Below are 144179 nucleotides of genomic sequence, written 5' to 3' on the forward strand. Positions count from 1 at the left end.
CTATCATCTTTCTACTACATCAAGTTACCTATAATACAATAAGGAAACATCTGGGAAGTATGTTTACGAGATCATAATTTTAAGGGCAGGATGACCTAACAAAATACACTGCCCACACTAGAAGTTATACAAAATCATTTTAAAAAGCAGCCGCATGAAACCATTGAGATGGCAGATGTGGGGTAAAAGTGTGGAATGTCTTAAATTTCTAACTACTTACAGTTATCTCGGGTGAAGAGGGAAAGAATGTTCTCTATTTAGGACCATGAAATTACTCTTACAAGATTTAAAAAGTTATTTGATTCTTTCCCATATGGTTTGAGTGATAAGAAGTCTCATTATTTCCCTTTCTTTTCAACCAAATCTACTATCAAGAATATAGATTATTTTAAAAATGTATATTTTTATTCTTCTATTTTTGTATGTATGTATGCATATGTGTATATACATAAGTTTATATATTTTTATATGTAAAGAATACTCAATCTTTTTAGTACATTTTTATTAACTGATACTTTTCTTTTTCTATTATTTTTATTGTATTTTTTATTTTTTGAACATCTTCATCTTCCTTGAAAGTGTTTTGCTTTTTACTGCTCTCTCTCCCAATCTGCCTTTTCCTCTTTCCCCTCTTTCCCCCTCCCCTTTTCTCCCTCACCCCACCCCCTGCCCCTCAGGGCAAGAATATATTACTATACCTACTTGAATATGTATGTTAGTCCTTCTTTGAGCCAATTCTGATGATATTAAGGTTCACTCACTCCCCAACTCCTTCCCCCTCTTCTACTCTCCTCCATAAGCTTTCTTCTTGTTTCCTTCATGTGAACTACCTCTCCCCAGACCATATCTCCCCTTCTCCCTCCCATAGTTTATTCCTCCTATACCTCAACCCTATTTTCATGATGTCATCATGGATGGGTGGCACAGTGGACAAAGCACCAGCTCAGGACCTTGTAGGCCCCAAGCACAAATCCAGGCCCAGACATAAGACACCCCACCCTGTCTGCCCTACAAAGAACAAAACATAAATGCTTTACAGATATAATCCCTTCATATTCAGTTCATCCCTGTCTTCTGTGAATTGCTTATTGAGATAGTTCTTATGATTTCAAAGTATTATCTTCCCATATAGGAATGTTAACAGTTTGATCTTTTAATATCCCTCATGAAGCCTTTTTCCTGTTTACCTTTTTTTTGCTTCTCCAGGGTCTTGTATTTGAAAGTCAAATTTTCTATTCAGTTCAGGTCTTTTCATCACAAATGCTTGAAAGACCTTTTTCTCATTGAAATCCCATTTTTGCCTCTGAAAGATTATATGCAGTTTTGCTGAGTACATGATTTTTGGCTGAAGATCCAGGTCCTTTGCCTTCTGAAATATCATATTCCATGCCCTTCAGTCCTTTAATGTAGAAGCTGCTAGATCTTGCTTTATCCTTATTGGAGCTCCACAGTATTTGAATTCCTTTTTTCTAGCTGCTTACAGTATTTTCTCCTTCACCTGTGAGTTCTGGAATTTGCCTATAATATTCCTGGAGGTTTTCCTTCTGGGATCTCTTTCAGGAGGTGATCAGTAGATTCTTTCAATTTCTATTTTAGCTTCTGCTTCTAGAATATCAGGGCAATTTTCCCTCACAATCTCTTGGAGGATGGTGTCTAAACTATTGTTTTGGCCATGGTTTTCAGGTAGTCCAATGATTTTTGAATTATCTCTCTTAGATTTATTTTCTAGGTCACCTGTTTTTCCAAGGAGATATTTCACATTGCCCTCTATTTTTTCATTCAATTGGATTTGCTTTACTGTCTCTTGGTTTCTCATAAGGTCACTAGCTTCCATTTGTTCAATCCTAATTCTTAGGCAGTTATTTTCATCACACAGTTTTTTAATCTCCTTTTCCATTTGGCTTTTCAAACTATTGATTTTTTTCTCATGACTCTCCTGTATCACTTTCATTTCCTTTTCCATTCTTTCCTCCTTTTCTCTACATCTTCTTTCTATTTCTCCTACTTTCTCTTCAAAGTACCCTTTGAGAGCTTCCATGGCCTGAGACCAGTTCATATTTTTCTTGGAAGCTTTGGATGTTGGAGCTTTGACCTTGTTATCATTTTCTTCTTCTGAGGTTGTATTGTGGTCTACCTTAACCCCAAAGAAGTTTTCAATGGTCGTTTGCTTTCTCTGCCTACTCATCCTGGTTTACTATTTCTTGGCTTTTAACTCCTTAAAGTGTGGCTCTGCTTCCAGGACACACTGTTCAAGCTACAGCATGGCCCGGGGTGATGGTTGGGCTTCTTCTTAACCTGCCTGGCCTCGCTTTCATTTGATTTTAAACTCTCCACTGGGGACTGGTGAAGGGGGGGGGGGCTGCTTCTTGGCTCTGCTCCTGTTCTCAGCTTCAGAGGGTCCCAGGTGTTTGGGGATGAGTTGGGGGGGCAGATTTTAATCTCACCTGGCCTGTTCTCAGGTCCAGAGATAACCTCAGGCCTATTTACTAAGAAACCAACCAGCAAAGCTTTCTGTGGTGTGCTTCTCAGCTTCCAATGAGACTGCTCCCCTGCTCCCCTGCTCCCCTCCCCCACCTGGGCCTCCTGCTGCTCAGGATTTCTTCCTGGTTCCCCGCTGGGGTGGGACAGTTGAATCCTTCCCCCCAGTCCACTGGTACCCCTGCATTTACCCCCCAGGCCAGCCGTTCAGCCGGACCACACCCTCAGTTCCAGAAGACACCTGTGCTGCAGCTGATTCAGAGGCACTGGGGCAAATTCCTCTGGCGGGTGTCTGGTGTGTCAGCCTGAGTGCGGGGTTAGGCTTTATTTTTGGCCCAGCATAGCCCCCTGAAATCTATCTATAGCTGGAGAAAACTCTCAGCCAGTATTTTTGTGTGTTCTTCTGCCCGAGGTTTATTTTATTGCTATTTTGGGGGCGATTATATCAGGAACCCTGTGCATTTAATGTCTTTCCTCCACCATCTTGGCTCCGCCCCCTTAACTGAAACTTTTCAACATTTTTCAAAAGGCAACACAAGCATTAAAGAAAAAACATATGACAAAATGTATTATGTATTCTCAGTTAGGAGGCATGGTGTCTATCCCATTGAAGGGTGAAAAAAAGACACTTTAAAAAAAAATAACACGGTATCTCTCTATATATTCCAGTCATTACTTTTATCTATGACTATAAGACTTCACTTTGAGGCTTTAAAACTAACCATATCTTATTAAGTAAGTTATAGATTAATGGGGCAATAAAATTTTTCATTTTAAATGAAACTTATTAATCACCTAATCCTACACCCTCATTTTACAACTATAGAAACCGAAGACTGAAAGCAGTGTAGTATAATAGAAACAGTGCTAGAAAAAAGACATCTAGTTTCTATTCCTGGCTAAATTTGTGAACATGGATGAGTTACTTCTTAATTTCCCTAGCCATAAATTAATATGGCATCACTAGACATTATCCAGGTTCCTTTACATTCTAACTCAATTTCTATTGAAATTCAGGTAAAGAAAACAAAACATTAAATTTTGATGACATTGAACATAACCAAAATCAAGGGGGAATAGGAGGCCTCAAAACGAATAGTTCCTTATCAACAAGCTGGTTCTCTAAATTCTTTCCAACTAAACATGCCTTTCTGCTGACAAATCGATGAAAGTCTACAAAAATTTTTTCACTTATGCTATGAGTCTAGAAATCTACATGTAATAAAAATGATGTCCATCCATAAGACATATAACACAGATTATGGCATAAAGATATATGACTGACATATTAAGTTAATCCACAATGCATAAATCTTGGAGAGGAATTGTGGATTGACAATAAATTGGGCCCAAAATGAAATAAAAAGATAAAAAAATGTTGGATCATATTTGAGAAAGTGTTGTATACTCAAAGATCTGTTGAGAAATTGTGTCATGCATTCAAATATCTAAAGCTGCTCATTATCAGAAATGTCTATTTTTAAACCCTTATGTTCTCCTACAGATTCTATGAGGAAGCCAATGATTTAATAGGAGGAACTCATACCAATAAGAAACACAGATGACAAAAGTGGAGTCAGGATGGTGGATTAGAGAAGTACTTAGCTTAATTTCGCCAAAATTCTTTCCAAATAACCATATAATAACACCTCATATTGAGTTCTTAAGCATCAGAACCAACAAAAGGTCATGTAAAACAAATTTTCCAGCTGAAGATAACTCAGGAGTTTGAAAAGAATAGTTCATTTCACCTGGGTGGTGATGAGCACCAGGTGTGAAAGCAGCACCCTGGGTCTTTGTCTCAGTTCTACAGGCAAAAGGAGAGGTAAAACTTCAACCCTATGATAACAGTTGCCCTAGACATGGTTCAGGGGTGGAAAGGAGTGCTTGTGGTGGCTCACATAGGAATAGGGAAACTTATCTCAATCCCAAGATGTAGAAGAGCACTAATAATTGTGGCTACAATAGAGCAAGAACCTGGCCATAGTTCCAAAGACCAGCAGAAGTGTTGACACTGGTGGCTACAGGGGAATAAGACCTCTTCCTTGGTAAAGATGAGAGAACAAGACAGGACTGAGGATACCTCATGGTGGAAGCACTAAGAACTACAGACATAGCTCTAAAAATAGCACAAAGAAAGGCCTAAAGTTTTGGACAATGGCCCTTCCAAAACTGGAATAAAACCCAACTTTAGAATGAATTTAAAAGCCAAGAAACAGGCTAGAAAAGAGGTGTAGTCAATATGAAATAAGATAGGACCATGCCTTAATTTTCCAAATTTAAAATCTGAACAACTATAAAATAATACCTCAAAACAAATTCTGGTGTGGCAGAACCAACAAAAGAATGGGATGAAATATTTTTTTCAGCCCAAGACAGATTAGAAAATCATTAGGAAATGTCTATCTCATTTGAGAAAAAAAGGGATTTGTAGTATAGCACAAGAAGAGTTCAGGCAAGCCAGCAGCCAGGTCCCTCTGACAAGAGGGCATTACTGCAATGAGACATCATGGTACCCAGGGCAGCTCATCAATGAAGCACTGAAGCGACCCCCCTCCAATATAGTACAGCAATAAAGACCCACACTCCTTAGCAGAGGCCAGCAGCAAGTCCCTGAACCCCTGGCAAAAATATTGAGACAATACCCCCTTCTACACAGGAAGCAGACATGACTTTAACACAAAAGTCATGCAATAGATGGGGAGAGAAAAAGGATGAGTAGAAGGAACAAGGAGATAGAGAACAAGGAGAAGAAAAAGGAAGAGGAGGAGAAGGAGGAGGAGGAAAAAGAAGAAGGAGAAGATGAAGAAGAAGAAGAAGAAGAAGAAGAAGAAGAAGAAGAAGAAGAAGAAGAAGAAGAAGAAGAAGAAGAAGATGACCATAGAAAGTTACTATGGTGACATAGAATAACAAAACACAAACACAGAAGAGTTAAAAACAAATGTTAAAAAAAAAAAACTAAAATGGGAAGCTTCAAAAGAAAAGTTTAATTAATCTCAGGCTCAAAAAGAACTCCTAGTAGAATTCAAAAAGAGTTAAAAATCAAATGGAGGGGCAGCTAGGTGGTGCAGTGGATAAAGCACCAGCCCTGGATTCAGGAGTACTTGAGTTCAAATCCGACCTCAGAAACTTGACACTTAACTAGCTGTGTAACCCTGGGCAAGTCACTTAACCCCCATTGCCCTTCACAAAAAAACAAACAAAAAAAAAAACAAGACAAAACCAAAAATCAAATGGGAGGGAAAGAAGAAAAATTGGGGAAAGAAATGAGGATGATACAAGAGAATCATGAAAAACAGTAAAGAACTTAGTTAAGGAAGCACAAAAAATTTTTTGGGGGGGAGAGAAACAATGTATAAAAATCCACTGAAGAAACAACTCCTTAAAAAGTTTAATTGGATAAATGGAAAGGAGGTACAAAAGCTTAATGAAGAAAATAAGTCCTTAAAAATTAGAATTGTGGAAGTGAAAGTTTATAACTAGATGAAACATAGAAAACCAATAAAACAAATTAGAACAAATGAAAAATAGAAAAAATGTGAAATCCCTCATTAAAAACCCAACTGGGGGGCAGCTAGGTGGTGCAGTGGATAAAGCACCACCTTGGATTCAGGAGGACTTGTGTTCAAATATGGCCTCAGACACTTGTCACTTACTAGCTGTGTGACCCTGGGCAAGTCACTTAACCCTCATTGCCCCCCAGAACAAAAACTAAAAAAAAAAAAAAAAAAACAACTGACATGGAAAATAGATCAGGGAGGGACAAGTAAAGAAACTATTATATCTTTTGGAAAGGTACCATAGAAAATGAAGTAATATAAAAAACTAAGCATATTTGTACCAAATTGTAAAACATCCACCTTTTTAAGGGAGTTAAATGGGGGAAGCCTCTGAATCAGCAGCTGCATCAACTACTTCTGGAACTCAGCCTACAGATGGTGAGGGGGTTAAACAATTGGCCAGATGGATATTATAGGCATCTCTTTGTTACCACTGAGGCAGGACTCTGTTGTTTTGCCCATACTCCCATGCTGGTCACAGAATTGGGTGGCAGTACCAGGACAAGGAGGAGCACAAGAACACTGGAGCTTATGACCACAGTGGAGTGGGACTCTTCGTAGTTCCAGGGAAGAAAATCAGGCCTTCCAGACCAGAGCACAGACCAAGAGAGTAGTAAACATAACTTTATTAAATCATAATATCTTGGACAAACTAAATACTTACAAATGCATAGAAGTATCTCTCAAAACAACTGTACAACCCCCCCTTGAAACTTGGGACAGTGTGTCCTCCATAATAGAAGCATTGCCCCACTTTAGCAATGAGGTAAAAGTCAAGAAATAGGCTAAGAAAATGAGAAAAGAGAAAAAAAAATTGACCAAAGAAAGTTTCTAAGGTGACAGGGAAGATCAAAATACACACTCAAAAGAAGATAACAAAGTCACAGTTACTACATCCAAAGCTTCCAAGAAAAATATGAATTGGTATCAGGACATAGAATCTTGAAATGATTTTGAATATAAAGTAGGAGAAGAAGAGGAAAAATGGGGGAAAAGCAAGAGTGATGCAAGAAAATCAAGAAAAAAAATGTTAGCAGCTTGTTTAAAGAGAAACAAAAAATACTGAAGAAAATAATACCTTAAAAACCAGACTGACCAAAATGGTAAAATAGTACAAAAAGCCAATGAGGAAAAGAATGTCTTTAAAAGCCTAATTTGCCAAATGGAAAAGGAGGTAAAGTTTTCTGAAGAAAGGAACTCCTTAAAAGTTAGGATTGTGCAAATGGAAGGTAATGACTTTATGAGAAATCAAGCAAAAATAAAGCAAAACCAAAAGATTGAAAAAATAGAAAGCAATGTGAAATGTCTCACTGGGAAAAAAAATTACCTGGAAAATAGATTCAGGAGAGATAACTTGAAATAATTGGACTACCCGAAAGAAGCCATGATCAAAAAAAAAAAAAAGCCTAGACATCATTTTCCAAGAAATTGTCAGGGAAAATTTCCTCCTGATATTCTAGAACCAGAAGTTAAAATAGAAATGGAAAAAATCCACCAATCACCTCCTAAAATAGATCCCAAAATTAAAACTCATAGGAATATAAAACCCAAATTCCAGAGTTACAAGGTCAAGGAGAAATTATTGCAGGAAGCCAAAAAGAAACAATTCAAGTACTATGGAACCACATTCAGGATAACACAAGATTGTGCAGCTTCTACGTTAAAGGATATGAGGGCTTAGAATATTATATTCTGGTGGGTAAAGGAATTTGGATTACAAGAAAGAATCACTTACCCAGCAAAACTGTGTATAATCCTTCAGGGGAGAAATGGACATTCAATGAAACAGAGGACTTTCAGACATTCTTTATGAAAATACCTGAAGTAAGTAGAAAATTTGACTTTCAAATACAAGCCTCTGGAGAAGAATAAATAGGTAAATAAGAAAAAGAAATCATAAGGGATATTAACAGGTTATACTGTTTACATTTCTACATGGGAAGATGATACTTGTAACTCAGAAGAACTTTCTCAGTATTAGGACAGGTTGATAGAGGATATTCAGACAGAGGGCAAAAGTATTAGTTGAATATAAAGGGATGATATATTTGAAAAATAAAATTAAGGGGTGAGAGAGGAATGCATTGGGAGAAAGGGAAAGGGGGAAGTTTAATGGAGTAATATATATCACAAAAAAAGAATAAAAAAAGAAGCTTATATAGTAGAGGGGAAGATCAGGAATTTGCTGGGGAGTGAGTGAATCTTACTCTTATCAGAATTGGCTCAAAGAGGGAATAACATACTCACATTTATAGTAACCTATCTTAACCTCCAGTAAGGTGGGAGGGAAAGGAGATAAGGTGGGTGATAAAAGGGAGGACAGATTAGGGGAGAGGGCAGTCAGAAGCAAAACACTTGAGTATGGACACGGTAAAAGGAGATAGAGAATAGAGTAAATGGCATGGGGAGGAAATACAGTTAGCAATAACAACTGTGAAAAAAATTTGAAGTAAGTTCATCTGATAAAGGTCTCATTGCTCAAACATGTAGACAACTGAGTCAAATTTATTAAAATAAAAGCTATTCCCTAATTGATAAATAATCAAAAGATATTGAGTTTTGTGGGGCAGCTAGGTGGCACATGGATAAAGCATTGGTCTTGGATTCAGGAGGACCTGAGTTCAAATCCAGCCTCAGACACTTGACACTTACTAGCTGTGTGACACTGGGAAAGTCACTTAACCCTCATTGCCCCACAAAAAAAAAAGATATTGAGTTTTGAGGTGAAATAATCAAAGCTCTCTATTGCCATATATAAAAAAATAATGTTCTAATTCACTATTGATTAGAAGGATGCAAATTAAAATAATTCTGGGGTACTACCTCATACATATTAGATTGGTAATAGGCTAGCAGAGGAAAATGACAAATGTTGTAGGAGATATGGGAAAAATGAGATATTAATGCACTGTTGTTGGATTTGTAAACTGATTCAAACATTCTATAGAATAATTTAGAACTATGGCCAAATGACTACAAAACCATGCATATGCTATGACTGAGCAATACCACTACTAGGTCAGTATCTGAGAAAGATATAGAAACCAAAAAGTTAAGGTACATACATGTACAAAGAAATTATGGCAGTCCTTTTCTGGTGCAAAGAATTCTAAATTGAGGAGATGCCCTTCCATAGAACAATGGCTGAACAAATTGTGGTATGTGATTATGATGGAATATTATTGTGCTATAAGATATGATGAGTAGGATGCTCTCAGAAAAACCTAGAAAGATTTACATGAACTTATGGAAAGTGAAACTTACTGTATACAAAGTAACAGCAATATTGTAAGATGGTCAGCTATGAATGCATTATCTGTTCTCAGCAATAAAATGATCTAAAGAACTCTGAAGCACTTATGATGAAAAATGTAATCCATCTCCAGGCAAAGAATTGATTATGTATCAATACAGATTAAGCATAATTGTTAAAGTTTATCTTTCTTGAGTTTTTTTGTCTGTTTTCTTTTACAACCTGACAAATATGGAAATATTTTGCCTGATTACACATGTATACTGAATTGTTTGCATTCTTTTTTTTTCAGGGCAATGGGGGTTAAGTGACTTTCCCAGGGTCACACAGCTAATTAATAAGTGTCAAGTGTCCACGGCCGGATTTGAACGCAGATACTCTTGAATCCAGGGCCAGTGCTTTATCCACTGTGCCACCTAGCTGCCCTGAATTGATTGCATTCTTAAGCGGGGGTGGGGAGGGAGGGAGGAAGAGAATTTGGAGCAAAAAGTTTAAAAAATGGACATTAAAATGGACATTAAAATTGTTTTTACATGTAATTGGGGAAAAACAAAATTCTAAAAAACTGTAAAAAAGAAGATAAATTGGTTAGAAGAGGAAAAAAGCTATAAAAGTATAGTCATGGGGGCAGCTAGGTGGCACAGTGGATAAAGCACCAGCCTTGGATTCAGGAGGACCTGAGTCAAATCTGACCTCAGAGACTTGACACTTACTAAAAAGGATAGTAGCAAGGAATCTCAAATTTCATTTCTCAGAAATAATAAGTAAAAGTGACAGTTTTATAAAATACAATAAAATAGATAAAAATTGGTTAATTGGATTTTAAAAAGAAAGAAGAAAACCAAATTACCATTATCAAAAATAAAAAGGATATATTCTTCAGCAATGAAGAGTAAATTAATTCAATAATTAGGAGTTATTTTGCAAACTCTATGCCAATAAATCTAAAATTCTAAGTGAAATGGATGAATATTGACAAAAATAAAAACTTCCCAGATTAACAGAATAGGAAATAGAATACTTAAATAACCACAGTTTTGATGAAAGAAATTGAACAAGACATCAATGGATTCCCTAAGAAAAAATTCCCAGGGCCAGATGAATTCACAAGCGAATACTACCAAAACAATTAATTCCAACACTATATATTTATCTTTTACACATTGTGACTTTCCCCATTGTACTTTTGATATATTGTTGTTCAGCATAAGAAATTAAATGGGGATATTTTGGGAGTTTTCTGTAAGCAAGAGATGTCACAAAAAATTTAGAGACTCAAAAATGCGTATTATATATGCATAGTACTGGATGATATTGACATATTTTCTCTTTTGATACCATAATAATCAGACTTCAGTGGTATGAAGGGAAGGCCAAAACTTTTTACATAGATTTTTCAAATCATGGAGGTGTCATGCCTTCAATTTTAGCAATGTATGAGGGACAACTGTATAAACTATTTGGGAAAAGTAGATGAAGTATTCCTACCAAATTCCTTTTATGAGACTAATATATTTCTTACACCTAAACCAGGGAAAGCTCCCCCCCCAAAAAAAAGAAGGAAACTCATAGACACATCTCCTTTATAAATATTAATGCAAAGACTTTAATCAAAATACCAGCAATGAAATTATAGCAATATATCACAAAGATCATAACTATAAGCAGGTGAAATAATTTCTGGTATAAACTAGGAATTCAGGGCTGATTCAATATTAGGAAAACTGTTAGCATAATTGAGCATATCAATAACAAAGCCAATAGAAATCATATGATTATATCAATAGATGCAGAAAAAACATTTGTGAAAAAATATAGCATCCAATCCTATTAAAAACACTAGGGGACAGCTAGGTAGCACAGTGAATAAAGCACCAGCCCTGGATTCAGGAGGACCTGAGTTAAAATCTTGCCTCAGACTAGCTGTATGACCCTGGACAAGTCACTTAACCCTCATTGCCCTGAAAAACAAACAAACAAAATCACTAGAGCACGTAGTAATAAACGGAGTTTTCCTTAAAATGATAGGTTGCATGTATCTAAAACTATCTGCAAGCATTATCTGTAATGGAGATGTTAGATGCCTTCTCAATAAGATCAGGGATGAAATAAGGATGCCCATTATCACCACTATTATTCAATATTATACTAAAAGGTTATTTTTTAGCAATAAGTGAAGAAAAAGAGTAAAATTTTTAAACTCAGTTATCTATTTATCCAATATATGTTTATTATATATGTATATATTATATATAATACACCTATATTATATATCTTAAAGGGATAATTACGTCAAGGAAATTGTTTTTGTTTTAAGGATAGAGGCAAGCTGAGAATGTTGAAGGAATCAGGAAGGAAATCAGTAGATGGATATGGATGATTAGAAAGATAGGGGAAATTATTTGTAGGATAAACTCCCAAAAGACAGAAATGCCTGAATTAAAACATCAGGGAATGGGGAATGAGATAAATATATTTTTACATGTATAATAAGTTAGATCACAATACTCTGTTTTAGTCAGAAGTAAATGGTAACTCACAAAGTGTTAAGGATGTAATGTTAAAATGAAAAGTGGGAACTAAGAGAACATTGTACACAGAAACAGCAATATTGTTTGATGAAGAACTGTGAATGACTTGACTTTTATGAATAAAACAATGATCCAAGACAATAGTGAAGGACTATTGATGAAACATACTATCCCCTTCCAAAGAAATAACTGATATCAATTGAACAGACTGAAGCATGCTATTTTTCATTTTCTTTCATTTTTTCTTTTAATCAAGTTTTCTTGTGCAAAATTACAAATTGTGTTTTACATAATGATACACATATAATCCATTTATGATTTTTGCTGCCTCACGGAGGGAGGAGAGGAGGGAGGAATAAAAGGATAAAAATTGGAACCCAAAACAATAACTAAAAATATTCATTATTAAAAAAAAGTAAAAGAAAAAATAAACAATTGTTAACTGACAAAAGTTAGAAAATGTAATGTGCTACCATTTGGGATCACACAACTTGTCAGTTTTTGGTTAACTCTTTTTAAGGAATATACTTTGCTTGTGGTTTGAGTAAATAAAAAGGAAATGAAAAGTGGGTAAGTAATTCAATATTTGAGAACAACGTTTCTTTAACTACATAATTATAAAAATGGAAAAAAGGACAAAAATGAGACAAAAATGGATAATGAATATTATAGAAAAGAAAGAAGATAAAGAACATCATTACATGGAAGAATCAATGTCAAAAGTAAAAAAGACAACAAGTTCTGATTAGAGAGTGGAATTTCTGATTTGAAGTCCCTGTAGATGGACATTTTGGGGGTGATGGAAATATGATGATCCCTGTATCTGCTGGAGGAAGAGTTGAATTAGAGGCAAAGTAAGGTTGAAAAAAACTGATGATGTTGGAGGAAAGAAGGTTTAAAGTTCTTATATCCCTGTAATCAGTAATAACAACCATGCCTGTTTTCTCCACAGTCCTTCCTCTAACAACCCTGAAGTCTATGTCACATAATATTACAAGGGAAAGATGTCTATTTGAATGTGTCTGTGATGTGTCAGAATGACATTTCTCCAGAAAATACCATTGCAGAGAAATATCCAACTAGATTTCAATGGCAGTACAATGTAGAATGGCCAGGTGGAATCAGAAAAATAAGCAGGTTGATGGCACCAAGATTAAGATAGGAACAGGAAATGAAAAAAGTATGATGACTACCCAGAAAGACATATTTTTCCTTGTCAGAATATCTCTTGTCTTGTTCATTGGATTTCATTATTCTTCCCTCTTTATTTTTATGAACTTTGGCATCTCCCTCAAGTGATTTCTTCTATGTAAGAAGATTTAAATCATGAAACTTTGCTCTTCCAGAACAAGAACATTTGAGATAGGGACATATCAAGGAAAGATGGAGTGGCTAGGACTGTGAAGGAGTGGATCAGAAAAGACATCGTAAATTTGTGCTTATCCAGCTGCTAAAACTAAGAGAAACTTTGAAAATATCTGCATTATCCCAAGTCCTGTACTAGCTACCCTTCTGAAAGATAATTTCCTGATGCTTATGTGTCCATATATGGGAGTTTCAAGATGGAATAAATAACAACACATATAATGCTTTAAATTTTTTCGACCTCTTTATTAGGTTAAGAAGCTTGATCTTTACAACAAACGCTACGGTGCATGCTATTATTACCCTTTTTTTGCAGATAAGGAAACTGAATCATAGAAAGATTAAATGCTTTGTCCAGGTCCCCACAGCTGGTGTCTATAGAAAGATCTGAATAAATCTTATACTCTATACAATGAACCACCTAACTGCTTTTCTGACTTTCTTATCCTGAAGCTCTCAAATTATCAAAGGCTAAAGATGGTAATCTTAAACATGTATTCTTAGGTTTTTGAAGGGAGATAATTCATTTTCCTAAGGCCATGAGTATTTAGATCACTTTCTGATATGTTCTCCTGATATCACAATGCTTTCCACTTTTAATAAGTGACATTTTTTTCCCTTTTGTATAAAATCTGTTATTTGTTGGGACAAGAGGAAAAAGAAAAGAGAAAACACAAAGCAAAACAAAAACACATACACAGAGAAAAACTAGCTAGATCTAAATAAAAGGAAGGGTGCCAGCTGGTAGAGGTGGGGGTGAAAGAAAGGAGACAAGTAGAATATCTAGAACATATGATATTCAGGAAATCAGGGGTGATTGCCCACACTCTGATTAGAATTCTCTATATCAGTTGATATCTTTATTATGTACACCGCCACATGATCTGGAAGTTTCTTCACATCTGCTTTGTATTCACTTCAAAGGTAGTTTTCTTATCTGTGATTTCAACTGCTTCCTGGCAGTGCAATTGGATATCTACTCTTCAAGATATCATACATACCCATCTAATAAGATGTCTCTGAGAGAAGTCTATTATGCAAGTTGCCAGTTTTCCTCTAATTTGGATACATTTTTGTTTTAATCCTTAAAATATGTGACTATGAGTAAGTAATTCAGTCTCATTGGACTTTGATCTCATCTGAGAAAAGTCTGAGATCCTTTTAAATCTACATCTATGGTCTTTTGATCTAATCACATTTTAATTACTTCCCATTGAAAGTTCCCATTGGACTTATGGGATCTTGTCCATTCTAAAGATTGTTTAGTATGTTATGTTTTTTTTTTTTTAACTTAATACATGTAATATTGATTGACTCTGATCCTCGTCACCTGACAGCCAGGTATGTTAGATTTCTCCTGGGGCTGTTTAGGGCTCTCTGCAAATGGCTCCAACCCCCACTGATGGTGGTCCTTCAATTAAATAGGGTAGTTCCCTACTTAAAATTTCCACAGTCAGATTAGTTTTACACAAATTCTTAAATTATCTCTCCTGCATCTATTTTCCATGTCAGTTGTTGTTTCTATGAAGCATTTCATATATTGTTTTATTTTTTTCCAATTTCTAAAATTTTGTTTGATTTCTGTCTACAATAGAGTCATTAACTCCCATCTGCTAAATTAAAATTTTTAATTCATTATTTTCTTCAGTAAGCTTTTGCACATCCTTTCCCATTTGGCCAACTGTATTTTTTAAGGAATTTTTTTCCAGTCAATTTTTGTGCTTCCTTTTCCAAGCTGTTGAATCTTTTTTTTTCATAATTTTCTTGTATAACTCTCATTTCTGTCCCCACTTTTCCTTCTACCTCTCTTCTTTTATTTTTAAAATCCTTTTTGAGCTATTCCAACAGGGCTTTTTGGTATTGAGACCAAATTATCTTCCCTTTGAGGCTTTGCATGTAGGGATTTTGATAGTGTTGTCATCATCTGAGTTTGTGTTTTTGTCTCCCCTGTCACCATAGAAACTCTATGGTATAGGTTCTTTTGTTTGTTTATTACTCATATTTTAGCCTGTTTTGTGACCTATAAAGTTCAGCTCTGCTCCTGGGGTACAGAGACCACTGTTGCAAGCTTCTTGTGATGGGGGATAGGGACCTCATCACTGACTTTCTGCTATAAGTTTTTGGGGACTAGAAGATTTCTCACTGCTCTGGGCTTGATGTCTGTGCTGGGCTGGCTCAGCCCAACTATGCCTGTCCTTTGGGTTGTTCACTAACTGGCAGTTAACCCTCTCATCCAGGGCTGATGGGTATCTCACAACTGGCCTGCTGTGCCACCAGTCTGCTGATCTTGGACCAAGGGGCCTCTGCTGCTGATCTGTGCTGTGGCCAAAAGCTTCTTGCTGACTTGCCTAGACACCTTCAGTGTAGCACTGAGCTGTGCTGCACTCCCCTTTAAACCAAGTGAGACAGACCTTGCCTGAAGCCATATAAATTATCTCAAGGTAGAAAATTGTTTCTCTGTGTCTTTTTCTTGGTCCTATTGCTCCAGAATCTATTTAGAAGCCTGATTTAATATTATTTCTGAAGGAAACTCAGAAGAGTTCAGGAAACTTCCTGGCTTCTCTCCACCATCTTGGATCCTGCTACATAAGTTTTATTGAAGCTAAGAGGGGAAAATGAAAAAAAAAATACAAAAAACCTTTATAATCTTCTTAGTTCATCAGAGCAAATAGTAATGGAAAGATTTATGCCAGAATCCAGTATAGTTATAATGCCTCATGACAACAGGAAAATAAAATTCTATACTCCTTACTTTCAATTAAGAATTTATGTTGTAATATACATCTAAAGAGAAAACAGATTCCCATTACAGGCATGGTTAAATAGTGTTTACTGTTTTTGTTGTTATAAAACTTTTCAGTCAGTATTTATCATCTTGAAAATTCGAAAAAGAGTAAGGCAGAACTGCAGTATACCAGTTCAGAGATACTATTCAAAATTACAGGATTGCCAAATGTTACAATTGGAAGGACATTAGCAACTTTTTTTTTTAGTTCCATATCTATTTAAGATATGAATAAAGTAGAAAGAAATTAAATAACTCATCCCAGATATTATAACAGGGGTGATTTTCTTGACTCCTCAAACTGCATTCTTTATATAATATCACACTGCTTCTTAAAACATAAGCACATCAAGAAGAAAATAAATTTCATGAAAATCACATGAAAAATTAAATTTCCAGACTTTTTTTGACCATGCAATAAATCAGCTTTCTCACTTTTTGTCTGTAGTCTCTTCACCCCATTAGTTCACTTTGTTTCTGGTCTTTTTACACTGGAACCACAACTCCTGTGTGGCCCTCCCTTCCCCTAATTGGTTGATTCGTCCCATGATCTGTTTTTTAAAGGACAAATCTAAGGGAAGCCATATCTTCATTCCTCTCTGAATTCCACCCTTGACTTTCCAGACTAGAGGATATATTTTCCCCACTCCTTTCTAGCTCTATTTAATATATTGTCTATCCTCATTAGATAGTAAGCTCCTAGAAAGCAGGGAATTTCTTTTCTTTCTCATTTTTTGGAGGTGAAGAGGGTTGTTTATGTATTCTCAGTACTAAAAACAATGCTGGGCAAACTGAGTTCTTATCAAGTTTATGTTGACCCAGAGTAAATTTTTATTTTCCTTGAAAATCCTTTAAAAAACTAAAAGACACCCATATAATGTATTCAATCTCTACTTTTGTTTTTAGAGAATCTTTCATTTACCCTTCCTCAAACCTTCTAAATTTTGGGATTTCATAACCCTGATGTTCCTTGATTATTATAACATCAATATTTCTTTTAAAGTCCTGTGTTCATTTAAATTCTCCAACTTTAATGTTAATTTTGTTACCCATATATGATATGAAACTGACTCAATTTCCTCAAACTTCTTTAATGCCCATTTCTGTTTGTCTCCTGATTATATATTTTTTCATTTCAAACTCACTATTTATTCCAATATCTACCATTCTTTAAATTTCTTTTTCTTCTTTATATAATTTATCCCTTCCTATATATTAAGAGTTAAAGGTTTGATCATTGGACTAAATATATAGGATTTCCCATTGTTATGATGAATTTGATGAAGCTGCCTTATTATCTAAAAGGATTTTATGAAACCCTTGTTTAATAGGAACAAAATGCCCTTTCGCTGAACTTCAAACTGAACCCAGATAACTAGCAGATAATTCCTTATCTGCTGACTTCTGTCCCTAGGATAGTAAGTTCCTATCTTATAAAAATATGTGGGAATCCTCCTCATTGCCACATGCTTTTTGCCAATCATATAATCTTATCATAGTGTTTCTGTTAAGTTGAATTATAACTTATATTGTTAAACCATCCATTCTTGTCATAGCATTTGCTTTTAAGTTGATGTGTATCATCTTAAGGAAACTGATAAAATCCTGTAACCAGTGAACGAAGAAACCTTATATACCCTCAGAAAGAGGGAATCTTTGAGGGCCTTGATTGGGAGGGGTCTCCACATGATTCAGGCTTGCTTGTTTTGGGGACAAATAAACTGGTTCTATATTTTTCCTGTCTGTCTTTGATCTGGATTTTCCTGTAGGAGACATTATGAAAATAATTTCTCTGATCTTTTTTTTCTATAGGAGACAGACATAAAAACAAAAATTGGCACCACCTAAGCTTGATAACTCCTACTTTTTACTCAAATTATCATATCACTATTAAAAATAACTTATTTTACTTTGTTATCTATTTTTCTTCTGTAGGATATGTCTAAACAATTCTCTGCATGAAAAACTTTCAAATATTTAAAGTTACAGATTATACCCTCCCTAGATATTTTTCCAATATAAATGAAAATGTTTCCTTCAATAACACTGTTTATTGTAAATGTTTAACACTTAAAAGTTTCCCTTATTTTTAAAATTTAATGCTTCTTTTTAATTAAACATAATATATGTGTGTTTGTGTATATATATAATTTTTCCATTCCCAGATGTCAGTCATAAAAGTCTTTATATTGTCATGTGATAATTATGAAACATGTTAATTTCTTCTTGTATTTTCATTTTATTTATTACCCATACCCTCAACATAAATATGTTGACTAGTTCTTATAAGAGGAAATGGAAACTTAAATCAATATTGACAAATATAATATTGCAAATGCCAAGAAATCATCAATTGTGTGTATGTGTGTGTGTTTGAGGTAGTGAAATCTAATTGATTTGGATAGCCTTGGTCTCAGGACGTCTTGGGTTCAAATACTTCTTCTCACATACAGTGTCTGTGTGAAACTGGGAAAGTCATTTAACATGTTGGTGTCTCCAGGACATTCTTGGAGACAATAAGTTACAGATGAGTTGCAAATCTTTATTAGTAAATAGAGATCCCACACCAGGAGTTCCACAATAGCCCAGGAAACCGCAGGTCCAAGTGGAAAGAAAACAGAAAATATTTACGTGAAAAAGTCCTTGTTCTTTCATTGATAATTATACTTTATTGCCTAATCACTTGTGCAACTCCTTATGTAGTATTAGCAATTATTTGTTGTTTTCAAGTTTTCCCAGCAGTTTTTGCCAAATAATGAATTTTTGTTCTAAAAGCTTGGGTCTTTGGGTTTATCATATACTAATTTGCTAAAGTCATTTATTATAGTGTAATTTCTATCTATTCTATTCCACTGATCTACCCCTCTATTTCTTAGTCAGTACCATATTGTTTGATAATTACTGCTATAATATACAGTTTGAGATCTGGTACTGCCAGACCACTATCTTTTATATTATTTTTCATTGATTCCCATGATATGATTGAACTTTTATTTTTCCAGATGAATTTTGTTATTAGTTTTTTGAGCTCTGTTTTTGATAGTTTGATTGGTATAGCACTAAATAAATAAACTTCAGTAGGATTGTCATTTTTAGTATATTGGCTCTGCCTAAATATGAGCAATTAATATTTTTTTCCAGTTTTTAAGACCTGACTTTATTTCTGTGAAAAGTGTGTTGTAATTCTGGACATATGGTTGCTGTTTGTCTTAGCAGGTAGACTCCCAAGTATTTTATATTGGGCACAGTTATTTTAAATGGATTTTGTTCAGTCATTCAGTTCTTTCTGACTCTTCTTGATCCCATCAACCATACTATCTATGGGGTTTTCATCAAAAAACATACTGGAGCGGTGGGGCAGCTAGGTGGTTCAATGGATAGAGCACCATCCCTGGAATCAGGAGGACCTGAGTTCAAATCTGGACCTCAGACACTTGTCATTTACTAGCTGTGTGATGCTGGGCAAGTCACTCAATCCCAATTGCCTCAAAAAAATACTGGAGTACCTTACCATTTACTTCTTCAAGTGGATTAAAGCAAACATTAAGTGACTTGCCCAATGATACACAACTAATAAGTGTCTGAGGCCAGAGTTCAACTCAGGTTAGAAAATATAATAGCACTTTTAAGTGACTTCTCTAAGATCAAGCAACTTGTAACTGACAGGGGCAATATATGGACTCACATCTCCTTTATTCAAAGTCCAATACTCTACCATATCACTTGGCTGACATAAATAATTAAAGGAGGGGCAAAGTACTAACAAGTTTAAGATTAGGAAAGACTTACCATAGTAGGGATTGGATGAGCTGGCCTGTAAGGTATTACCCACCTTGAAAGTTCTACAATAAGGTCAGCTAAGGTCCTCCTAAATCGAAGGCCGGTGTTTTATCCTCTGCACCAACTAGCTTCCCTGTAGCTGCCTCTTTTGAAACAATACAGGTTAAGCACATTGTAAAAGGGAAAGGTACAAGCCATACCCTAAACAATCCCAAAAAATTTTAGAATGTGGTAGAGAGATGGAGAAGTAGTATGACAGTGACAAATACATTCAAGTTTGTAGCTTCTGATTTACCTTTTTAGAAACCCACATTTTTATGTTCTTCCTTAAACATTAGCCTAACATTTTTACATTAACCTTATGAATATTTATGATATTCAAGAACTATAAAAGTTTTTCAATAAAGTTTATACTTTCATCATGACAATCACTTAATTTCAGTCATCTATAACTTCAAGAATTGCCACCATCTGACTCTGTCTACACAACTTTTATAATAATGTATTGTACTTCTCTTTATATATTCCAAATTAGTTTTTTTCTTATATTTTGTTGGGATTATTAAATCTAATTTTGTGATTTTCACTCTTTCTATGATGTCCATATTACCTGAAACAACTATTTCACACCCACAAAGTCATGATTTTATGACTATGCAATGCAAAAAAAAAAAAAAAAGATTAAGAATGTTTCTCTTTTACCATTGCATTCCCCAAAAGATGGGTAAGATAGGAATTTGAATTATAGAACTTGAAGGTGGGTAGTACCTTACAGGCCAACTCATCCATACTCTGCTAAGGTAAGTCTTTCATAATCTTACACTTGTTAGTACCATGGCCCTTCTTTAATTATTTATGTCAACCAAGTGATATGTTAGATAGAGTATTGGACTTTGAATAAAGAAGATGTAAGTCTACATATGGCCCCTCTCAGTTACAAGTTGCTTGATCTTAAACAAGTCACTTGAAAGTCTTTACATCTTTTTCATTATTTCCCTTGATATTCTTTACCTTTTGTTCTTCCAAATGAATTTTATTATTATTTTTTCTAACTATAAAATATTTTAGGTAGTCTTATTAGTATGGTACTGAATATGTAAAATAATTTTGGTAGAATTGTGATTTTTATTATATTAGCTTGGCCTTTCCATAAGCAACTGACATTTTTCCAATTATTTAAATCTGATTTTATTTGCGTGGTGTTTTGAAATAATGTTCATAGAGTTCTTGGGATTGTCTTGGCACATAGATTCCCAAATATTTTATATTGTCTAGTCACTTTAAAAGGAATTTCTCTTTCTATCCCTTGCTGCTGAGTTTTGTTGGTCACTTTTAGAAATGCTGATGATTTATGTGGGTTTATCTTATATCCTGCAACTTTGCTAAAGTTGTTAATTGTTTCATGTGGTTTTTTAGTTGATTCTTTTTTTTTTTTGAGGCAATTGGGGTTAAGTGACTTGCCCAGGGTCACACAGCTAGGAATTGTTAAGTGTCTGAGGCCGGATTTGAACTCAGGTCCTCCTGAATGCAGGGCGAGTGCTTTATCCACTGCGCCATCTAGCTGCCTCTAGTTGATTCTTTAGGATTATATAAGTATACCATCATATCATCTGTAAAGAGTGAAAGTTTTGTTTCCTCCTTAACGATTCTAATTCCTTTTTCTTCTCTTATTGCTAAAGCTAACATTTCTAGTACTAGTACAACTATGCCCAAAGGGCTATAGGATTATACATACCTTTTAACCCAGTAATACCACTACTAGGTCTATATCCCAAAGAGATCATAGAAGAGGAAAAATGACCCACATGGATAAAAATAGTTATAGCAGCTCTTGTGGTGGTGGCAAAGAATCAGAAATCGAGGGAATGCCCATCAATTGGGGAATGGCAAAACAAGTTGTGGTATATGAATGTAATGGAATACTATTGTGCTGTAAGAAATGGGGGATTTCAGAGAAACCTGGAAGGACTTACATGAACTGATGGTGAGTTACATGAGCAGAAACAGGAGAATATTGTACACAGAAACAGCAACATTGTGTGATGATCAGCTGTGATACACTTGGTTCTTATCAGCAGTGCAATGATTCAAGACAATTTCAAAGAACTCATAATAGGAAATTTTTTCAACATCCAGAAAAAAGAACGGTGGATTCTGAATGCAGATTGAACCAAAATTTTTTCTACTTCTTGGCTGTTTTTCACTTTTATAAGGTTTTTCCCTTGTGTTCTTCTTCTTTCACAATATGACTAATGCAGAAATATCTTTAATGTTATTGTACATATATAACCTATATCAGAATGCTTTCTCTCTTGAAGGAGGAGAAAGGGAAGAACGGAGGGTGGGAAAAAATCTGAAACAAAAAATCCTATGAAAAGAAAAGTTGAAAACTATCTGTACATGAAACTGGAAAATAATAGAATACTTTTATGATTAAAAAATGTTTATCAATTCTAATGTCCTTACCTATATATTATGTTAACTTTTACCTTAAAGGATTGTTAAAATGATAAATGAGATAATGGCTATAAAGCACTTAGTAAAACCGAAAGTTCTATAACAGAACTAACTACAATTATTATTATTTGACATTTCTTTATGTAAATATTATAGCACCCAGTAGAAAATATGATCCATGAGATTAGAATGTTTTTTTAACTTTTCTTATAATACACCCCATAACAATGCTGTACAAATAGCAGCTTAATGATTTTGTTTTTCTGATGATATGCTACACTTTCCTTGTCCCACTCACCAAATAATAAATGGGGCACTTTTTATGATATTTTAGTATATATTTCCTCAGTCATTTAACTGTGATATAGATTAATTACCATCATTTATGATTGTGTTATATTGAGGAATAAGCCACTTTACTATATATCTGACAATTTTGTAAGGGAAGGACTTTATAATCTTTAAATTATAATATAAATATGTAAAATGTGTAATAATAATATTTCTAAATATACTCAGTTATTAGTATATTTGAAACCAAGATGTTCATTGTCATCATTTCTATTTCTCCAAGTGCTAAAATTGCTAGTTGTTACAAATAAGAGAAAAAATATATGGAATACATATATATATATATATACACACATATATATGTGTGTGTGTGTGTTTCTCTATGGTTCTCTAAGTACATCATCATATCATCTGCAAAAAAGTGATAATTTTGTTCCTTCCTTGCCTATATCTATTCCATATAAACATAGACAAGGAAAGAATATAATTATCACTTTTTTGCAGATGATATGATGATGTACTTATTGAAACACGAATTTCTCCAAGTTCAGGTTATAATATAAATCATCAGCTTTTATGTATATTACCAATAAAACCCAGCAACAAGTAGAGAAATTCCATTTAAAATGAGTATAGAATACATAAAATATTTGTGAGCCTACTTGCCAAGACATACACATAGAAATTATATCAATACAACTGCAAAAGTCCTCGCCACACACACAAAAAGACAATTCTAAATAATTGGAGAAATAGTAATTGCTCTAGGTTATAGTGAGCCAATATAATAAAAGTGGAAATGCTAAATTAACTTACTTCTTCAGTGACATACTAATAAAACCACCCAAAAAAATCACATTACAAAACTAGAAAAATTAATAATAAAGTTCATTTTGTGGAACAAAATGTCAAGAATCTTAAGAGAATTGATTTGTTTTAAAAGGTGGGCCCGGGATGGAAGAGTATTGAGTAGTACCAGAATTTAAACTACAGTACAAAGCAGTATGTAACAACAACAAATGGGTAATAGTTAAAAAGAAAAGAAAATAGAAAGGCTTATCAGTGGAATAGATTTTTTTTGCAAGGAATATCAAAACAAATAAGAAGTGTTCAATAAACCCATAGACATGAGCTACTAGGGAAAGAATATACTACCTGATTAAAACTTTGGGGGGAAGCTGCACTTCAGTAAGGTGTGAATTAAGAAAAATTCATACTGTATATCTACATGACTTCCAAATGGATTTGAGCAAGATTTTAAAATATCATGAATAAATTACAGCATCATAGAATTAGTAGCTTTATAGATCTTAGGATAAGAGTTAATAAACAAAGGATAGAGATAATCACAGAATATTATATGGAAAATGCTGATTTCTTAAAATTCAAATTTTTTAACAAATAATGGAATGTAACTAAGATTACAAGGGAAATAGTCAACTAAAAATAGCAGGATGTTTTTCTAATAAATTTCACATTTATATTTCTGTAAAGAACAATGGTCCTTTATACATTAAATTTTATAATATTTATTAAAAAATGGACAGGCAATTCTCAAAGGAAGAAACCCAATCTGTTTCTATAGATATGAATAATGTCCCAAATCAGTAATATTTTGAGAAATTCAAATTAAAGTAACTCTGAGGTTTTACTTCTTATCAATCAGATTGCAAACTTTAAAAAAAATTAAAAAAAGATGTGATTTTGAAAATTTCAAATGTTGTTGGGACTGTGAGAAAATAGGCACATTACCACACTGGTGTAAACTGTTCCAGTCATTCTAGAAAGTAATTTAGAATTATGCTTCAAAATGACTAAAATGTGGAGGAAAGCACAAAAATACCCTATTTTGGTATCGATAATGAACTGCAAACTAAGGGTATATCTATCAACTAGGTACTGGCTGAAGAAATTGTGACATATGAATATAAGGGAATAGTATTGTCTTATAAGACATAACTAAAGGGAGAGTTTCAGAGAAAATTAGGAATACTTCTATTAACTGATGCATTATAAGTGAGAAAATCTCAATTAATTTATACTATAATGCCAATATTGTAAAAATAAACAATTCTGAAACGCTTAAAACTTTGAACAATCTAATGGCCAACCATGATTCCTATATCCATTTATGAATCATGTTTCCTCATGACAAAGAAGTGATCACATGCAGAATGAGAAACACAATTTTGGACATGGTCAAAGTGAAATTTGTTTTACTTGACTGTGGTTATTTATAACAAAAGTGTTAAATTTGTTTTTTGTGGTGGAAATCCTTAATAATTGAAAAAATATTTTGAAGGTACAGTAATAAAAACAACAGCAATAACAACAATAAGTAATGATGGTTTTTGTAGCATTATTTATTTTGATTCTTACAGACATTGTAAGACACAAGGATCCATGTATTATCATTCATATTTTACAGGTCATGAGGATCAGAGAGGAAAAGTGATTTGAGTAATTTCATGTAATTGCTAAGTAGAATAATATTATATGATATGTAATATAATAAATAATATGCTGTCTTATCCTATGTTGTGTGTTATGTGCTGTATGTTATATGCTATGTGATATACATTGTGTGTTGTGCTACCCCACTTGACTTTCAAAATTGAATGAAGAATATAATGAAATTATTTTTATATTCTGGTTCAGTAGAAAGAACACTGAATTGGTAATTAGAAACAGAGTTACAGGCTCTTCTTTTTAATACAAGGATGACCTAGGGAAGTCACTTATCTTCTCAGTGTTCCTATGATTTCAATTGCAAAATCAAGAGGTTGGTCCAGATCACAGATGCCAAATATGACCAAGCCGCACCAGCCCTCGATTCAGGAGTTCCTGAGTTCAAATCCAGGCTCAGACACTTGACACTTACTAACTGTGTGACCCTGGGCAAGTCACTTAACTCCCATTGACCCCCCAAAAAAACAAAAACAAAAACAAAAACAAAAACAAATATGACCAAGCCAATCCTCAGTATATCTGGATCTATATTAAAATGTACTCAGGGAATATTTAATGTAATTAATAAAAGTATGCCAAAACAGCATAGATGCTATATTTTAAATTTAAATCAACATTTTCAGGGATGCTTCTATATGATTTAGTGGACCCCATTTTTATTTAAACTTGACAAGTGGTATTGATGCTAAAGTTTCTTCCACATGTAAATATATGATTTACTTAAGAACACAATATAACTAAGGGATAGCCAAAGAATTGAACCAATACCCTGTTTTTTTCCCACTAAAATAATATGTTCTTAATTTAAAATGAATATTTTTAACTGATTAGACTAAAATCCTGGCATCATGGTTCTACAGTTAGAAGGAGTTTTAGACATTAATTCAACTTTTAATTTAAGAGAAAAGGAAATTTGCGTTTACACCCAGCACAGTGTAGATATTTATTAAAGATCAACAACATAGTGAGTTATTCTGAACATTCAAACTTGAGCATTCTATTAATTTTATTTTATAGTCTTATTCATAGATGTTAATGCCAGCATAAATCAGCTCTTACAACTTAACTGGCTGGATTTCCCTCATTTTCCAAATGCTTTATAAAGCTCTCATAAAATTACATTGGTTTTCAATAAAGATATTTATGATCATTACAAAAGTGTTGGCTTAAGCTAATAAGTATGTTTGTAGACTCAGTATATTGTTCAAAGTTAATTTACATTGGTTGAAATACAAATGTATTGATTTAAATTTTGGAGCATAGCCCAGCATTTGAAACATTATGTGCTATCATTTGTGTGTGTGTGTGTGTGTGTGTGTGTGTATATATATATATATATATATATATATATATATATCTTCCTGTCTCTCCTCCCTTTCTCTTTCTTCATCTTTCTCCCTCTTCCTATTTCATTTTCTTCCTTCATTTTTCTCGTTCCTGTCTTCCCTCTATTTTTCTCTTTAACTATCCCTCTCAACCCTCTGCTTCCCCCTTACTATTCTCTGCCTTTAGAGAGATGAAAAAAATTATAAAGCTTATTTTAATAAGAACAAATATTATTTATTCATGAAATATCATTCTGCTTAAAGGCAATTGTTTTTTTACATATAATCAGCACTAACAACTACCTAACATCCAAATAAAATTTTCAGTTTTCTATAACAATTCAGTATCACAACAAAATTATAGTTCATGATATGGGGAGAAAGCACATGGGTCCTTAGGATTCCTCTGTAAAGAATTACACTCTCCCACAAGTCCTATTTAGGCATAAAAGAACAGGTTTATTGGGGTACAAGAGAAACTGGCCAGGAGGAAGGTTTTGGAGTAACAAAATGCTATCCTCCCTGACTAGCTTGGGGAGCTCTCTTTTATAGGGTTCAGATGGCGTGGGTAAGAATGTCCCTTATTGGGTGATGGGCTGGGATAGGTGATGATGGGTCATGAGCAATCTGGTGATGGGTGTTAACTCCATCCTGGTGGGTCCAAACAGCCTGCTGGTGGGCAGTTCCAGGTTGTCTTCTCCTGGTGTAGTCATGCCCAACAAGATTACCTCATCCAGGTGGTTAGGAGGGCTGGAATATGAGGTGGTGGTCCTGGAGCATGCTCAGTTCGATCTGGCAACGCTTATCTCTTTTGGATTTGTATGTCCTTGATTGAGCTCAAGGAGAGGCCTACTTGATTTCAAGGGAAAACTCCTGAGGTTTCAAGGAAAAAGTTCCTTGACCTCCCCAGACAACTTTTGGGGTAACTAGAGTCCATAATCCTCCCATAACAGTTCAGGAAACTAAATGCAGTTCTCAGCTTACATACATTGAACTTGACCCTTACAAGCAAATATCTTTCCTAGCAAGGTGGCAATAAGTACATTTTCCACCCAGAAGTTCCTAATACAGGAGCATCTAGGTGATGCAGTAGATAAAGTATCAGGCCTAGAATCAGAAAAACTCATTTCCTGAGTTCAAGTCTGGCCTCAGACTGTTAAGGCTAAAATTCTAGCTAGTCTGTCTAAAATATTTAATGAGTGGTCGCCAATAAATTATAAGCTTTAGCAAGAGTTAGACTTTTAAGCATTTATTAAGGAGAATAAGAATTTGGTAAAGAGAGAGAGAAAGGTCTAGATTCCTATCTATTAAAGGGAGAGCGCATTTCTAGCTCCCTTCTCCGCCAGAGTCCAGAGGAAAGAGAGCCCGAGACTCAGCGCCAGTCTCTTCCTTCCTCCTCCCACTAGCCCGCGTCAGGAAGTGACGCCAAAGAAAAGACTCCTGGTCTTGCCCTCAAAGACCTTCGCTTCATGGGTGAAACTCTTCTACAGTAAGTCTCCAGCAGGTGGCGTCATTCCAATCGTTACAAGACACTTATTAGCTGTTTGACACTATGGAAATCGTTTAACTCTGTTTGCCTTCATTTTTCATCTATAAAATTAATTGGAAAAGTAAATGGCAAACAATTCCAATATCATTGCCAATAAAACTTCAAGTGAGGTTGCAAAGATTTAGACATGACTGAAATGATTGAAAGAAAGGTCCTATTTTATATTGATTTCCTCTTCTTACTCTCTACTGAAGATACCCCTGGACTTGGAATCTTAGTGACCCACTCATTGCAAAGCTGGTGAAAAATAAGGTCTTGGATGATAGAACGGTGGTGCTGGCAGAGAAAGTGGGCTGTGAGATTAGAGGAGATTCAGAAGAGTTTAAGGTTTGTGAATTCTTGTCACACTCAATGAGCTAAATTGGATACAAGGGTCCTGGAGAATGTAGAAAATGGTCTTTCCTAAGGCTTAGAGTAAGTACATTAACAAAGCCTCTATTTTAGTACTTTGACTCATCACTCAGAAGGGACTTAGAAATTGAAGTTGCTCAATTCACAAGGCCTAAAATTTCAGCATAATGAAAATCCTCTTTCAGATAGTCATGTAGGTGGCAGTTAGGTAGCACAGTGGATAAACCACTGGCCCTGGATTCAGGAAGACCTGAGTTCAAATCTGATCTCAGACACTTGACACTTACTAGCTGTGTGACCTTGGGCAAGTCACTTAACCCTCATTGCCCCGCCCCCCCCCTCAAAAGAAAGGCATGTAGTATATTGAAAAGAAAGATGAATTTAGAATCAGCAGCCCTGAGTTTAAATCTTGGCTTTACATAAACTTAAACAAGTCAGTAATGTGACTGAACATCAATTTCACATGTCTAAAATGAGCGAGTTTCACTAGTTGACTTCCAAAGTTCCTTCTATCTCCAAGTCTATGATCTAACTCTAAGACTATTCAGTCATGGCAGAAGTGGTCCCATGACCACTCTCTCAAAAGAGAGACAACCAAACTTTTCTGTACTATCTTCTTTGCTCAGCTTACTGAACATACCTTAATCTATCAGTGGCCTTAACCATCCCAATGAGGAGAAATAATAATGTATATTTTTCACTTCTTTGCCTTGCTTGCTTTCTCTTTCATATTGGATTATCTCTCCCTCCAAAGTAAAAACCTACTGTTGTGTTGTGGGGGAAATGGGGTACGGGTTTGGGTTAGGGGTTGGGGTTCTTAGGAATTCCTATTTAAAGAATTATACCTTCTTGCACACAAAAGTAGTTAGAATACGATGGTAGTTTATTTAGGGGCAAGGGAAGGGAAGGGGGGGGAACCATGAAAGAAATCCTTGGACTTCTCATGGGGAGATAGTTACAAAGCACGTGGCTCAGAGGTACCAATCTCCTTGAGAAGACCGACAGGTATTTTTATAGAGGACTGATGGGGGGAGGGGTGACCATTTGGCTACGGAAAGTTCCTTTAGTGAGGGAGGACCATCCTCCACTGGTGGAAGCTGGGGGAATTGGGTGAGGAGTGGAGGACCATCCCTCACTGGTATTGACTAGAGTAATTGGGTGAAGGGTGGCTACAGGATCTCTTCAGGACACAAAGGCCACAGCCATACCCAAACTTATCTCCCTGGTGGTAAGGGAGACCAGAATGAAGGGTGGAGGTCCCAAAGCTAGCTCAGTCCAAACTGGTTCCGCTTATCTCTCTAGGTGTATCTGTCCTCTGGTTTAGATTCTTCAAGGAGAAGATCCCTCGATGTGCCCCAGAGAACTTGGACAAATTTTGTAAGTGTGAAGGGAGATGGACAGAGATTCCATACACATCAGCTTTTATGACTTTAAGCCAGAAGTCAAAAGGAAAGGATGGGGTCCCCTTGCTGGTTGAGAATCACCGCAAGTCCAAGCAATTAGCTAACCCTTTGGGCACCTCCTCTGAGACCCCAGCTCCCCCTGCTCCCCAAACTCATTCCCTACCTGTTTCTCATTTCACTCCTTCTTCCCCGCCTGCTTCCATACCTATGGGTCAACCACTGTCATATCACTCTATGACTGAGACCTCCCCTTGCCCACTGGCTGAGCTCAGAACCAATTCCCTCTGCCCTCCACAGCCAAGCTCTGGCCACACAGGGAGTGGATGTCAGTATCCTTCTATCCTGCTCTACCCCATTTACAATCTTGGGGAACTCCAATGCGTTCCTATTTCTCCTGTTTTTTTTCTATTCAGCAGCAGATCCCATCTGCTTTACCTAATCTGCAGTTGCCTATGGCCATCTCCTTTTCTCCATCTCCACCTACACTGCAGCCAAAGACTATTTCCACTCCCCCACTGGGCCCTCCACCCAATCCTCTGTCTCGGCCTCCACCTGAGCTATCTCCCCAACTGGCTTCACCCAGGTCCTTACCAGCATCTCCCACTGCTTTCCTGCTTCCATTAAGGGAATTTCCCATTGGGAAGGGCACAACATTAAGGTATGTTCCTTTTTCCATAAGCAGGTTATCTCAGATTAAAGAGAAATTGGGGAGCTACTCAGAGAACCCCACAAAGTTCATAGATGGCTTTAAGTCTGTGACACTGGAGTTTGACCTTTCCTGGACCAATTTGCACATTATTCTTGTCAGCTGTTGTACCCCTGATGAAAAAAACAGATTTGGGACCTGGCAGTACAAGTTGGAGATGAACACTCGCAGGTTGGAAATTGGGTTGGGGTCCCTGGATTTACAGATTTACAGGAGATTGGTACCTCTGAGCCACATGCTTTGTGCCTGTCTCCCCATGAGAAGTCCAAGGATTTCTCTCATGGTTTCCCTTCCCCCACCCCTTCCCTTCCCTTGCCCCTAAATAAACTACCATCTTATTCTAACTACTTTTGTGTACAAGAGGGTGTAATTGTTTAAAGAGGAATTCCTAAGAACTCCAACCCCTAACCCAAACCTGTACCCCATTTCCCCCACAACACTACTTATACATTGCTCTTTAACCAATTACCCACTTTAATGTTGAAAGGAATAGTAAGTCATTTATTGTTTTGTATTGTTTTGTTTTGTTTTCCTGGAATGACTTTATTTTGTTTTAAATCATAGAAGTATTTTATTATTTTCCAGTTACATGTAAAGATAGTTTTCAACATTTGTTTTTATAAGATTTTGAATTCTGAATTTTTCTCCCTCCCTCCCTTCCCACCCCCTTCCCCATGACAGAAATCAGTCTCCTATAGGTTATGTTAACCTGGAAATTAAGGAAACAGTCAATATAGGAGAAATAAGTTCTTTAATCAGGGCAGAGGAGTTATAACTCAAAGTATTGCAAAGCAATGTCCTAGGAGCACTGAGGACAGGGTTTATATGGGTTAAAAGAACAGAGGAAACTATGAGACTGCCCTTGGGAAAAGTAAGTTTCTCAAAGACAGAAACTACTTAATGTAAATGAATCTTTTACATAATAAACTAAAGTCCAGGAAGTAAGCTTGGGAATCTTTGGGAGAGGATAGTTTGTTTGGGAGAGACTCATAAGTTAATCAAGAATCTGGAATTGATGAGGAGGAGGGAATGATAAAGACAATTTACTGAGAAGTGTCTGATTCCCACCTCTTCCCCATTCCCAGGCCAATGAATTTCCTGGAGCTAACCATATAGTGTGGGAAAGAAAAGCATTCAAAAATTTCTGACACTCAGCATTGGAGAAAGTATCAAAGATCTTTATTTACACTCTCTCAAGAATGGGGCTGTTCACTAGTGGAATGGCACAAAAATGGCAGTTGGTGAATCCCTTTTATTCCGTGCCTGGCCCTCCCTTCTTCTTAAGCCACAATCTGCCCCCAATGACCAGGGCCAAGAACTAGCCAATCAGAATGCTGTATAGTCAATGGAGAAGGCAACACAGGGACAGCCCTCTAAATTCCTTGGGTTCCCATGCTAGGATAGGAGCCCAAACCCTGTCTGTAGACATTAGCATCACAAGTAACCACCTCTGTTCCCAGCTAAGCTCCAATCTACCTCTCAGATATTCCCAGACAGTTTCAATTAACTTTGATGGGGGGGGCAATCACATTAAACATATTTCTTCATTAGTCAGGTTGTGAAAGAAGAATCAGAACAAAAGGGAAAAACCTAAAAAAAGAAACACAAAACAAAAAGAGTAGAAATGGTATTTTTAAATCTGCATTCTGTTCCCACAGTTATTTTTTCTGGATGTGAACAGCATTTTCCATCATGAGTTCTTTGGAATTGTCTTGGATCATTGTATAGCTGAAAAGAGCTAAGTCTAGCACAGTTGATCATCACATAGTATTGCTGTTACTGTGTACAATGTTCTCCTGGTTTTGCTTATGAGTTATTTATTGTTGCCACTATAACCATGCTCTGGTCCAGAGTCATAACTAGTGTAGTGATTCTGAGGCTTAGCTTTAGAGCATCTCCTCTCCCTTCCTCTTTATCCTTTAGCTCCTGAATGTTGGACTGAAGAGCACCCATTTCTTCCATTGTTATACTGCTTCAATTGCTTCTGACTCCATACAAGGAGCCTATTCCATTTGCGAAACTGAGGATCACTATGACAACAAGTGTACTCCTCGCCTCTTCCAAGGGTCTATGCCCTTGTATTTCCCCTTGTCCCTAGTGCTTCATTTTATCTCTCAAATCAAAAGAACCAAATATGTCTCTGTTTTGGTACCTACTGTAATGGGGGAAAATGGGGTATGGGTTGGGTTAGGGGTTGGGGTTCTTAGGAATTCCTCTTTAAAGAATTACACCTTGGGGCAGCTAGATGGTGCAGTGGATAGAGCACCAGTCCTGGATTCAGGAGTACCTGAGTTCAAATCCGGCCTCAAACACTTAACACTTACTAGCTGTGTGACCCTGGGCAAGTCACTTAACCCCAATTGCCCCTAAAAAAAAAAAAGAATTACACCCTCTTGCACACAAAAGTAGTTAGAATAAGGTGGTAGTTTATTTAGGGGCAAGGGAAGGGAAGGGGGGAAGGGAAACCATGATAGAAATCCTTGGACTTCTCATGGGGAGATAGGCACAAAGCACGTGGCTCAGAGGTACCAATCTCCTCAAGTAAGAGACTGGCAGGTACTTTTCTAGAGGACTGATGTGGGGAGGGGTGACCATTTGACTGTGGAAAGTTCCTTTAGTGAGGGAGGGCCATCCCCCACTGGTGGTGGCTAGAGGAATTGGGTAAAGGGTGGCTACAATCTCTCTTCAGGACACAAAGGCCGCAGCCACACCCAAAGTTACCTCCCCAGGGGTAAGGGAGATCAGAATGAAGGGTGCAGGTGCTGAAGCTAGCTCAGCCCAATTTGGTTCCACTTATCCCTTATCCCTCTAGGTGTATCTGTCCTCTGGTTTAGTTTCTCAAGGAGAAGATTCCTTGATGTGCCCCAGAGAATTTCTGGAGTGCTCTGCACCCTACTCTAATTCAATCACTATTGCTTATACTTACTCTATCTCAATAGGTAGTTCTCAGAGGTTTTTACCATACACCCTCAAACGTGGAATATTTTATTTATCCTGCATGTGGTAGACAAAGAGCACTGTGGCCCTGACCAACTATTTAGTTAGAAGACAATTAGTGAAGATGGTGGAGAGGAATCAGCAAGCTGCCTGAGCTCTCCTTCTGTTCCCTCAAAAAGAACATTAAATCAAGCCTCTGGAGAGATTCTAAAACTATAGAACCTGCAAAGAGACAGAGAGACACAGTCTTTCAACCAGAGATAATTTAGAAGACTTCAGGAAAAGGTCAGTCTGACTTGAGCAAAAGGGAGGCCCAGCGCAGGGCAGCAGCCCAGCGCCAAGGGGGTCAGGGCAAGTCAGCAGGAAGATGCAGGCCACAGCAGAACAACTGAGGTCCCTGGAACCTGGCTCAAAATTCTGGTGGCCCAGTAGGACAGTGGAAAAACCTACCTGCACCAGCCGTGAGAGGGCAAGTTGCCTGCTGTAGGGCCACGAACAGGATAGGTGTGACCAGGCACACTGACCTAGCGCACTCAGACAGAAAATGCAGGGTGGAGGATCTCCACACACCATAAAGGCCTCAGAGTAAAAACCCGGTCACACAGCACCTATACCCCTGCACAAGAAGCCCAAAACAGGGACCCTGGTGCCCCCAGAGCAGACCTCAACTTAAAAAAATAAATAAATAAGCTGCAATAATGAGTAAGAAGCAAAAAAGAGCCCTCTCATTTGAGAGCTTCTGTATCAATAGGGAAGAAGCAAATACAAACTCAGATGAGGACAAAACCCTCAAATTGCCTACATGTGAAGCCTCATGAGGGAAGGTGAATTAGTCTCAAGAACAAAAAGCCTTCCTGCAAGAGCTCAAAAAGGATTTTAAAAATCAATTGAAAGAGGTAGAAGAAAAAATGGGGAGAGAAATGAAAGCAAAACAAGAAAACTATGAAAAAAGAATCAGTAGCTTGGAAAAGGAAGCACAAAGATTGACTGTGGAAAACAATTTCTTAAAAAATTCATCTGGCCAAATGGAAAAAAAGGTGCATAATTTCACTGAAGAAAACAATGCCTTAAAAAATTCATTTGGCCAAATGGGAAAAAAAAAAGATGCATAATCTTATTGAAGAAAACAATGCCTTAAAAAATTAATCTGGCCAAATGGAAAAAAAAGGTGCATAATCTCACTGAAGAAAACAATACCTTAAAAATTAAAATTGGACAGTTGGAAGATAAGGAATCCATGAGACACCAGGAATCAGTCATGCAGAATCAAAAGAATGAAAAAAAAATAGAAGAAAATGTGAAATAACTCATTGGAAAGACAACTGATCTGGAAAAAAGATCCAGGAGAGACAATTTGAGAATCATTGGACTGCCTGAAAGCCATGACCAGAAAATGAATCTAGACACCATATTCCAGGAAATTATTAAGGAGAACTGCCCTGATATCATAGAATCAGAGGATAAAATCATCATTGAAAGAATCTACCGATCACTTCCTGAAAGAGACCCCAAAAGGAAAACACCAAGGATTAATGTAGCCAAATTCCAGAATTATCAAGTGAAGGAGAAAATACTCCAAGCAGCCAGAAAGAAGCAATTTAAATATCCTAGACCCACAGCCTGGATTCCTCATGACCTGGCAGCTTCAACATTAAAGGACCACAAAGCTTGGGATATGATATTCCGGAAGGCAAAAGAGCTTGGATTGCAGCCAAAAATCTATTACCCAGCAAAATTGGGCATTCTCTTTCAGGAGAAAAGATGGACATTCAATGACATTGGGGACTTTCAATCATTCCTGATGAAAAGACCAGAACTGAATAGAAAATTTGATCTTAACATACAAGACTCAAGAGAAGTTTAAAAAGGTAAACAGATGGTAAAAAAGGTTACTAAATTATGTTAAACTGTTTATATCCCTACACAGGAAAATAATACTCATAACTCTTAAGAATTGCAAATGTATTTGGGCAGAGAAAAGGACTTTACAGAGAGGGTATAAATATAAATTGTCTTTGATGTGATGATACAAAGAAAATTAAGGGGTTAAAAAGGGATTCTATGGGGAGGAGAGGAAAGGGGAGGTGGAATGGGGCAAATTATATCATATGAAGAGGTGAAAAAAAATTATTACAATAGATGGAAAGAAAGGAGGGCTGATTATTGTTTCAACCCTACTCTCATTAGATTTCATTCAAAGAGGGAATAACATATACATTCATTTGGATAAAGAAACTTGGATCATTCTTTAGGGAAGCAAAAGTGGAAGGGAAAGGGGGGGCACGAATAGAAGGGAGGACAAAAGCAAGGGAGAAAAGGATAGAGAAAAGAGAGGGGGGGGTGATAAAAAGGGAGGGCAGATTGGGGGAGGCAGGGGTAAGAAGTAAAATGTCAGTGAAGAGGAATAGGGTGAAAGAAGGGGGGAAAAGTACAAAGGGGGAAAAAGTACAAAATAGAATGGAGAGGAATAGAAAATTAGTAATGATAACTGTGAATGTGAATGGGATGAACTCTGCTATAAAACGGAAGTGAATTGCAGAGTGGATTAAAAACCAGAATCCTATGATATGTTGTATACAAGAAACACATTTGAAGCAGAGAGATACACACAGAGTAAAGATAAAAGGCTGGAGCAGAATATATTATGCTTCAGCTAAAGTAAAAAAAAAAGCAGGGGTAGCAATCCTTATCTCAGACGAAATGCAGGCAAAAATAGATCTCATTAAAAGAGATAAGGAAAGGAAATACATCTTGCTAAAAGGTACAATATATAATGAAGTAATATCAATATTAAATATGTATGTGCCAACTGGTATAGCATCCAAGTTCTTAGAGGAGAAGTTAAATGAGTTACAAGAGGAATTAGACAGTAATACTATACTAGTGGGGGATCTGAATCTCCCCCTCTCAGAATTAGAGAAGTCTAGCCAAAAAATAAATAAGAAAGAAGTGAAAGAGGTGAATAGATTACTAGAAATGTTAGACATGATAGATGTCTGGAGAAAATTGAATGGGGATAGAAAGGAATATACCTTTTTCTCAGCAGTACATGGCACATATTCAAAAATTGACCATGTATCAGGGCACAAAAATATCATAGTCAAATGTAGAAAGGCAGAAATAATAAATGCATCTTTCTCAAATCAAGATGCAATAAAAATTACATGTAAGAAAGAGCCAGGGAAAAGTAGAATGAAAATCAATTGGAAACTAAATAATTTCATTCTAAAGTATGAATGGGCCAAACAACAAATCATAGAAACAATGAATAACTATATCCAAGAGAATGACAATAATGAAACCACATACCAAAATCCATTGGATGCAGCCAAAGCAGTGGTTAGGGGAAAATTTATACCTCTAAATGCTTACGTGAATAAAAAAGAGAAAGAGGAGATTAATGAATTGGGCATGCATCTTAAAAAGCTAGAAAAAGAACAAATTAGAAATCCCCAATTAGACACTAAATTAGAGATCCTGAAAATTAAAGGAGAAATTAATAAGATTGAAAGCAAACAACTATAGAATTAATCAATAAAACTAAGAGCTGGTTTTATAAAAAAAACAATAAAATAGATAAAATATTGGTTAATTTCATTAAAAAAAAGAAAAAGAAAGCCAAATTACCAGTATCAAAAATGAAAAGAGTGATGTTACCACCAATGAAGGTGAAATTAAATCAATAATTAGGAATTATTTTGCCCAACTGCATGCCTATAAATTTGACAATCTAAATGAAATGGATGAATATTTACAAAAATACAAACTGCCCAGGTTACCTGAAGAGGAAATATAATCCTTAAATAAACCAATATTAGAAAACGAAATTGAATAAGCCATTAATGAACTCCCTAAGAAAAAATCCCCAGGTCCAGATGGGTTTACAGGTGAATTTTACCAAACATTTAAAAAACAATTAATTCCAATATTATACAAATTATTTGAAAAAATAGGTGCAGCAGGATTTCTACCAAATTTGTTTTATGACACAAATATGGTGGTGATACCAAAACCAGGCAAAGCAAAAACAGAGAAAGAAAATTGTAGACCAATTTCCCTAATGAATATTGATGCTAAAATCTTAAATAAGATATTAGCAAGGAGATTACAGCAAGTGATCACCAGGATAATACACTATGACCAGGTGGGATTTATACCAGGAATGCAGGGCTGGTTCAAAATTAGGAAAACTATTAACATAGCCAACCATATCAATAAGAAAACCAACCAAAATCATTTGATTATCTCAATAGATGCAGAGAAAGCTTTTGACAAAATACAGCACCCATTCCTAATAAAAACACTGGGGAGTTTAGGAATAGGTGGAGCTTTCCTTAAAATAAAAAAAACAGTATCTACCTAAAGCCATCAGCAAGTATTATATGCAATCTAGATAAATTAGAGGCCTTCCCAATAAGATCAGGGATGAAACAGGGATGTCCATTATTACCCCTATTTTTTAATATTGTAATAGAAATGTTAGTTTTAGCAATAAGAGAAGAGAAAGGAAATAAAGGAATTCGAATAGGCAAGGAGGAAACAAAACTATCACTCTTTGCAGATGATATGATGGTATACTTAAAGAATTCTAGAGAATCAACTAAAAAATTACTTGAAACAATTAACAACTTTAGCAAAGTAGCAGGATATAAAGTAAATCCACACAAATCATCAGCATTTCTATACATGACCAACAAAGTCCAGCAGCAAGAGATAGAAAGAGAAATTCCATTTAAAGTAGTGGTAGATAATATAAAATACTTGGAAGTCTACTTGCCAAGACAAACCCAGGAACTCTATGAACACAACTACCAAACACTCTTCACACAAATCAAATCAGATCTAAATAATTGGAAAGATAGCAATTGCTCATGGATAGGCAGAGCTAATATAGTAAAAATTACAATAGTACCTAAATTAATTTACTTATTCAGTGCCATACCAATCAGACTACCTAAAAATTATTTTATAGAGCTAGAAGAAATTATAACAAATTTCATCTGGATGAAAAAATCAAGAATATACAGGGAAATAATGAAAAAAAATCACAGGAAGGGGGGTGAGTGGTACAAAACCTGAAGCTTTGCTATAAAGCGGCAGTCATCGAAACTATCTGGTACTGGCTAAGAAATAGAGTGGAGGATCAATGGAATAGGCTAGGCACAGGAAACACAGTAGTAAATGACACTAGTAATGTAGTGTTTGATAAACCCAAAGACTCCAGCTTCTGGGATAGGAACTCAGTATTTGACAAAAACTGCTGGGAAAACTGAAAGATAGTATGGCAGGAATTAGGCATAGACCAACATCTGACACCTTATACTAAAATAAGATAAAAATGGATACATGATTTAGATATAAGAGGTGATACCATAGGTAAAATAGGAGAGAAAGGAATAGTCTACCTATCAGATCTTTGGAAAGGAAAACAGTTTATGACCAAACAAGAGATAGAGAATATTATAAAATTCAAAATGGATGATTTTGATTACATTAACTTTAAAAAATTTTGTACAAAGAGAAGCAATGCATTCACAATTAGAAGGGAGGCAGAAAGCTGGGAAACAATTTTTGTGGCCAGTACTTCTGATAAAGGCCTCATCTCTAAAATATATAGGGAAATAAATCAAATTTATAAGAATCCAAGTCATTCCCCAATTGAGAAATGGTCAAAGGATATGAACAGGCAGTTTTCTGATGATGAAACCAAAGCTATCTATTCCCATATTAAAAAAATGCTCTAAATCTCTAATGATTAGAGAGTTGCAAATTAAAACAACTCTGAGGTACCACCTGACACCTATCTGATTGGCTAAAATGACAAAAAAGCAAAATAATAAATGTTGGAGAAGCTGTGGAAAAATTGGAACACTAATGCAATATTGGTGGAGCTGTGAACTGATCCAACCATTCTGGAGAGCAATTTGGAATTAAGCCCAAAGGGTGATAAAGCTGTGCTTACCCTTTGAGCCAGCAATACCACTTTTGGGTTTTCTTCCCAGTGAGGTCATGGAAAGGGGAGAGGGACCCACATGTACAAAAATATTTATAGCTGCTCTTTATTTGGTGGCAAGGAATTGGAAGTTGAGGGGATGCCCATCATTTGGGGAATGGCTGGACAAGTTTTGGTATATGAATACAATGGAATACTATGTGCTGTAAGAAATGATGAGCTGGAGGAGTTCAGAGAAACCTGGAGGGTCTTGTGTGGGCTGATGATGAGTGAGATGAGCAGAGCCAGAAGAACATTGTACACAGTATCATCAACATTGTGTGTTGATCTACTGTGATGGACTATTTTCTTCTCACCAATGCAATGGTACAGAAGAGTTCCAGGGTACCCATGATAGAAGAGGATCTCCAAATCCCAGGGAAAAAACAAAAAAACAAAAAACTGTGGAGTATAGATGCTGAATGAACCATTCTATTTCTTTTGTTTTTGGTGCTGTTTTTCTATTTTGAGGTTTTTCGTCATTGCTCTGATTTTTCTCTTATAACATGACTAATGCAGAAATATGTTTAATGTTATTATGTGTGTGTGTGTATATATCTATATATATATAATCTATATCAGATTACCTTCTGTCTAGGGGAGGGGGGAGATGGAGGGGAGGGAGGGAGAAAAATAAGAAATTGGAAAGCTTGTATAAACAAAATTTGAGAACTATCTTTACATGTAATGGGAAAAAAATACTTTATAATAATTTAAAAAGAAGACAATTAGCTTTTTTAGTCACCCTTGCTGACTCATATCCCTAAAGAAAACTATAGTGAACATATTCTCTCTGTCCAGGAAGTTGTAAAATAAATGCATCAATGAAATATTGCCTTTAGTTCCAAGTTCTTAGGACAGAAATCTCTAGTAAATATAGTAATTGTAAATTTTTTTACCTTCCCTATTTTTTTCCATGATATCCCTAGACAACATCAAATTCACGGAATAGCACACAGTATTTCAGCAATTCATTGATGTGCAGCATCTCATTTGCCAAGTTAAGAAAACAAAACACGCATTTAAACATAAATATAAACAAACATTTATGAAACAAGGATAATTCTTCCATGTACCCAGGGAGACATTTGCATTCAAAGTGTGCAATACTCAGGACAGAGTGGAGTGAAAATGAAGGTCATTTGCCTCAGTGTCCAATTGAAATTAATTTCAATGTCACAAGTTCTATGAATGAACTTTGATACTGTCTGTGCATTGATAGGATTATCCTCTTTTGTCTCCCTTGCTCCTATGGCTTTCTTTTCTTCTTGACACAAATCCAAAAGTGGGAGTTGTAAGCTTGGAAAACAAACTCGCCAACTCTACCAGATCTAAAGTCAAGGCAAACACCTGGATTGAGGGTGGTGTAACGATTGGAATGACGCCACCTGCTGGAGACTTACTGTAGAAAAGCTCCACCATGAGGTGAAGGTCTCTGAGGGCAGACCATGTGTCTTTTCTTTGGCATCAGGAAGTGAAGATTGTTTGTGGGAAAAGGAAGGGGGAGACTGGTACTCGGACTTGCGCTCTTTCCTGTGGATTCTGGTGGAGAGCTGAGCGAGAAATGCACTCTCCCTTTAATAGATAGATGAATGTAGGCCTTTGTCTCTCTCTTTACCAAATTCTTATTCTCCTTAATAAATGCTTAAAAGCCTAACTCTTGCTAAAGCTTATAATTTATTGGTGACCACTCATTAGATATTTTAGACAGTATAGCTAGAATTTGCTTTAACAGTGGGAAGGAGGTTGAGGAAGAAGCTGAAAATCTTCTTATACCATAGAAATCCATCCATTTCTATTGCCATCCTCTCAAAGGATCAGAGATTGAGAGATACAGAAACTGAGATCTACAAAATTTAAGTGGCTTGTGAACAATCACAAACTTTCAAAATATTTCTAAGATAGGATTCAGACTGGAGGTCTTCCTTACTCCAAGTCAGCATTCTGTTTGCAGGAAACTTCTCTGAGAGAATTCCACATTTGCATATGAAGGAGGTCTTTGCTTAGATCTTGAAATGAACTATAAAAAGATGCACATATCCTTGGGGAAACTGCAGTATGTTCTATTGAAAGTACCAAGTATGAATATTAATTAACTACAACAATTGTGCTTCTGGGCAAATATTTTTACTTTTGCTCTGCCTTGTTTTCATGCTGTTAGCCAGTTTTGTCTATCTTCATTTTAATTTGTCCTCAGTACCTTTTAAACTGCCTTCTCCTCAGCTCTCATAGTCATGGATTCTTTATCAGCAGACCAGAATTAAATTCATGAAAAGAGAGGAAAAATTAGCAAGACTGGATTCTGTCCAGTGTTGTGGCACCTTGACTTGCTTCCCTTTCTCTTAAAAATTTCTATCTATACTAATGTTTTATTCCTTAAGGATAAAGTGTAGAGGGAAGGAAATGTTAAACCCTTATTCCACTGCTGATTTTTGCTTTCTTCAGCCCTTTAGCCTAACTTCAAGTTTCTCAATTTCTAACTCTTATCTTTGTTCTCATTTATAAGCCTCCACACTTCTAAATGCCTCTCTGAAGCTGTAAACCTTTTCACATCTTAACTCTCTGAAACTTTGATCCCTGAACTTCTTTTCTCCTATATCCTTGCAGTATCTCCTACTCCAAGTCATGTTGTTGTTCAGCAGTTTTTCAGATGTATTCAACTCCATGTGACTCCATTTGGGGGTTTCTTGGAGAAATACAGGACTGGTTTGTCATTTCCTTTTCCAGCTCATTTTACAGATGAGAACAAAGAGGGTTCAGTGGACTTACCCAGGGTCAAACAGCTAGTAAGTGTCTAAGGGCCAGATTTGAATTCAGAAAGATTAGTCTTCCTGACTCAAGGCACAATCTTTATCCCACTGTGCCACCTAGTTACCCAGCTGGTCCTAGCCATAGAGTAATTATTACTGCTGACTTAGATCTGGAGTAGTTTATTTTCCTATTTGTCTAATATGTATGGAAGTAGGGAGAAGGGAAAAAGATAAGATAAATTGAATTGGAAAGAAAATCCCCCACCCCAGCCCCACCTCCTAGAACTGTAGCAAATGATGATATGGTAGTAGTGTGCCATGTCTACATTTTGAACACACTTTCCTTCCAAGGGAATGCTGTTATTTGTGGTGATAAGTTCAAGCTAGATACATTATTTCATATGGAGTGGTTCAAATTCATTTTGGATTAAGTAGACTCTTGTAGAATGCTCTCATAACCATTTATACTGTGTTACTATAGATATATATTTTCCCAATCCCTAATAGTGGACTTAAAAAAAGCTTCTGCGATACAAGTCATACATCATTTGGGTGCTATCTATATAACTGGAGTTATGTATAAGCAGTAGGTACCTAAAGCAATATTCTGAGAAAATGCTAATTGATTTCAATAAATATTTTTTTTTTAACTGTTATTCTTCAGTGTAAATTATAGAGTTCAACCATTCAAAACTCACTCCAGACTAATAGGTTGGTTCAGATAGTATCAATCTGGGAACAATTAATTGTTATGCTACATTCATTTTGAAACTCAGTGAAATACCTTAGCCCAAACAGCCTTCTGACAGAAGGTACTATTTCATCATTAAAACTACTCTATGATACAGATTTTAAAGAGCTGTTTATATACGTTTGGCCTTTCTAATAGAATTGCTGTTTGGAAAGCATTCTATAACTTGTAAAGCCTTATATAACTGTGTGCTTTTACTATTATTTTAGCATGTTGTCTTTACTGTCCACATAACATTATACTACAAAGAGGGAATTATTGACATAACAGTCAGTTGGCATGTTATTTTTTTTTAATGAGAAACATTTAAAAAAAGCAGTGAGTAAATGCTTAGTGGACTGGATTGTGTTGGAATACAGAGACACCAGTGTAGTTAAATTGGGTCATGCAGAAAAATCTAGCCAACTCTATTTGTCATGGCTCATTTACATAGCTAGTCATGAAGTCAGTCTAGATCTCTATGCAACCACTGAACTGAACTGAATACAATTTTTATTACTATCTAATTCATCTAAGATTTCAAAGATATGGCCCAAAGTTTCCTATCATCTCTGTGTTAGAAGCTACACTCATCAACCTGATATTACTTACAGTCCTTACACTTTCTAGAAAAATATGCGTTACATTTTATGAACAATTTGTTAAAGGGTAATATGACTATTGTATTTTGAGGAATAAATTGAGGACTTAATGTTCTTTAAAATACTTGCACCACTGGTGGCCTAATTATTTTTTTCTCTATTTTCCCCAGTTCTCTTATTTTAACATTTTTGATTAATTTTAAAAAAACAATATTCCTTACAATTTTATGATTAATTAACATTACTGATAAATAACATGTCATATTTAGTCAATATATTATAGTTTAAAAGCAGATATACATATACATATATATTTATGTGTGTATATATGTATGTGTATATATATATGTACATATATACATATAAGTAATAATTAATTTTAAAGCAAACTTGAAGAAGCATCACTAAAAAATTGTGGGAATTTGAAATGTTTGCTTGTCTATGATGAATTCAAAAGATTATTCCTTAATATCTGTAGTAGTAGTAGTAGTAGTTAGCATTTACATTTTGAGATTTGCTCAGTACTTTATATATTTATTTCATTTCATCTTCACAATAACCCTGTGATATATATGCTATTATAGATGAGAAAAATAAGGTTGAGAGAAATTAAGTGCCATAACAAATAAATGTCTGAGTCAGAATTTGAATTCAGTTTTTCCTTTTCACCTTTTAAATTTATTTTATGAAATAAAAAGAAAATTTCTACAATATAATAAAATAAAATGATTTCATGTGAACCTGCAAATCTCTCATGTACAACTTGCTTGTCCATTTAAATAAATAACAAAGTTATGATGTAAATTTCTTTTTTCCCCTTTTTTCCCTTTTCTCTCCTGACTTTGGCATAAGAATGTCTACCATGAGACACAGATATGTATGTATGAATGCATGTATGCATGTATGGGTGTATATATTGTATAATATTTATTCATTTTGTATGTATGTGATATGTATGTACACATATGTGTAAAATACCTGAAAATTATTCTTAAAACTCCTTGCTTATATAACATTCTCTTGGATATATATTGCTCTTCATTATTTTGTGCAAGTCTATGTTTCTCTAAGATCATCAAGCTCATAATAAATTATAATATTCAATCACAATCATATACCAGAACTTGTTCAGCCATTTCTCAATTGAGCAGCATCCCCATGATTTCCTGTTCTTTGCCACTACAAAGAGAGCTGTTATATATATTTTAGAACATATAGGTTATTTTTCTTTTTTCCATTCATCTTTTTCTTTTTTGGTGAGGCAATTGGGGTTAAGTGACTTGCCCAAGGTCACACAGCTAATTAAGTGTCAAGTGTTTGAGGCTGTGTTTGAACTCAGGTCCTCCTGAATTCAGGGCCAGTGCTCTATCCACTGCACCACCTACCTGCCCCCTAATCATCTTTTGAAATGAATCTAGTAGTGGCATTGCTCGGTCAAAGGATGTAGGCAGTTTAATGACTCTTTTGGCCATATTGCTCTCCACAATGGTTGGATCAATTCACAATTCCACCAACAATGAATATGTGGCAATATTTTCAATATCCCCTCCAAATTTTGTCATATCTCATTACTATTTTAATTTGCATTTCTATAATAAATAGTGATTTATGACATTTTATATTTCTATAAAATATTTTGATTTCTTCATCAGAAAACTACCTGTTAGGGGCAGGTAGGTGGCGCAGTGGATAGAGCACCAGCCCTGGAGTCAGGAGTACCTGAGTTCAAATCCGGCCTCAGACACTTAACACTTACTAGCTGTGTGACCCTGGGCAAGTCACTTAACCCCAATTGCCTCGCTAAAAAAAAAAAGAAAGAAAGAAAACTACCTGTTCATATTCTTTGAACCATTTATCAGTTGGTGAATGTCTTATATTTTCATAGGTTTTACAAAATTCTTTATGTATTTGAGATAAGAGACCTTTAGTTGAGAAAGTGTCTATAACCCCCACCCACTCCCTCATTTTCTGTTTTCTTCTGAACTTGACTACATTTGTTTTATTTGTGCAAAACCTTTCTTTATTTAATGTAATTGAAATAATCCATTTTACAGCTCAGATTCCTTTCTATCATTTGTTTATTAATAAAGTGTTAACCTATCCATCAATCTTATAAGTAGTGAGCTTTGTATTCAGACTTTCTTATAATATATCTATGCCATATATCTATTTTGAGCTTATCTTAGTAAATGTTGTAAGATATTCAGCTCTACCTAAATCCAAGTCTAGTGCTCTACTTGATGAGTCACACTTCACTGATATAACTTGTATTGCCTACTGATGAAAATTTATCATCAAAAGATGAGCTGTGTTTTCCTAAAGGAAAATCTAAACTATTCCACAATTATTAAGGTTGCAAGCTTAACAATAATAATAGCTAATAATTATAAAAATAATTTTACATTTTAAAAAGTGCTTCATAGATGCTATCACATTTTACCTTCAAGAAAATGCCAAAGGATAATTAGTACATGTATTGCTGTCCCCATATTTTAGATGAGACTCAAAGAAGTGAGTTCCTCTTGGCCATGGCCTTTTGTGACCCCAGTTGGAGGGTAAAGAAAGAGCAAACACAGGAGAGGCAAGACAGAAAAGTAGCTTTTGCAATGAAGATATGGAACATTGGTGGCTGTAGGGAATGCAAAATCCAGCTTCCTAGAGCCTTAAGAAGTTAGGATTCCAAATGATAGAAATAAATGACCTATGGACTGAATTAAAGAAGCTTACATTTAGTAGGGTGGGAAATGTAAAGTCTTTCATTTGGATAAAAAATAATTTCATAAATAGAAGATAAAGATACTTGGATAAAAAAGCTGTCTCACAATAGTCAAACTAGTTTGGTGAACTGCAGACTTTATTTGAGTCAACAGCATAGTAAACATAATGTAAATGTCATTTTAGATTAACCTGGGAAAGTCTTTAATTATCCCAGTATGCCTGGCAACTAATACTGTAATTTGTACAGAAGATGGTTAATCTCCTTTTGTTGTTGTTATTTTCTGACAGGAGCAATTTTCCCACCTGAGAGCTCCCTATACCATTGAAATCAAAGGCACATTCACTATTTGTATTATATGACAAGAATATATGAGAGGTCTAACTTGATATATGTTATACTCACTCTGAGACCAGTTCTTTATCAACTATATCACTCTTCTCTCTGATACAAATATGTTCTACGATCCTGAGTAAATGACAAGCTCTTTGTGACTCAGACAGCTAAGTTGTAAAACAAATGTTTATCTGTACTGAAGAAGACTTTCCTTCTTCACAGGGAGTTCTACTAATGACAGTTCCATAAAAAGAGTTCTAAAATCTTGATGAATTCACAGGTCTGCCTTCCTATTACACACCACCAAAATGAGGTAGAAATGTATGAATATTGTAGAGTAGATTCCCATTCAGAAAACATTAGATGAGATGGACTCTATCCAAATATGAAATCCAATGTTTCATTAATTTTGTGAACATTAAAGGGAGCATTATCTAAGGTAATAATATTGTTTCAAGAAAGGAAAGACTGAGTTAATGGCACCATTGACATAAATAATGAAATAGGAATTAGGAAAAGGATGTTGAAAAGGAAGATACAGCAAAAATTCTGTTCTGGGATATTAAAAAATGGATATGAGAAAATATATTATGCCCAGGATTGAGAACAATTTTCTTTGTAACTTTGTATCAAAGAGCTTATCTTGCCCATAACTCAATTTCCTTACATGTAAAATGATAGGGTGGAGCTTAAAGGTATCCTAGCTTCCTTATAGTTTAAAATCATATATAAGAGAATGCACCTATTTGTAGAAACAGATGAGGAGAAAAAAATAAAGCAGGGAACCAGCCCCTATAGTCAAGGAAACCAATTAGTATGTTATTATAACCATTTACCAATGGAATAAGAAAGGCCTGAATGAAAGTAGTGGTCTTTATAATGAAAAGAAAAGAGAGTAAGGATTCTTGAGACATTTTAAAAGAATAATTCCTAAGCCTTGACTATTAATTAACAATAATATGGTGGTGAAGCTCTTCAGAAAAAGAAGGGATAGCACCTCTCCTCCAACCAAGAATTGAAGTTTAGAATAATGGTGCTAATATTAACAAAGAAAAGAGCCAAGTAGCCAAGTAGCAATAAGTTAGGGCAGGGAATGAGACAGAGATCTGTGGGGCACTGAATGGTGAACAGTATCATAAAATAATGAATTACATAAAAAATATTTTCATTTCCTTCAGTGAAGGAAATAATCTTACCTGTAGGCAAAATGGACTTTATGAATTCATTTTAGCATAATGATGACCTAGGAATTTCTTGAATCACTATGTTCTGTACCTTTAGGTAGGTTTCCAAGTACTGTGGAACACTCCATGAACTGGACAAAAGAAGTCTGGACATCTGACTTTGAGGAAAGAGAAATTTAACATAAGAGAAAGTATATCCAAGTCTAAAGGAGCATTTGCCACTATCAGAAGACAAAATGATAATCATTATGATAATGTCCTACCGTTTTATTATATATTTTATCCAGAAGGATCATAAAGTACCTAACAACTCTGAAAACTACAAGTGAATATGAGAATCATTTCACATACAACTAAAATGAGCCAGCTGCTTAACAGTGCACAGCAAAATCCAAACAACAAATTGGGACAGGAACCGAACAAAAACACTTTGCAATTGTGTAACTTTCTAGCACATTCATGAACTCAAAGTGATACAAACTAACTCATTAAGGTTATTAATGCCCATCCTTCATTTGTTGATTGCTCATATTTCCTTTCTTTTTTCCCAAATCACAATAATTGCTGAATCTATCTATGTAACCTGACAATTTAGCACAAAGCCATGCACTGGCCAAAGCAGCTAATGACGATTTGTTGAATTTATTCTGCCAAGATGGTGGAGAGAAGCCAGGAAGTTGCCTAAGCTTTCCTGAGTTTCTCTCAAAAATAACATTAAATCAAGCCTCTAAACAGATTCTGGAACTACAGAACCAACCAAAAGACAGAGAGACACAATCTTCCAACTTGAGATAATTTAGGAGACTTCAGGAAAGTTCTGTCTCACTTGGGCAAAAGAGTAGCATAGAGAAGCTCAGCACAGTGTGGAGGTTGTCTGGGGAGGTCAGCAGGAGTCTCCAGGCCGCAACCCAGATTAACAGCTGAAGTCCCTTGAGATCAGTAGGGTGGTGACACAGCAGACTCATTGTAAGACCCACCAGCACCCACTGAGAGGGCAAACTGCCAGCTAGAGAACAACCCACAGGACAGGTGCTATTAGGCCAAGCCATCCCAGCACAGAGAGCAAACCCAGTGATGTGAGGAATCCAAAAGCCACAGAGGTTTCAGAGCAGAAAGCCAGTGACCAGGCCCCTATACCCCAGCACAAGAAGCTTGCAACAGTAGCCCCTGTGCCCCAGGAGAAGACCTCAACTTTAAAAGTCAAAACCTAGGCTAAAATATGAGTAAGAAACAGAAAAGGGCCTATCCTATCCTTTTGCTAAACTCCTTGCCTTCCTACATCCCTGTTGAATAGGATAAATGTCTATATTCAACTAAGACACACACATATACATATACATACACACACATACACATGCACATACCCATATATTCATGGGCATGTGCATGCAAATATATATGCATACATATACACATATATAAATACATATGCAAAAACTGTGTATGTGTGTGTATACAAACACATGAACAATTTTTCTCTCTTTGAACCAGCAGATGAAAGTGCAGTTCGAGCATTGCCTACCTCACACCATTTTCCCCTTCATTATAAAATCTTTTCCCTGTATATCTCATTTGTGTAACATAATTTCCCTATTTTCCCTCTCCCTTCACTTTTCTCCCAATGCATCCCTCTTTCTCATCTTTCCATATTTTGGGGGTATCATTCCAACATGGTATATTTACACTTATGGACTTTTCTAAGAAGACCTCATCTAACTTCTCTAATAATGATAGCATTCTTTGGAATTTTACATATCATATTCCCATATAGGAATGTATACCATTTAACCTTATTAAATTCCTCATGTTTTTTTTTTTTTTTTTTTTTTGTGGGCAGTGAGGGTTAAGTGACTTGCCCAGGGTCACACGGCTAGTAAGTGTCTGAGGTTGGATTTGAACTCAGGTACTCCTGAATCCAAGTCTGGTGCTTTATCCACTACGCCACCTAGCCACCCCACGCCACCTAGCCGCCCCTTCCTCATGGTTTTTAATTCATGTTTAGGTTTGTATGTTTCTATGAAGCTTTGTGTTTGAATGCTAAATTCTCTTTTCCTATCAGATCATTTCATTAAGAATATCTGGAAGTTTTCTATTTCAATAAATGTCCTCCGGAATCCTGGCCAGGTTTTTAGAATTATTTTTTTAAATAATTCTACCTCCTGTGAATTAAATAATATCTTATTACAACCCATCTCCTACTTAATAGTGGTAACTGATATAGTTTGTGTAAGCCTAAGTAATCCTGTAGTCCATAGTATTTGATTATTTTTTCTCACTGCTTGTAATATTTTCTGCTTGCCCTGTGAGATCTGTGATTTGACTATAATATTCTTGGAGATTTTCATTTTTGAATCTCTTTCAGGAAATGACTGTTGAATTATTTTAATTTTTCTTTTACTCTCTGGTTCTAAGATATTGAGGCAGTTTTCCTTCATAATTTCTTGAAATATGATTTTTAGAGTAGCTCTTATTTATTTTGCCTTTTAGGTATACCAACAATTCTCATATTATCTCTTCTTGATCTATTTTCCAGGTCAGTTTTTAATGGATATTTCACTTTTTCTTCTATTTTTTCACTTATTTAAATTTGTTTTTATTATTTCTTAATGTTTTATGGATTCATTTTCACCCACTCCATCAGTCCCTAATTTTTAAGTAATTGATTTCTTCATCATGGTCTTTTGCCAACTGATCAATTCTTGCTTTTTATTTTTGAGGGGCAAAGAGAGTTAAGTGACTTGCCCAGGGTCACACAGCTAGTGTCAAGTATCTGAGGTCAGATTTGAACTCAGGTACTCCTGATTCCATGGCTGGTGCTTTATCCACTGTGCCACTTAGTTCCCCCCTCACCACCACAATTCTTGCTTTTTAAGGAGCTATGACAAAAGTTTGAACGCAGATGGACTTGATCTGGCAATGACAAAATTTTCCTAGGAAAGGCTCTGGAGCAAAGAGGCCAAAGATAGATGATCTGGGTCTGAATAAGGAAGACCTAGAAGTAATCTGTGGGAATTTCAGAGAAGATTATGGTTCATTGTGTTTGGGGAAAATAACACCTTCTTAAGTATTATTACTACAAAATAGATTCAGCCATTCCCCACTCAGATAGTTTTTCATTCATACACAAAGTCCTTATCTTATGACTTCAAGGACTCAGAAAATTTTCCAGTTCAAGTGGCAAATTCAGGATTGGGAAAATTACTCTGGCCTCTGCACTCTGGCCAGCAAATACTTTCATTAAAACATTATATGGAATTTAGATATATTTTTCTTAAATTTCATTAGGTCTATATCTAGGTCACCTGAATCCCACCCTCTGTGTTCACCCTAGGGCCTTTACCAGAACTCCAGAAACCTTTCCTGGATCAGCCCTACCTTAATCTACCAGATCCTTGTTCTTCTCACTTTTCCCTCAGGAAGTTGTGAGTTCTTTATCAATAGAGATCTTTGGGGTAAAGTTGCTCCAGGTATATTGTATAGGGTCTTTTGTTGAGGTCTGTATTAGAATGGATGTCCCATTTAGGAATTTTCCAATTTTGAAATTCTCTGTGTGAAGTAATATTTAATGTGTTGTAATAATTTCATTGAATTCTGCATCAAATATTTATAATCTACACCTATTTTTTGATTTTCAGAAGAAAAATATTGAAGTAATCATTCTATATGACAGAAATATTTAAGTCTTGCAATATATTATTCAAAGATGAAGCAGTACTTCAGGAATCTGCAGTGTATTATATTAACACAAAAAGAGCCAGTGGTATCTTTTGGGTACAGTGTGTTAAAGAAAATTCTCAATTTGTACCCAAAATACTGTTTTTATTGGTGCTGCCTAGTCATACATATTTTGGAATAATGTGAGTCTCATAAATATTTCATCTGGAATTCTAATCAGAATACATATATTTGATAGGTGTACTAAACATTAAAAAAAACTATTTGTAAAAGTAATGATGTTGTTATTCCTTTGAGTGGGTCTTCTTTGTCAGTGTTTCTTTCATGTGTATATGAAAAAAATAAGCTATTTTAGATTTGTAAGTTCCATGAAAATAGGGGTTAGATCTTTCTGTTGATGCTCTGTGTATCAAGATTTATCTTTAAAATGTGATCAAATAATTTTTCCTCTTTATTCTTCCACTTCCCAAATGCTTACCTCTATGACTGACAAATGATACAAAGTATAAGAAGAAAAAAGGCTAAATTGAATAATTAAATCAAATTATATATGAATTACATAAAATAAAATTTAGTAAATCTTAATGGAAATGAATAGGTGGGGAAAGGAATTCTCTGATCTGGAAAATTATTTGAATCCCAAGAAGCTATGCATTTGGCATAATTATTGGAATATCTACATAAATATTCCATTTCTTGTATTCAGCATCTGCAAGGCACTGTGTTAACATGAAAATTAAAGAATGATAGTTTTTTCATCATTCAAAAAATAGATAAAAACATTTGGAATTCAAAAGTTAATGCCAAATAATTGGAAATTTCTATCAGTGGTTTGACCTATCATCTATCAATCAATCTATCTATCTATGTATAGCTATATATTGATATGGTGATTTAGATAGATATAGGTATGGATATGGATGTGGATATATATGATATTGATATAAATATAGATACAGGTGTAGATGTATATATAGATGAATTAGAGAGAGATAAAGATAGAGATTAAAAAAATGTATAAATTCCCACATAGAATTGTTAGGGTAGTATTTATAGAATAAAGGACATGATAACTTCTCCAATCCTGGATTTACCATTTGAACCTGTCAATTTAGGATTTTTGAACTGGGAATTCAAGCCCAATATTTGAAATTGTTGGAGAAACACTCTGTAAGATAAGCACCATCTTGAATAAAGTGAACTTGAACCAAAGCCTGTTCACACATGATCTTTGGTTTGAATTCACTATTTAATAAAATTTCTCAAGAAAATATGAATTCTTCTGGACTAAAAGTAATCTCTACCTGTGCAACATAAAATCCTACCATGGGCCAAGAATCTTTGGAATTCAGAACCCTCTATTGTCAGAGGGAGCATGCATAACAGCTAGCTATTATTGCTCTTAGATTATTCTTGATACAGCTCACTTCTTACTCCATGTATTCTTACATAAAGTGCATGAATGAAAAATTCTACATGAACATGTTCCATTACTCAGACCATAAAAATACTCTCAATTCCGTAGTTCATACTACTGTGAGGATGTTTTTTCATTCAAATTACTATTATCATTTTTTGATCCCTTCAATGCCACAATGGAAAAGAATAAAATACTCCTTTCTTCTTCCACCCTTCTGAGTGTTACCTAATCTATTAAAAAAGGAATTAGATGGATAAGACTTTCAAAAATATCTTTCAACAACTCAGAAGCTGTTTTGATATTGATATGTAGGTTACCATCTTACTATTTGAAGTTCAAGAACTTATTAAAATTAGACATAGCCATAAAGTGTTAGAGAATCACTACAACTATTCACTTATGAGTTATTATAAATGAATAAAATGCAGTGCCAGAGCAAGTAGGTCTCCTGAAACTTGAGACACTGTGTGATGACATGATATTGCAAGAACTTTTAACAGTTTAGAGCTTTTCTGATTATATATGGTGCAATAATACAGAAATTGAAGATTATTTATAGTCATATGTTATTTAGAATGATGGTCTACTGCAAAATTTTTATTATCAACCATTTTAATGGCATAAATTTATAACTATAGCTTCTTTTAATACATGTTTTAAATTTTTAAATGTTTCTACTCACAAAGAAGTCAAGTCCTTAAGTTATTGTCCTCTAGATCACTTTGTTTAGTTATAATTTATATAAAATGCAGATTTCAGTTTAGAGCATAATGGTGAAAAGGAATTGTCCATAACAAAATAGTTTGGTAAATGAATGAGTTGTTACCACTTATCTTGAATGCACATTTTATTTACATATATTTCAAGTGTCCTTGTAGAAAATGATGTTTTAAACATGACTATTAGTACTCAACCCTCCTTATTTTCTTGTTTAAAATAATCCTTCAGTACAATGCACACAAATAATACAAGGATCAAAAGCATCTGAAAAATAAATTTATCTCTTTATACTTCTCTTGAGTCCTGTATTTGAAGATCAAATTTTCTGTTGAATTCTGGTCTTTTCTTCAGTAAACCTTGGAAATCCCTTATTTCCCTGCATGTCCATCTTTTCCCTGAGAGGTAATTCTTGATTGTGCTATGTAATTGATTCTTAGTTGTAATCCAGGGTCCTCTGCCTTCTGGAATATCATATTCCAAGCCTTCCAATCATTTAATGTTGAAGCTGCCAGATCCTGTACAATTGTCACTGTAGCTCCATGATATTTAAATTGTTTCTTTCTGGCTGCTTGGAGTGTTTTCTTCTTCACCTGATAATTCTGGAATTTGGCTATAATATTCCTTGGAATTTTATTTTTGGGGTCTCTTTCAGGAGGTGATCAATGTATTCTTTCAATGATGATTTTATCCTCTGATTCTAAAATATCAGGGCAGTTCTACTTGATAATTTCATGGGATATATTGTCTAGACTCTTTTGTTGATCATGGATTTTAGGTAGTTCAATAATTCTTAGATTATCTCTCCTGGATCTATTTTCAAGGTCACTTGTCTTTCCAAAGAGCTATTTCACTGTCTGTTTGACAGGTTCTTGGTGTCTCATGGAGTCATTAGCTTCCATTTGCCCAATTTTAATTTTTAAGGCATTATTTTCCTCAATAATTTTTTTCAATTCCTTTTACATTTGGCAAATTCCCCCCACCCCCAATTTGGCCAATTTTTTTTTATTTGTTTGTGTTTGTGAGGCAATGAGGGTTAAGTTATTTGCCAGGGTCACACAGCTAGTAAGTGTCAAGTGCGTGAGGCTGGATTTGAATTCATGTCCTTCTGAATCCAGGGCCAGAGCTTTGTTCCACTGCACCACCTAGCAGCCCCCCAGTTGATTTTTTTTTTAAGGAATTGTTTTCCTCAGTCAATTTTTGTGCTTCTTTTTCCAGTTTAATTCTCATTTCTCTCATTTATTTTCCCATTTTTTCTTCTTTCTCTCTCATTTGATTTTTAAGAGTCTTTTTGTTCGCTTCCAAGAAGGATTTTTGGTCTTGAGACCAGATCATCTTCCCATTTGAGGCTTCATTTGTAGGCATTTTGACAAACTAATCTGAGTTTGTGTTTTGATCTTCCCTTTCACCATAGAAGCTGCAAATGGTAAGGGTGTTTTTTTGTTTCTTACTCATATTGTAGCCTATTTTTCAACTTTTAAAGTTGAGGTCTGCTCTTGGGGCACAGAAGTCACTGTTACAGGGATATTGTGCTGGGGGTTAGGGGCCAGGTCACTGACTTTCCGCTCTGAGGCCTCTGTGATTTTTGGATTCCTCAACTCCCTGGGTTTATTCCTTGTGCTGGTATGGCTTAGTCAAGTCAGGCCTATACTGTGGGTAGTTCTCTAGCTTTCAGTTTGCCCTCTCAGCCAAGAATGGCAGGTCTTACAAATGGCCTATTGTGCCACCAGCCTTCTGAGCAAGGATCAAAGGGCTTCAGTGACTTATTTATACTGTGGCCAGGAGCCTCCTGCTGAACTGCCCAGACCCCCTCTGTGGTGTTCTATTCTGAGCTGTGCTGAGCATTGCTGGGCTGAGCTGTGCTGAGCCACCCTCCACTTTTGCACAAGTGAGACAGGCCTTTCCTTAAATCATCTAAATTATCTCAAATAAGAGGATTGTGTCTCTCTGTCTTTTTGTAGGTTCTGTAGTTCCAGAATCCTTTTAGAGGCCTGATTTCATGTTGTTTTTGAGGGAAAATCCAGAGACCTCAGGCAACATCCTGTCTTCTCTCTGCCATCATGGCTTCACCTCCAGAAATCGATACTCCTCTCCTTTGCATCTGAAAAATATAAAAACAAAATACTGAAACTGAAACTAAAATTTAGAAAGCAAGAAAGCCAAAATATACATACTCTGAGATGTTGCTTGTTATGCGAAAATTAGGCATTTAATTCAATTTAGATTGCAATGTAAATTCTAGGATCATGTCCAATATTATGATAATTAATTTATCAAAACTAACTTTAACTAGGGGCAGCCAGGTGGTGCAGTGGATAGAGCACCGGCCCTGAAGTCAGGAGGACCTGAGTTCAAATCCGGACTCAGACAACTTGACACTTACTAGCTGTGTGACTTTGAGCAAGTCACTTAACCCCAATTGCCTCACAAACAAAGAAACAAAGAAACAAACCAACAAACCTAACTTTAACTAGAGGAGCAAATTACATAAACAGGATCAAGTACTAATTATAGATATATGAAGACCAACCTATTTAGAGAGAGATTCAACCAAAATGTGCTAATACTTTATTAAGATCTCTAATTCAAAACTGAAGAAAACTATTTCAATGTTTACATTTTATGGATATTTAAGTTTAAAAAGGGAGGAAAATATTAATTTACATAAGTTTAAGAGCCATTCACTTTAGTGTTGCTTTATACACACACACACACACACACACACACACATATGTAAATACATATGTATTGTGATGTTTAAAATCCCATCTCATTCTACAAAGTTCCATTAAAAATTTCCCATTTTCAGCCTAAATGCATTTGCCTAGATTTAATCACTTTGAAACTGCCTCGGCAGCAGCAGTTGGGGGCTCTTTCCTGCCAGTAACTAATGAACAAGGAGACACTTTCATCACCAGGAACATCTATTATCTAAAGAGGAGTTTATTAATGAAGTTTTGACTGTAGTGTTTTCATCATCATTAATTATAAGAAGAAGAACAACAAATAATTTTTAGGGACTTACTCCACAAGTCTTAAAACAAAACTTTATAAAGATAAAAACATGGGAGATATCCAATTAAATCATAAAAATGGATAAAAACTAATTATTCCCTCCCTGCTATACTAATAGTCACATGAGTTTTGTTAATAAGAAATAACATTCTAAAAAAAGAAAGGAAAGGAAAGTAATATAAAGCTGCCTTCTAATCAGACCAAATGATGAGGCTGAATTAAATGATCTTTAAGATACTTTCCAGATTACGGGTCTATTTGCTGTGGGTTCTTTTACTTTTCATAAAAAATCTTACAAATTAATATGGTTCGTGGAAGAAATACTTTGGAAACTATATTTGTGACTCTTGAGAATATGCAGCAGAGATTCCCTAGTCATACCATAACCACTGAGGAACATTTACACTACTTTGCCTACAAAGTGGAGAGTGAAGAATATGGAAAGGAAGACGGTCAGCCATCTCTACATTGCTAAGACCTTCCTATTTTTAAAAAGGAGAATTGGGTGGATATTGTTTTCTTCCTGCTTATCCTAGCCAAAAAAAAATGACTTTTAGATCCTGATCTCCAACCATCAATGGAAGCTAATTTACTCAGTTTGGGGACTAGCTCTTGGGCTGAGCTACCAAGATTAAAAAGTAATTGAGTCTGGGGCACCTAGATGACGCAGTGGCAAAGCACTGGCCCTGGATTCAGGAGTACCTGAGTTCAAATCCGGCCTCAGACACTTAATACTTACTAGCTGTGTGACCCTGGGCAAGTCACTTAACCCCCATTGCCCTGCAAAAAAAAAAAAGTAATTGAGTCAATTATAGTCTGAAATCCCTAGAGCTAGCTAGCCCCAGACCTTCATATAATGATTCATTCCACCAAGTTATCCACCATTTAAGCAGGATTTGGTGAGAGATGGCATCTTGCTATTCATAATTCATTTGTCCTACCTACTAAGGGACATACAATGAGTCTCAATTCTTCTTAACTCCTATTCAGAGAAGAATATTTAAATCAATATTATCATAGCTAATGGAAAGAATGTGAAAACCCAATGCATTTTAACTATCACAATCTCTGTGACCAACTAGATAGACCCAAATTTGGTCTTTCCTTTCTATCACTCATAAATGTTTTCCCCTTCTAATAAAGTATAAGCAATTTGAGGTCAGTTTTGCCTCACATTTATGTTTGTTTTTCAAGTGCTTAAAACAGTACCTAGCACCTGATAGTTGCTTAATCTGTTTCTTGGTTGATGGATGCATAATATATTCCTATCCTTCAGCTAATTTTTTTGTAAAAAATATTCCCTATCTTTAGAAGAAGAACTAATTTCTGGGACAGAAAGAGTTAGACAACTTTATTAAAATTTAGTATATTCATAATCAAGTAATGTCGGATAAGCCTGTTTTAACTACTTAGTAAATCACAGGTAGGTCATTGTTTCTATCAGTTAATTATGTACAAGTAAATTTCCCTATCATCTAAATTTTCTGTTTTACAAATGGAGAAAATAAGTCTTGATGTTACTCAGGAGAGAAAATGTTACTTAGTTGTGAATACTGGATTTATAATTAGGAAAAGTTGGGTTTAAATTCTCTGTCTCAAAGAAAGCAAAGCTATCTATTATCATATGAAAAAAAATTCTAGATCACTTTTGATCAGAGAATTGCAAATTAAAACAACTCTGAGGTATTACCTCACACCTATCAGACTTGCAAATATAACAAGGAAAATATTGGATGTTTGAGGGGACCTGGGAAAACTGGGACACTAAGCCATTGTTGAGTGGAGTTTTGAAAACATCCAATCATTCTGGAGAAAAATTTGGAACCATGCCCAAAGGGCTATAGAACTGCGCATACCCTTTGATCCAACATTACCACTACTAGGTTTGTATATTACAATGACATCCCCCAAAAGAGAAAAAGGCCTATTTGTACAAAAATGTTTATAGCAGCTCTTTTTGTATTGGATAAGAATTGGATATCAGAGGAATGCCCATCAATTGGGGAATGGCTAAACAAGCTGTAAGGGGGGCAGTTAGGTGGCACAGTGGATAAAGCAGTGGCCCTGGATTCAGGAGGACCTGAGCTCAAATCCCGGATCAGGCACTGACACTTACTAGCTGTGTGACCTTGGCCAAGTTATTTAATGCTCATTGCCCCACCAAAAAAAAAAAAAGCAAAATAACCCCCCAAAACAAGCTGTGATATGTGAAGGTGATGGAATATTATTGTGTTATAAGAAATAACAAGCACGATGATTTCAGAAAGGGCTAGTACAACTTGTATTAACTGATGTATAGTGAATTGAGCAGAACCAGAAAAACATCGTGTACAGTGACAGCAATATTGTTTGATGAAGAACTGTGAATGACTTCACTATTCTCAACAATAAAATGATCCAAGACAATTACAAAGGACTAATGAAGCACAGTATCTACCTACAAAGAAAGAAGTGATATTGATTGAACACAGTCTGACACATGTTATTTTTCACTTTCTTTTTTTTGCTTCATTTTTATACAAAATGACTAATATGGCAATGTTTTGTATAATTGTACATGTATAACCTATATCTTATTGCTTGATGCCTCAGGGAGTCGGAGGAAAGGGAAAGAGGGATAAAATTTGGAGCTCAAAACTTTAAAATAAAAAAATATATTTGTTATTTTAAAAAAGCCTATGTCTGATATTTATTGGATTCTTACCCGGGACAAGTTGATGAACTTCATAAATGCTCAGTTTTCAATCTTTCAAATTATGGAAAAACTAACACTTACCTCACAGGTTTGTTCCAAGGAGGAAATGAGAGTATGCTATTTGCTTTGCAAACTTTAAAATATTAGCTAATATTATAATTTTTACTAGTTAAATGAGTCATGGTAAGCCACTTATGTGTAGCAAACCTGAATTGACTTACCTGTTTTATAAGGGAAAATAGTTCTACTTCATAGATTTATTTTGAGGTAATGTACAGAGAACTAAGTGGTAGTATTGCATCTATAGGGTAGTATTGGTAATAGAAATAGAAATATTAACCCTTTTTGATTGGCCTTCACCTCAATAATCTGTGTGTAGTATTTTTTTTAAGCTCCTTCTTTAGATGGCCTTAGGGACATATGTTCTCCCTGTGTCTAGGCTTCTATGCTAACCCACACTCAGAAGATTACAAAATCCTTTGAACTGTTGAGAAAAGACAATGGCAGAAAAAATTTTGTTTGATATTATTTTCACCTTGAAAAAAATCTGTTTTTTATCAATAAAGTCTCCTACCAATTAAATTTGCTTCCTCATAAAATGCTGTGGATGGCAATGATTTCAAATAACAGGACTAAGTATGTGTCTTCTATTGAGTGGCTTGTAAAAGTTATTAATAAATCAAAATCAAAATATTCTTTTTCTCAGAAAGAGTAAGCAGAGAAATTATGCTTGCTATTCTGACAATGCAAGCAAAATGTGTGTTCTACACTCCATCTCTCCTCATATACCAATAGTGAAACTGCTCCTCAGTGAAGCTCTTATTGGAAATTAAGGACATGCATTAATCAAAAGTCATGAAATTAGGCACAATTTGAAATATTTTACAAATCAGTAATTATGAAAATACAAAGAATATAGAAATGTAAAAATTAAGAAATTTGAAAACTACTGCCATTTGTGAGAGAGTAATGTGAGTGAGAAAGGGAGTTAAAGCACATGACTACCTTTCTATTTTTCCAAGTGAGCAATTGTATGGTCACTTTATAATCTTTTGCTAAGCATCTCAAACTCTCTGCTGGAGCAATCCTCTCCACATTTGCATTGTTAACCTACAATATATTTCTTGAATCATCTTCAACCAACCAAAAGCAAAACTAAAACAAAACTGAGAATTCACAATCATGCCAGCTCTCAGTCTGAGTGTTATGGTGAGCCTCAGGCATTAATTTCAATTCTAAGAATTAAAGAATTTTCCAACCATTTGGCCTCTACAGATACTCTTGCATCTTCCAAAATGAAAGTTAATGTCCACACCTCACCCCCAAGTCTCCTTGAGTTTATACTCTTAACAGTAATCCAGTCCAAGAGACAGCATTATTCTGACAGAATACTATCTCACATCATTCCTTTATGTCTGAGATGAATCATGTATTTCATGTGGCAAGTACTTTTCAAATCTTAAAGTATCATAGAAATACTGATAGTGTTAAAATGAGTCCATCTATACATTCTATACATTCCTTCTATTACTTCATATCAACCAATCAATAAGCATGTATTAAATATCTACTATGTGTCATGCACAGTGATAGGTATTGGGGATAGAAATCAAAATGGAGCAACGTTTTCCTTAAAAGAACTTTTATTCTCTAAAAAATTAGTAATCATAACTTTGAATGTTAATGGAATGAACTCTCCCTTAAAACAGAAGCAAATAGCAGAGTGGATTATAAAACAAAATTCTACAATATGATGTTTATGAGTAACACATTTGAAGCAGAGAGATATACATGGAGTAAAGGTATGAAGTTGGAGCAGAATATATTATGCTTTATCTGAAGTGAAGAAAGCAGAGGTATTAATTCTTATCTCAGACAAAACAAAAGCAAAAATAATTCTAATTGAAAGACATAAGGAAGGAAACTACATCTTGTGAAATGATACCACAGACAATAAAGTAATATCAATACTAAACATATATGCACCAAGTGGTATAACATGCAGATTCTTAGAGAAGTTAAATGAGTTATAAGAGGAACTAGACAGTAAAACTATACTAGTGGGGGATCTTAAGCCCCACACTAAGAACTAGATAAATCTAACCACAAAATAAATTTTAAAAGTTAAAGAGGAGAATAGAATTTAAGAAAAGTGAGATATGATAGAACTCTGGAAAAAATTGAGTAGGGATTGAAAAGAATATCCCTTTTTCTCTGTGATACATGGCACATATAAAAAAAACAAACAAAAAAACTGACTATGTTTTAGGGCACAAAAACCTCACAGTCATATGTAGAAAGGCATAAATAGCAAATGCATCCTTTTCATATCATGGTATAATAAAATTATGGGTAATAAAAAGCCAATGAAATACAGACAAAAAATTAATTTGAAACTAATAAGTGGGTCAAACAACAAATCATAAAACAATCAATAACTTTATCCAAGAGAATGCCTACATTGAGAAAATATACAAAAACTTATGTGATGCAGTCAAAGCAGTCCTTAGGAGAAATTTCAAATCTCTATATGTTTACATGAATAAAATAGAGAAAGAGGAAATCAATGAATTGGGCATGCAACTAAAAAAAAAACTAATTAAAAATTCCCAATAAAATACCAAATTAGAACTTATGAAAATCATTGAAAAGATTAGCAAAATTGAAAGGAAGAAAACTGTAGAATTAATAAATAAAACTAAGAGTTGGTTTTATGAAAAAATCAATAAAATATGTAGAACTTTGGTTAATTAAAAAAAAAAGAAATAAGAAACCCAAATTGCTAGTATCAAAAGTGAAAGGGTAGGGGGCAGCTAGGTGGCACAGTGGATAAAGCACCAGCCCTAGATTCAGGAGGACCTGAGTCCAAATTCAGCCTCAGACACTTGACACTTACTACCTGTGTGACCCTAGGCAAGTAAGTTAACCCCCATTGCCCTGCAAAAAAATAAAGGAAAAAGAAAAGAAAAGTGAAAGGGGTGAATTCACTACCAAGGAAGTAGAAATTAAAGCAATAATTAGTAAGTATTTTGCCGAACTCCATGCCAATAAATTTGACAATCTAAATGAATTGGATGAATATTTACAAAAATTTTTTTTTCCAGATTAACAGAAGAGGAAAAAGAAAAGATGTAAAGAGCTCCACTTTAGGAAAGGAAATTGAACAAGAAATCAATGAACGTCCTAAGGAAAATTCTCTAAGGCCATATGGATTGAAAAGTGAATTCTACCAAACATTTAAAGAACAATTAATTCTAATATTATATAAATTATTTGAAAAATTGGTGAAGAAGTAGGTCTACAAAATTTCTTTTATCTTACAAATATGGTATTGATACCTAAACAAGGCAAAACCAAAAAAAGAGAAAGAAAATTACAGACCAATTTTTCTAATGAATAATGTATACAACATTTTTAAACAAAACATTAGCAAGGAGATCACAGCGATTTATCGTAAGGATAATATACTATGACCAGGTGGGATTTATACCAGGAATGCAGAGCTGTTTCAACATTAGGAAAATTATCAACATAATTGAGCACATCAATAAAAAAAGAAACTAACCCAAATCATATGAATATCTCAATAGAAGCAGAAAAAGCTTTTAACAAAATAGAGCACTCATTTCTACTGAAAACACTAGAGAGCATAGGAGTAAATAGAGCTTTTCTTAAAATGATAAGCAGTATCTAACTGAAACCATTAGCAAACATTTATGTAATGGGGAAAAGTTAGGGGCATCCTCAATAAGATCAGTGGTGAAATAGGCATGTCTATTACCACCTCTGTTATTTCATATTATATTAGAAATATTAGCTTTAGCAAAAAGAGAATAAAAAGAAATTAAATCAATTAGAATAGGCAAGGAGGAAACAAAACTATCACTCTTTGTAGATTATATGATAGTATACTTAGAGAATTCTAGAAAATCAAATAAAAAACTATATGAAACAACAACTTTAGCAAAGTTGCAGGATATAAAATAAACCCACATAAATCATCAAAATTTCTATACATGACCAACAAAGTTCAGCAGCAAATGATAGAAAAAGAAATTTCATTTAAAGTAACTGTAGATAATATAAAATATTTTGGAGTCTACCTGCCAAGACAAACCCAGGAACTCTATGAACACAGTTACAAAACATATTTCACGCAAATCAGATCTTAATAATTTGACAAATATCAATTGCTCATGGATAGTTTGAACTATTATAATAAGAATTCTACAATTTGATCTAAATTAATTGGATTATTGAGTGCCATACCAAAGAGACTAATTAAAATTATTTTATACAGCTGAAACCATCATAAGATTTATCTGGATGAACATAAAGTCAAGAATATGAAGGGAACTAATCACAAAAAATAGACAGGAAGGTTGGCTGCCTGTAATAAATCTAAAGCTATACTATAAAGCAGAAGTCATCAAAGCTATTTGGTACTGGCTAAGAAATAGAGTGGTGGATCAAGGGAATACTTAAGGCCCAGGAGACACAGTAGTAAATGACTATAGTAATCTACTGTTTGATAAACCAAAAGACTCCAGCTTCTGGGATAAAAATTCAATATTTGACCAAAACTGCTGGGAAAACTAGAAAATAGTATGGCAGAAACAAGGCATAGATCAATATCTTACACTGCATATTAAAATACAGTCCAAATGGATACATTATTTAGACATAAAGGGTGATATCATAGATAAATTAGGAGGGAAATAGTTTACTTCTCAGATCTGTGGAGAGGAAAAAGAATGTGTGACCATAGAAGACATAGAGAATAATGCAAAATGGATGATTTTGATAAAATTACATTAAAAAGTTTATGTCCAAACAGAAGCAATGCAGCCAAAATTAGGAGGGAAGCAAAAAGCTGGGAGATATATCTATCTATGTCTATCTATCTATCTATCTATCTATCTATCTATCTATCTATCTATCTATCTATCATCTATCTATCGATCGATCGATCAATCAATTGATCGATCTAGATCTAGATCTAGATAGATAGATCTAGATAGATAGATAGATATGTATGTATCTGTATGTATGTGTGTGTATGCATGTGTATATACATACATACATACATATATCTGTAGTGAGCATTGGAATGACTCCCCTTGCTGGGAAAGATATTGCAGGGAAGCTCCACCATGAGGAGAAGACATGTGATTTAGAAACCATGTGACTTTAGCATCTGGAAGTTACCTGGCATCTGGAAGTTGCCTGGCATCCAGAAGTTACAACTACAGAACCACCTGTGGGACCTATAATAAAGAACAGATCAATCAATGAGTAACAAAAAATATTATAAAAAGAACAAATTTAAAAATACCCAATTTAACAGAAAATTGGAAATCCTGAAAAATTAGAAGAAAGATGAATAAAATTAAATGTAAGGAAAACATTAAAGTTTTATGGGAAAAACAATAAATAAATCAATTTTGTTTAATTTGATTTAAAGAAGAAAGAAAAAACAAATTTTTAGTATCAAAAATAAAAAGAGGTAATTCATCACCAACAAAGATGTTAGAGCAATTATTATGAGCTATTTTGCAGAACTATATGCTAATAATTCTTTCAGGGGCAGCTAGGTGGTGCAGTGGATAGAGCACTGGCCCCAGGGGTTAGGAGAACCTGAGTTCAAATCCAGCCTTAGACACTTGATGCTTACTACCTGTGTAACCCTAGGCAAGTCACTTAACTCTAATTCCCTCACCAATAATAATAATAATTCTTTCAATTTAACTGAAATGAATGGATATATGCTCTCTCTCTCTATATATATATATATACTATATGTATATATATATATATACATATATATATACTATACATATGCACATACCCATGTACATACATATATTTCCCAGATGAAAATAAGAGGAAATAGAACAGCAAAAGTAGAAATTGGGGCAGCTAGGTGGCACAACAGATAAAGCATTGGCCATGGATTCAGGAGGATTTGAGTTCAAATTCAGCCTCAGACACTAGACATTTAATAGCTGTGTGACCCTGGGCAAGTCAGTTAACCCTCATTGCCCTGAAAAAAAAAAAAAAAGAAAAAAAAAGATGAAAAATTGACCAACCCATCAATGTGCTCCCTAAGAAGTAAAAATCAAGAACTAATGGATTCACAAATTAATTCTATAAAACATTTAAAAAATTCCTTTATTATATAAACTATTTGAAAACAAATAGGTAAGGAATAACCCCTGCCTAATTATTTTATGACACAAATATAGTTTTGATACCTAAATCAGAAAAAAGAAAACAAATATCCACCAATTTCCTTAATGAATATCAATGTAACAATTTTTAAATAAAATAAATAAATAAAAATTTAAATAAATAAAATATTGGCAAAGAGACTATAGCAATATATCACAAAGACCATATAATATGACTGGATGGTTTGTATACCAGGAATACAGGTTCAATATTAGGAAAACTATCACCATAATTAAACATTAATAATGAAAAGTGTTACATCAACAAATGCAGAAAAAACTTTTAAATAAAACACAATACTCATTCATATTTTATTTTAGAAATAGAAAGCATAAGAATGAATAGAGTGGGCAGCTAGGTGGTGCAGTGGATAAAGCACTGGCCTTTGATTCAGGAGGACCTGAGTTCAAATCCAGCCTCAGAAACTTGACACTTACCAGCTGTGTGAACCTGGGTAAGTCACTTAATGTCATTGCCCCGTAAAAAAAAAAATGCTCTAAGATTAGGTTGTATAAATTCTCTCTCATTAACTCCAGAGCCAGGCTGTCCTTCCCTCTTGCTTTCACCCTGTCATCCCCCCAGAAATGTGTCTCTGATAAAGGTTTTAAAGTGAATAAAGTTTTACAAACAAACCAATACAAAGAACAAATGGAATCAGGAGGTAGTCTGTGATTGGTATGAGAAAAATCTTTTCAGGGTCACATTGCACAGGGAGCTGGGTCTGAGTGGCCAGGGTGAGAAATAGACCCCTGTGGCTGACTTCATGCAACATGGCCATGCTACCTTCCTGTCATCAGTGGCTGTTAATAACCAATTTCTGGTAACTGCAAGTAAAGATGAAACAATTCACATCTATGATATTAAAAAAAAAAGGTAGAGCATGGATAATTGCTGCATCATAATGGCCCAATAAATTGCCTGAAATTCTTTGGTAATGGGCAATCAATTATTGGAGGTATAACTATTGGAATGATGCCACCTGCTGCGCCATGAGGTGAACATCTCTGAGGGCAAGACCATGCGTCTTTTCTTTGGCATCAGGAAGTGACATTTGCTTGTGGGAGGAAGAAGGGGGAGCCTGGCACTCTGACTCACTCCTTTTTGGTATGGACTCTGGCAGAGAGCGGAGCTAGAAATGTGCTCTCCCTTTAATAGATAGATGAATGTAGGCCTTTCTCTCTCTCTTTACCAAATCCTTATTCTCCTTAATAAATGCTTAAAAGTCTAACTCTTGCTAAAGCTTATAATTTATTGGCGACCACTCATTAGATATTTTAGACAGTATAGCCAGAATTTTAGCCCTTAACAGAGGAGAAGATGGACTAATTTGTGTTTGGAATAAAAAGAGATGGGACTGTTTGAAGTCTATTAAAGTACATAAGGGACATGTGACTTCTCTTTCTGTACATCCATCTGGCAAGTTGGCACTATCAGTGGGAATAGACAAGACATTATGAACATGGAAACTCATTGAAGGAATATCTGCATTCAAAAAAATACATAAAACAAAATGCTTACATAGTTGAATGGTACCCTAGTGGAGAGAAGTATATTGCTGTCACAACGAGCTAGATAGATATCTACCAACTTGAAACTGCATCCATTACTGGTACCATCACTACTTGAAAGATACTTTCTTCCATTACATTTATTTCAGATTCCATACACACTGTGGCTGAAGATGAAGAAATTATAAGGTTGTTTGACTGTGATTCACAAAAATGTCTCTGAGAATTTAAGGTTCATGAAAACAGAGTAAAAGACATTTGCAGCTTCGAAACCCCAGAGTATCATATTATTGTTACAGCATCAAGTGATGGCTTCATCAAAATGAGGAGGCATTACCTAAATAAGAAGATTCCCCCATATTTACTATGTAAAGCAAATACTAAAGTCAGACTCACCTGCCTTAGAGTATGGCTAGACAAAGTTATGGACATAATATCATCTTCCTACAGCTGCAGCCCCTTCTCCTGTAAACAAAAAACAAGAGTTCAAAACTAGCCCTCCAAAATCTGATGATTCAGTAGGAAAAAAACAACAATCCAAGAAATTAGATTGGACCAAGGATAGTAAAAACCCAACCAAAGCAGAAAATAGTGTCAGTCAAGAAAATAAAATTGGAAGGTATACTAGCAAAGAAGACAAAAAAAAAAAATAATACAGATCACTGAATAAATCTTTGAAATTTAGGAAAGTAAAGGAATCATTTCTCAATTTAGCCTATTTTTTGTATTTTTTTAAAATTAAGTAATTTCTATAATTAAGAAATTCATATGGCACATATGTATTTTAGAGATCTCAGTGTGTTGTATGTATATAATATAGTAACACAAAATATGCAATATTTTTGTTATATAGAGTAAATAATGTTTGGATTTACAATCTTCTCAGAAGTCCTAACACATTCTTTTCAAGTTCAAATAGAAAATGAATAGAGATGGAGATTATCAGTGTTGTGGGAAATCAAACCATAGTGAAAAAATATTTTTTAAAAGATGTAAAATTGTTTTTTTAAAAGTCAAAAGGGCGTTTGTAAATGATGTAGGGAAGGGTAACATTCAAAGAGTTTTTTTCATACCTTCTACCAAGAATGGAAATAAATCTTATCTAACTTGCGACTCTGTATTCTCAACAAAGATGAAAAGACACATTACACAATTTGCTCTTTGCAGTGGGTTTGTCTTCTAACCAGATTTCTGACTGTCTCAAAATATCAAAGTAAGAATGTTGAGTGCCAAGTGCAATGGCCCAGCAAAGCAAATATTTGAGGGCTATAAACATGAACAGGGAAGCAATTAGGAAAATGCGTTTTATTTTTAGTCTGATGAACAGAATAGAGTAAACATTTTCTTAAAAAAAGAATGGATGGGGGCAGCTAGGTGGCGCATTGGATAGTCCTGGATTCAGGAGGCCCTGAGTTCAAATTTGGCCTCAGACACTAAATAATTACTAGCTGTGTTACCCTGGGCAAATCACTTAACCCCAATTGCCTCACCAAAAATAAGTAAGTAAATAAATAAATAAATAAACAAATAAACAAACAAATAAATGAATAAATAAAAAAAGAATGGATGGAATCTTTATTAAAATAAGTAACAAAAATATAAAATCGTTGACAAATTTTATGTCTAACAGGGATAAGATGGAATACATTAAGATCAGTGATGAAGTAAGGTTGCCCATTGTCACCACAATTATTCAATATTGCACTAGAAATTCTAGCTGTAGAAATAGGAGAAAAACAATGAAATGAAGAGATTTAAAATAGATAATAAGGAAACAAAACTATCATTCATTGAAAATTATATGATGGTATACATATAGAAACAAAAATGAGTTGAAACAATTTAAAAAATTTTAACAAAATTGCAGGATATTGTGGCAAGTAAAATTAAATGTGGTTGACCTATAATGACCCCAAGTTTAGGGAATATAGCTGGGGTTTTTCATATATTTGTTACTTAGAAATTAGAGGCTACTGTACCAGTTTGGGGGCATGAAGCATTCATTAGAGCATATTACGTATTAGTAAAGCTAGAGTACATGGCCCTGAAAGTTAGAAAATCCTATCTAGGATATAGGGGAGAGAATCATCTGCATCCTGCCTCCTTGAGCTTTCCAAGCCAAGAGGGAAATCAGTGAGAGTAAGCTCCCTGAGGGAAGGAGAAGAGACTGCCTTTACACATTGCTCAAAGCTAATTGACTAGCATCCTTTAATTCTATTGGTCTACTGGATTTGAGGATGGTACAGCACAGTATGTGCTGATGTCAGAGCCTGGAGTCCTCCAAGGGGAAAAATAGCTTCAGGTAGGTATCATTTTAATCACTATTTACAGTCCCAGGTCCCACTTGGCTGACTCTGGGCCAGTCTTAAAAGGTCAGGCAGTTAGGCCCTCAAGTAAGAGGGTGTCTGGAAGTTCCAAAACCCCATCATTTTCTGACAAGATAAAATTTGCATGACTTCACATGTATAATTTATATCAAACTGTTGCCTTTTCAAGAGGGACAGGAGAAGGAGGGAGACAGAAAATTTGGAACTCATTTTTTTAAATGTCTTCCATTATTACATCTAAATGATTAATTTTTAAAGAAAAAAATTAAAAATATATTAGGTAAAAAGAAATGTGTTCAACAGAAGTATAGAAAAAGTTAGGGGTAAATCTTCTCTCTCGTGTGCTTTTGGTCTGTGATTCCCACAAACTAATGCATCAATCAATCCCAATTTTTAAGATAAATCTCAAATGGGCATTCCATTTTGAAAGATCTAAAGGGAAATATTGAAAAGCCCTCTCTTTGCATCCTATTTCAATATTTTCCATATCATTTTTATATCACGTATTATACTTTGGTTCTCTTCTTATTTTAAAATGAGTTATTAATTATTTTAGAAGTGCTAGTACTTGCTTTTTTTTTCTCCTTCATATTCTCCCCTACAAAAGGAAAGAAAGAAAAAAGGCTATTTAAATATTGGCAGATATACTGTCTCTGTAACACTATAAAAAGATGGATATTGAATGAGGAGGGAAGATAATATGATTATTCAACATCATTACCTTTCCTGGAAATGTAAAAAAAAAAAAAAAAGACACAACACTTTATACTGTTTGTAACTTATGGGCCATTTCACTATGCAATACACTTCAATAGTTTTTAAAAAGCAAACTTCTTTTATGCTAAGTTTCTTTCTCTTAGCATCAAATAATTGTACATTTCCCCCCTCCTCCATTTACTCTATCTGTAATTCCTTTGAGGTGGTTTGTTCTAAGTTCCAATCTAGTATTTAATTGCACTTTATGTAATCTTTATTATCACATGGATGACTAGGTGAATCTATATTACCTGTGATGGGCATAGTCTTTAAAAAGATACTCCAATCTTGCCACTACCAGTAAAATAGGCTTCAAGGGATTATTCCCTGTAATGGATGATGATATAGGGAGATAACTTATAGTTAGAAGTTAGTAAAATATGATTATAAATTTAAAAATTACTCCTGGTAAACATTTTGCATTTTTGCAATCTTATATCCAAGAGACTCTAATGATTTTATACATATTTTACCAATATTTCATGACATAATCACTTAGATAATTGAAAGAATACTCACTTTAAATTAAATTTGGTTCACATAACAAATTGACCTAAATATTCACATTTGGAATTATTTTAGAGAAAGCAACATAAAACTAAATGTAATAATTGTGATAGAGTTCAGGATTAGGATAGACTGCCAAGATCAGGAGAAGGAATCTAAAATGAAACAAAATTTTGGAAAACATATTTTAAAAAGAATAGTCTTCAACAAGAAAGATACATGATTCCAGTATACCAGGTTAGTTAGTCCATTTAGTTAAAAATCAACAAACCCATTTTTGGGAACAAAATCAAAGAGTTGAAAATAGGAAAAAAAACAAACAAACAAGCAAGCAGTATAAATAATTGCACAAGATAGAAAAAAAATTTATGAAATGTCTGATTGCATGGAATTCTGCATCACACAATACAAAGAGAAACATAATTAATCAATAAACATCTATTAGGTGTCTACTGTGTGGCAGACACTATGCTAATCTACATGCAAAAATTTAATCCATAATCTCTGGGAGCCTATGAGTCAGAACAGGACACACTGGTGTGTTAGGAACAATAATCAATAGCTTTGAAAAATACCTGAGAATGCTTAGTTATTTCTTAGTACTCTGTAACAAGAATAATAATTTTATTCAAATCTACTAAATTCATGCATGGAAGCACCCATACACATACACACTAATATGTATATATGCATACATATAAACACTATCCATGCACAAATATATATTTCTTACATATTTACCTCTAAATTGTCTAAAGATTTGTGTAATTATATGTAAGTAGGCCCCATACATGTCCTTTCTAGATTTGCTTCCCAGATATTTTGTCCATTCTGTAGTTATGTTGAATCATATTTTTTTTTTCCTTTCATAGGCCATTCTAATAAGTAAACTCCAACCATGTTTTTTTCTATTTCCCTTTGTCATCTTCTCCTTAGTCATGTTGGCACTGGGAACAGAGATCTTTCCCTCTAATCCTATTAGTTCCAGAACTCCTACCCTGGATCCCCAAAGGTTCTGCTTGTTTAGTATTTTATATATGGTCCACTATATCTGGCTAACTTCTCCAAGAAACCCCTCCTCCTTTTCACCATTTATCTTGCTATTTCTTCTCCCTCAGGCTTTTTGGTTCTAGAATGAAAATGTAAACCAATCTTAGATACTCTTAATGAAAAGGATATCTACTGCTTTACAACTCCACTCAGTATCATTGAAACACAAATATTTACAGACTAAAATACCATCCCTGACCACCACTTCTTTATATTTGATAGAATGTAGTCCTCCTAAAGATTAAGGCCATCTTCTCTTTTGTTTTGTATGTCCAATTCATAATTCATTATGACTTTTTGCTGTTATATAAAAATGCTGATTTATTTTGTATCCTTTTCTAATTAATATAATTTATTATTCATCATTGCATTTTTCAGATTCTAGTTTTCTAAATATGCCATCATTTAATCTGCTCCAAATTATAACTATATGTTAATACATGCATGTACATATAAATAATGTTCCTATTTGTAAATTTATGTATATAGTGTTTATTTATGTATGCAGATATTATATATACATACGTATTATTCCTTAAATTATCCTCAGAAACAATCCACAAATATAGTATATCCCAAATAACATATAATGTATTAATTAACCCATAAATATATTCTGTCCCAAATAAGATTATTGATACAATGATCCAAGACAATCCAAACGACTGTTGGTGAAATATATTAGCCACCTCCAAAGAAAGAGCTGATATTGATGGAACATACTGAAGAATGCTATTTTTCACTTTCATTTTTTTCCTTTTATTCAAGCTTTCTTCTACAAAATGACAAATATGCTAATGTTTTACATAACCCATATATGATTTTTGTCACCTCAGGGAAGGGGTAGTGGGGAGGGAAGGAGGATTAAAAATTGGAACCCCCAGACTATAAACAAAAATGTTTTTTATTTAGAAAAGTAAGTAAAATAAGATATACAGAGGTCCAAGTTGTTAATTATATTATTATATTATTAATTAATAATCTATAACTGCATTGTGATACATGGCAAGGTGGTGTCAAAAATTGAAATTATAGATATAACATAAAATATTGAAAATGTCTTTTAACTGAAATCAAGGAAATCTTGCTTCTCTATTTTAAAAAATATAAAACAAAAATGAGCAGAATGATTAGGCAAAAGGTCTAAAAGGAAAGACAAAATAAATTTAAGTAACAAGAGGCAAATTTTAAAAGGGTCAGTGATATTTCATTTACTTATATATTGATAGAGGAAGAATAAACTTCAAAGAATCACCATTTCTAGAGTTTAATGAGTGATCCGTCAAAGAACAGACATAGCTTGAGAGAGACTCTAAAACAATGATGACTACAACATATACACAGTTATGCATCTGAGGCTGACAGAGAGATGTAATTTTGTCTGTATTTTTGTTTGGTGTTAAAAAGATTATCTATTAAATTCTCATCTGAGGCTAGACTAGTATTTTTTAATAAAAAAATGCATTGACACCATGTACTAAACTTAAATAACTATGGGAGCTAATAGTTCAATAAAGTGATATCATTTACTGGTGACCTGAGTATAAAAAACAGAAGTTCATAAACCTTCTCAAATACTTGTTTGGTAGACCTCCTCATTGTATATCCATGTGGAATATGCTCAAGAACCTCAAGTGATTCCCAATTTACTAGTACATAATGCCCCCAAATATTCAGTCCATCCCTCACACCTCCAAACATGTACACTACAGTAGAAATGAAATGATTTTGGATTTTGAATTTTAATCATGGATCTTCTGTTTAATTAATGTGTTCCTTTTTGCAGATGTCATGAATTTTTTGGTTCTTAATTTCTTCATAAGTAAAATGAAGGGGTATTGGATTAGATAAGTTCTAAAAATCTCCCTCACCCCCAGTTCTATTACGATGACCTTCTTTTCCAGTTTTTTCTCACTCTATTTTTAAATCTATTTTCATTTTCCCCCCCAAACAAAATGTACAACTTTCCATTCTTAATCAAACCCTATGCTTTCCAATTGTTTTGTTACTACTATTATTGATCCCATTACTTTGAATGTTCTCATCATTCATCTCTTATAGTTATAATCACACCCCATCCCTCAGGAACCTTTTTCAAATGTTAAATTTTCTATGACTTCATCTCTGATTCCTTTTCTACACCTATACAGTCAGAAAATTGTTTTGATTTCTTCAGACATTATATAAACATTTTTATAGTTTTATTATGTATGATATATCCAATTTCATATTATAGTTTGGATATTCCTTATTTACCATATTAAAGTGCCAAGTCACTGAGTATAGAAACACTCATGTACAACTCTATATCTCAAAGAACTTTTAACAATTTGTTTCACATTTAAGTTTTACTATTTTATTGAAAATGGTGATGACAATAATGGTGAAGGGAATGATGAAAATACAACCTGATCAAAGACCAAAACATCATCCATACTGTGTTTAGTGTCATTATAATGGCAAGGGAGAGGAACACTGAGACTATTCTAAAACCTGTGCAGTTCTGAAAGGATTGCTGAAACGCAGAAGAATTAGATTCTATGTCATGATTGATGTATTTAGCAACTTTCTCAGTGTGATTTAACAGCTATTTAATAGCAACAACTGTTTTAGACTGTCATGATTGTCAGGTTGACACAGAGGAAAGAGGAGTTAATGGCACTCTCATGATTTTGAGTGTGCTAAAAAATCTTTAATAATCAGTTATCCAAAAAAAGTATGTACAACTTTTAAATTTAATCTGAATTATTAAAGTTTTCTCTGACGTTCCTAAGTCTAAAAATGAACAAAACAAAAAATCAAACTCTGACTTTTGAAATTTGCTGAGGTGAAAAATCATACAATCAAATTTTAACAATTATTTGTCATAAGCTGTTTTGAACTGCTTCAGCATAGACCTGTTTGGTAAAATAAGGATCAATGATATATTAAAATGAATCAGAAAACCCAATACCCTATCTACTCGAAATGGCTCAGTATAGGTGGTACAGTCCACTAGCATGTCACATTTTTAAATGAAATGTACTGATGACATATAATTCATTAATAAACTAAATAAAAATTAACCTCAAACCATGGCTTTCATATAAGTTATTTCAATGGTATCTTTAGCTACAAGTAATAAAATAAGATTTTACCAATCAGTTCAGGGTAATCATAATCTTATCCTACTTGAACCTAGATTAGATAAAATAAAATATGAAATTGATAATCTAATAAAACTTTAAAAGAAAAAAATGTCAAATAACCTAAACATTGAAAAATTTTCACTTTATGCAAACATTAGAAACTATACAGAAAATAAATATATGACAAAAACAAATTCTATGAAGAGTGCTATGTAGAAATGAGTGAATTTTAAATTACAGTTCAGAACCAGGTCATTAACAAAGAAAATTTTAGATCAATTACCCATATATAAAACCCACATTTAGTGTTAAATATATAAATATAAAGGAAATCATATAAATTCTATCACATCCCTGATTGGTTACCCTACCTCAAGTTACTTCACTCCATTCTACCTTCTACTCAAGTAATCTTTGTAAAGCACCTGCCCAATCGTGTCTCAACCCCACTTAACAAAATCTATATATTCCCAATTACCTAAAGGCATAAAGGAGTGTAAACCCCTCTTCCTTCACTAAAGAGAATTCTAGTTCAAAAATAACTACATGTTTCAGGAAGCTAGGTGGCACAGTGGATAAGAGCACTGGCCCTAGAGTCAGGAGGACCTGAGTTCAAATCTGGCCTCAGACATTAACTAGCTATGTGACCCTGGGCAGTCACTTAACCCCAATTGCCTCACCAGAAAAAAAAAGTAACTATATGTTTCAAAGAATTCTAAAATAATGAAAGTACAAGACATATCTATTAAAAACAACTTATATACAATTAATATAACAACTGAAATAATTGTGTCCAATGAGATGATGATATTTAGAGATTTTCTGAAAAACTGAAAACTAATGGGCCCAGATTACATTAAAATTGTCTCAAAAATTTATCAGAATTAACAGAAAACAATTTTACAAGTTTTTTATTTTAAAAGACTGGTTATACTTTTTAAAAAATAGAAATCACATTGTATTAATTGCCAAAATAGAACAGGAGACCCCTTCAAATATCAGCAAATTATAAAGTTATTTATTTTACAGAAAACTTATACAGCTCATAGAGAAAAGAATATCCATTAAAAAGTATTTATAAAAGTTCCAAGAATACAAATGGCAATTGATTTTCATTTCAATTTTTTATGCAATAAGAAACTCAAAATTTCATGGTTTTGACTTTACAAAACATTTATTCTGTACCATGATTCATGGTAAGCCATAAACTCCATTACAAGCATACAAGAATATTAGAATATCAGAGTCCAAACAGAAAACTGTTTCTCAAAACCTGACACAAATTCAACATTGCCCCAAATGATTAAGATAAAACGTGGCATTTTATATAGACACTGTTAAAGCCCACCTTGTTTGCCATATATTCAGTGTCATCACTATGGAAGAGAGCCACGTATGACTTTCATATCAAAGAGGAAAGAATACCAAAATAATATTGTAATGAATCAATGTGCAGTGCTAACATTTAGTTATATGACTGCGCTGAAAAATTGCCATAAGCATGTCCTTCAACTCAAGGAAACATTTTCCATTTGTATTTCAATATTGTTTAGACTTGATAAATGTAACATTTTAATAAGTGCCAAGATAGAAGAGTTTTTTGGAAACTCTGGAGCTCAGACTTTAAGTATTAAAACATGCCAAATAAAAACAAACCGAATAAAGAGGGATTTTTACAGTTATCTTGTTTATTTCTATGCAAATTATATTGAGTATAAGTCTACCAAGGAGATAGTACTATTTATGTAAAAAGATATAACTGAATTCCTGAAGTCAAGGTTTAATGAAAAGAAAATATTTGGAGCATTCAATTTACATAAAATATTAGTCAATGTGTATTTTGGCATAGTAAAAGAATGGCAACAGATCTAAAAGATGTTCAGAAAAACATACCATACCATGTTTTTAATAAAACACAGGAATCAAATGCACATTCAAATAGGTGTGGTTTTAATCTCCTTGTTTCACTGAGCTAGTCACAAAGAGCCTTATCTCTAAAGCACTTTTGGGCTAGTTCTGAAAGAGATCAGCCAGAGTTCCTGAACTAAACCCTTCTAGTGGGAGTGAAGAGAAAGCTGACTAAGACTGGGTCCCTGTGTGCTCCCAAGAAATCCGTTATTAATAATTATTTTCTCACAATGTAAAACAAGTAATATATATACACACCAAATCCCAGTTTAAGAAACCCCTGGTCTAAAATGTTAGTTTATTATGGGGTTGGCAGGGGAAGGTCAAGTAAAGGATAGTTCTGTTCTCAAGTGATTAAGAGTTGACTAGATTATAAGGTCTCTGATCACAGTAAACATCAGTTAGAATATAATAATCAATTCCATTATAAATTGAAGTAAATAATTGTGTTTTTTTCCATAATGTCTGACTCTGGAAGACTTGGCATTGGAGGGATTTAATGGTGCAAAACAGATATTTGGCCAATTTCTTAAAATTTCTCTTTAAAGAACATAGACACTAGCAAATAAGAAGATAATTTATTGGAAGATACTTGGCATATCCATAAGTTGAAATATACAGATTGAAAGAACAAAGATCAATAAAGAGATAGGAAAGAGATAATATTAATAGTCAGATACAGAGAAGATACTGCAAATTAGCCATATGTATTTTTTTCTATTAGGAACTCAGGTTCCAATGACCTTTTTGGCTTTTTCTAACATGAACTTTAATATCTCCATGAAAATAGGTCACATTTGGTGAAATATCTCTAAAATATACATTGAATAATATATCTTTAATAGTATTAAATTTTAAAGAGTCCATTAGTGAAGTAGTCACTCTTTAATTATCATGGTAGAATGATGCTTTTCTATTGTTTGATTTTTTTTTAATTAGGCATTGAATGCCCAAGAATTTGAAATAGCAGCTTCACAAAAAAAACACCATTTATTCTTTGAAAAATTCTGTATCTTACTTTTGCTAGCAAAATTTGTCTTTTTGAATTGCACTTAAAAGAAGTAATATCCTCTTGAAGATTATGTGCCATTTTACCCTAGAGTGAATTTTTATGGCCCAGAAAATAACAGTCTATAATCTAAGTGCTGACATAGCCTTACATACAAGGACATAAAGGGCATAGGAGCTCTACTCATAATAATTAACTTTTGAGGCTAATATAGGTAGGTATTGTCTAGAAGGTCAGATACATTGTAATTTACACCTATAGAAAAAAATACATATTTTCTTCTTAATAATTCATCATTGACAATGTTACAACACTGCTTTCAGGTGCAGTTATTTAGTTCTGATTTAATTTTTAGAGAGACACAGAAGGATAGTAATTCTCATGTAAGTCTGAAGGTAACAAATAAGATTTTGAAAGCTGAAAAGAGCATATAAATTAACAACATTATTTTGACACTAATTTTCTATGTTTCTCTCTCATAAGCTCCTGTTGAAGTCACCTTGGTGGCTCAGTAGATTAAACCTTGGGCCTGGAGTCAGGAAGATCTGAGTTCAAATCTGAACTGAGACACTAGCTGTGTGATCCTGGGACAAGTCATCTAACCTCTTTTTATCTCAAATGCACTAGAGAATGAAATGGCAAGCAAATACCGTGTCCTTACCAAGAAAATTCCAGGGAGGATATTGATGTATTATGGTTTACGAGGTCATAAAGAGTCAGAAAACAACAATAACAACAATATCCAACAAATTACCTTACCCCTCTGAGCCTGGTTTTCTTCATATATCTAAGGGGAAATTGAGAATTGAATATCTAAAATGTTCTCTCCAACTCCTAAAATTCTGTAATCTATCAATATTGATATTTTAGTGACCATTTTCATAGTAATAGTAACAATCATGAATTTTATGAAGGGTGAAATATGAAACAACTGAGGAAACAAAGGTTCAAGCTCCTGAGCATATTTATATAGTAAACACTGCTTTCCAACTTCATAATAAGATGGGATCAGGCCTTGTCAGCTTGGAACTAGATGTTGAATACCAAGGGGAGACAGATTTTTATGTATTAACAGAAAACAATTAACAGAATATACCCAAGAATGCAAGATTAGATAATCTGATTTTTAATTGGAGGAAAAATTAGGGACTTTCTGATTTGGGAAGGGGATAAGTAAGTTTACAGAGTTTGGAGGGTGAGAGAGTACATTTTCCTGGTAATTAAAGAGGCTATTATTACTCAATTTCCTACAGTTAGGAAGCAGGTTGGATTTATAGGGAAATGAAACAGTTTTCAAAATGGGATTAGTTTTCTAAGACAGAAATGAGTTTGGGCCACATAATTCTTTTAATGCCCTATACTCTACAACGTAATAATAACAATAACAATAATAATTTTTTACTAAGGAAATAGAAAAAATGAGTTTACTTATCAAATTATAAAGTTTTAGTTTGATTTTAAAGAATAACTTTGAGGGATTAATTATTTAATATTGAGTAACTTTCATGTTTTAGCAGCATTATCTAATTTAGCAATATATAATTGGAGTAATATCACTTCCAAAATACAAGAAAAATGGTTCAAAATAGGGTGATATCATAAGCAAATTAGGAGACTATGGAAAAATTTAGATATCAAGTATATGTTTAAGGCAAGAGTTCATGACCTAATCAGTGATAGAAAGGATCATGGTATAAATAACAATTTTTTAAAAAAGTTCAAATAGTATATTGGAGAATTTTAATTATATGAAATAAAACCAAATGCACCCCAAATTAGAAGGAAATTAAGAAATGGGGAAAAGATTTTTGTAGGAATTTTCTCTGAAAAAAGTTGCATTTATCCAATACATAGGGAACTGTCTGTCTATCTACCTACCTGCCTATCTATCTATCTATCTATCTATCTATCTATCTATCTATCTATCTATCTATCTATCTATCCATATACTCATATACATATATACATACATTCACATATATTTTATTATATATGATTGTTTATATATGTAGAAACACACGCAGAAATTTATAAAAATAAGTCATTCCCTAATTGATACATAATTAAATGATATGAATAAGTGTTTTTCAGAAGGATAAATAAAAACTATCAACAGTTATGTAAAATGCTCTAAATCACTATTGATTAGAGAAATTCAAATTAAAACAACTCTGAGATACCACCTCATACCTATAAGATTGTCAAATATGACAGAAAAAATGACAAATGCTGGACAGGATTTGCAAAAATAGGAACAGCTATGCACTCTTAGTTGAGTTGTGATGTAGTTTAGCCATTCTGGAGAACAATTTGATTCTATGCACAAAGGGTTAGGAAATTGTGCATACCCTCTGATCCAGAAATACCACTATTCAGTCTCTATCCCAAAGGATCATGAAATGGAAATAAAAGATGACTTAATAGTAAAAAATATTTATTTTGTGTGGTAGTAAAGAATTGGACATTGAATGGATGCCCATAAATTGGGGGATGGTTCAACAGGTTGTAGTAAATGATTCTGATGGAATTCTCATGTGCTTTAAGAAATGACAAGAATCATGATTTCAAAACAATCTAGGAAGTCTTTTATGAACTGATGCAAACAAAAATAAACACAACTATGGAATACTATATGGCATAACAGTAATTTTGCTATGATAATCAACTGTGAAAGAGCTTAGCCTCTTGCAATGATCCAAGACAGTTTCAAAGCACCCGTGATGAAAAATGCTACCCACATTTTAAAGGAGTACTAAGGAACTCATTGTGCAGATTGAAGAATACTTTTTCACTTCCTTTATTCTTCTTGGGTTTTTTTTTCCTATTTTGTATTTTTTCTCATGACTTCATATATACAAACAATATCATATTGCTTGCCTTTTCAATGGGTTGGGGAGGACAAAGAAGGATGGAAATAGTTTCAATCCTCACATTTAAAATACACAAATGAATGCTAATTTAATGGAATTCTGAAATGTTGAATGATTTGTTTAAACACATTTGAGTTAAATGGAAGTGATACAACTAGAATCATGATCCAAAGGTTAAACCAGTTGCTATAAAATATATATATATTTTTTTTAATTCATATTGAAACCTTCATTAGATTGTTGAGTAGATCCTTTATAGAAGTTTTATGGGTGAATATGTGAAAGATTTATAGTCATTGAAAATGCAGGTATAGATTGTGATCCAACTCATTTAAGCAACTAGCCACAGGGATAAAATATTAAATCCATCAAAGTATCCAGATAAATTCTGTAAGTTAACAACTTCAGTGAAATGTCACATAATCTTCCTTATGGACAAATTTGTATTTTTATCATACCTTTCTATTTTGCATCTTTGTTTCCTTCTTCCTTCCTTCCTTCCTTTATTTTTCTTTCTTTCTTTCTTTCTTTCTTTCTTTCTTTCTTTCTTTCTTTCTTTCTTTCTTTCTCTCTCTCTCTCTCTCTCTCTCTCTCTCTCTCTTTCTTTCTTTCTTTCTTTCTTTCTTTCTTTCCTTCTTCCTTTCTTTCTTCCTTTCTTGCTTTCTTTCTTTCTTCCTTTCTTTCTACAAAACTGCTTTGTCAGTACAACTTTGGCTAACTATAACCCCAACCACAACTTATGGTTTGGGAATGATTCTGAAATATTCACAGCTGAGTTATTCCTCAGGGCCATGCATTTATTTCAAAGTTGTTGCAAGGTTTCAAAAATGGGTATTAATCATACTGACTAGAGTAAATTCTTCTTAAGGGGAAGTGTACAAAAGATAAGGGGAAGACTAGTTAAAAAAAGTGATCAAAGACAGATTAGATATCAATGAGTTAATAAGAAATGGGATTATTATATCCCTGATAAGTTAGAAGCCTTAACAATCTTTGCTGTTGAGATTAAAATTCATGAGTTCAGATAATGTGCTATTGTGTGATGTTTACTAATCCCTGTGTTGAATTAATCTATTTCTTAAGCCTAATTAGAAAAAAAACCCTGCCTAATCAAACCTCTCACCCCATGTATTTCACGATTTCTTTGTAAAGCTAATTATTGCTTAAAATATTATATATATGTGTGTATATGTATATATACACATACATATACACACATATGTATAATGTATGTATGTATATATCTATACATATGTACGTATGTACACACAGAAATATAATTTCTCTGAAGATTCTCTGTTTTTTCTCCACACTAATTAGATGGCTAAATCACTGTGTAGCCTGCAAGGCCCCATGTGAAACTGCAGTGGCTAAAAGGGTAGGGTATACTCCAAAGGGTAGAGGAAAGGAACTTTTTTGAATGTGACCTGAACACTCATGTGGTGATCAAGATGTTGTTTTTCTATGTCCCTGTAATATTTTAATATCTTCTATATCCATGTAATAGAATGCTTGGGCTAAAGGCTTGACAGAACTACTATGCCCGCGGTTGCAGTTTTAATCTGAATAAGCTCTACTTCAATTGTATTCTCTCCTTTCAAAGGACAAAATTTAGATTTTCATTGTAGTCCAGCTACAGTGTTGACCTGATTGGGAGTAGGTGATCTAGACAGTGAATCAGGTGCTAGCCATAGTATATATGCAATTTATTTCACAAGATACTAAAATTGTCCAATACTCATATGCCCTTCCTTCTCATTTTGTGAGGAAGAAAAGAAACAGAGATCATCACTGAGCTATTCCTTCCAGTATTGGTTATAAAGATGTAATTGGCCTATTTCTTGATTTTTCAAAGTGGTGAAATTAAGGGTGCTTAATGTATTTAAGTAATAGTGATAATTAATAATATATGATATTTATGTGATGCTTTAAAATTAACAATGATTTTATATACATTTTACCATTAAAACACTACCATAATCTTATAATGTTGGTATAGTTATCATTTTACAAAACAAAACAAAATAAAAAACAAAACAAAACCAAAACTGAGACACAGATAAGTTTCATGATTTGTTAATAATTGCATGTATATTAAGTGGCATAGCCAGAAGTATGAGTTTAGAGTTTGATCCAATAAATAGAATCAAACCAGAGAGTCAGTGTATAAAAGACAAGCAACTCCAGCTATTCCCTTAATGGTAACTTATTCTACAGTTGAATCTTTTGAGAAAACATAAATATAAAGTTCTTGAGACAGAATCAAGGGTCCTCCTAATTGCTGGTGTGAGCTCCTTGAAGGCAGGAACTTTCTTTTGCTTTTTTTGTAAACCTAGGGCTTAACACAATGTTTGGCACTTGGGAGGTGCTTAATAGATGATTATTGACTAACTGAACTGACTACAATATGATACTAAGATTAGCCTGCATAGAGACAACGGTCTCACTCCTGGAACTTATTCTATCTGAAAATTTAAGTCTGTAACCTGCTTTTCATTTCCATTAATTCAGGCCTGACACATCCAATGATGCTACCCTTCTCTTCTACCTTCTCTCTCCCTCCATCCCTCCATCATCTCCATTTCTTCTCATTTCCAGGCAGTATCAAAGACTACTCCATTTGGAAGATGGTATACTTTATTAAGGTGGTTCTCACAGAAACTTCAACAACCTTGGAGAAATGTGTCCTATAGACCTTCATTTCACCTTCATTTCATTTCAGTTTAATTACGATTTATTAAAGGTCTACTAGATGCCAAACACTCTGCTAAGTGTTGGGGAAACAAATGTGTAAAAGAGACCCTGCCCTTGTGGTAAAAAATGGAAGTTTTAGCTGAATCATTTGAGAGTTGAGCACATGCTACTGAAGCAGCTTTTGAAGGATCGCCTTTTTGGGGAGGAGACCACGATGAACAGCCGTGTGCCTGCTGCTGCCCAGAGAGCGTGGCCAAGCACACCATACCTCTGGGACGCCAACTTAAAACTGGGAGTAGAACAGAAGTTGGCTCTCTGTTACACTCACACTCTGGCTTCTCAAGTGGTGATGGCAAATGCTTTTGGTGATCGGCTCTAGTTCTCGGCCTGGCAGGCAGTTTTGGGATTCAGTGAGTTTTATAAAAGAATATAGACTAAGCTTAGATCTAGGATTATTCATTTGTACTTCTACTTTCCTATTTCCCTAATCTGTTTCACCAGTTTGTTGTCTAATTAATTCCCAAACAGTAAAAACTAATCCTTCACTGATTAAAGCTCAGAGGCTTCCTTTTCTTAGTGGTCTGGGAGGTATAAAAGGGAAAAGTTAAAGGGGGATTTTAATGCTCTTATATCCAATTTTAAATCTCACACCCTCAAGGAGCCTACACATCAAGGAAAGAAGACAACACAAAAAAGAAAACATCAAAACAAGAGGGCATCATGGAGTACCCAAAATGGGGAAATTAAGTTCTGTGGAGTCCAAAGCAAACAGAGCTGCTAATGGAAACTGGAATTACCTGGGCCATCTTTTGTCTTAATTCTTACCTAGCCCTTAGTTGTTGAATGAGTGTAGCCTCAGACAAACTGAGACCTGGGAAATACCCAAATTTAGAAAGACCAAGGTCATCCACTGCATACTGGGTCATTACCAATCATCTTGATTTTTGTCTTGCCATTGGAATCCCATGACTCTGGAGGAGAGAACAAGGCTTATGACCTTGTGAAGCTCTGCCTCACTCAAATCCAATCCACTCTCAAGTAAAAAAAAAAAATTCTCCCCATGATGCCATTTGTCCTCTTTGAGAATGAAGGACAAACAGAAACAATAGCAGCAGCATCAACAACAGACTTATTAAGGGGAGAGACCACATAATATTTTTTTAATTTTTGTCTTTTCTATCTTTAGCACCCTATACAGAAAATGTTATGGAATGTTTTTGAATTGTATTTAATTCTGAAATCTTTCATTTTATCATATCACTTCTGTTTAAACTATCTCATTGATTCACCATTGAAAAGATATCCTTATTCTTTTCATGATCTTCCACAATGTGACAACAAGCTAACTGTTTTTGGTTTATTTATTCCTACAAATTCCAATATTTTTTCTGTATCTCAAATGCCTAGTTACTTATATACTATGGTTTTATGTACTAAATTCTATCTATCTTCAAGGCTTAATTGATTTTTTTAAAGTAATCTCAACTCAAAGGGACTTCTTTTTTCTTAATAAGTACAGGTAGATACCTTGTCATATATGATAATATTGTAGATCTAGAGATGGCAAGAAGCTCAGATGTCATCTAGTCCAACTCTCTTAGTTTTCAGATGAGAAAATGGCATAATTGGGATAAATAGGTATATTCTAGATACTTTATAATTTTAATAACCATTTTGACTTTGATTCATATGCTCATTGAATTCAGAGTTGGCAATAGGCATGATTAAATATGAAAGTAAACATTTAATATTTGTTTATTGAGTGGAAGGAGATTATCTTAGGATTCAGAGTTGAAAATTATTTAAAGAATATCTATATTTTTGTTTTTGTTTTTTTAGTGAGGCAATTGGGGTTAAGTGACTTGCCCAAGGTCACACAGCTAGTAAGTGTTAAGTGTCTGAGGCCGGATTTGAACTCAGGTACTCCTGACTCCAGGGCTGGTGCTCTGTCCACTGCACCACCTAGCTGCCCCTAAGGAATATCTATATTAACCTCTACTTTTTTCACATAAGAAAAAAGAGGACAGAAACAAAAACAATGTGGTTGGTTCAAGGTGTCAAAAATGGGTACACTTTCAAACCTAAGTCTTCTGAATCTCAAGACAGCTTTTTAAAATTTGTTGTTTATCTGTTTACATAATATTTTCACAATGTCAATTGATTTATTAGGATCTGGGCAAGAAGAAATTATAAAGAGGAGCTAGAATATTCATTTACTCATTGATGGTTCCTCAGTTCTGCCTTCTGTGGTAATTGTAGATCAAGTATAGCTTAAAGTAAATGCAACTATGAAGATGTTTTTTCATTCCCCAATACAAAATATTAGACCTCAAACATAATGTACTTTAAAGTAATATTTTCTTATTAATAGAGTAAACCAACTTAATTTTGTATGACAGATGTTAATATTAGAGAGAGAGAGAGAGAGAGATATCTCCATCCATCCAAATTTAATGATTTTGTGTCAGAGAGATGAAGCCAAAAATATTTTAAATACTGGGTTTCTTTATTGCAGTCAAATAGTGTTCTTGATGCAAAGTAAATACTTTAGAGATGCTTTTTCCTTCCCATTTTTTTTTTTTGGTTAGTTTTCAATAGTAGCTCCTTGACCAGTTTAACAAAGAATCAAACCACTTTTCCTTGAAATCAACATGTATAGAAAACAGAATATTTTATTTTTTAAAATAAATACAAGTATTTTATTATTTTCCAGTTACATATAAGGAGAGTTTTCCTTCCTTCCTTCCTTCTTTCTTTCTTTTTGTGAGGCAGTTAGGGTTAAGTGACTTGCCCAGAGTCACACAACTAGTAAGTGTCAAGTGCCGAAGGTCGGATTTGAACTCAGGTCCTCCTGAATCCAAGGCTGGTGCTTTATCTACTGCACCACCTAGCTGCCCCATAAGGATAGTTTTCAATATTTGTTTTCATAGGATTTTTAGTTCCAAATTTTTCTCCCACCCTCCCTTCCCTCCCTCCTCCCCAAGTGGGAAAGCAATTTGATATAGGTTACATATTTACAATCACATTTACCATTTTTTTGCATGAGTGATTTTGTGAAAGAAGCATCAGAGCACAAGGGAAAAACCTCAAAAAAGAAGGGAAAAAACAGCCCCAAAGTAGAAACAGTATGGTTCAATCTGCATTCAGAATCCACAACTCTTCTTTCTGGATGTTGAGAACATTTTCTATCATTAGTTCTTTGAAACTGTTTTGGGCCATTGCACTACTGAGAAGAGCCAAGTCTATTGCCATTGTTCATCACACAATGTTGTTGATACTATGTACGGTGTTCTCCTGGTTCTGTTCCTCTCAGTCAGCATCAGTTCATGTAAGTCCTTCCAGGTTTCTCTGAACTCCTCCTGCTCATCGGAAAACAGAATATCTTAAAAGAGAGTATTAATCTTCAAGAAAATTCAAAGGTAAGATCTAGTCAATGAGGCATTGTTTTATAATCAAATATTATTTATTTAGTAACAGAGAAGACTCGGCCTTCAGCAAAGGGAGTGAAGTTGATTTCATTCAATCTTAAAGCATCATGTGGTAAATGTCTTTTAATATTCTTTTTCATGATTACAATTATTATTGGGGTGGCTAGGTGGCTCAGTGGATAAAGCACCAGGCCTGGATTCAGGAGTTCCTGAGTTCAAATCCAGCCTCAGACACTTGACACTTACTGGCTGTGTGACCCTGGGCAAGTCACTTAACCCCCATTGCCCCACAAAAAAAACAAAAACAACAACAAAAATAAACCCAAAACAATTATTATTCTTCAATGATAGAAATAATGATTTATCTCAATGAATACAAAATTGTCAGAACTTAATTTACTACATAGAGCCCCTACCATTTTCTGAGAAATGATAAATTATATGTATGAACTCAGTGTTTTCACTATAAGTATGGAAATAATTTAGCTTTATCTTAGTGGATATTCATTTTAATTTCTATCATTGAAAGTAGTTTTCTATATCAGATTACTTGCTGTCTGGGGGGGAGAAAAATTTGAAATTGGAAATCTTATATAAACAAATGTTGAAAACTCGCTACATGTAACTGGAAATAATAAAATAATTTTATAAAAAGAAAGTAGTTTTCAAAGATGATCTTTACATCCATTTTTCTACATTGAAATAAAATTTCAATGCTTTCATAAATAAATATTTTCATTTGTTTTTGTCATATTTAGAGGTTTTGTGGAGTTTGGGTTGGTTGAGTGAGAGGTATAAAGTCATGCTTTTTTTCTAATCAATGGCCTGTTCAGTCATAATTAATTTGCTAATTTGTAACTTTAATTTAGGCCTAAAATTTGGCTTGGTGAATACTTTGAAACCACACATTCCTGAAATCCCAAATAACCGTATTAAGAATTTAATATTTAGAAAAAGTCTTTTAAATATTGAAAAAATTGGGTTCAATAAAAATTATCATTTTAAAATTTAATGTCAATTTTTTTTTGTTATTGAGTCAATGTCTAACTCTGTGAATGCTTTTGGGGTTTTCTTGGCAAAGATTCTGAATTGTTATGTTATTTCCTTATCCAGCTCATTTTATAGAGGAACTGAGGCAAACAGGGTTAAGTTTCTTGGCCAGGTCACACAGCTATTACATGTTAGAGGCCTGATTTGCACTCAGGAAGATTAATCTTCCTGATGTCAGACACAGCACTCTATCCACTGCACCACTTAATTCCCCCATTATTATTTTAGGATAAAATGTTAGAAACTATCTTCTTATCTAGTGTTACTTTAAAGTTGAGAAAACAGAGGAATGGAGGTTAGATGACTGGGCTGCAGTCATATAAATAGTAAACATTGGAGGTAGTTTCTGAATCCAGGACCTCTGTATTTAATGCCAATGTTCTGAAGAATGAAGACCTTGTCTTACACTTCACTAAGCTATTAAAGATAACTTCTTGTTTTTCTAATAGAGAGAAGAGGGGACAATCAACAAGATTCTTCCACCTTCTGCTCTGACATCTCTATGACATCATCCCCACTATGTAATAGTATCCTGTTCATCATAACCTTTATATAGTACCTTAAGCTGTGTCACCCTGGGCAAGTCACCTAACCCCAATTGCCTCACCAAAAAACAAAACAAAACAAAAAAGTCCACAAGAAATTCACAAAATACAGGGTTGAACTGAATATTAAGGGATATTTGTAAAGCATTTATGTTTTGTTCATTGTAGGGCAGACAGGTTGGGGTGTCTTATGTCTGGGGATGGATTTGGGCTTGGGGCCTCCTGGGTCCAGGGCTGGTGCTTTGTCCACTGTGCCATCTAACTAATCCATGATGACATCATTGAAATAGGGTTGAGGTGTAGGAGGAATAAACTGGGGGAGGGAGAAGGGGAGAGATGGTCTGGGGAGAGGTAGTTGACATGAAGGAAACAAGAAGAAAGCTTATGGAGGAGAGTAGAAGAGGGGGAAGGAGTTGGGGAATGAGTGAACCTTAATATCATCAGAATTGGCTCAAAGAAGGACTAACATACATACTCAAGTAGGTATAGTAATATATTTTTGCCGGGGGTGGGGGGGGGGCGGGGAGGGAGAAAGGGCAAGGGGAGAAGGGAAGGAGGAAAGGGCAAATTACAGGAGAGAGCAGTAAAAAGCAAAACACTTTCAAGGAAGATGAAGATGTTCTGCATTACTGCACCAGTATGCATGACATATTGTATTGCTTGATCTCATAGGGGGGATTGAGAAGGGAGGGGGAGGGAGAAAAATTTAGAACACAGAATTAGCTCAGGGACCCTGATCTCATTGGAGTGGGCTCATGGAGGGAATAGCTTTCATAACCAATTGGGAGGAGCAATCTATTTAACCCTGCAGGAAAATAGGAGGGGAAAAGGACAAGGAAGGAAGGGTGAAAAAGGGGGATGTAGAGCGAGGGAGAGGATAGTCAGAAACACCTCTGAGGAAGAATAGGTAAAAAGAAGATAGAGTAAATGTCATGGAAAGGGAATGGGATGGAGGGAAATAGTTATGATGATTGATTATAATGGCAAAACGTATGGTACCTACTTTGCTGGGCTTTTATGAAGAAAATTCTCTGTCAAGCTTAATAAATTATTTTCAATGACGTCTCTTTCCCCACCCCCCCCCGCCCCCATTTAGCCACTTCTGTTTTTTAAGTAATTCTTTTCTTCAGTGGATTTTTGTGCCTTTTACCATTTGGCCAATTCTGCTTTTTAAGGTATTGTTTTCTTCAGTATTTTTGTGACTCTTTTAGCAAGCAAATGTTATTGTTTCTGCTGTTATCCCAATTTCTCCTTCACTAACCTCCTTTTTTCCATTGATTTTCTTATTCCTGTAGTAGATGGGATTATTTACTTCATGCCATCCCTAACCAGAGGTTAAATTTAAGAAAGACTAAGGAGAGATTACATTGGAATCTTATCTGACAAAACCACAATTCTTTAGGCTTTTCAGGGTCAAAAAGCTTATAGTTCACTTGGAAATTATATGTGTATGTGTGTGTTTATGTGTGTGTGTGAACATGTGTATTTATTCACATACACACACACACAAGTTCCAAAGCATTTATACTTTACAAAAAATGTCTCTTCAAGTGATTATTGCAATATTTCTGTGATCACTTAAACATATTTTTTTCTCCTTTCTTATTATATCACATTGAGTCCACCCCATATTCATCCTCCCTGACCCAATGCCTGGACAGTATAACTCCTTCTTGTGTCTGTTTTGTGTGTGTGTGTGTGTGTGTTTTAATATGGAGTCTTTAGGTTAGGAAGAGATACTCTTTTCCTAATTTTTGAATACCATTTTTCTTCAGTATTTTGCCCTAAAAGGAACAGCAATGGGTGAAACTGGTAGTATGCTATAACTAGAAATAACCACAGATACCTTTGAGAGGAAAAATGAGAGCTTGTACTACATATATTTTAATTAATTCATTTATTTATGGGAGTGGGGGAGGTTCAAGGAAATGATGGTTAAGTGATTTGCGCAAGGTCACACAGCTAGTAAAAGTCGTGTCTGAGGCCAAATTTGAACTCAGGTCCTCCTGAATCCAGGGCCAGTGCTTTACCTACTGCACCACCTGGCTTATATATTTAAAAGCTAGGTCATAGATTAGGTTAGAAGCATTAAACTCATAGCACAATTGCCCAAATCAATTAAGCTTTCCACTCTTCTCCTATTATATTCTGGATTCAATTCCTTATAGACATCCAGGAATTCTAGTAGGTGCAGTAGATAGAGCACAGACCCTGGAATCAAAGAGGACCTGAGTTCAAATCTCACCTTAGACATTTACTGGCTGTGTGACCCTCAGCAAAATCATTTAACTCCAATTGCCTTAAACATCTGAGGCTATCTCCACTCATTCTAATATATATCCTGCCACGGGACCCAGATGGCTCTGGAGGGGGAGAATGATGAGGTTGCTGACTTTACATAGCTCTCCTTCACTTAAATACAATTCAAAGCAAGTCATAACATCTGTCATGGTTCTCTTCCAGAATGAAGGACAAACAACAACAATAACAATATTATATTGATGGATTAATTCAATGGGATATTTAGCCAATTCTTCATCATAATCTCAGCATTATATATTAGTCTTTATCTTATTTTATTCATGTGAATTACTTTTGAATAATTGTGAATCTAACTAAAGAGATCTTATATTATTCTGAGTTTTGGGGGGAAGGAGATACAGGAGAAACCTACTTCACTGATTTAAGGAACTTCTAATGAGAGTATCTCTATCAGTGTGGATTGGCATCTGTTCTGTAGTTGAAAATCTTAGAGAGTTATACTATGCATCAAACATTTTAGTCAATGTGTCCAGGCTGATAATCACTATTTTAATATTAAATTAAATTATTATTTTGATATTAAATATCATTATAAAAATGATAGCAGCTAACATTTGTTTTGCATTTAATATATGCCAAACACTATGTTAAGCACATTATAGTTGTTATCACATTTTATCCTCACAATAGCACTGGGAGGTAGATGATATTATAATCATCCATATTTTAAAACTGAGGAAACAGAGAGAGATTAAGTTTCTTTTCTAGCATCACAGAGATAGTGTCTGAGGCCACATTTGAACTCAGGTTTTCCTAATATAAGACCAGCATTCCGTGCAGCTAGGTGGTGCAGTGGATAGAGCACTGGCCCTGGATTCGGAAGGACCTGAGTTCAAATCCGGCCTCAGACACTTTACACTTACTAGCTGTGTGACCTTAGGCAAGTCATTTAACCCCAACTGCCTCACCAAAAAAATAAATAAATAAATAAATAAACAAAACAAACAAAAAAATAAGAACAGCATTCTATTCATTGTGCCACCTAGCTGCCACTATGTGTAAGAGGGGGTGTTGCTCTTAGGTTTGTGTTCTGACTCTGACAGATGTAAGACATATGAATATAGGCAAGTCCCTTAACCCCTTCTTTTCTTAGGCAAGTTTTTAAAATAAAATGTTATCTGTAGAAGAGTTGGTAATCTAAATTGAGTGTAAGCATGCTCACACTGATGTAACCATGAGTCCAGAAGAAAACATAATACAATCAATTAGAAATATATAGCAAATAGAAATATATAGCAAAAATAATCCAGAGGAGTCCAAATGTGGGCATTATATTATTAGCTAATGATGTATGTATGCATGGTGTATATACACACACCATGCATACATACATCATTTTTCAATAATACTGTGTGAATATATCTATGTATGTACATGTGTATATATGTAGGTATGTATATTCTCTTGACTAACATGGCAAACTGAATAAGGATATCAGTTGTCTGTTGTCTGAGGTAGTTGATAGGTTCTTTTATCTTCCTTATGTTTACTTCTTTATATAAGATAAACTGCTAACACGAAGTGAAAATAATTGATGATTGTTTTTCTTTAATCCATTTCCCATTTTTTTCAGCCAATAACTTGTTAAGACACACCTGGAAAGATCTTCTGTATTAATGCAATGTATTCTTCCTTCTACTCTTATGATTACTAGAGGAATAAATAATCAAATGAATAGAGAGTAGACTTGTGATTTGATTGATAAAGGGAAATCCCATATAGGGAAACTTTATCAATGTAATTTGGCAATTCCTTTGCAACTTATAGTTCTGTATATTTATTTAGTATACTGCCTCACTGTCTCACTTGTTGGTGAGAAAGTTGCCTAAAACGCAGAGTGATTAAATCAAAAAGTATGTATTAGGTGCCTACTATGTACCAGGAACTGTATAAATAATAGGGATACAAAGAAAGGCATAAAAACTTTCTGCCAATAAGGAACTCATAATCATAGGTCTTCATGGGTCCAATTCCAGTTCTCTATCCATGGATATAGCTCTTCTTACCAAAACATTGTCAAGTGAAGACAATCTCAAAAAGTTATTGTCTATTCCTATTTGTTTATGGTAAATGTGTTGAACCTATTTCAATTTATTTTCAGCTATTTTCTTCAGTCAGTATCAGTGGCTTACTGAAATAAAATGACTTCACTATTCACTAATTTTCTAAAATTTACAAGGTCTTGAATTAATGTCTTCTGCTTCTGACTCTCCCTTTGGTTCTCAGAAGAGTATGCCACTTATTTCTGGAACAGCCTAGAGCAAAACATCTTTCTTAGAGCAAAACATCTCTGATTTTCTGAGTTGCCCTTTTATACTGAATACTGTCATGAGGTCATTATGCCTTAGCTGTTTTCTATTAAATTCCCCTGGCTGATTCTGGGTGAATGATTCATAGCTGACTTTTAAACGAGGACAGACGCTTTCTGGAGAACTGCAATATGTCATATAAAGTTAAAGCATTCAACACAAAATTTTAGGTTTAACATAAACATTTATTGATATGGAAACATGGTTAAATGCTCATTATGCAATTACTTATTTCTCTGGTCAGATGTGAACTGGCCATTCTATATTCATATTAAAATTTCATGGAAATAAATTCATCATTTTACAGTCTCACCATGCATACATTTCTCTTTGAAATAATTGATCAGACTTGAATATATAAGTAATAATGTTGAAAAACTGTAATAGCAGCAGCAAAAACAATGTACTCAGAGTGCTTGATAGTTGTGAATTTATTACAGTTATGTAAATAAAAATCATAGGATCTGCTAATTCTCAATGAATATTCTACTTTTAATTAGAGAGACATTAGTCATTAAAAATAGCTATCCAAACAATTTCAAGTGAAATTTAATTATTTCCTATCATTTAATAATTTATCAGTGACTTTGGTCTTTGCTAAAAAATACAAAAATAAATTCACATACCAAACATTTTACATATGTGTGTGTATGTATATGTGTATATGTATCTACGTATGTATATTTGTATGTGTATATATACACATATATGTATCACATTTATCATAAGTTCTACAAAAATCTTATAACATTTAGAATATTATTGATGGAGAACATCAAATATGTCAGATGCTATTACTTATTGTAAGCTTTTTGATCACAAAACACAAAATGGACTTCAAATAAATGAAATTTAAAAGGTTTTGCATAAACAGAATTAGGGTAATTAAAATAGGGAGAGAAAATGTCATGTTTGGGGCAAGGGAGAACTTTACTTAAAACATCTCTGAAAAAATATAATGTTCAACTGCTATAAGGTATTGGCACAATTATTTAAGACTCAAAGCCATTACCTCATGTTCAAGTGTTTAAAGGATTAATTTAGACAGTTTGCAAATGAACACATGTAGACTCTCAGAAAAGATTCAAAATATTCTCCAACTCACTATTAATGAGAAAGAAAAAAAAAAACAAGAAAAAGAAAATAAGATCCACAGCAAACAACAACCTAGGATATTCTATCTCATGAAAAATCTGCAAAGATGATAAAAGAAAGAGTTAGTATGGGAAGGACTGGGGAAAATAGTATACTCATTTTGTTTATAAATTGTAATTAGCCTAACCAATGGGGGAGAGGAAAACAAATATGGAATTAAGTGATCAATGTTTATGTTATGGGCCTAGGGTAGCTCAGAAGTTTTCTGGGGGTAATCAGGGAACCTTATCCTTGAGAAGCTAAACCAAAGGACAGACCCAGCTAAAGAGATAAGCAGCACTGGATCTAGACTGAGTTAACTCCAAGACCACCGCCCTTCATTCCAATCTCCCTAAACCCTCAGGAAGAAAATCTCATTAGGCAGGCAGCACCAGAAAGACAAGGTATTTACCTTGAGAGATCAGAGCCACCTCTCGCCCAACTTCAGCCAGTGACCAGCAGTGGGGGACAGTCCTTCCTCCAGTGATCACCCCCATTAAGGGAACTTTCCACAGTCAGATGATCACACCATTGGTCCCTCTACCATCAGTCCTCTATAAAAGTATTTACCTTTCTCCAGCTCAAGAAGATAGATATCAAGGAGATAGAGAGAACTACCTTTCCCCTTGAGACTTGTTTGAAGGTTTGCCTTTATCTAGCTCCCAAATAAAATATTATTTTATTCTAATTGGATTTGTGTGTGAGAGGGTGTACTTCTTTTATTTATTTATTTATCTTTTTGAATAGAATTTTATTTTCCAAAATATATGTAAAAAAAAAAAAAATTTAACATCAATTTTTTTTTTTAGTGAGGCAATTGGGGTTAAGTGACTTGCCCAGGGTCACACAGCTAGTAAGTGTTAAGTGTCTGAGGCCGGATTTGAACTCAGGTACTCCTGACTCCAGGGCTGGTGCTCTAGCCATTGCGCCATCTAGCTGCCCCTAACATCAATTTTTAAAAAAAATTGTTCCAACTTCTCTTCCTCCTCCATTCCCACCCCCCACCCACTAGAACTCAAGCATTTCAAAATAAGTTATACATGAGTAGTCATGGAAAACATTCCCACATTAGCTAGGTTGTGAGAGAAAACAGTCAAAAAACTCCCAAAACTTCAGACTGAGGAATTGTCAAAGAGAAAAAAATTTTTTTTTAAAAAATGTGTTTCCAGGGGTAGCTAGGTGGTACAGCGGACAGAGCACAGGCCCTAGAACCAGGAACACCCGAGCCCAAATCCAGCCCCAGACACCCAACACCCACCAGCCGCATGACCCCAGGCAAGCCACCCAACCCCAATTGCCTCACCAAAAAAGAAAAAAAAAAAGAAAAAATGTGTTTCCATCTATTTTCAGATACTATCACTTCTTTCTCTGTAGATGGGTTGCCATTTTCATAAGTCTTTCAGGGTTATATTGGACCATTGCCTTGCTGAAAATAACCACATGCTTCCCAGCAGATCATTTTACACTATTGCTGTTATTTTGTATACAATGCATTTCACTCTGCTTCAGTTCATGTAGGTCTTTCCAGGTTTTTCTAATAGTATCCTGTTCATCATAACCTGAATAAAGTACCTTAAACTTGACAAAGAATTTTCTTTATATTAGCCCAGCAAAGTCATCATACCTATTTCCCTCCATACTATTCCCTTCCCATGATATTTACTCTATTTTCTATCTTCTTTTAAACTATTCCTCCTCAAAAGTATTTTACTTCTGACTGCCCCCTCCCCTACTCTGCACTCCCTTTTTGTTCACCTTTCCGTCCTTATCCTCTTCCCTTCATACTTTCCTTTAGGGTTAACTAGATTACTCCTCCCAACTGGGTGTGAATGTTATTCCCTCCTTGAGCCAACTCTGATAAGTTTAAGGTCTTTGAGCTAATTCTATGTTCCAAATTTTCTTCCTCCCTCTCTCCTCAACCCTCCCTATGAAATCAAGCAATTCAATATTTCATACTTGTGCTGTTATGCAGAACATCTTTACCTTCCTCAAAAGTATTTTGCTTTTTACTACTCTCTCCCTGAATCTGCCCGTCCCTCCTTCCCCCGCCCCCTCTCCCTCCCCTCCCTCAGGGCAAAAATATACCTACTATACCTACTTGAGTATGTATGTTAGTCCTTCTTTGAGTCAATTCTGATGATATTAAGGTTCACTCACTCCCTAATTCCTTCCCCCTCTTCCCCTCCCCTCCATAAGCTTTTTTCTTGTTTCCTTCATGTGAACAACCTCTCCCCAGACCATTTCTCCCCTTCCCCCTCCCCCAGTCTATTTCTCCTACACCTCAACCCTATTTTAAGGATGTCATTATGTGTTAGTTAGGTGGCACAGTGGACAATGCACCAGCCCTGAACCCAGGAGGCCCCAAGCCCAAATCCGGCCCCAGATATAAGACACCCCACACAGAACAAAACATAACATCCCTTCGTATTCACTTCAGACCTGTGTCCTCTATTAAGTCCTTACTGATATAGTTCTTATGAGTTTGAAGTATTATCTTCCCATGTAGGAATATAAATAGTTTGATCTTTTAATATCCCTCATGAAGTCTTTTTCCTGTTTATCTTTTTATGCTTCTCCAGGATCTTGTATTTGAAAGTCAAATTTTCTATTCAGTTCAGGTCTTTTCATAACAAATGCCTGAAAGTCTTCTTTCTCCTTGAAGTTCCATGTTTGCCTCTGAAAGATGACGCTTAGTTTTGCTGGGTACGTGATTTTTGGCTGTAGTCCCAGTTCCTTTGCCCTCTGGAATATCATATTCCATGCCCTCCGGTCCTTTAATGTAGAAGCTGCTAGATCTTGCTTTATCCTTATTGGAGCTCCACAGTATTTAAATCCCTTTTTTCTAGCTGCTTGCAATATTTTCTCCTTGACCTGGGAGTTCTGGAATTTGGCTATAATATTCCTGGAGATTTTTCTTTTGGGATCTCTTTCAGGAGGTGATCAGTAGATTCTTTCAATTTCTATTTTAGCTTCTGCTTCTAGAATATCAGGGCAATTTTCCCTCACAATCTCTTGGAGGATGGTGTCTAAGCTCTTGTTTTGGTCATGGTTTTCAGGTAGTCCAATGATTTTCAAATTATCTCTCCTAGATTTATTTTCTAGGTCAGCTGTTTTTCCAAGGAGATATTTCACATTGCCCTCTATTTTTTCATTCAATTGGATTTGCTTTACTGTGCCTTGGTTTCTCATAAGGTCACTAGCTTCCATTTGTTCAATCCTAATTCTTAGGCAATTATTTTCAGCAGACAGTTTTTTAATCTCCTTTTCCATTTGGCTTTTCAAACAGTTGACTTTTTTCTCATGACTCTCCTGCATTGCTCTCATTTCTCTTTCCATTCCTTCCTCTCTTTCTCTACATCTTCATTCTATCTCTCCTACTTTCTCTTCAAAGTCGCTTTTGAGAGCTTCCATGGCCTGAGACCAGTTCATATTTTTCTTGGAAGCTTTGGATGTTGGAGCTTTGACCCTAGTAATATCTTCTTCTTCTTCTGAGGATGTATTGTGGTCTACCTTTCCCCCAAAGAAGTTTTCGATGGTCTTCTGCTTTCTCTGCCTACTCATCCTGGCTTAATGTTTCTTGGCTTTTTACTCCTTAAGTTGTAGCGCTGCTTCCAGGACACACTGTTTGTGCTACAGCGTGGCCCAGGGGGTGATTGGGCTTCTTCTCAGCCTGCCTGGCTTGTGAGTAATCACAGCTGCTTTCTCTTTGACCCGGAAACAGAAGTCTGATTGAACTCTGATTCTCTATGTTCCGAAGCTTGGCGTGCTTTTACCCCTCCCCCACTGGGCCACCACCACTCAATTCGGCCAACTGGTTCAGACCCAGGGCGCTTTGCCCCAACTCCAGTAGATGCTGCCTCCACTTCACCCCAGCCTACCACCGAACCCCCTCACCAGTCTGTGATCTGAGCCTCAGAAGCTGCTGGTGTGGAAGACTCTGACATGCGCTGGAAGCAGTGTCCCTGGCTGAGTCCGGACCGCGCGCTGAGCTGTTCAGCCTGATCAGTAGGTGATCAGAATTGCCCTCTTTTGCAGAGAAATAGTCTCACTCTGTTCTTATGTGCATTAGGCTGTTCTGGGTTTTGATTTTTACCACATTATTTGGGTGTGAATGGACGGGTTTATCTGGAGCTTGTGGGAGTCACAGCCTCTCCTCTGCCATCTTGGCTCCGCCCTGAGAGGGTGTACTTCTTTTGTTAAATTACAAAGTATTTTATTATTTTCCAGTTACATGTAGAGATAGTTTTCAACATCTGTTTTTATAAGATTTCTAGTTTCAAATTTTTCTCCATCCCTCCCCTCTCTCACCCCTCCCCAAGACATCAAGTAATATGTTATAGGTTATATATGTACAATAACATTAAACATATTTTTGCATTAGTCATGATATAAGAGAACAATCAGAGCCAAAAGGAAAAACCTCAAAAAACAACAGCACCAAAAGCAAAAGAAATAGTATGGTTCAATCTGTATCCATATTCCACAGTTCTTTTTTATTTTTGGATTTGGAGAGAATTTTCCATCATGAGTCCCCTGGAACTATTTTGTACTGTTGTATTAGTGAGAAGAATCAATTCTATCACAGTTGATCAACACATAATGTTGATGATACTGTGTACAATGTTCTCCTGGTTCTGCTCATCTCACTCATGATCAGTTCATACAAGTCCTTCCAGTTTTCTCTGAAATCTTCTTGATCATCATTTCTTACAGCACAATAGAATTCCATTACATTCATATACCACAACTTCTTCAGCCCTTCCCCAATTGATGAGCAAACTCTAAAATTTCCAATTCCTGGCCACCATAAAAAGAGCAGATATAAATAATTTTGTACATGTGGGTCATTTTCCCTTTTTTATGATCTCTTTGGGAAAAAGACCCAATAGTGGTATTGCCGGGTCAAAGGGTATACACAGCTTTATCACCCTTTGGGCATAATTCCAAATTGCTCTCCAGAATGGTTGGGCCAGTTCACAGCTCCACCAACAATGGATTAGTGTTCCAATTTTCCCACAGCTTCTCCAACATTTATTATTTTCCTTTTTTGCCATTTTATCCAATCTGATAGGTATCATGTGGTATCTCAGAGTTGTTTTAATTTGAATTTCTCTAATCAATAGTGATTGACAGCATTTTTTCATGTGGCAATAGATTGCTTTTATTTTTTCATCAGAAAAGTGCCTGTTCATATCCTTTGCCCATTTCTCAATTGGGGAATGATTTGGATTCTTATAAATTTGATTTAGTTCCTGATATATTTTAGATATGAGGCTTTTATCAGAAGGACTGGCTAAAAAAGTTGTTTCACATTTTTTTGTCTCCCTTCTAATTTTGGATGCATTGCTTCTGTTTGTGTAAAAACTTTTTTAATTTAACATAATCATTGGGGGTGGCTAGGTGGCCCAGTGGATAAAGCACTGGCCCTGGACTCAGGAGTACCTGAGTTCAAATCTGTCCTCAGATACTTGACACTTACCAGCTATGTGACACTGGGCAAATCACTTAACCCCCATTGCCCCACAAAAAAAGAAAAAAATAATGTAATCAAAATCATTAATTTTGCATTTCATTCTATTCAATATTTCTTGGTCAGTCATAAACTGTCCTCTTTTCCAAAGATCTGAGAGGTAAACTCTTCCTTCATTTCCTAATTTACCTATGGTATCACCTTTTATGTCTAATAGTCTGATTGGTATGGCACATAATAAGTAAATTAATTTAGATAGAATTGTAATTTTTATTATATTAGCTTGACCAATCCATGAGGAATTGATATTTTTCCAATTATTTAGGTCAGATTTGATTTGTGTGAAAAGTGTTTTGAAATTATGTTCATAGAGTTCCTGGGTTTTTCTTAGCAAGTAGACTCGCAAGTATTTTATATTGTTTACTGTAACTTTAAATTAAATCCCTCTATCTCTTCCTGCTGGACTTTGTTGGTCATATTTAGAAATGCTGATGATTTATATGGCTTTATTTTATATCCTACGAGTTTGCTAAAGATGTTAATTGTTTCAAGTAATTTTTGAGTTGATTCTCTAGGATTTTCTATGTATACCAACATATAATCTGCACAGAGTGATAGTTTTGTTTCTTCTTGCCAATTCTATTTCCTTTAATTACTTTTCCTTCTCTGATTGCTATAGCTAATATTTCTAGTACAATATTGAATAAGAGAGGTGATAATGGACATCCCTGTTTCACCTCTGATCTTATTGGGAAAGCCTCTAAGTTATCTCCATTGTATATAATGTTTGCTGATGGTTTTAGGTAGATACTACTTATTATTTTAAGGAAAGCTCCACCTATTCCTAAGCTCTCTAGAGTTTTTATTAGGAATGGGTGCTGTATTTTGTCAAAAGCTTTCTCTGCATCTATTGAGATAATCATTTGATTTTGGTTAGTTTTCTTATTGATGTGGTTGATTATGTTAATAGTTTTCCTAAGGTTGAACCAGCCCTACATACCTTGTATACATCCCACCTGGTCATAGTGTATTATCCTGGTGATCACTTGTTCCAATCTCCTTGCTAATATCTTATTTAAGATTTTTGCATCAATATTCATTAGGTAAATTGTTCTATAATTTTCATTCTATTTTTTGGCTCTGCCTGGTTTTGGTATCAACAACATATTTGTAAGGAAACAAAAGGCATTTGGTAGAACTCTTTTTTCACCTATTTTTCCAAAAAATTTTGCATAATATTGGAATTAATTATTCTTTAAATGATTGGTAGAATTCACTTTTAAACCTATCTGGTCCTGAAGATTTTTTCTTAGGTAGTTTATTAATGGCTTGTTCAATTTCTTTTTCTTTTCTTTTTCTTTCTTTTTTTTTTTTTTTAGTGAGGCAATTGGGGTTAAGTGACTTCCCCACGGTCACACAGCTAGTAAGTGTTAAGTGTCTGAGGCCGGATTTGAACTCAGGTACTCCTGACTCCAGGGCTGGTACTCTATCCACTGCACCACCTACCTGCCCCTCAATTTCTTTTTCTAATACGGGCTTATTTAAGGATTTTATTTCTTCTTCAGTTAACCTGGGCAGTTTGTATTTTTGTAAATATTCATCCATTTCATTCAGATTGTCAAATTTATTGGCATACAATTGGGCAAAATAGTTCCTAATTGGGGATTTCTAAGTTTTTCTTTTTCTAGCTTTTTAAGTTGCATGCTCAATTCATTAATCTCTTCTTTCTCTTTTTTATTCATGTAAGCAATTAGAGATATAAAATTTTGCTAAACACTGCTTTGCCTGCATCCCATAGATTTGGGTATGTTGTCTCATTATTATCATTATCTTGTATGTAGTTATTGATTGTTTCTATGATTTGTTGTTTGGCTCACTCCTTCTTTAGAAGGAAATTATTAAAGTTCCAATTAATTTTCAGTCTACCATTGCATGGTGTTTATTACTTATAATTTTTATTGCATCATGATCTGAGAAGGAGGCATTTACTATTTCTGCCTTTCTACATTTGACTATGAGGTTTTTGTGCCCCAATACATGGTCAATTTTTTAATATGTGCCATGTACTGCTGAGAAAACGGTATATGCCTTTCTATCCCCATTCAATTTTTTCCAGACATCTATTATGTCTAACTTTTCTCATATTCTACTCTTTATCTTCTTTCTCATTTATTTTTTTTAAATTAATACAATATTTTATTTTTTTTCCATTACATGTAAAGATAGTTCTCAACCTTTGTTTATACAAGCTTTGCAATTTCAGATTTTTCTCCCTCCCTCCCCTCCCTCCCCCCTCCCCTAGACATCAGGTAATCTGATATAGGTTTATATATATATATATATATATATATATATATATATATATATATATATATATATATATATATATATATATATATATATATATATACACACACATAATAACATTAATCCTATTTCTGCATTAGTCTTGTTATAAGAGGAAAAAAATTTAGAGCAATAATGGAAAACCTCAAAATAGAAAAAAAACAACAGCATCAAAAACAAAAGAAATAGTATGGTTCATTTAGCATCTATATTCCACAGTTCTTTTTTTTTTTTCCCTGGATTTGGAGATCCTCTTCCATCAAGAGTTCTCTGGAACTCTTCTGTGCTACTGCATTGGTGAGAAGAATATAGTCCATCACAGTAGATCAACACTCAATGTTGATGTTACTGTGTACAATGTTCTTCTAGTTCTGCTCATCTCACTCATCATCAGCCCACACAAGACCCTCCAGGTTTCTCTGAACTCCTCCTGCTCATCCTTTCTTATAGCACAATAGTATTCCATTGTATTCATATACCACAACTTGTCCAGCCATTCCCCAATTGATGGGCACCCCCTCAACTTCCAATTCTTTGCCACCACGTAAAGAGCAGCTATAAATATTTTTGTACATGTGGGTCCCTTTCCCCCTTCCATGATCTCTTTGGGAAAAAGACCCAAAAGTGGTATTGCTGGGTCAAAGGGTATGCACAGCTTTATGGCCCTTTGGGAATAATTCCAAATTGCTCTCCAGAATGGTTGGATCAGTTCACAGCTCCACCAACAATGCATTACTGTTCCAATTTTCCCACAGCTTCTCCAACATTTATTATTTTCCTTTTTCTTCATTTTAGCCAATCTGATAGGTGTCAGGTGGTACCTCAGAGTTGTTTTTATTTGCATCTCTCTAATCATTAGAGATTTAGAGCATTTTTTTTAATATGGGAATAGATAGCTTTGGTTTCTTCATCAGAAAACTGCCTGTTCATAGCTTTTGACCATTTCTCAATTGGGGAATGACATGGGTTCTTATAAATTTGATTTAGTTCCCTATATATTTTAGAGATGAGGCCTTTATCAGAAGTACTGGCCTCAAAAATTGTTTCCCATATTTCTACCTCCCTTCTAATTTTGGATGCATTGCTTCTGTTTGTACAAAAAATTTTTTTTAATTTAATGTAATCAAAATCATCCACTTTGCATTTTATAATATACTCTATCTCTTGTTTGGTCAAAAACTGTTTTCCTTTCCAAAGATCTGATAGGTAGAATATTCCTTTCTTCCCTAATTTACCTAAGGTATCACCTCTTATGTCTAAATTGTGTGTCCATTTTGACCTTATTTTAGTATAAGGTATGAGATGTTGGTCTATGCCTAATTTCTGCCATACTATCTTCCAGTTTTCCCAGCAGTTTTTGTGAAATACTGAGTTCCTATCCCAGAAGCTGGAGTCTTTGGCTTTATCAAACACTACACTACTAGTGTCATTTACTACTGCATTTCCTGAGCCTAGCCTATTCCATTGGTCTACCACTCTACTTTTTAGCCAGTACCAGATAGTTTTGATGACTGCCGCTTTATAGTAGAGCTCCAGGTTTGGTACCGCTAACCCAACTTCCTGTGAATTTTTTTTCATTATTTCCCTGGATATTCTTGATTTTTTGTTTTTCCAGATGAATTTTGTTATTATTCTTTCTAGCTTTATAAAATAATTTTTAGGTAGTCTGATTGGTATGGCACTGAATAAGTAAATTAATTTAGGCAGTATTGTAATTTTTACTATATTAGCTCTGCCTATCCTTGAGCAATTGATATCTTTCCAATTATTTAGATCTGATTTGATTTGTGTGAAGAGTGTTTGGTAGTTGTGTTCATAGAGTTCCTGGGTTTGTCTTGGCAAGTAGACTCCCAAGTATTTTATATTATCTACTGTTACTTTAAATGGAATTTCTCTTTCTATCTCTTGCTGCTGGACTTTGTTGGTCATGTATAGAAATGCTGATGATTTATGTGGATTTATTTTATATCCTGCTACTTTGCTAAAGTTGTTAATTGTTTCAAGTAATTTTTGAGTTGATTCACTAGGATTCTTTAAGTATACCATCATATCATCTGCAAAGAGTGATAGTTTTGTTTCCTCCTTGCCTATTCAAATTCCTTTAATTCCTTTCTCTTCTCTGATTGTGAAAGCTAAGATTTCTAGTACAATATTAAATAATAGGGGTGATAATGGACATCCCTGTTTCACCCCTGATCTTATTGGGAAGGCCTCTAACTTATCTCCATTGCATATAATACTTGCTGATGGCTTTAGGTAGATATTATTATTTTAAGGAAAGCTCCCCCTATTCCTAAACTCTCCAGTGTTTTTATTAGGAATGGGTGTTGTATTTTGTCAAAAGCTTTCTCTGCATCTATTGAGATAATCATATGATTTTGGTTGGTTTTCTTATTGATGTGGTTGATTATGTTAATAGTTTTCCTAATGTTGAACCAGCCCTGCATTCCTGGTATAAATCCCACCTAGTCATAATGTATTATCCTGGTGATCACTTGCTGTAATCTCCATGCTAATAACTTATTTAAGATTTTAGCATCAATATTCATTAGGGAAATTGGTCTATAATTTTCTTTCTGTTTTTGCTTTGCCTGGTTTTAGTATCACCACCATATTTGTGTCATAAAACAAATTTGGTAGAACTCTTTCACCTATTTTTCCAAATAATTTTTATAATATTGGAATTAATTGTTCTTTAAATGTTTGGTAAAATTCACCTGTAAACCCATCTGGACCTGGGGATTTTTTCTTAGGGAGTTAATTAATGGCTTGTTCAATTCTGTTTTCTAATATGGGTTCATTTAAGGATTTTATTTCTTCTTCAGGTAACCTGGGCAGTTTGTATTTTTGTAAATATTCATCCATTTCATTTAGATTGTCAAATTTATTGGCATACAGTTGGGCAAAATAATTCCTAATTATTGATTTAATTTCCTCTTCATTGTTGGTAACATCCCTTTTTCGTTTTTGATACTGGTAATTTGGTTTTCTTCTTTCTTTTTTTAAAATCAAATTAACCAATATTTTATCTATTTTATTGGTTTTTTCATAAAACCAGCTCTTAGTTTTATTGATTAATTCTATAGTTTTTTTGCTTTCAATATTATTAATTTCTCCTTCGATTTTCAGGATCTCTAATTTAGTATCTAATTGGGGATTTCTAATTTGTTCTTTTTCTAGCTTTTTAAGTTGCATGCCCAATTCATTAATCTCCTCTTTCTCTTTTTTATTCATGTAAGCATTTAGGGCTATAAATTTTCCCCTAAGCACTGCTTTGGGTGCATCCCATAGATTTTGGTATGTTGTCTCATTATTTTCATTTTCATGGATATAGTTATTGATTGTTTCTATGATTTCTTGTTTGGCCCATTCATTCTTTAGAATGAAATTATTTAGTTTCCAAATGATTTTCATTGTATTTTTCCCTGGCTCTTTCTTACATGTAATTTTTATTGCATCATGATCTGAAAAGGATGCATTTACTATTTCTGCCGTTCTACATTTAACTATGATGTTTTTGTGCCCTAATACATGGTCAGTTTTTGAAAATGTGCCATGTACTGCTGAGAAAAAGGTATATTCCTTTCTATCCCCATTCAATTTTCTCCAGACATCTATCATGTCTAACTTTTCTAGTAATCTATTCACCTCTTTCACTTCTTTCTTATTTATTTTTTGGCTAGATTTATCTAATTCTGAGAGGGGGAGATTCAAATCCCCCACTAGTATAGTATTACTGTCTAATTCCTCTTGTAACTCATTTATCTTCTCCTTTAAGAACTTGGATGCTATACCACTTGGTGCATATATATTCAATATTGATATTACTTCATTATCTATAGTACCTTTAAGTAAGATGTAATTTCCTTCCTTATCTCTTTTAATGAGATCTATTTTTACCTGCACTTTGTCTGAAATAAGGATTGCTACCCTTGCTTTTTTTACTTTAGCTGAAGCATAATATATTCTACTCCAGCCTTTTACCTTTACTCTGTGTGTATCTCTCTGCTTCAAATGTGTTTCTTGTAAACAGCATATTGTAGGATTCTAGTTTTTAATCCACTCTGCAATTCACTTCCGTTTTATAGCAGAGTTCATCCCATTCACATTCACAGTTATTATTACTGACTGTCTATTCCCCTCCATTCTGTTTACCCCCTTTGTACTTCCCCCCCTTCTTTCACCCTATTCCTCCTCACCAATGTTTTACTTCTTACCCCTGCCTCCCCCAATCTGCCCTCCCTTTTTATCACCCCCCTCTCTTTTCTTTACCCTTTTCTCCCTTGCTTTTGTCCTCCCTTCTATCAGTCCCCCCCTTTCCCTTCCCCTTTTGATTCCCTAAAGAATGAGTTAAGTTTCTTTATCCCAATGAACGTATATGTTATTCCCTTTTTGAATCAAATCTAATGAGAATAGGGTTGAAACAATGTTCACCCCTCCTTTCTTTCCCTCTATTGTAATAGGTTTATTTTTCACCTCTTCATATGATATTATTCATCCCCTTCCACCTCCCCTTTCCTCTCCTCCCCATAGACTCCCTTTTTAACCCCTTAATTCTTTTTTGTATCATCACCTCAAAGACAATTTATATTTATACCCTCTGTGTAAACTCCTTCTCTCTGCCCAAATACATTTACAGTTCTTAAGAGTTATGAATATCATCTTCCCATGTAGGGATATAAACAGTTTAACCTAATAGGGTAACTTTTTTTTTCTCCCCCTCTGTTTACCTTTTTAAACTTCTCTTGAGTCTTCTATGTTGAGATCAAATTTTCTATTCAGTTCTGGTCTTTTCACCAGGAAAGATTGAAAGTCCCCAATGTCATTAAATGTCCATCTTTTCCCCTGAAAGAAAATGCACATTTTTGCTGGGTAATACATTCTTGGCTGCAATCCAAGCTCCTTTGCCTTCCGGAATATCGTATTCCAAGCCTTGCAGTCCTTTAATATTGAAGCTGCTAGGTCCTGAGCAATCCTGACTGTGGCTCCATGATATTTAAATTGCTTCTTTCTGGTTGCTTGGAGTATTTTCTCCTTCACCTGATAATTCTGGAATTTGGCTTCAATATTCCTTGGAGTTTTCCTTTTGGGGTCTCTTTTAGGAGGTGATCAGTGGATTCTTTCAATGATGATTTTATCCTCTGATTCTATGATATCAGGGCAGTTCTCCTTAATAATTTCCTGGAATATGGTGTCTAGATTCTTTTTCTGGTCATGGCTTTCAGGCAGTCCAATGATTCTCAAATTGTCTCTCCTGGACCTGTTTTCCAGATCAGTTGTCTTTCCAATGAGGTATTTCACATTTTCTTCTATTTTTTCATTCTTTAGATTCTGCTTGACTGATTCCTGGTGTCTCATGGATTCCTTATCTTCCAACTGTCCAGTTTTAATTTTTAAAGCATTGTTTTCTTCAGTAAGATTATGCACCTTTTTTTCCATTTGGCCAACTGAATTTTTTAAGGCAGTGTTTTCTTCAGTGAGATTATGCACCTTTTTTTCCCATTTAGCCAACTGAATTTTTTAAGGCATTGTTTTCTTCAGTGAAATTATGCACTTTTTTTCCCATTTGGCCAGTCAATCTTTGTGCTTCCTTTTCCAAGCTGCTGATTCTTTTTTCATAGTTTTCTTGTTTTGCTTTCATTTCTCTCCCCATTTTTTCTTCTACCCCTTGCAATTGATTTTTAAAATCCTTTTTGAGCTCCTCCAGGAAGGCTTTTTGTTCCTGAGGCCAATTCACCTTCCCTCGTGAGGCTTTAGATGTAGGCAATTTGAGGGTATTGTCCTCATCTGAATTTGAGTTGGCTTCTTCCCTATTGATACAGAAGCTCTCAAATGAGAGGGCTCTTTTTTACTTCTTACTCATTATTGCAGCTTATTTATTTATTTTTTAAATTGAGTTGAGGTCTTCTCTGGGGGCACCAGAGTCCCTGTTTTGGGCTTCTTGTGCAGGGGTATAGGTGCTGTGTGACCGGCTTTTTACTCTGAGGCCTTTATGGTGTGTGGAGATCCCCCACCCTGCACTTCCTGTCTGGGTGCGCTTGGCCAGCCAGGCGCCCGCTCCTAACGTCCGTTCCCGCCTGACCCGTTCGTGGCCCTCCCAGCCGGTGCAGGTAGGTTTTCCCACTGTCCTTCTTGGCCACTATATTTTTGAACCAGGTTCCAGGGGCCTCAGTTGTTCAGCTGTGGCCCGCAGCTCCTGCTGACTTGCCCTGACCCCCTCGGTTCTGTGTTGCTGCCCTGCGCTGGGCCTCCCTTTTGCCCGAGTTAGACCGACCTTTTCCTGAAGTCTTCTAAATGATCTCTGGTTGGAAGACTGCATCTCTCTGTCCCTTTGCAGGTTCTGTAGTTTCAGAATCTGTCCAGAGGCTTGATGTATTGTTCTTTTTGAGGGAACAGAAGGAGAGCTCAGGCAGCTTGCTGCTTCCTCTCCGCCATCTTGGCTCCACCCCAGTTTCTCATTTATTTTTCAGCTAGATTTATCTAATTCTGAGAGGGGAAGATTCATATCGCCCACTAGTATAGTTTTGCTTTATATTTCCTCTTGTATCCCATTTAACTTCTCCTCTAAGAATTTGAATGCTATACCACTTGGCATATACATGTTTAGTATTGATATCTCTTCCTTATCTATAATACCTTTTAGCAAGATCTAGTTTCATTCCTTATCTCTTTTAATGAGATCTATTTTTCCTGCACTTTGTCTGAGATAAGGATTGGTACCCCTGCTTTTTTTACTTTAGCTGAAGCATAACATATTCTGCTTCAGCCTTTTACCTTTATTCTGTGCATATCTCTCTATTTCAAATGTGTTTCTTGTAAACAGTATATTGTAGGATTCTGGTTTTTAATCCACTCTGCTATTTGCTTCCATTTTATGGCAGATTTCATACCATTCACATTCACAGTTAATTTTAACTGTCTATTCTCCTTCATTCTATTTACCTTCTTTGTACTTTCCCCCCCTTCTTTCACCATATTCCTCCTCACCAACATTTTGCTCCTTACCCTTGCCTCCCCCAATCTGCCCTCCCTTTTATCAGCCCCTTCTCTTTTCTTTACCCTTTTCTTCCTTGCTTCTGCCTCCCTTCTATCAGTCCCTGCCCCTTTTCCCATTAACTTTTTACTTCCCTAAAGAATAAGGTAAGTTTCTTTATCCAAATGAACATATATCTTATTCCCTCTTTGAATCAAATTTACTGAGAGTAAGGTTGAAACAGTGTTCACCCCTCACTTTCTTCCCTTTATTGGAATAGGTTTTTTGCACCTCTTCATATAGTGTAATTCACCCCATTCTACCTCCCCTTTCTTCTTCTCCCCAATGTGATGAAATAATGAGATTTAGCAGGTACTCAAAAACCCACCTGGAGATTAATCTAGACTGATTGAATCAAGTGAGAGTGATTAACTGCTGATTAGCCTACTTCAAGTTAACTGGATTGTAATCACACCTTGAGAACACCTTCAGAACCAATGGATTTGGATGATGCCAACCAATCAGCTTGAAGCAGTGTGTAAGGACTGCCTCTGTTCCAGAAGTATAAAAAGCTTCCACAGTCAGCTTGATGGGCAGTTCCTCATTAAAGCAGGCTCCTGGAGGAGGACTTGAGGAAGAACCCAACCAGGCTGGAACTCTATGCGAGATAGGCTTTTTCTTAACTTTCTGAACTCCTTGTGAACACCTATATGCCTTAATAAATGTTTAATGCCCAAAGACTGGTGCTGAAGCTTCTAATTTAAGGCGACCACAATTTAGATTTTAAACATCACACCATAAACTCCCTTTTTAAATCCTTAATTTTCTTTATATCATCACATCAAAGACAATTTATATTTATAGCCTTAGTATATAATCCTCGTCTGCCCAAATACATATACAGTTCTCAAGAGTTATAAGTATTATTTTCCCATATATATATATATATATATATATATATATATATATATATATGTAAACAGTTTAACCTTATTGCATAACTTCCCCCCTACCCCCAGTTTACCCTTTTAAACTTCTCGAGTATTGTATGTGAAGATCAAATTTTCTTGTGTTTTTTTGTTTTTGTTCTTTTTTAATTTTGGTGAAGCAATTGGGGTTAAGTGACTTGCCCAGGGTCACATAGCTAGGAAGTGTGTTAAGTGTCTGAGGCTGGATGTGAACTCAGGTCCTCCTGAATCTAGGACCAGTGCTCTATCCACAGTGCCACCTAGCTTCCCCCAAGATCAAATTTTCTATTCAGTTCTGGTCTTTTCATCAGGAAATATTGAAAGTCCCCAATTTCATTGAATGTCCATCTTTTCCCCTGAAAGGGATGAACATTTTTGCTGGGTAATAGATTCTTGGCTGCAATCCAAGCTCCTTTGCCTTCCAGAATATCATATTCCAAGCTTTGCAGTCCTTTAATGTTGAAGCTGCCAGGTCCTGAACAATCCTAACTGTGGCTCCATGATATTTAAATTGCTTCTTTCTGGCTGCTTGGAGTATTTTCTCCTTACCTGATAATTCTGGAGTTTGGCTACAATATTCCTTTGAGTTTTCCTTTTGGGGTCTCTTTCAGGAGGTGATAGGTGGATTCTTTCAATGATGATTTTATCCTGTGATTCTATAATATCAGGGCAGTTCTCCTTAATAATGTCCTGGAATATGGTGTCTAGATTCTTTTTCTGATCATGGCTTTCAGGCAGTCCAATAATTCTCAAATTTTCTCTCCTAGATCTATTTTTCAGGTGAGTTGTTTTTCCAATGAGGTATTTCATATTTTCTTCTATTTTTTCAGTCTTTTGATTCTGTTTGACTGATTCCTGGTATCTCATGGAGTCATTAGCTTCCAACTGTCCACTTAGAATTTTAAAAGCATTGTTTTCTTCAGTCAAATTATACACCTGGGGGCAGCTAGGTAGCGCAGTGGATAGAGTACTGGCCCTGGAGTCAGGAGTACCTGAGTTCAAATCCGGCCTCAGACACTTGACACTTACTAGCGGTGTGTCCCTGGGCAAGTCACTTAACCCCAATTGCCTCACCAGAAAAAAAAATATACAACTCCTTTTCCATTTGGCCAAATTAATTTTTTAAGGAATTGTTTTCTTCAGTCAAACTTTGTGCTTCCTTTTCCAGGCTGCTGATTCTTTTTTTGCAATATTATTGTGTTGCTTTCATTTCTCTCCCCATTTTTTCTTCTACCTCTCTCAATTGATTGTTTTTTTTTTGGGGGGGGGGTTGTTGTTTTTTTGTTTTTTGTTTTTTTGGTGAGGCAGTTGGCCTTAAGTGAATTGTCCAGAGTCACACAGCTAGTAAGTGTTAAGTGTCTGAGACTGGATTTGAACTCAGGTCCTCATAAATCCAGGGCCAATAGTCTATCCACTGCACCACCTAGCTGCCCTCAATTGATTTTTAAAATCCTTTTTGAGCTCTTCCAAGAAGGCTTTTTGTTCTTGAGACTAATTCATCTTCCCTCTTGAGGCTTCACATGTAGGCATTTTGAGAGTATTGTCCTCATCTGAGTTTGTGTTTGCCTCTTCCTTGTTGACACAGAAACTCTCAATCGTAAGAGCTCTTTTTTGTTTCTTACTTTTATTGCAGCTTAGTCTTTCTTTCTTTCTTTAAAGTTGAGGTCTGCTCTGGAAACACCAGGGTCTCTATTTCTAACTCCTTGTGCTGGGGTATATGGGCTGTGCCACTGGTTTTCTACACAGAGACCTCTATGGCTTGTGGATTTCTCCCCATCCTGGGCTTTCTTCTGGCATACTGGGATAGCCAGGCCTTTTCACTCTTATACTGTGGGTCACCCTCTAGCTGGCAGTGTGTAATTTAAGATTCTAAATGTGGGTTCTAAACTGTTCCCCCAGTTTTGGGGGAAACTGACTAAAATCACTGATAAAAATGACTTTAGGTTTTTAAGGGTTTATTGAAAGGTAGAAAGAGAAAGATTGAGAACAGAATTCCAACAGCATGGCAATCCTATCTTTCCTCAATTTTCCTGTGACTTCCTCTGCTGCCACCACCACCACCATAAAGTCAGGAACCAAAAAGAGAGACCTCTCCGCACAGGCCCTCCTTCCTCCTTCCTGTCCCCTCCCAGAAAATGGGAGGCTCCTCAAGTTGATTGGCTGGTAGCCTTTGTGGACAGTACCCATGCGCAAACCTTACTTCCTGATGCCAAGGAAAAGCCACATGGCTTTGCCCTCTGAGGCATTCTACTCATGGTGGAGCTTTCCTATAGTAAGTCTCCAGTAGGTGGCATCATTCCAATGATTACAGCAGCCTGCCCTCTCAGCTAGTGCTGGTGGGTTTCTCCACTGGCCTCCTGCACCACCCACTTGCCCCTTTTGACTAAACTCTCTGTTTACTATATTCTTTCCTGGAGAGAGTACATAGATCCTATTGTTCTCCTTAGCAAATATCTAGGCATCCTTGCCTTTGTTAATACCCTTCCTGTTTCCACATAATCTAACAAAAACATCTGTTTTAAGTTGAGCTGTTAAACTGACTTGTATTGTTTAAATGATTTACAGTTGTAGTATATGCTTTGGGTTGATTTGTATCATGCTGATGAAGTTATTCTATAACTGGGGAGCAAAGAAGACTTAAAAATACTTAGAAAGAGGGAGTCTTTGGGCCCTTTTGGTCTCCACATTATCATGGTTCTTTTTTCTTGGGACAAATTAAATTGGTATTATGTTTTTCTTTCTGTCTCTGATCTGGTTTATCCTGTAGGAGACATTATGTTCTCTGATCTCGTTTTTTGTTAGGAGAATTATGTTCTCTGATCTGTTTGTTAGTTAGATTTCTTTGTTGATGTTGTTGCTAGAAGGACAGGTATGGAAAAAACATTGTAGAAAATATTATTAGATTAATTTCTCTGATCTGTTTATTATTTTTTTTGTAGGAGACAGGCAGATTAAATTATATTTAATTTTCAACACTATTGTCATGGGGCGCAGAGCACCCTAGAATTTCTCTGGGGCACACCGAGGACTCTTCTCCTTGAGAAACTAAACCAGAGGACAGATAAGGCCTAGAGGAACCAAATCGGACTGAGCTAGCTTGGGATTCCTACCCTTCATTCCGGTCTCCCTTATCCTGGGGAGATAAGTTTGGGTGTGGCTTCGGCCTTTGTGTTCTGAAGAGGGATCCGTAGCCACCCCTCACCCAATTCCTCTAGTCACTACTAGTGGGGGATGGTCCTCCACTCCTCACCCAATTCCCCCAGCTACCACCAGTGGGGGATGGTCCACCTTCATTAAAGGAACTTTTCACGGGCAGATGGTCCACCCCCATCAGTCCTCTATAAAAGTACCTTCCGGTCTCCTGTTCGAGGAGATTTGGTACCTCTGAGCCATATGCTTTATGCCAAATCTCCCCGTGAAAAGTCTAAGGATTTCTTTCATGGTTTCCCTTCCCTTCCCTTGCTCCTAAATAAACTATCACCTTATTCTAACTAAGTTTTGTGTGCAAGAGGGTGTAATTCTTTAAAGAGGAATTCCCAAGAACCCCAACCCCAACCCGTACCCGATTTCCCCCATATCACTATCTTACTACTAAGTATGTACCACAAGGAGCTCAGTCACTGGAAGATCTATATATACATAGTGTCATATGAATTAACTATGATAAAGTAAAAACAATTAAATTTATTCACTTATCTAATGAACTTCCCAGCCTTTGCATTTGTATGAATTAAAAAGTTCTAATATGCAATATATGTTCTTTAAATTCAATAACTTATTTTATATAACTTGGATTTGATATTTGACTATATTGACAAATTCTTTAACTTTTATGATAAAACCAAATTTCTCTTGTATTAGGTATCGTGCATTTTTTTTTATCAAATAGACATTAGTTTTGTTTGGTTTTTAAATGGTGTTTAAATCAGAAGAGTCCCAATGTAAATGAAGCATTTTTTTCATTATAAGTGTTATGTGCAAGTTTTTATTTTATCGTGTTTTGGGAATTTAATTTCTAAATGACTGTGCTCTCCAGTATACCAAAGTTCATTATGTTCAAAATTTATACAAATATTTAAAAGTCAATGAAATTTTTAAAAAATCTCCCTCAAAATTTTGCATAAATCTTTAAGGTCTGATGAAAATGCCCAGATCACATAAACTTATCTAGATTTCTATGTTAAAATAAATATCCCTGTGAACTGCTAAAGTCCCAGGTCCAACAAGGACACTTGGAATGAGACAGAGTCTGATCACAGTTTACAAAGACTGTAATAGCATTTATTCCCTGAGAATAAGCTGACAACCTGGAGCAGGAGAGACAAAAGTTTTTGCCTGCTCAAAAGGAGAGGCAAATTGACTATTCATGCCTAAGGGGAAGGATTAAGAGAGAAATACCATAGATCTTGATGTCAGGGGCAAAAACAACAAAACAGAAAACAATATGTTTTTGCTGCTTTTCAGATAAGTTAGGAAATAAGATGTCTGCTGCTCTCTGAACTGGTCAAGGCTATTTTCTGCAGTTCCAGGCATCCGTGTTCAGCTAAAGTTTACTTGGTAAAGGTTCACAGGTATGTCAAACAGTCTTGGGCATCAGAAGTCCACTTCATTTGCTAATTATTGTGCCACTCCATTGTCTGTTTCCCCTGTGAAAAAGGAAGTTCTAGCGTATTTAATTGAGTAATCAAGTCATTATAGAGCATATACACACTCCTGACATTTTACCTAGTGAAAATTATTTTTTAAAACTTTTTTTTTACCTTATTCTAACCAAGAGAAACATTTTTGTTGGTGTTCTTGTTGATCACAATGGTTAATTAGTAAGGTAGGTCTTTTTTTTTGTTGTTGTTGTTGTTTTGTTTTGTTTTGTTTTGTTTTTATTGTATTCATTTTGTTTTATAGTGTTCCTCTCACAGTTCTTCCAAATTCAAGTAGCCAAAGCTCCAGTACAGAGGAATCAATAACAACCCCTTGATCTGGCAAGAACTTCAGAACGTGTTTATCTATTTTTATGCCAAATTTAATAATTCAGATATAATTGAGATGGTTAATGAGTATTTGAATCACCTGGATTTGATGGAACTGCCTTATGATCCAGGTAGATTCTGTGCAACTCTTGGAGTGATATAAGGAAAATGCCTTTTGGCAAAAACCTTCAAAGTGAAGCCAGACAATCCCTATTTTACTTTCCACAAGAGAATAAAGAAACTCAAATGCCCCTTTAAAATTCCCATTCACTATCTTCCTTCCCCAGGAAGGTGTGGAGGAAATTTTTAAGTCCAAAGGAAGAACAAAAACAACAGTTTCCAGGCTGAAGCAAATAGGTTTATTGAGAGAGGATTAGTCCCCCAACAATGCCAATAGGTTTATTGAGAGAGTTTTAGTCTCCCAATAAAGCTGGTCATCCAGGCGTTAGACCTGAAAGACCCAGAATTACAAAATCCCTGGGTTTATATACTCTTCCAAATGTTACACTTGTACAGTATTTTATCTTTAGTTCTGCTTCTAAAATTAAATCATATTCTTAGGAAATATGAGGAACTACCTAAATGACTATAAATGTCAGCATTATGATAACAATAGGGTGGGTCATTGTTAGGCCACTGGTCAGCACTCTTTATAGAAAAGTATGTCACTTGTGATTATTAAAATATAGCATTGCTGACTACTAGGTCCTGTGATTATCTAATGCTTGACATTGGAAAATTAGGAAATATGAGGAAAGAGTTAACCTTTTGACCTTATGTAATCTAAATATAATAAATCACAATTTTTTAGTTAATATATTGATTATTATCTTAATCCAATCACTTATAACTATGGTGACTCTCTTATAACTAAGGAATGGGGAAAATCTCACTCACAAAGGAAAAAGAAAAAAAGAGAGACCTTGTCTTGATAAACATCCTTCCTGTTTCCACATTATCTAGTCATAGCATCTACCTTATTTTAACTGTTAAACTGACCTGTACTGTTTTACTGATTTACATTTGTGGTATATGTTTTGTGTTGATTAATGGTATGCTAATGAAATTGATATTAACTAGTATAGGGGGAAAAAAAGGATTTAAAAGCTGTCAAAAACAAAAAAAATTTGAGAATATTTCTTTGAGAGATTCTCCGCATGTCATGCAGGCTTGTTACTGGGATGAAATAAATTAATGCTTAGTTTTCCTACCAATTGTCTGATTTGGTATTGATTAGGTGCTCATTTCTTGTAGGAGAAGCAGGGATTGCCTTCTCTGATCTGTCTATGTGAGTTTCTGGTTTGGTTTTATTTATATTGTAGGGAGATAGGTACAAAAATTATATTTAATTTTCAACACTATTTAATGAAGTTTAATTAAGTTCCTTCATAGAAATAGTTTGACAGCTCTTGGTTTTATTTTTCATTACATCCACATTTTATTTTTTCTTCTGAAAGAATGATCCTATCTCATTGTGAGCTTTAATGATCCTTGAAATGTATGATATCCATATAGCACTAACTACAGGAATATATCTAAAATTCTCTAAAATATCTAAAATATTTCTAAAATGTGTATACTTTAAGACCTACAAATTTTCCTTGGAGTAATAAACATTTTTCAAAAGCACAAACTAAAACAACAACAAGAACAACATAAAAAAGCAATTAAACAGGTGCTTATGGAAGAAAATTCTGCACTCATATGACAGAAAATTAAGGAAATGCTGGGAAACCAGCTCAATTCAACTTCAGCTGCTGAAGGTTCAATATTATGAGTAAACCTACTACTATCAGTGGAAGCACAGATATTTATTACTTTCATAAAATGATACTATATCAGAATTATTGCTTATTCCATTCCTAGCAGTACATCTTGTGATAACAAAGGAATGGGAACCTATTTGTTTGAAGAATGGTAGTGAACCACTTGTGAGATATTAAAATAATTTATGTTATTAAACATAAAAAATAAGGTAAGTAATTCAGAAAAAAGGAACATGAGAAGGTATAGATATTGATGTAGGGGAATAAAGAATATATACAATTATATGCACTGTAGCAATAACTATATGTGTGTATACACATACACATATACATAGGTAATGGATATGAGATGTTTCATATGCTGTTAAATATAATAACTGATGAAATAATTAATTTTATTAACTGTGTTCTTATAAGAGAATTCTGTTGGGATGTTTATTGGAAGATGAGTGTGATGTTAAAAAATAAAGCAGGGTGATTGTATAGATATATACATATGCATGTATTTGTACATAAGCATATCATATATACACATGTATCTACGTATACACATATACATCAATAAATGTATATAAAGAGAAAACCTCTGTGTGTGTGTGTCCTCCAGTTGGGAGAGTGAATAGAGTGTTGGTCTGGAATCAGAAAGACTCATCTTCTTGATTCCAGGAAAATGTATGATTTAGCATTAGCAGTCATCCCCATCACTATAGGTTCTCTCTCTCTCTCTCTCTCTCTCTCTCTCTCTCTCTCTCTCTCTCTCTCTCTCTCTCTCTCTCTTTCTCTCTCTCTGTGTCTCTTCCTATCTGACTGTTCTTTGAGTCCTGCCACATTTATTTTCTCCCTCTGTTTAATTAGAATTAGAATGAATCTTTCCAAGGAACAGGTTTTGACCTCATTCCGCCATTGTTCCTAACTACTCCTACCTGGAAGCCCAGTTCCCCTCAGGCAGAAGATAATCTGCATCCAAATTAGTGGAGATTATTAAACCATTAGTAGCTACTTAAAAGCAACTGTAGTTGCTGACACCCAAACACTTAAAATGTGGAGGGGGTAAGGAATCTTATTTTAAGGCCTCACTTGAATACAGTTATTCCTTCCACATCACAACTTTCCTCATCACAGTGTTGATATATCATGGTTTGGTGTAAGAAGCTAAATGTGAATTTCAGGGTACTATTGTGGAAGCCACAGATGAGATACAAAAGGCAGCAGATGACACAGGAAAAGTTTAGAAGCTTAAAAAATTTATAAGACATATGCATAGTTTTGTATAATGTCATCATATTTTATTTTAAAAAATTTTTTTAGTTGGGCAATGAATATTTTATCTTTTAATACTATAATTATATGCAATTCCTTTTCTCTGGCATGAAGGGAGGGCCAAGAAATTTTACATGGATTTTGCATGCTGTGGGGGTGCCTCACCCTTAACTCCCAGAATGTGGAAGGGATGACTATAAAACTTCATGTTTTTGAACTATATCATAAATGAATGTAGATCCCTTTCCATAAAACAGAATGAGAGGAAAGAAAAGGCTGTAGCACTGTAGAATGTTTTCTCGATCACCTTATCAATTTTTACATTTGCATTTGAAAATTCTGTCCCATTATTACTTTGGATTTTCCTGTTTTCTGTTTATGTTATTATCTTGGGAACTTGTGAATATTATAGAGAAACAGATGGTAGGAAGTTTATAATTTCAGTGGCAAAGAACAATAGTTGGTCTTTAAATACAGATTTTAGCAATTATCTTGTCAGTCCTCTTCCAAATACGCAAGCAGTGGTCTATGAAATGTAAAATATAGAGTGAAGAAAGAATGATCTCAAAATGAAGAACACCAAACCACAGGCTGAGTCTTCACATCAAGGGTGTAGAATAGACTTTCTTGGTTATGCAGAAGAAAGCAATTCAAGGTTTATATATTTAGAATTCACATTTAGCATATGTAGTATACTTTGTCAGAATTTTGCAAATGATGGAAGTGCAATTTGTCTCAAAGTATGATTTGTTGCTATACAGGACATTGTAGGGAATGTCCAGATGGGAAAATTCCTTTCACCAATTTAGATACATAGATGTTTTGCAATTTACAGTGGTAGAGGTTTTCCTAGAATTTTAAGATGTTGTGACCTGTCCAAGGTTATAACCTGCCTTTTCCATAGGCAGAATTGTCAATTGCACTTAGAATAGAAGATTCTATCTGTCTATCTATCTATCTACCATTTATCTATCTGTTGTCTATCTTTATGTACATATATGTGGAAACATATATATTATATGCTAAGCACTTTGCAAATATCTCATTTTGTGGTAATTGTATGCATTGTATGTTATTTCCATTGATAAAACATTATCCATTTGGAAGGGTGAATCATTACATATTGCTAAGGACTTTGGTGGTAAGAATAAATGTTGATGTTAAGATAGACATAGATAAGGATTTCTGCCAGATGACATTCTTATTTTATGTAAAATATTGAAAAACATGTTTCTGTATTTGCCATGTTAGAAAAAAAGAAAGAAAAGAAAAGACAGTGAAAAAATCTTCAATTTGAATGCAGAGTTGATCAGTTCTCTCTCTCTTGAGGTGAAAAGCATTTTTCAACATGATGTTAAAGGATAAAATTCTAGCTAGTCTGTCTAAAATATCTAATGAGTGGTTGCCAATAAGTTATAAGCTTTAGCAAGAGTTAAGGCTTTTAAGAATTTATTAAGGAGAATAAGAATTTTGTAAAGAGAGAGAAAAAGGCCTACATTCAACTATCTATTAAAGGGAGAGTGCATTTCTAGCTCTGCTCTCCACCAGAGTCCACAAGCAAGAGTCCCAGTCAGAGCGCCAGGCTCCCCCTTCTTCCTCCCACAAGCAAACGTCACTTCCTGATGCCAAAGAAAAGATGCATGGTCTTGCCCTCAAAGACCTTCACCTCATGGGTGGAGCTCTTCTACAGTAAGTCTCCAGCAAGTGGCGTCATTCCAATCGTTACAGTCCCCACTTTGTTTCTTCAAGAAACGTGGCATTTCCTTGATGAAACAGTCAAAAATAACAGAATATAATAACCTATGCTAACTAACAATATGTTAATAACAATATAGAAAAGGGAGAGAGGAAAGTTTTGTCCAGAGGGGTGGTTTTTATGTCCTCATGAACTGGTACTTTGACATTGGTCTTGCAAAGGGAGGGCCTCTGCAGAGAGTACATGTTACAGATGGTGTATATTATAACAGGAAGAGAAAAATTTAAAAAAAACAAACAACAACAAAACAAAATTGTTCATTTAAAGTCTCTGAAAGTCTTTTCTCAGATGTCCTCTCGCTGTAGTCATGGAATGGAAGTCTTTTCAGGGGTTGATGTGTGGATGATGGTAATCAGCCAGGAAAATTTTCTACAAAACTGAGCTTAACACAACTTTAAAATAGCTTTGTCAATAATCAAATCAAACAATGAAATTTCTCAAAAACATGTCTAAGGGAATTTAGAATCTTAGTTGTTACACATGAAACATATAATAAAACAAAAATTGAAACATTTTCTAAAACTTACTATTACTATAGTCCCCCCTTGTTGAAGGTTAATTGAGAAGACAATTGCTGCAATATTAATTTTTTAAAATAATTTTTATCTTTGTTTCATCACTTTTTGCATCATCTGCCTAATTATCCTCATGCCATTATGAGAAATTAAAAAAATCTAATATAATTGGTAACAGGTGTCAAGGCCAAATTCAACACTGTATTTATCATGAAACCTCAGATAATAATGGGGTTTACCATAAAAGAACAGAGAAATGATGGGATATGAGCATTCCCACACTTGAGCAATATATACTGCCCATGCAGTATGCCAGGCTGAAAATAGGTGGATGGAATATATCTCCATGCCACCAAACATATTGGAGGAAACTGAGTCAGACTTAATCATATGCATGGGATTGAAATGTTCATGGCATCAGGCATATAGGAGAGGGCATAGAAGCCAGGTGAAGAAGGAGATGGGTGGGATCAAAACTTCCAGCCATCTATACAGTATTGTGGGGAAAAAGAAAATAAAATATTAAACCAAGAGAATCCAACCTCAACATTTATCAAAAGCCATTCCCTCAGCCATACCTTGACTTCATGCATGTCTCCCCTCATGTGACAGTTCAATGTCTGCTCTTGCATGTATTCCTCTTGTGATTGGATGGCATCTTGGCCAACTGGCATCTGATAACTCAGAATAAAGGCAATTAATATTTCAAATGATAAATTCCCATAATCCAAGTCTCAAATGGATTTAAAAATTGAGGATAATAAATGATTGCAAAAAATGAATACATCTTGACTGAGAATATAATATATAATTATGCACTAATTTCAAATAATACCCCTCTTTTTACTTAGTATAAAATTACTTTTGTGAAAAATCAGAACATATTTAAATAAAAGTTAAAGCACAACACAATCTCAAAGAAAACTTTTTTTTTAAAAAAAAGAAAACTTTTACAAATGTTCCTCTCTTTTTTTTATTTGTTTGGAATATGCTTATCAAAAATAATACTTCTAGAATCAATTTACACTTGCCATGGCAACCAATTTGCCAGGGAAGGGCTTTAAAGAGTTTGATCAAATAATCAGTTGAGAGAAAAAAAAATAACAAAAACAAACAACTCAGAATATGGGAGCACAATACTCCTAGAATTAACATTGTATTATGAAATCAAAACCATCTTGCAATGTTTCAAAATTAGATAGATGAATGAATAGAAGAAAATACACAAACTAGGGAAATCTAAATGAATATGAACTTAATATTAATAAGAGTATTATAAAATATAAACTTGATCACATGACTATAAAAAGCTTTTACAAATATTCTCTTTAAAAAAAAACTAAGTAGAAGAAAACAATCTCAAAAGCATGAAAATATCTATGAAAATAGACCCATATCATTAATTTCATAATGTAGATGTAATAGCATAGAAATCCTATGTAATCTCTGAACTAATACTATTACTCTGAGTGAATTTAGAACACTTTTGATTCTGATATCTAAAATCCTCAATACTCATATTAATACCTTGCTCCTTACTTCTACATTTCTGCAAAATATGTACCCTTCCATGGCAAAAGAAGTGGAGTCGAACTATGAAGATGTTTGCCAATTTTATTTAGCTTAAGTTTTTCTTCTTTAACCCCTCTATATTGTCCATCGGTCCCTTCATAATACAAATGCTTTAGAAGGTTACTAATTAAAGACAAAAGCAGATTAGCAAAATTATGAACAAAATGAGCATATCTGGAATTTAAAGGACTTTCTAAGGTTGAGTCAGAAGCATAGCCAGGGTGGAGAAGGGCTGAGCCTGAAGCTGCAAATGAAGGAAGAGAAAGCTACACATGTGCATTAGATCTCTGGACTTCCCAGGCAGGGGAAGCAATGGGCTTGGCCATGGGAGGAGTAGAAGGTGGGGTCTGGAGAGGAGGGGAGGGATCAGGGCAATTTGAATCATACTTGATTTTGAACTTGGGCCCTTCCCCCACTGCTAGGGGATTAAAAGCTTCTAGAGGTTGGGTCCTAGCCTCCAGGCATGCAAAATTAGAGAAACAATTAATGTTAGAATTTGGAAAAGCTGTGGAAATAAGAGGCTTCTCTGAAAAAGCATGGCTGGGAGAGGGGGGGATATTTATATTCCCTTGTGTGAGCACCTTGCTGGCTCTTCTAACAAAAATAAAAATAAAAATAGAAAATCCACAAAAACAAAGCATTAACATGATCTTATCTCCCATTTGTCTGCTTAAACAGACTAAAATCAACAATAGGGTAATTAGGGAGTTTAAAAGGTCCATTTGAAAAAATTTAAAGGGAAAACAGCTGGTACTTAGCAGTTTAAAGGGAAAGGGTAGGGGAAATTTCTTGCCAAACCAGAAGATCAGAAGATGGAGGTTTCAGCTTTCCTCTTCATGGTCAGCCATCTGTTAAAGGCTAAAATTCTATGCTAGTCTGTCTAAAATATCTAATGAGTGGTTGCCAATAAATTATAAGCTTTAGCAAGAGTTAAGGCTTTTAAGAATTTATTAAGGAGAATAAGAATTTGGTAAAGAGAGAGAGAAAGGCCTACATTCATCTATCTATTAAAGGGAGAGTGCATTTCTAGCTCCCCTCTCTGCCAGAGTCCCCAGGAAAAAAACCCAGTCAGAGCACCAGGCTCTTTCTTCTTCCTCCCACAAGCAAACGTCACTTCCTGATGCCAAAGAAAAGAGGCATGGTCTTGCCCTCAAAGACCTTCACCTCATGGGTGGAACTCTTCTATAGTAAATCTCCAGCAGGTGGCATCATTCCAATCATTACAATGACAGCCTTTGAATTGTGTTGGATCATTGTATTGATGAGAATAGCTAAGTCAAAATTGATCTTCATTAATATGTTGCTCTTACTATATGCAATGTTTTCCTAATTCTTCTCACTTCACTATGAATCAATTCATATGTCTTCCCAGCTTTTTTTTTTTAATTAATTAATTAAATTTTTTTTTATGGGGCAATGGGGATTAAGTGACTTGCCGAGGGTCACACAGCTAGTAAGTGGCAAGTGTCTGAGGCTGGATTTGAACTCAGGAACTCCTGAATCCAGGGCCGGTGCTTTATCCACTGTGCCACCTAGCTGCTCCCCCAGCTTTTTCCGAAATTACCTTTCTCATAATTTCTTAGAAAATAATAGTATTACATTACTATATATGGTATATCTTGCTTAGCCATTCTTCAATTGCTGGATATCCCCTCAATTTTTAATTCTTTGACAGTACAAAAAGAGCTGCTATTTTTTGTACATGAACTACTTCCTATTTTCTTTGATTTATTTAGGATACAAATAAAAATGGTGGTATAGCCCTTTGAGCTATCTATTTGACATATTAAAAATATCATTAATCTTAATGTAGTAATCATCTGGTGTTAATAGAAGAGAATCTATGGGAAAGGTCATAGGGTGTATCATAGGGCCTTCCTACGTTTGTAGAAGCTTTTATTAAAAATATTTTAAATATTAATGACTGGTTTATAACTATACTAATCATATATTGATCATCAGGAACATATATATCACTTCAAATCAATTTCCTTCTTTTATACAATTGGGAAGCTAGGTGGCAGAGTGAATACAGCACCAGTCCTAAAATTAGGAAGACTTATGTCCCTGAATTCAAATCTTGTCTCTGACACTTACTATCTGTATAACCCTGTGCAAGTCACTTAACCTTTTTTGACCCAGTTTCCATATCTGTAAGATGAACTGGAGAAGGAAATAGCAAATCATTCTAGTATCTTTGCCAAGAAAACCCCAAATGCGGTCAGATGATTAAACAAAAAAGGAAAAATACAAGTAGTATTCCTTTTACCAAATATCCAAATCTAACATGTTTACTGTTCCTCCATGGCTTCCTATAAACAAACAAATAAAAAGTGAATCTAGGGGCAGCTAGGTGGCAAAGTGGTTGGAGCACCGGCCCTGGATTCAGGAGTACCTGAGTTCAGATCCGGCCTCAGACACTTAACACTTACTAACTGTATGACCCTGGGCAGGTCACTTGACCCCGATTGCCCAGCAAAAAAAAAAAAAAGTGAATCTAGTGAAAAACACCATACAAACAGGCATCCAAAGGATCAGAATTAAAGAAGTGATCTCTTTGCCATTTCACAGCACAATGATGAATGTGAGCATAAAGCAAACTGGATTCAGTAATTGCACTCACTTGAACCATATCCACAGGCATTACAGTCAGCTAATGTTCTTTCACAACCTACTGCTACTTTAGCTTCTTCTTTTTCCATTTCCAGACATTCACTACATCATCTAAAGATCCATAGATAGCTATATATAAGATACCTATGTATTTATTACCTAGGTATTTAGGCATTTGGTGAATCATCCCACTCACCTGATGGTGACATCATGAGTTTGTGTTTATTTGAAGAGAATGCTGTGGCTAGCTTTTTAAATTGGGGTTGAATGAATACAGAGTAAACAGCTAGAATCTAGGTCCTTAGCCTCCCATCATCTTCCTCTCACCCTCTTTGTATCATAATTATTCAGCAGTAAAAGTGTTATAGACTGATTCTAACTATATATAAGGCTTTTGGGAAAAAAGGAAAAAAACAGAAAACAGCCATGGCTTTTCTCCACTACTATTCTCTTGACTGACTCAAAATTACACACTGAAGAGTAATGGGTAATATTGGCAAAAATAAAAGGAACATTTCTTTTGGAGAAGTGAGAAATGGTCCTGAAACTTTGAGGCTCCTCATTCCTCTCTATTTTAAAGGATTTGTCTTTATTTGTGACCATTAAGACATTTTTACTTATTGGAGTTTAATACATAACAATTTGATTTACTGAAACAACAAAACACATAAAAATCTACTATATGCCAAATATTCTGTTGGTCTTTGGGAATACAAAGATAAAAGCAAAGTCATTCCCAAAATCAAGGAGTTTATACTTAGAGCAGTTAGGTGGTATAGTGAATAGAGCACAGGTCCTAGAGTTGGGCAGACATGAGTTCAAATCTCATCTCAGACACTTACTAATTCTATCATTCTGGACAAGACATATGACTTTTGTTTGCCTCAATTTCCTCATTTTTAAAATGGGGATAATAAAACCATTTAGCTTTCAGTTTTTTGTCAGGCTCAAATTATAATGGTATATTTTAATTGAATATAATGTGTGAAATAATTATTAATAATTGATAAGTTAGGGGACTGAGTGATGTCTTTGTTTTTAGTCTTCCCCCCCACCCCATTCCAAAGGCAAGGTCTCCTTGAAAGTAGGATTCATCTTGGATTAAAATCAACCCAAGTTTACAAAGAATCTTAGGTGGAGACTAATCAGTTTATCTATGGTTGAAGGACTTTACTGATGAGATTTGGTATGCACAACCACACCTAGGTGCAAACTGTTGTGCTCTGATCAGCCTGGGTGGGGGTCTAGATTTTTTTCTCTGATATCATTCTAACCAAGATTTGAGTGAAGTTAGTTACTTATCTCCAGGCTTCATTTTAGTACCACACACTTCCAAATCTTGTCAATCACTTAGATTTGATTGCTATGTGATAGACCTGCTACAGTTAAAAGGGTATATAAACTGAAACTCCACAGTCGTTAGGGGTCTTTGGTCTGTGAGAAATGTCCAATAGACCTCCTTTTTATTAATAAACTGCTGGGCTATAAATAAAATGGTTAACTTTCCAGAAATTATTTCTCTCATTTGTTAACCATAGCAATAATTGAATCCTCACTGAGTATAATAAATATAAAGTAATTAGTACAATGCTTAGCATATAGTGAGTCCTACATAAATGTTATCAGTTACTACATTTTCTATGTCTGATCCTTTGTCTTCCATTTCTCCATTTCCAATACTTTTCATATATTTCTAGTTTGTTTCTTTTTGTGGGCCAAAATGTAATAACTTGACTGACTGGTCAAAGCTGACTCCTGTACACCCTGACTTCTTTCTCTAATGTTCTAGGGGAATGAAGCGTTGACTACTGAAGCAATTGGAAATGAAAGTGCTAGTAGTAGACTGGACAAGGAAAAAAAATGATGTACAGAGAAAGTTCCTGAAAAAAACTTGACATGGACCAGACTGTGCTCAGTGTAATGAGCAGTCCTTATTGCAAATATCCCATCAAAGCCTGAATCTTAACTAATTATAATCCTGCTTTGAAATTTTTATAAATCATTGTTTATCATTCCCCTTACAAAATTTGTCTGTTCTGCATACCAGATTCATATTTTAAAACAGGGAATTTTTTTTTAACTTTCTCCCTCCTTCCTCCTGGGGAGGATCCTTTTGATGAGAGTCCAAATAGAGTTAATTAGTACTCAGGAATAGGAGATGAGGGTGAAACTGCAGCACAGGGAAGGTAATTATTACATTGGAGAGACAATCATCCTTAAAGCAATGAACACAGAACAAAACTAGAAGTCAGACAAAAGATAGGGATTGGCAAAGGCTATCAAAAATGTAACATATATTTCTGCATCTGAATAACCCCTGTTCTAGAATAACATTGTCATGTCTAATATGTGAACTATTATTTAAGCTTATTTTTTAACCCAAGTATAATATTTAATACTTGTTTGTAGTAAGTTTTATCTTACTCAGCTGGCCTGTTGGAATGTGATTCTATCATTGACTCAGATAGCATTGGGTCTCAGGAAAAAGTATGTGTATGCATCTTTATCTAAGTCACTGATACAATTGTAAAATAGTACCATTACGTGTTGAATGCAGGTATATAACATCTCTCCAAACAGGACCCACAGTATGTCTCCTTGAGCTGGTTTGAGCACCTTAACCAGCCTCCACAAAGGTATGCCTGGGTTCATAGAAAAGAACCATCACAATATAAATACACAGAAACTCATTCAGCATCCTAGACATGACTGTGTGAGAGAATTCACTACTTCTATATACCACAATAGTCATCAAATAGTCTAAATTAATCTATTGCTTTTCTTTTTCTTCTTATTTATTTGAACAGTTTTACAGATTCCGCCCCCCTCCCCCCCATACATCTTCAGGTTTGTACCTTATTGTGAGATCTCTGACAACAAAGGAAGACACAGGTAAAATAAATGATAAAGTGGCATCATCTGAACGTTTATAGAATATTTTGCATTGAGAGAACCCCACCATAGACACACACATAGACACACACAAACACACACACATACCTCTTTGTAATTAATTTTTCTCCCTCTTTATTACCATCCTTTTGTGGGGGGGGGGAGAAGAGAAATATTTCATTGCAATAAATCTGCATTGTCAACCAAAACAAATTTTGCTGCTGTCTATAAACATGTATACATACCACGCACACACACATACACATATATACACATATACATATGTGCACACACATAGATACATATGCATGTATGTATTTGGATATATGTATAATATATATTTATAAATGTATCACACATATCTTTATAAATGTCTCATTCTGTATCCCAAATCTATCATCTTACTCTCTTGTAAAACAAAACTTATCATCAGTCTTTAAGGATCATGTATGTTCATTGTATTGATCATAACTCCTATAGCTTTCAGAGTTGTTTCTTTTTAAGCACTATTGTCATGCAAGTTGTTCTTGTTCTGCTCAATTCATTCTTCATCAGCTTATAAAAGTCATCAAAATGGTTCATTATTTATAATATCAACATTAGAGTATACATTGTTCTGTTTAGGCTCAATTCACTTTGTATCAGTTCAAAAATCTTTCCATGTTTTTTTGAAATTATTTTATTTTCTTATTACTTACAGCACCACAGTATTTCATCACATTCATATACTTCAAGTCATGCAGTCATTCCTCAATTCTTGGACATTCTTTTAGTTTGTAAGGTACTTTTTTGCCACCATAAAAAAAAGTACATTATTTTTTTTTCTTAAACATAAGAGACCTGTTCCTTTTTCTTTAATCCTTTTGTTTAAAAGCCTGGAAGTGATATTGCTGTACAAAATTCTCCTATTTTTTCTTCATTCTATTCTCACATTGTTTAATAACTTGTGGTGCATAATTCCAAATTGCTTTCCAGATCAAATGTACCCAATTGGCCCACCAACATTAGTGCATCATGGTGCTTGTTTTCCTACAGTAACTCCTACATTTTTAATTTTCATTTCTTATCATATTTAGCATGCTGAATGGTGTGAGATAGCATGTCCCCATTTTTATAATTTGTATTTCTTTAATTTAAAGTAATTTGAAGTATTTTCCATATGGAAAATTTCAGTTTTAAACATAACCATTTACTTAACAAGTGGAAAACTGCAATACCACATGTACTTATATAAGAATTGCATATACACTATATGAATCACATACATATTATAGCTACATACCAGAAAACAGAAACCTATATCTCTTGCTTTGTATTATAACTATATTGTTCTCTGCTGAGTACAATTTTGGGAAATAAATTTGATTCTATTCTATTTCATATGTCACGTCAATGACTCATTTTGCTTTCTGGGCTATTTTTTCAATTATTCCTCACATTTACAAAAACAAAACAATCTGACTCATCTAAGAGCCACTAAAGATATGTCTGCATCTTGCATTCTGGGAAGAAAAGAAAGAAAAAAAAAGTAGGCAATAATTATTATGTCTTTGAAGCTAGTAGTTTCTGAATAGCATGCTTTTTTGACATCATTGGACACAAAGTAAATATAAAAAATTTCAATTTATTTTCAAATTTAGTTTCTTTTGTCACTTTCTAAGAACATGGACAAATATCTACAGAATCCAAGACATATATATATATATATACATATGTATATATTTATTTATATATATATACACATATATATGTATATATGTGTGTGTGTGTATGTATGTATCTATGTATTTGTCTAAAATGCATTAAAAGAATAGTTCTAGAGAAGTTTTTATGGGGTTGGGCAATGAAGGTTAAGTGACTTGCCCAAGGTCACACAGCTAGTAAGTGTCAAGTGTCTGAGGTCAGATTTGAATTCAGGTCCTTCTGGATCCAAGGCCTGTACTTTATCTACCATGCTACCTAGCTGCCCCTGGAGAAGTTTTTAAAGGACAAATTGAATGCATGTTTTAAATTGAGAAAAAGGAGAGATAAATCTGGCCAACAAAAAATTAACAGAATGATGCCAAATATTCCTAAATAGCTATAGTATGAAAAAGGAGTTAAGTTCCTTTCATAGACCTCAGTACTGGTGCGTTGAGCCAGATTTTCTTCATGTCTAAAATTTAATTAGCTCTGCTGTTTATGTAACAGGCCAGTCTATAAACATTAATTATTTAAGTAATTAACTATACATATATAAAAATATACTATGTATATATGTATAAATATATTTATACATATAAATTTATATAATACATGTATAATACATATAACATAAATATATAAATACACACACACACACACATATATATACACACACATATATAAATATTTAAAATGGTGTCAGGCACTTTACAACATTCAAGATATTCCACTAGGAGAAATGAGCATGTACACAGATCAATAGATACAGAATATATTAAAAAGTTTTTGTTGTTGTCATTGTTTGTGTTTCTTTTTTGGTGAGGCAATTGGGGTTAAGTGACTTGCCCAAGGTCACACAGCTAGTAAAAGTGTCAAATGTCTAAGGCCAGATTTGAGCTCAGGTACTCCTGACTCCAGGGATGGTGCTCTATCCACTGTGCCACCTAGCTGCCCCTGTTTTGTTTTGTTTTTTTTTTTATACACAAAAATATAAAATATCTCTAGCTCTGGCTCTATGTAGTTTCTCCCTTGGTGTTCTCTACTTTCCTTAGAGTCAATGAGGGATCATAATTGTCACCTCAAGTACAAGAACAAATATGACAAGGGGCTACTCATAACAGCTTACTGAGAGAAATAATTTTGGGTAGCTTGCCAATAAGATCATTCAGCTTAGTGTTAAGATTCAGGACTCATTTAAGTTACAGTCTGGGAGCCTGATTTGAATCTTGAGGTTGCGAAGAATTCTGAGTTTGAAGTCAGGAGGGAGTCTGTTCTAGGCTGGGACATGGATTATTTAAATGCGTAAATGGTAGACAGGGAGGAAGTTAAATAGCAAGGACAGGAAACAATTACTAGTCCAGGTTTTCAAGAACATAGAATTCATGAAGAGAATCTAAACTAAAGTTTGAAAGAGATGAGTCCCAGATTGAGGAAAGACTTAAATGCAATACTAATAATTGTATGTTGTTTTTATTAGGGAAGGTTGAAACTGGAAATAGACATTTTCGGGCCTATAGTTTTGGAATATTATTTTGACATCTTTGTGGAGAATGAAATGGCAAGAGAAGATACTGAAAGTAAGAAAAGTTAGGACATTATTACAGCAGTTGATACAAGAGGTGATAAAAGCCTGAATTAAGGTAATGTAGAGTTTTCTAAATATGGGAATATTTCCCCTTGAAGGACTGGGCATGGAACAAAAAGTAATTTTTAAATTATTTTATTACAACAACCATGGTTACTATCCGGTGCCAGACACCAGTAAGCAGTCTTTGTAGGCAAAGAATATTACAAAAATAGGCTAAATTACTGAAATTCTGAGATCTCACCTATGTCCAATTCTTAGAGGAATAAAGGCAACTCAATTCTTTAGCACTCAACCCTACTTTAAAAATTTAGGTTGGGGATCCCAGTCACAATTTTTCCCTTCTTGAACATTGGAAGGTAATGTGATAATTTATAAAGAGTTAAGGATTGGGGCAGCTAGGTGGCACAGTGGATAGAGCAACAGCCCTGGAGTCAGGAGTACCTGAGTTTAAGTCCAGCCTCAGACACTTAACACTTACTAGCTGTGTGACCCTGGAAAAGTCACTTAACCCCAATTGCCTCACTTAAATAAAAAAAAAAAAGAGTTAAGGATTAAAACTAAAAAGACCTGAGTTCTAAACTTGGCTGCTACTCCACAGAATCACTATATTTGTGAGCCAGAATGGCCTTTAGGTAACATTTTTTCCAACCTTACATGAAAGGAATCCATAAATATTGAACAAATGGTTTTAAATTAGAGATCCTGAAAATTAAAGGAGAAATTAATAAGATTGAAAGCAAGAAAACTATAGATTTAATCAATAAAACTAAGAGCTGCTTTTATGGAAAAAAAATAAAATATATAAAATATTAGTTAATTTGATTTAAAAAAAAGAAAGAAGAAAACCAAATTACCAGTATCAAAAACGAAAAGGGAAATGTTACCACCAATAAAGTGAAAATTAAATCAATAATTAGGAATTATTTTGCCCAACTGTATGCCAATAAATTTGACAATCTAAATGAAATGGATAAATATTTACAAAAATACAAACTGCCCAGGTTAACTGAAGAGGAAATAAAATCTTTAAATAAGCCCATATTAGAAAAAGAAATTGAACAAGCCATTAATGAACTCCTTAAGAAAAAATCCCCAGGGCCAGATGGGTTTACAGGTGAATTTTACCAAATATTTAAAGAATAATTAATTCCAATATTATACCAATTATTTGGAAAAATAGGTGAAGAAGGAGTTTTACCAAATTCATTTTATGTTATAAATATAGTGGTGATGCCAAAACCAGGCAAAGCAATTAAAGGAATTAGAATAGGCAAGGAGGAAACAAAACTATCACTCTTTGCAGATCATATGATGGTATACTTAGAGAATCAACTCAACAATTACTTGAAACAATTAACAACTTTAGTAAAGTAGCAGGATATAAAATAAATCCAAATAAATCATCAGCATTTCTATACATGACCAACAAAGTCCAGCAGCAAGAGATAGAAAGAGAAATTCCATTTAAAGTAACAGTAGATAATATAAAATACTTGGGAGTCTACTTGCCAAGACAAACCCAGGAACTCTATGAACACAACTACCAAACACTCTTCACACAAATCAAATCACATCTAAATAATTGGAAAGATATCAATTGCTCATGGATAAGCAGAACTAATATAGTAAAAATGACAATTCTACCTAAATTAGTTTATTTATTCAGTGCCATACCAATCACACTACCTAAAAATTATTTTATAGAGCTAGACAAAATAATAACAAAATTCATCTGGAAAAACAAAAAGTCAAGAACATCAGGGGAAATAATGGAAAAAAAAATGCACAGGAAGGTTGGTTAGCTCTACCAAATCTGGAGCTTTTCTATAAAGCAGCAGTCCTCAAAACTATCTGGTACTGGCTAAGAAATAGAGTGGAGGATCCATGGAATAGACTTGGCACAGGAGACACATTAGTAAATTACATTAGTAATGTAGTGTTTGATAAACCCAAAGACTCCAGCTTCTGGGATAGGAACTCAGTATTTGACAAAAACTGCTGGGAAAACTGGAAGATTTTTGATTACATTAAATTAAAAAGTTTTTGTACAAACAGAAGCAATGCATCCAAAATTAGAAGGGATGCAGAAAGCTGGGAAACAATTTTAATGGCCTCTGATAAAGGCCTCATTTCTAAAATATATAGGGAAACGAAATCAAATGTATAAGAATCCAAGTCATTCCCCAATTGAGAAATGGTCAAAGCATATGAACAGGCAGTTTTCTGATGAAGAAATCAAAGCTATCTATTCCCATATGAAAAAATGCTCTAAGTCACTATTGTTTAGAGAAATACAAATTAAAACAACTCTGAGGTATCACTTGACACATATCAGATTGGGTAAAATGACAAAAAAGGACAGTCATAAATGTTGGAGAAGCTGTGGAAAAAATTGGCACACTAATGCATTGTTGGTGGAGCTATGAACTGATCCAACCATTCTGGAGAGCATGTTGGACCTATGCCCAAAGGTCTATAAAGCTGTGCATACCCTTTGACCCAGAAATACCACTTTTGGGTCTTTTTCCCAAAGAGATCATGGAGAAGGGAAAAGGACCCACATGTACAAAAAGATTTATAGCTGCTCTTTTTGTGCTGGCAAGGAATTGAAATGTGAGGGGATGTCCGTCAATTGGGGAATGGCTGGACAAGTTGTGGTATATGAATGTAATGAAATACTATTGTTCTGTAAGAAATGATGAGCAGGATGAGTTCAGAGAAATCTGGAGAGTCCTGCATGGGCTGATGATGAGTGAGATGAACAGAACCAGGAGAACATTGTGCACAGTATCATCAACATCGAATGTTGATCAATAGTGATAGATTAGATTCTTCTCACCCATCCAATGGTACAAGAAAGTTCCCAAGGACTCATGATGAAAAAGGCTCTCCAAATCCAGAAAAAAAAGAAAAGAAAAGAAACTGTGGAATATGGACCCTGATTGGAGCATACTATCTCTTTTGGTTTTGGTGCTGTTGTCTTTCTTTTTTGAGGTTTTTCCTTCTTGCTCTGATTCTTCTTGTATAACATGAATAATGCAGAAATATGTTTAATGTTATATATCAGATTACCTGCTGTCTAGTGGAAGGGTCAGGAAGAGGAGGGAGGGAGAAAAAAATTGAAATTGGAAATCTTATCTAAACAAAGGTTGAAAACTTAAATAAATAAATACATTTTTTCAAAAGTAAAAAAAATGAACACGTGAATGATTAATTATAAGGTTAATTTTAAATCACTACCAGACATAACTAATTAAACTTATTTTGTGACTATTTTCATTTGAATACATGAATTTTAACACATAAAAATATGTAACACCCAGAACTGAACTGAATATTCCATATGGTCACTGATGAGAGCAGAGTACAATTGTACTATTAAATTATTGTTCCTTCTTAGTGCAAGCTGAAATTACATTACTTCTGTGTTGGCAACTACATCAAAATGGAGATTCATATTCAGTTTGCCATCAACTAAAACTACAAGCCTTTTTTTCAAACCAATTTCTGTTTCTCAATGCCTCTCAAATATTCTACTCAAGAAGTTGAGTTTTTTTGAACCCCTGTGCAAGACTTTACTTTTATTCTCACTGGTTTTCACCTTATCAAATTTAGCTCAAGCCTCCAGCTTCTCAACATACTTTTGGATCCTTACTTATATTGCATACTACCTATACTCTTAGCTTTGTGTCATCTGTGAATTTGATGAGCATTTCTTTATCCATGTCGTTGATAAAAATGGTAAATAGCTTGACACCAAGCACAGATGTCCAGAATACTCTAATGGACACCTCTTGCCATACTGACAATAAACTTTTAAGAACTACTGTTTGAAATAATCATGCAAACAAATATGAATCTATTTGATTAAATAGCATCAAATGTATAACTTTCTAAAAAAAATGTCTATCTTTACCTGTTTGTAAGGTTATTTACTACCTGGGTGATTCTGAAAAAATCTCTTAAGCCTTTGGCAGGTCTAGTTTTCTCTACTATAAATGAGGATGATAATTAGGGATCCTGCTATCTCTAAATTTCTTATTTTTGATGATGAATTAACACAATAGTTACTCTATTTTATTTTCTATTGATATTTTTATGTGACAAAATTGTTTATTTGAATAAACTGAGAACTAAAATTCCCACTCCCTGCCCTGCCATAGGCTACCTTGTAGAAAAATGTAAAGGCATAATATTTTATTAAATAATCTTACAAAGTTAGACATTATTACTTAAATTTTTGAAACAAATATGAACATAAAAAGTACTGAAAGAGAAGATTTCAAAGAAACATGGAAAAACATGAACTTATTCAGAGCGTATTGAGATTATGAGAACAAAAGTATTAAGACAGCTGACTATGAAAAACTTAAAACCTACAATAAATGCAATGACAAACCACAATTATGAAGTGTACTACTCACTTATTGACAGAGTTCATGGATGCAAGAGGCAAAATAAAATATACATTTATGCATATGGTATTTGTTTGGGCTGATAATGCATAGTTGTTAGAAAGGTTTTGTTTTGTTCTGTTTTTTTCAATTTGGTTAGACTTGAGAAGAAAACACATCTGTTATTTGAAGAAAAAATAAATGAAAGAGAAAAATATTCGAATAATGTATATATGAATGGAAGAAGAGAAAGGATTTAAAAGTCATTGTGGAGAAAAACTGATAAGAAACAATTGATTAGAAATAGAAGGCAAAGAACAGGAAAACTGAAGAAAGATTGCAAAGTTATGAACTTGGGTGACTATCTTTATGTCTTTCACAAAATAGTTAAGTTTTAAGGAGGGTCATATTTCAAGGGGTAATTATTGATTTCTATTTAAGACATGGTGAGACTGAAATAACTAGTTATCCAGCAGGACATTTATAATTTTTTATAAGGAAAGATTAGGGCTACCTAATTAATTTCATAGTCATCTGCTGCCAGTTAATACTTAAACAGATGCAAGAAGAAAAAGTCTTCAAGAGAAATATTATAGAAGATGATGAGAAAAAGGACCAGAGTTCTGAAAATCACTTATGAGATAGAGATAAAATTTAAATGAGAAGTGAACAAAGGAAACAGAGGAAGAGTTTTGTTTTGTTTTTTTTTTAAGAACAAAAAGAGGTGATAACAAGTGTCATGGAAGCCAAATGTGGAGAACAAGTTTAGAGGGTATAGAGAGACAAAGAGAAGAGAATTAAAAGATAGTCATTAATGGAGCAGTTAGGTGGCACAGTGGATAAATCACCAGCCCTGGATTCAGGAGGACCTGAGTTCAAATCTGACTTCAGACACTTGACTCTTGCTAGCTGTATGAGCCTGGCCATGTCACTTAACCCTCATTGCCCTGCAAAAAAAAAAAAAAAAAAAGATAGCCATTAATAAACAGAAATTAAGACTATTATGACTTCAAAAAGATAAATTTCCATTCAGTGATGGTGTCAGAAAACATTTTAAATAATGGAGAAGTAAATACATAAAATGGATATAACAATCAAAGGCATTTATTTCAGTGGCCATAGTCTAGTGTAAAAGACACCGAATTTTGGAGTAAGAAAAATTTATTGTATGGCTTTCTGCAGAGAAAGGAATTTTGTATAATGTTAAAGCAAAAGAATAAGAGTAAAGAATATTCAAATATTTAATAGCAGATATCTTGCTTGTGAATGAGTGTAATTAAATATTTCAAAATAAATTTTAACCCTCAATGTACAAAGTGATGGAAAATATAGAGACTATATGCCTCTTGTTCAAGACAATGGGAAGATGCTGCCATTGGCATGATGGCAAATATCTGAAGTACAGGATGATTTATTTTATTTGACCTAGTGAAACTCTACTTAATGAGAGAGAGATAAGAGTTCATTTTGCAAACAACTGAGAAGCATCACATTTGGGTAAGGCCTGTCCAAGCCATACTGTGTTAGGTGGGTTGGAGTGTTTTCTTCTAAGCCAAGTCTTCCACCTTGCCATCCCTGCTACTCTTTTGTGAGAAATTTTGACTTACAGGTTGAATTTCAGGAAATACTTGTGCAGATATTAATAAACACACAAGTGTGGGAGATTAAGGATTATAACAACAATTAATGGGGAATTTAATTGGTTAAATAATGGTGTTTTTCAAAATCTATGTAATAGAATGGCTATGTAATACTACAGAGTATTCCTATAAATGTTCATAAAGGGAATTTAGGTTTGTGAAAGGAAGAAGGAAATGTCCCTTCAAAGAAGGATTTCCTTTTATATTTAATAAAATACTTTTCATAGGATACAATTATGTTCAACTACCATAGACCAAGTTATACTTTTTTTGTTGTTTTTTTTTTTTCCTGGCAGTGCCATGGGGGTGAAGTGACTTGCCCAGCGTCACACAGCTAGTAAGTGTCAAGTGTCTGAGGCCGGATTTGAACTCAGGGCCTCCTGAATTCAGGGCCGGTGCTTTATCCACTGCACCAACTACCTGCCCCACCCCAAGTTGTACTTTTAAAATCAAGCAACAATTATTATTATGTCTACACGTGCACTTTGTTTTGAAATGTTCAAATATAAGAATTAGGCATAGTCCTTGACCTGAAATGACCTATGAATTAACAGGATTAAAATGATATGATTATGTAAGTTTACTGAGTCTACTAAATATCACTAACCCCAAATATCACTAATATTGGCAAATTGTACCTCAGAATGTGGCTTATTACTTTTCCCCTCAAGATGTGGAGACTAACCTGGAAAGTCTGGGTTTTCTAGCTTTAAAATTTATGACCTCCAATTTCTGATGATGTGTGTGGCCTCAATTGACCTTTAGCAAAATGTTTAAAAATAAAATAATATGTATAGTAAGTGTTGGGGTATACTTTCCCACAAATATAAAGAATAGGGGAAGTATGGTTTTAAACTGAGCATAAAATAGTTATGAAATGTAGAGAAAACATGTGCCAGAGGAGTACACTGCATTGTTTTTCCCTGTTAAGTCATTTTCTCTCTTCTTATAGTCCTCATGAAGTTTGCTGTGGGGCATCACTTCAGTGATGAAAGAAATACTCTGCTGCTCAGCTGGACTGGCTTTTTAAAAGGTGCAATGTTTCTCCACTGCTGCTGATATGCTTTCCCTCTCTTCTGTTTGGGTGGTAGGGAACAAGTAGAAACCAGCTATCACTCTAATTTCTCAAGACCATCTAGTGCTTACAAAATTGCTTCCTGGTCATTTCCATATGAACATTGTTGCTTAATCAATTCCTGGCTCTGGCAACTAATGCTACCAGTTCCAGTGGATTCTGCTATAAACTTTGGTGGTAGGACATTTGAGTGAGCATAGCATTTTCTAATCTTATATAATTTTTTGATGGGACAGTGCAGAGGGTGAGAGAAGTCATCTTATTTCTCTCTCATAATGGATTCCCTTTCATGGACTTTGTAAAAGCATCTTCATGAGTAGATGAGCATTTTTCTAGAATGTGAGACTCTGACCTTCCTTGCTTTTTAATGTATAGGACCAGTAGTGGGCAAGTCTGATTCATGCATCTAATCACAATATGTTTCCTTTGTTTTATTACCTGTCTTTATCCAATAATCAAAACATTTTATTATATTGAAATCACTAGAGGAGTTTTTTTTTTTTACATTTCAAGTTTATGTTTTTGATTGAATAATTGGAATGGGAGTAGAGCATTACTATTACATGGATAAAAGTATTTTTAAGAGAGCATTTAGAAGAATGAATAATTTGATGCTATGGCTGGCAGGCTGCAAATCAGAGGAGAATTGCCAGAGAAAGATTCTAGAGAAAGATTGAGATTAGGTAGTGAATTGATAGGAAGGAGAGATGTGGTTTGACAAATGGAAGGAGATGCATTATAATACATTTGGGAAAGAGATTTCAGTGATGAGGGGAAGGAAAAAATAGTTTGATTGAAGGTTCAGTCTGAGACATTAAATATCATAGAACAGACACATAAATGTAGATGTCATTAATGAAAAAAAAGCTTAAATTCTTACTATTTTGTTCAACCAGGTATAAGTTTTCCACTAATCAACATAACTTTAAATGGAGTGTTCTGACTGGTACCACTAATGCACTGTCACAACTTGCAATTTAGATAAAATGCTGAGACTGAGGATGTTGGGAATTCAGCATCAGTTTGAAAGATTGATGTATCCTAAGTGAGCTTGCCCAAGGGCATTTGGTTGGACCTAAACCAACAACCAACTCTGAACTGAATCAATGGAACTAAGCCATATTATTTACTTTCATTTTTCAACAAGAACTAGTATATATCACCATATAACAGTACAAATGAATCATTTATAGGTTCTTGAAGGCTTCATATGTTCTAGATTGAACTTTACAAATTAATGTTATTTCCTTCTTTTCCTCAGGCAGAGAAAGAAGAGAAAGTGAGAATAATATCCAAGAATGGAATCACATCTGGCATTTGAGAATGTGGAGGGAATTGATTCACAACTCTTCTCGGGTAACAGTTAGATGTTTTAATTAAATTAGTTGTCTGAAACAGGTAAAGGTATAAGAATGAAATCTCATACTATGCAGTCATGGAGAACAAGTTAATAAATGTATTATTTGGACATAATGTTATATAATTAATGAAATATACCATATGAAAAATGTATGGAATATAATTTTAAACAAAAACTGGAGCTTTCAATTTACTGTAGCAGGTATCAAAGTTTGTAATATTTTGTTATAAAAATAATTCCAATAACAATTATGCAAAGCTATTTTTAAAAGAGCCCTGTTTTTCATCAGGACATTCCCATATATAATTGCAAAATTTCCAACATCATATTCTTTTTTTGCCAGACAATGAAGGTTAAGTGACTTACCCATGGTCACACCCAACAACATGTTCTGTGGAGCCTTTGCAATGCTCACTATACTGAAAGGCCAATGTGCAGATTTAGTTCCACTTTTATTTTGGTAATTGGAAACCCAAGAGTCAAAAAGATTTGTTGGAGTCAGCTTGAAATGATTATTAAATTTTAAGTGTGAGAATTTAGGCATTGTAAATAGGCAAACTAAAAATAAGGGCTTGACTTGTTTTTTATTGCTATTTTGGTTTTCTATACTTAATAAAGGATAGAGAAAATGTTATTAATGGATATTAAAGTAAAAAATGTCTCTTGCCTACTTTTATTTTTTCCAGAGAGACAGGTATTAAGCATTTACCATAATATCCCTATTTTTTCGGGTTTGACCATCTTTAAGTCAAAACTAAGTCAACAACCATTTCTTAAATATCTACTCCATGTTGGGCACTATGATAAGTGCTGGAGATTCAAACAAAGGCAAAAACAAGTTGGGTCTTTGAGGAGCTCACATTGTTGCAACATATGAATTTATAAGCTATTTAGTTAAATAAAATGCAACACAAACACACAGACTACACATATGTGTATCTATATATGTATATACTCCTTCATACACATGTTTGTTTATACATATGTGTGTATGTATCTATCTCCTTGCATATATAAGCACATATATTTACACATATACACATATACATGCATACACATATACATGTCTGTTTGTATACACACACATACAGAAAGAAAAGTCTCAGGGAGGAAGAAATATTCAAATACGCATCAAGGAGGATAAGAAAAGGCATCTTCTTATACAAGGTGGGGTTTTAAATGAAACAAAGAAATCAAGCATGAAGAAATAAAGAGGAAGAGGAGTCTAGGCATGAAGGATAGCTATTCAGAGTGCATTGTGTTAGAGGATGGAGTGTTTGAGGTAGGAAAAGCAGGTAGAACAGAATCCATGTACAATTAAGTATGTGGAATGTTTTAAAATAAAAAAAAACATTGGAAGGGTAGGAGGGAGAAGGAGAATTTTATGAAGGTCTAAACAGAGTATTTTAAATTTTATTCTGGGACTAATAGGGTGTCATTGTAGTTTAGTGAATAGAGATGTGAAATGGTCAATAATGTAGTTTAAAATTAATTTTGCATCTGTGATGAGGATAGACTGGAGCAGGATTATATTTGAGGCAGGGAGACGAACACATGTATATATAATATATACATACATATTTATGTATATATAATATATAACCCATATGTATATGTATGTGTGTGTGTGTGTGTGTGTGTGTGTGTATCAGCTAGCAAATATTCTGGAGATAATTTGTATGAACAATGAAAAGAAAAAAGAAAATAGCATATTAAAAGGAATGCAATACATCTTTCTGTAGAAAGGCTTTGGCTAAAGCTGTCAAGAGGAATTAAATTTTCAAAGACATACAGAAAAGAAACTTTGCATATATTTTTATTTTTAAGCTTTTGTCATACTTGAGTTGTTTTAAAGGTTACATCTTTTTAAAGAAAATATTTCCTAGATTATCAGCATTTGGTAACATTATTTCTACAATGAATATTGTATAGTTAAAACAACACTGATTTTATTTAGGATACTTTGATCCCTTAAGAGCTAGATTGGACATGTAGCTTCCTTGATATTATTAAAAAAAAAAAAAAAGAGGATGGCATAAACCATGGTGAGTTTGTACTGAAGGTATTAGAGAAAATCCCAGTATTTCATTGGAATAATTTTGTTACTTAGTATGGATAGATGCTATAGTCAATATGGAGCTATAGGGAAATAGCAAGTTTATTTGAATTAGTATCATTTTAAATCCTTGAAATAATTTCCTTTTTATATTTTGTTCTCAATGATTATAATTATAATGTGTTTCATTGCATTTGGCTCTGTTTCTAAATTAATGGACAGGCCTGCATTAAGCATAGCTAACAGAATGAATGTTTGAGGAGAATGAAAAAAAAGATTTAAAAAAATGACATATTCCTTGGCTCTTATTAGTAGCTTTAGGCGAACTCAATTGTCAGCTTAAGGAAAATAAGGTAAAATTGTGCATGTGTATTAGAGAATTAGGGGCAGAGGTCTATGAATTATTCATCTTTAAAATAAGTGAGCTTTGAATGTACAACAGTGGTTAATGGACTAGCTAGAGAAAAAAGTGATAATTTTAATGGGTGCAGGATTTAATAGGCTACGGAAAGAAGTCATGATCTTTGACCCATTAATTTTTGCTTAAGATAGTGTTAAATTTCCTGGAGATTAGAATAATAAGGAAAGATAAGAAGAACAAGAATGAAGGTCAGTATAGGGAACCATTGCTCCACAGAAGCTAATCTTATGACTATCCCTTTACCACCCAGGAGAAGCTTCTTCACAGAAGGGGAACTTCTGGACAAGGGGTTCGTAACTGGGTGGATTTTTACCACTAAAGAGTGATTTCAGAAATTAAATAGCATATTGGCAAAGATGGTAGTTACAGAGCAAATGATATAACACAGACTTTCCATACAAATACCATATAAAAGACTGAGAAAGAATACCTGATCAAGTGATGATTATGATAATGAAGGAACAGCCAAAATGGGTCAATTTGGCATTGTAGTTCAGCATAGTGAAACAGTCAGTCATATATGCATACAGGGAAGGTAGTCTAGTCAAGAAGGCTTTTTAACATGGGGACTTTGCTATGACTTGGCACTATAGAGAGAGTAGGAAATAAGAGGGGAGAAAAAAACTGTTACTCTGATCTGGGGAACATGTAAGAATAGACTAAAGTTGGAGTCTGCTCCTGAGTAGGCAGAGCATGAAATATTCAGCAAGGTTGAAACAATAGTACTGTTGGCTGAACATGAGAGGACAATCATAGATTCATATCACAGACCTGAGCTGAGACATGAAATTGAGTAAACAGGGCAGTAAGGATGGACCAGGGATATACTTAGAGTTTTGTCTCACCCAAGCAATAGTAGTTTCCAGCCAAGTGACAGGGTCAGGGGTCAATAAAAATGTAGTAGATCTACAATCAGGAGAAGGCTCTTACTTTCACAGAATGAAGGGGTTTTAGGAGCCTATAAATTTCAAAAGGAGGGCAAAGGAATGAAACTGCTTCCAATATCAGGTTCTTTAGCATATGATGAAAGTTGAAGATCTCTAAGCTGAGCTAATCTTGAAATCCTTATAGAACATAACATTTAATGCCTGGAGAATGTGTAATTGTTGTTGTTCATCTTTCATTCTTAAAGAGGACCATAACATTTGGTTATGTCATGACTCACAGTGAATTGGATTTGATTGAAGGAGGGCTGTGCAAGGTCATCAACCTCACTCTCTCTTCCAGAGCCATCTGGAGAAAGTGGCAAGATATATATAAGGATGACTGAAGAGGGTTTTAGATGTTTTAGGTAATTGGCATTGAGTGACTTGTCCAGGGTCACACAGCTAGTAAGTGTCAAGTGTCTGAGGCCACATTTGAATTTGTGTACTCCTGACTCCAGTGCCAGTGCTCTATCCACTGCAGCACCTACCTGCCCCAAAGAAAGAAAGTACAGATCTGAATGATGAAGATACAAAACCCCAGCATTCCAACAAGAAGATTACAGAGATTATCTCTAACACAAAGTCTTAATTCAAGAAGTAGCTAGAAGAAAGAATAAGAAAAAAAGATATCAGCAAATTGGTTCCTGGAGTTCTAAGAAATAAATTCAGAATTAGAAAATAATTACACAACATCTATAAGTAATGTTTCAAAGAAAAATATGTCTAGGCCATGAAGGAAACAAAAAAATTTCTAATAAATTAATTGATATTAAAAAACCCTAAAAATAAATTAATCAATAAAATGGGGTTATACAGAAAAAAATACAAAAAAGGGAAATCTTGAGAAACCGTGTAGAAGTAAAAATTTAGCATAACAGCTGCCAAATATTGCCTTAGTAATAGACTACTTGAAAATGACTATGAACCAATTAGAATTTAACAGTTCCAAAAGTTAGAAAAATATTAAATCAAAATCAAAATACAAAAAAAGAAGTACATGTAAGCTATCTCCTTTAAAAAATATAACAAGTGAATTCTAACACAGTTCAAGGACAGACCATTTTTAATCATCGGACTACCTGAAAGTCATAGGCTAAAAAATTATCTTTGATATGAGGTTTCAAAAAGTCATGGAAGAAAACTCCCCAGAGTTAGAATGAGAGGAAAAAGTAAAAAAATAAAAATAAAAAGAATACACGAATCACTTCCTAAAAGGATTTCCAAAATTCCTACTACCAAGAAAGTCATAGCCTGTATGAAGAGCTCTTAGAACAAATGAAAGCATTGCAGGCACTTAGAAATAGAGTACAGTCAGAATAATAAAGAGATTTAACAAGTATCATTATAAAGAAGCAAAAATGTGATTTTCCAAAAGGTGAAATATATAGGTTAGAAGGAAAAATAAATTAATGAGTCAAATTGAAGATAAGTTAATCTTTAATGACATAAGGAATCTTTAATGAAATAAGACTTTCAAGAATTTCTGGTAAAAATGACCACATATAAGAAGAAATATCTTTAAATTAAAACATATAGGGAAAAGGGAAATGTAAATGTGAACATATATCATCAATTAGAAGGAGCTATTTAGAGATTAAGGGTATACATTCTATAAATCTATTTTATCCTAAAGAGGAGAAGGAGGAGAGGGGAATAAGAGAAGGTAGGTGATTGATACTGAGGCCAGATTGGGGGAGTTGCTAATAAGAAGCAGAATTTGGCTGGGGAGAGAAGAGAAAAGAAACAGTTGCAGATAGAAATTGAATCATATAAAGTCCTCTCTTACCATTCTGCTCTGCTTTTTAAAAAGTGAGGGCAAGGGTTAAAAAGTGTGAAGAGAACAGAATGGTCAGAAATACTCAATCTTCATAACATTTAATGTCAATGGAATGAAGTAAATGATGAATTGGAAGAATATAGCAAAATGGATTATATAACAATATCTGGCAACATTTTTTCCAAGAAGCAAATTCAAAACATAATTAATAAATTGATAAAATAAGCAGTTGAAGGAAAAACTATGTTTCACATAAAAAAATTAAAAGCAAACAAAAAACTATTGCACCAATCATAATCTTAGAAAAGAAAAC

The 144179-nt window shown here is 34.6% G+C and overlaps 1 pseudogene; it reads left to right on the forward strand.

Annotated features, from left to right (window-relative positions):
• Positions 1 to 26912: 26912 nt before the first annotated feature.
• On the forward strand, positions 26913 to 81786 carry LOC122747399 (annotated as a pseudogene).
• Positions 81787 to 144179: the final 62393 nt, after the last annotated feature.

The sequence above is a fragment of the Dromiciops gliroides genome, chromosome 3 (assembly GCF_019393635.1).
Source record: "Dromiciops gliroides isolate mDroGli1 chromosome 3, mDroGli1.pri, whole genome shotgun sequence".
Lineage (NCBI taxonomy): Eukaryota > Metazoa > Chordata > Mammalia > Microbiotheria > Microbiotheriidae > Dromiciops > Dromiciops gliroides.